This window comes from Solanum dulcamara, chromosome 4 (assembly GCF_947179165.1).
Source record: "Solanum dulcamara chromosome 4, daSolDulc1.2, whole genome shotgun sequence".
Taxonomy (NCBI): Eukaryota; Viridiplantae; Streptophyta; class Magnoliopsida; order Solanales; family Solanaceae; genus Solanum; species Solanum dulcamara.
In genome coordinates, this window is record NC_077240.1 from 51,817,102 (window position 1) to 51,961,280 (window position 144,179).

A 144,179-nucleotide genomic window follows, 5' to 3' on the forward strand; every position below is an offset into this window, starting at 1 on the left:
CAATTCGATAAACAACACCAATATCTAACCACTTAATAATCTCTTTTTTAACAACCTCTTGCATAGGTGGGTTGAGACGTCATTGATGTTCAATGCTTGGTTTGAAATCTGGCATGAGTTGGATTTTATGAGTACATTTGTCTGGTGGTATGCCTATGATGTTGGCTATGGACCATCCTATTTCTCTTTTGAAATGCTTCAAGACAGATGTAAGAGCTTACACTTGCTTTTGGTGAAGATCGGCAGCTATTATAACCGGTAGCATGTTGTTGGGTCCCAAGAATGCATATTACAAGTGAGATGGTAACGCTTTGGTTTCCAAAGTTGGAGGTTCCTCCATTGATGGTTTCATAGGCGGAGTTTCTCTATTCTTCAAGTCTAAGTCGAATCTCTTTGGTGCGTGATTGAAATTCCCAAGACCATTTAGTGCACAAACTATCTCATCATACTCTCCAATGTGATCTTTATCAAAGTTCATGATGACAGCAGCTAGAGCCTCAACTCCCAATCTCTCTTCAATAGGTATTTCTGGTTGCAAATCGTCGACAACATCAATCACGGACATTATTTATAGGTCATTGTGATGCTTCATTGCTTGACATACGTCGAAAACCACTTCTTCATTATTTAGTCTAAACTTTAAATGGCCAATTTCCATATCCACCAAAGCACATCCAGTTGCCAAGAATGATCTACCCAGAATGATAGGAACATCAAATTCTACCTCGCAGTCAAGAATGATGAAGTCAATGGGGAATATGAATGATTCAACCTTTACTAGAATATCATAAATAATACCCATGGATTTTTTCACAATACGATCTGCCATCAAGAGCCGCATTGACATCGATTTAGGGGCTCCCAAGCCCAATTATTGAAACACTGCTAGCGGCATCAAGTTAATGCTAGCACCCAAGTCGCACTACGCTTTTGCAAAGTTGAATACACCTATGGTACATGGTATAGTGAATGCGTTTGGGTCCTCTTTCTTTTTCATGAGTGAGCGAGTGGAGATTGCACTACAACAATGCAAGGTATCAGCTGGTTTAAAGATTGTCATTCTCTTCTTTATGACAAGACCCTTCATAAACTTGGCATATCCTGGGAATTGTTCTAGAGCTTCTATCAAAGAAACATTCACCAAAAGTTGTTTTAACATGGAAATAAACTTAAAAAACTTTCCATCTTCGGCCTTCATTTTCAATGTTTGAAGAAACTGTAGAGGAGGTCATGGAATTGGAATCGGAGTTGGAGCAGCGTCTTTCGCAGTACTTGCTTTCTCACCATGTTTTTTATCTCCTTTTAAAGGTTGTTTGGTGCTTAGCTCTTCCCTTACTGCTTATTCCTCGATTTTGTTTTCTTTCATCCTCACTAACATTCGAGTTGTGTGCATCATCCTCAAGTTCTAGTGGTTACTTCGGGTGGTCACATTCATGCATTGCCCATCATTCTTTGGATTTTAAATTGTATTACTTGGGAGAGTTCTTTTCTGGTGTGGAATCAAAGACGACAAAATCTGCCACAATTATTGCTCAATAAGGTTTATAGATGTAAAGTGTGACTCAACGTTTTGATTTATTCCAAAAAGATCATTATGTATATCCTTAAGATTATCCTCTGTGTCATACTTTTTCATCATCTTTGTCATCATGTCTTCGATTCTTGCAAGTCCGAATCCCCCATCTCAATTTTCGAGAGGGATGTAGGCACCACTCTTGTTGTTATCTCTCATTCCCCAATCACCTTCTTTGTATTGCCCGCGGTTGTGATCATTGTATCCATTCCAATTGTAATTGTTCTCACGATTGTAGTTCCCTTCGCAATTATTCTGTCGCGGTTGTAATGGCCCTCTCGATTGAAGTTGTTATAGTTCCAAACTTAATTTCCTTGACCTTGGCGCCAAGAATCCTGATTGGATTCTTGGGTGTTAGTACGAAAACCCCCCGCTAGATCATTCACATAGTAAGCATCTTCTCATATTCATAATCATCATAACTTGGTGCCCTACCTTGATGGTTGATTGCATTGATTTTCTCTAGTCCCAAGTTTTTGAATGCCACTTTGAGTTCGATTTTTAATTGAGCGAGTTCTTGTAGTACTTCTTCGTTTTGTGTCTTGGAACCTTTATTTGTGCTAACTGTAAAAGAGTTTTTTGAAGTTTCCATATCCCTAGTGCTTCAAGCTTGGTTGGACTTTGTAACACGATTAAGTCTCTCCACAGCCTCTTGAGAAGTGTTGTCAAAGAATGCTCCACCAGTGATGATGTCTACAACCGTTTTTCCATTATCATCAAGTGCGCGGTAGAATAGCTCAAGAAGTGACTCGTTGGCTATTCTATGATTTGGCACACTTTGTAGATATTTTACAAATCTATCCCAAGCTCCACTAATTAATTCTTCGGGCATCTATTGAAAATTGTTAATTTGGTGTGTTAGCTTCAACTTTTTGGACAGCGGGAAATACTTCTCCATGAATGCCTTGTGTAATTCATTCCAAGTTGTGATAGACTTGAATGGAAGTTCGGACAACCAAATTGTAGCTTCTCCACTAAGTGATAATGGAAAAACACACAGTCCAATGACATCCATAGTTAGTCCTGGGTTGCCAAAACTGCTCTACCAAATGTACACCACATTCTGGAGATGAGCATGCGGATCTTCAGATGCTAAGCCAGCAAACAGTCCTTTACTATGAAGTATTTGAATCAGCTCGCTTGTGATGCTATACTTAGTTCCAGACGGTAATTGAGGTAACACAATGGCACCCATAGTTCCAATGGCGTCAGGGTTGACCCCATAGTTATTCCATATGCCAAATCCAGGTCGCTGTCTAGGTAGAGGATGTTCTCTTGCTACTGGTTGATTGTCAAAAACATTTTGTGGTTGATGTTCCAGAGGATGTTGCGGTGCATTGTCGTGTTGCCCTCCAATATATTTCGTGCGATAACCAAGTTCATGTCCATCATTGTTATTGTTGTTGTTCACCATACTACGTAATGCTCTTTTAATTTCGGGATTAAATGAAAACAAGGGAATGCCTTGACTTATCGAATTTGGCATGTACTAGGAATCAAAACCTGTTTCAGCACAAACAAGAAGAAAAATAACGTAAAGTAAGGAAATAATGACTACTAATCAAATAATAAAAATTAATCTAATCTAAAAGCAAAATGCCCTGGCAACGGCACCAAAATTTGATATGCTCAAATTACACCTCCCTAAAGAAGTATAAAGCGATTGTTGATCAAATATAGAACCTAACAAAGGTTAGGGTCGATCCCACGAAGAATATGGTTTAGACTTTAGATTAATCATTTATTACTTGCTTTAATAATCAATTTATTTCCGTAAAAAAGGGGGAGTTTTATAAAAACTAAGTAACAAATCAAATAACAAGCATCAACGAACAAAGTAACGGTTTAATGTGATTTAAATCAATATGAAGTGAAATGAGAGTTTTATTTGTTCCTCACAAATCCTTAACTAAGTAGACCTTTTATTTTTAATAGTAATCATTTCCTAGTGTGTTGCATGTAGAATTGATAAGTTAATTTCACCTAAGTCCTTGATCCAACAAATAAGTGGATTTCACTACGCAACTTGATCCATCTACGAGTGTATGCTTTACTAACCCTTACCAATGATCCCAGATTTAGCTATCTCTTGATCCGTTCAAGCTGATTATATGAGGATGATTAGCTCCAAATCTCATTGTTTAATCATTTTCCCATCCGTTACCTCCTTGAACTGGCAAGTAAGGATAAGGTGAGTTCTAACATTGGCCACTGTTAAAAAACAATCAAAAAGAATGGACAAATAATACATGCATGCACACTATTCAAGAATTACTTTTTATTAAGTTCTACATCATTAATTCTTCATGGTTCCCACAACCCTAGTTGTGGAATTAGCTACTCAGGACTACGTGATCACAATCAATAATATTTAGGTTAAAAGAAATCATGAACTTACAATAATAATTGTGAGAATCCAAAATCTTCACTAAAATCCGAACGTAAGATATCGATAACAAAAATTAGAATTCAAAAATAAAAGCCCAAAAGTAGTTCGAGCCATATTCTCAAACCCAAAAACCTGCATAGAGTAAAATAAACCTAAGAAGTGTATTTATAGACAAATAATCCTAAGTAGATATGAATTTGGAAAACATAGGAAACTGTAAGTCGGTTTGGGCCTATGACTCGTTTCTACAGATCGTAGTAACTTTGACGAGTCGTAGACCCACTCGTAATCCATCACACTGCACTGAGGAATTCGTCTTCTTCACAAAAAGCCTTCTACGAATTATAACATCTATGATGACTCGCAATCTTGAGTCGTAGATTAGATCCCGGTTTAGCTTCTACACATCTCTTCTACGGGTGTATTCTACGACAGGAATGTAAACGAGTCATAGAATGGACTCGTCATCTTAACTTTGCCTCCAATTTTTAATTTTTACTTAATGACTTCAAATGATGACTCGTACAGATGAAAACGAGTCGTAGACTTGACTCGTAAACCTTTAGTTTTAACTTTATTTCTCTCTTTTGTTTTTTGACAATTGATATCTATGACCCGTATAAGTAACTATGAGTCGTAGGATGAACTCGTAAACTCTAAAATCCTCAAGACTCAGTGTTGGGCTTCCTCAATTCATTCTTTGACTTAGTTTCCTGCAAAATAGACACAACTAACATCAAATATGCTAACAAATACTTAAAACACATGTAAAATTCTCATGTTTAAAGTATTAAAAGTACCGTAAATCCACAGTACATCAGCACCTACCATAACCCCTCAGTAGGTAAGCCAGACCCGTAACCCGAAACTGCAAGTAAAAGGTATAAGGGTGAAATGCTAAACAGAAATAAGAGAAACTGAATAAATGCGGAAATAAGGAGAAGGTAGATAACCATATATATGACAACAAAATATTAAATCCTTCCCAGACCCTGGAAGTCACTAGTACAGAGCTACTACCAAACTAAAATGAGTACAAGTCTCAAAAGCGGACCAAAAATATATATAAACACAGGCTAGTCTCGAAAGTACAAAAAGACGGGCCATCCGAGCTGAAAGAGCCAGAAATGATCTCAAAATGGCAAGTACTCACCCTGGTCTCCGGACTGACTGCAACCAACTTGATCTATCCGCGATGCAGAATGTAGTATGAGTACCAAGATAGAAGGTACCCAATAGGCATCATAGGCCGACTAAGCAAGAAAGATAAAAACAATATGAAAAAGAGGAATAAGCCTAAATAGAAGTCATAACAAGCAGCGAAGGTAAAGAAGGTAAATATCCATAAGAATCGGAAGATACAATCTAAGAGAACTACAGCTAACTATACCCATTTGGGCCCCTATAGGCCAAGCTGGGACATTCATGCGTAAGTTTAAATAAAGACCCGAACGAACCCCCACAAGCCCATCGGGAACACAGATTAGCTATAACTACCTAGAATTAGGAACTAAAAGTCTACAATGCCGAGAACCAAAGAATCATATCATTTTCGAACCAAGACTCTCCAAGAATCGATGAACCAAGAATGCTCTAGGGATCAAGGCTGGGACTGGGACCCAGATGCTTGCCAAAATTCTCAATGTGATCAAGGCCGAGACTAGGACTTAGATGGTCGCCATAATATATAGGCACGGTCAAGACTGGGACTCGGACCCGGATGCTCGCCGCACTAACAAGTCGGTAGAGAATGGGATTAGGACCTCAATGCTCACCGCACTAACAAGTCAGTAGAGGCCGGGACTGGGACCCAAATGCACCTCCGATGAGATTCCAAAATAGAGGTCGGGATCGAGACTTGGATGCTCACATATAATTTAATCGACGGTGCCAAATATTTCTCATTTCCAACTAGACGCTAACAATTTTTAAGAATCTCCTTTCAAGATGAACCAAACTAATATTTCACCTAGGCTTTAACTAGAACCGAAACAAGCCGAACAAGAAGACTAGAATCACCGACGTGTCTCGAAAGTCACAATCATAGAAAATTATGGATAAGGTCATTCATAAGAGCAACGTTACCGCTTAGCTAACACCAACTATTGCTACGCCATTTCTACAAGGATCTAAGCCTGCTGGAGCAACGCCGGGACTTCTAAAGAAAGTTTCACAACCTATACTAAGGCCAACATGTTCCACAGTACCAATATATATGCAATAAATGCCACTTACACTATCAACAATTAACAAAAAGGATCACATTCTTTTAATTACCTGAAAAACCCGATAAAAAGACTAAAACATGGTTTCTAACACATAAAATATGTAAATAAGCTACCCAACCCAAATTTCATCTACCTCAATATCATTTCACACATTCTAGCTCAATCTAAAGAAAGGAAAGTTATAGCCTATCTGTGGGCCGAACACGCGCGCTCCAAATCATAATGCCTGAGCTTTTTCTTTCCATATAACCTTGGAATGCTACCACATTGTCAATAAAAGCATCACAACATTGTTATGGTCATTTAGACACTAAAATCACATTTTTGGGAGACAGGCCAATTTTAGGGTCTAAAATGAAAAATGTAAGACCCGCGTCCAAAATTTTGGAATTGACCCCAAAAATTGATCCAAAACACAACCCCAAGGGCAAATAACAAATTGAAACACATCTTGGGGTTGAAAAACAACATAAAATGAGCATGCATTGATATCCCCACATTTCAAGCTAAAAACAAACATAGGCAGCATCTAGGAACAATAATTTATAAAAAAAATGAAGCTCCCACGACCAAAACCAAGCATACCACGATGTTCCTTATGGGAAAACCCATAATTTAGCCTCAAGAATCACTCAAAACAAAGCTAAAGCGACCAAAAAACAATCCCCCAAGAATAATCACAATTCAAACTCAAAAATGCTAAAAGACAACAACTAAATTAGCGAATTTACCACATATGAAGCTTCTAATCAAGTTTCCGAGCTCACTAATGGATTCCCCATGTAATTTCCTTGAACTTAGGCCTTTGGATCACCAAATTTGGTCAACAATTGGAGGAGAAACCAATGTTTTAAGATGGCAAGCATGATTGAGTTCGTACTTGGTCTTTCGGCCTAAGTGGCCCGCAAATGCGGAGGTCAGGAAAGTTTGACCTTTGCGAACGCAGCCAGAGGTCTGCGAACGCGGAGGCAAAAAAGATAGACCTCTACGAATGCATCCTAGACCTCGCGAACGCGGAGAGCAAAATCCTAGGCCTCCGCGAACGCGGCCAAGGGCCCGCGATCACGGAGAACAATTTTGCCTGCATGAGATATCAGCTGAAATGTTGATTTTCACCAAGTTCAAATACTCCGATAGGGTGCTAGAAATTCATTTGAAATCTCGTGCATGCAAACGAGATATTCTACCCCATCAAATTCGATGTTACGAAATCAATGGCGCAATCTAAAATTTCTATACGAGGTCATTATAACTGAAAGTGGGTCCTACACCTAAGTGTCATTTTGACCCTACATCCTCAACAGGGCTCGAAATTAGACCAAAACCCTTAAAAAGTGAATGAAGGATCATTCTAGACCAAATCGACATTCCAAAACTAACCACACAATTAGAATTTTTGTCCGAGCACGTTTTCCAACAATATTGACCAAAGGCAACCATAGGCCAAATTTCAAATGCAAAATCACCATATGGCCCCAAACTCATACCAATTGCCTCGATACTCGTGCTGACTATGTAACTAGCCTAACTTGGCCATTTTGGAGCTGATGGAACCTTCAAAGTTCCGTTTTGAGGTCGTTTAGCTAAAGTTATAACCAAAGTCAATTTTTTAAGTTATAAAAGCTCCAAAATAAAGAAAGGTCTAAAACCCAAAGGAACAACTAGACGACCGAGCTATCGGCGTCAGCAGGTCATAAATAACCTGGGGTCACTATAAGAACGCTCTAAATGACGAAATGGAAATAGTATTTGAAAAATGACCTCAAGGGTCATTATAATCTACTTTGGTATTTCTTGGTTGTTCAATTATATTTGTCTTTCGATCCCTTGAATAATTTTGTCTGTTTTTATATTTAATTCTAATAGTAATGCTATTATGGTATTATTTTGTTTAATGATAACTTGATATGACTTACTTAGGGGAAAATAATCTGAGAATTATTGTGAATTAGCCTGAAGTTTAGTCGTAAAGCTTAAAGCTTTTGCATAAATTGGGTCTAAATCTTTTGCATAAATTGAGTCTGAACCGTTCATGAAAGAGATATTTTTTCAAGTTTTCTATTATCTTTTTTAATTCGTTAATCTCGATAATTACTGCTTGTACTTGTCATGTGATTTTTGTTATTAATTGAATCGTTTTGATATCTAATTCTTTAGGTTTATCCGTTACTATCTTAATCAATTTTTCTTTTTCTGTCTTAGTAGGTATCTTTTCTAGATTAAACTTATTGTTTAAATATTGAATCTTTCTATCTATTTCAAATTCTTGTGACTTTAAGAAATCAAAATTTTGTTCTAGTCTTTCTAATATCTTTTTTTATTTATTCTGAGTTGTCTCTATTAAATCTATTATTCTTATTATATTTTTATCGTTTTCTTGAGTTTTTCACTAAAATTTATTATTAAGTCTATTAATGTATTGTATTGTTTGTTGTCAGAATGTAATGTATGTTCTCCTCTACTGAAATTACACCTTATAACTGTATTTTCTTTTAGTACTCTATACTTCTTTTCTGGGTGGATTCGAAAGTCTAAATATTCCAGATTTTTTAATGGATCTATTGTTGTTAACTTTATGCTAAAGGAATTGTTATCTTACAAAGTTCCTTTCGAAATTCTATTCTTCTATTAGCCTATTCTATATCACTTCTGATACCGTGTAACTCCCACTTTAGTACACTTATATGTTCTAAATTAATAGATCTTTGTAATGTTAGGTTTCTTAGTCTCGATAATAGGTGATCCGTTTCTAGTATATCTAAATAAGCGCTTAACGCTTTTTCTATTTTTAATAACTCATTTCTTAGTTTTATTTCTCTATATAAATACCAATATCTTAACCTTATTAATTTAACAAAACTTTGTGTTCTTATAAATTTCTTTTATAAGTTCTTTCTAGACTTGAGGTGTCCTATTAGTCTATATTCTAGTGCAGATATTATATTTATTAATTCTTCTAATCTTTGGGTTTTTTAGAATTATTTAACGTAGCGTATTCTAGGTATAAACTATTTAATTCTTGTTTAATTCATATTTACTATTTAAAATTTAATCTATAAAAATTATATATATGGTTTGAAATTTCACGAGATACTCTACAACTTTTACTTTAGAGGCAATACTTAGCCCAAAAACTTTCAAAGAACAAGTTATATCCCATGGGCAAGAGTTGACATTGTCTTATTGTGTTTTGATTAGTGGATACTCTATAACTTTTGCTTTATAGGCAAACTTAGACCAAGAAATTCACAAGTTACATCCTATGGCCAAGACCAAGACTTGACACTACTAAATTGTATTGATTTATCATATACTTTATAATTCTTACCTCTTAGTCCAAGGACTTCCAATCAACAAGTTAAGCCCCATGGGCAGGACTTAAACCAAGAACTTCACAAGTTACGCCCCATGGGCAAAACTTGACACTAGTACATTGTGTCTTGATTTATCATATACTTTATAACTCTTGCATCTTATTCCAAGGACTTCCAAACAACAAGTTAAGCCATATGGGCAATACTTAGACTTAGAACTTCACAAGTTATGGCCCATGGGCAGGATTTGACACTACTACAATGTGTCTTGATTTATCGTATATTTTATAACTCTCGCATCTTAGCCCAAGAACTTCCAAACGACAAGTTAAGCCCCATGGGCAAGACTTAGACCAAGAACTTCACAAGTTACGGCCTCATGGGTAACATTTGACACTACTACATTGTATCTTGATTTATCATATGCTCTATAACTCTTGCCTTTTAGCCTAAGGACTTTCGAATAACAAGTTAAGCCCCGTGGTCAAGACTTAACACTACAACATTGTGTCTTGATTTAGCATATGCTCTATAACTCTTGCCTCTTAGCCCAAGGACCTCCAAATAACAAGTTAAGCCCTATGAGCAAGACTTAGACCAAGAACTTCACAAGTTACACTCTATGGGCAAGATTTGGCACTACTACATTGTGTCTTGATTTATCATATACTCTATAACTCTTGCCTCTTAGCCCAAGGACTTTCAAACAACAAGTTAAGTCCCATGGGCAAGACTTGACACTACCACATTATATATTGATTTATTAGATGCTCTATAACTCTTGTCTTACAGGCAAGACTTAGTCCAAAGACTTCAAAGAAAAAGTTGTGCCTCATGGACAATATCTTACACTATTTTTACTAAGTCTAACTTATGGGGAACACAATAACTTTTTCCTTAAAGGCAGAACATAGCTCAGGTGTTTTAAAAAAATTAGCATATTCCCCATGGGCAATAGTTTACACAATTTAATTATGTCTATCGTATAGGATGCTCTATAACTCTTGCTTTAGAGGGAAGACTTAAACAAAAAACTTCAAAATAACAAGCTACTCCTAATCGACAAAACTTGATACTATCTCATTGTGTCTTGATTTATGAAATGCTCTATAACTCTTGCCTTAGAGGCAAAACTTAGCCAAAAGACTTTCAAATAACAAGTTGCGCCTCATTGACAATAATTTTCATCATTTTCACTAAGTCAAATTTATGAGGAACACAATAGCTTTTATATTAAAATCAATGAAAAAAGACAAAAAAAAATAGAGGTAGAGAAAAAAAAGAAAAAGAAAGAAAAGAAAACAAAAAAAAAAATAATAAAAGAAAAGAAAAAACAATAAATAAAAGAAAAATATCATCTGTGAAGACCTACTGAGATTAGTCCAGTATTTCTTCAATGGACATGGTATTCCCAAGTTTATTTCTCATGCATGCTTAGCTCTACTTCCTAAGAATGAGCATCCCAACAGCCTATCAGAATACAGGCCTATTTCTCTCAGCAACTTCACTAACAAGATCATTTCTAAGTTGATAAGCATCAGAATTGCTCCTATAGTGCCTCAGCTAATCTCAGATAACCAATCTGGATTTGTTAAAGGTAGGAGTATTGCTGAGAACATAATGTTAGCTCAAGAAATCATCCACAATATTAAGAGACCAAAGGCTGGGGATAATGTGGTGATAAAGCTGGATATGGCCAAGGCCTATGATAGGGTCTCTTGGTCATTCATTTGTATGGTCATGAGGAAAATGGGGTTTGGAGAAGTGTTGATTGATATGGTTTGGAGGATTATGTCAAACAATTGGTACTCAGTCATCATTAATGGTGCAAGGCATGGCTTCTTCCACTCTACAAGAGGACTCAAGCAAGGAGACCCCCTATCCCCTACCTTATTCATCATTGGAGTTGAAGTTCTGTCTAGGCTTCTCAACAATCTTCATCACCATCATTTATACACAGGTTTCCAGATGGAAAGAAGAGGTCCTCAAGTAAATCACTTGAGCTTTGCAGATGATGTGATCATTTTCACATCTACCAGCAACTTCTCACTTACACTGATTACCAAAACTCTTAAACTGTATGAAGCTATTTCAGGACAACTTATCAATAAAGATAAGAGTCAAATCATGATGCCACTGAATACTCCCTCTGGTGTGGTGGATAGGGTCAGCATGATCACAGGATACAAATGCACTCATGGCCCAATCACTTACCTAGGCTGCCCCCTATATATAGGAAGACAAAGGATCATATACTTCTCTAGTATGGTCTCTAAGGTTCTAAGCAGGATTAGGGGATGGCAGACTAAAATGTTAAGCTATGGAGGTAGAGTCACCTTGGTGAAAACAGTGCTGCAATCCATTCCTATACACCTGCTGTCAGCTATCAGTCCTACCAAGACCACCATGAATCAGATCAGAAGACTAATTGCTGACTTCTTTTGGGGATGGGATACTGAAAGAAGAAAATATCACTGGGCCTCTTGGGATACTCTCAGTTATCCTTATGAGGAGGGTGGTATAGGTGTTAAAAAATTAGAGGATGTGTGCTTATCCTTCCAATACAAACAGTGGTGGACTTTCAGATCAAAGAAGACACTATGGGGGGAATTCCTTAAAGCAAAATACTGCCAAAGGGCTCATCCAGTCATTAAAAAGTGGAACACAGGACAGTCCCTAATGTGGAAGCATATGATGAGCAACAAAAAGGATATAGAACCTCATATACAGTGGTGGATTAAGTCTGGAACAAGAAGCTTTTGGTGGGATGATTGGCTAGGGGTAGGTCCCTTAGCTTACCACAATGAAAGTCTCCCCAGATTGAATAACTCTATTGTATCAGAATTCATGGAAAATGGAGGATGGAATGAAGAGAAAGTAAGAAAACATGCACCCCCTCAGCTGGTGCACAGAATTCTCAGCACTCCCATCAGCTACAATCCAAATATGCAGGATCAAGCTTACTGGAAGCCTAACTCTCATGGTAATTTCACTTGTTCATCAGCCTGGGAGTTGGTAAGGAAGAAAAAGACAAGATCAACCACTAACAGCAACATATGGCACAATAGTATTCCTTTCAAGGCCTCTTTTCTGCTTTGGAGAGCTTTCAGACTTAAACTCCCCACAAATGACAGAATAGTAGCATTTGGACATGCTCCTGCAGCATGCTCCTGTTGTTATAGAGCAGGTCTTGATGATATAGAGCATATCTTTGTATCAGGTTACTTTGCACAACACATATGGAAGCACTTCTCAGGGTACTGGGGTCTGCAACACAGCAACATTCATCTAAAAAACCTATTGATGAGGTGGTGGCTAATCAAAACTAACAATGAGCTACATAAGTTAGTAATGCAGGCCACCCCCATTTTTGTGTGTTGGAATCTATGGAAGAATAGATGTGCCTGCAAGTATGGGGGCAAGAAGTCTAATGCAACTAGAGTAATATTCTCAATATCCAAAGATCTATATATGCTTATCTCCACTGTGTATCCATATATTGATTTGCCAAGTAATTGGGCAGATTTGGTTACCATGGTTGAAAAAAGCCAACATGAATTGAGAATAACCAAAGTATGCTGGACTAAACCACAGCCTACAATGATCAAACTAAACACAGATGGGAGTGCCCTTAACAATCCAGGGAAGATAGGGGCAGGGGGCATTCTAAGGGACCATAATGGAGTGTTAATATATGCTTTTGCATCTCCACTAGGTTGTGGTTCTAATAACCAAGCTGAAGTGCAGGCTGCAATTATTGGTATTCAGTGGTGCCTACAACATGGATACAACAGGGTAGCCCTTGAAGTGGATTCTGAACTTCTAATCAAGTGGCTCAAACAAGAGGCTAAACCTCCATGGAACATTGTTGCTTATACTACTGAATTGCAGGTATTGGTTACCAAACTGGAGAATTTCCAGTTCAGTCATATCTTTAGGGAAGCTAATTACACTGCAGATTCACTCTCAAAGGAAAGCCACATGAAAAGCTATACACAACACTACTACAGCTTTCAGCAGCTTCCAAGAGAGACCAAGGGACATTACAAAATGGACAAAGCTGGCATGGCTAGCTTCAGGAGAACCAAGATGAAGAAGATCAATCAACCACATTGAAGGAACTTCTTCATACATTGAGTTATTAACTGATATTAATAATGATAATTAGGTCCATTGAAAAAGGGAGAGTCCCCCTAATTTACTGCTCTTATAGGATAATCTCCTTACCAATAGATTTAGGATTTAGCAGGATGGTACAGGGCAGCAGGTGCAGGGTGTGGAGTAGCATGTGGACTTGTCCAATGCCCCCCAAACTTTGCAGGATGTTAGAATATATTATTTTGACAAGTCCCAAGAAGTTTCAGCCCAAACGGATAATTGGAGGCGTTAGGCGAGCGACATGGAAACATTCAGCTGCCTTAAGCCTAAAGAGAGGGTCTTTAGTAATTTGGACCCTCCAACTTGGGAAAAAAGTCTTCAAACTTTGCAGGACTGAAGGAGAGGATATATATGCTAACTCCATAAAGTTTCAACTCAAATGGATAATTGGAGACGTTAGTCGAGCGACTTGGAAAATGATAACATTCTCCAAAGCTCTTACTGAGGTCCCTTCTTTATTGCTAGTCTGTGTATATTATGTTTTGTTTGGGCTTGTTTGCTGTATTATTGCAGGTGTATGGAGTAATATATTAGCATTCCTCAACAACAAATACATAGACAAGAGCACAAAAACAACTTCCAAACACCCTGCAACCTCTAAGCTTCAGCAGGGCAGCAGGTGCAGGGTGAGGAGTAACATGTGGACCTGTCCAATGGCCCCCAATCTTTGCAGGATGGTAGAATATAATATTTTGACAAGTCCCAAAAAGTTTCAGCCCAAACGAATAATCGGAGGCGTTAGGCGAGCGACATGGAAACATTCAGCTGCCTTAAGCATAAAGAGAGGGTCTTTAGTAATTTGGATCCTCCAACTTGGGAAACAAGCCTTCACATTTTGCAGGACTAAAGGAGAGGATATATATACTACCTTCATAAAGTTTCAGCTCAAACGGCGAATTGGAAACGTTAGTCGAGCGACTTGGAAAATGATAACAGTCTCCAAGGCTCTTAATGAGGTCCTATCTCTATTGCTAGTCTGTGTATATTATGTCTTGTTTGGGTTTGTTTGATGTATTACTGCAGGTGTTTGGAGTGATATAGCAGCACTCTTCAACAACAAATACATAGAGAAGAGCACAAATACATCCTCCAAACCCCCTGCAGCCTCTAAGCCTCAGCAGGGCAGCAGGTGCAGGGTGAGGGGTATCATGTGGGCCTGTCCAAAGGCTCCCAAAATTTGCAGGATTGTAGCTTATGTTGTTTTGACAAGGCCCAAGAAATTTCAGCCGAAACGGACAATTAGAAACGTTAGGCGAGCGAGTTTGAAACAATCAGCTGTCTTAAAATTAAAAAGGAAGAATTTTGCTAAATTGAAGCTCCATCTTGGGAAACAAGCCTTCAAACTTTGCATGGATAAAGGAGAGAATATATATGCAAACTTCAGAAAGTTCCAGCTCAAACGGATAAGAGGAGACGTTAGTCGAGCGACATGGAAAATGCTAACAGGCTCCAAAACTCTCTTTGAGATCCTTTCTCTTCTATTAACCTGTACAGGTCCTTGCTTGTCTTTGGTTATTTGCTGTGTAATTGCAGGTTGTTGGAGATATACACCAGCATGCTCTAACAACAAATACATGGAGGACAACACTGCTACAGGACTCTCCATGACTGAAACAAAAGGAGTGTGCAGAAATGGAGCCCCCTATTGTTTTTGGTACTTGTTTGGTTGTATGTATTCCTTTGTTTGTTTTTGTTTAGGTGCAATAACTAATGGGGAGCCACACACAAGCAACTTGAACCAGATCACAAGAGAGGATCCTCTGTTCTGTGAAGCATGCTCCAACACAAAATTGGAGCTGCACACAAACCTTCAGCAGTTTCTCCACTCCATCCATGAACTCTCTAAAAGCTCAACACTTGCAGCAGCCCATTGTGCAACCCCTGTCCTGCTGGCTCCTGGTTGTTGTGTAGCTGCAGGTACATCAACAACTGGAGAGCTATTCCATCAGAAATTGGAGAGCTATTCCAAGAAGTCTAACCACCTCAAAACAAAGACCAACAAGCAGCCTAGGGAACCTGCAGCCATCACTAAGAGTCCTACACAAGGACTGTGCAGAGCAGCAACTTCCTTCTGGATTTTGTGGTTGTTTGGTTGTTTGTATTTGGCTGTTAGTTTTTGCTTAGGGACATCAAAAACTGGGGAGCTATTCCATCAGAAATTGGAGTTGATCACCAGGAATTCACAGACACAATCCCATAACATCCAATCCAGTATTTGGCCTTGTTCTTCTCCATCTTTTTGGACATGGCCTTTGTCCACTTATGCAGGCCCTCTTTGGAACTGCTATGAGGGATGCAATGTCCTGGGGCTTCTATGGAGCAACACACTCAGCTGGTCAACCACACTCTCTATTATCAACACACCCCAGCAACAACTCCACCAACATGCAGCAGACAAGGAACAAATACAACCTAATAGTACTACTATTGGTTACAGCAGCATGCAGATTTCTTGGGTTGTGTGGTTTGTTGGTTTTGATTGTCTGTGCAGGTACTCCAAGAATTTGAACCTGATCACAACAAAGGACATCCATTCTTGGGTAACTGACACCAACAAGCAACCTAATCACAAAGGAAGCAACAAGAAGATGCACACTTGTTTGAGATCTTTTCTATTAACCTCAGCTCCTTTCTTGCTGGTTCTTGTTTGTTGTGTAGATGCAGATGTCAGGATGGACTCATCAACATGTCTTCCCAACACCTACATAGAACACATCACAACTACAACCACCAAAACAAATACCAAAACAATTACTAAGAGGCCTCCACAAGGACTATGCAGAAATGCAACTTCCTTCTGGTTTTTGTGTTTGTTTGGCTGTTTGTCTTTGGCTGATTGTTTTTTTCTTAGGGACATCCACACTATCTAACATCAACACACCACAGCAAACACTCTACCAACTGGCAGCACACAAGGAACATGGGTACAGCAGCCTGCAGATCCCCTTGGTTGTGAGGTGCAGTCGTTTTGATTTATGCAGGTACCCCAGCTGCAGCTTCCTACTTGAAGCTGCATTGAGCCCCAAGAGCAGTCACCCCAGCAACAACTCCATCCACCTGCAGCAGACAAGAAACATATACAAGTTTGTTTGTTTTGTTTTTCTGTACAGGTACTCCAAGAAGTCTAACCACCTCATAACAAAGACCAACAAGCAGCCTAGGGAGACTGCAGCCATCAGAACCTGCAGATTGGCAGCCTTGGATGCATTCCATCAACAGCTGCAACAACTACACCAACTTGAAGCAGACAAGGAACAAATACAAGCTAATGGTTGTTGGAGATACAGGCAACAGTGGAACCCAGAAGGAACTCCAACACCCTCAGAGACAACATCCAAGAACCAACAACAATATCATGAGTAGCTGTAGAATGATACACCTCCATCAACTCCATATACATACTGTGGAAACACAACACCAAACAACTACTCAGCCACACACCAAACAACAACTCAACCACAGAGCTGAAGCTGAAAGTGCAGAATTGAAAGATGAAGTTCAACAGCATCAGTAACAACAGAGGCCAAAACCAACACACCCACGTACAACAACCTCCAGACTTGGTTGCTTGTGCATGTTGCTGGTTTTGTTTGTCTGTGCAGATTTTCTTGGTACGACAAGACTAAAAAGAGCAAAGATGAAAAGAATTTCCCATCCCATGCGAGATAGAAGTTTCGTATACTTTTTCTTCTTCAATGTAGCTATGTCTGGTACGTAGCATAGTTGGAATAGGACTAGTGTAGGTTACTTTTCTTTTTTCTCATGGAAGGGGAGAGTCTCCCTCATTTATGCTTTCATAGTTGAATTGTACCGGGAGGAGTCCTCTCACAGGTTTACTGCTTTCTAGTTATAGTTAGTCTCTTTTTGTATCGGGGATGAGTTAGCCGACCTTAATAGGTTAGCCGACTTATGAACCACCATAAGATCGGAGGTAAGGTTTATGTCCCCCTCCTTGTATTTTTATTTTGATTATTTATGTTAAGGCTTGGGGGTGTTGCTTAACCCCTGACTGTGCACGAGAGGTGGGAGCCTCGTGTAGGGTCTGTTCCCATAAAAAAAAAAAAAAAAAAAAAAAAAAAATAAAGAAAGAGAAAAAAAATAGAATTTTAAAAAAGAAAAGAAACAAAAAACGAAAAAAAAAAAAAGAAATAAAAGAGGAGAAAAAATCATAACAAAAAAATAAAGAAAGAAAAAAATTGAGAGGCAATTGAACACGAAAATGCTTTAAAATATTTAAGGTGTAGAGAGCAAAAATGTACTTTGACTTAACTTAAACTGAAAGAAGGATGTTTTTGTAAGACTTGTTGAGGGCAAAAAATCAAAGCGATGGGAACTTTCTAGGCCTATTTGGAAAGCCACCCTGGTAATTGAATTTGGTGTAATTGGATGTAATTACATTGTCTGACATGTTTGGTTAATTATGTAATTACTTGGTCAGCAGGTAATTGAGTGTAATTGTTAGGGGTAATTACACTCTACAATTCTCAGGGGGAGGCTGTGAATTGGTGTAGTTACATGGTGTAATTATAAGCTAATTACTTTTTAATTTCTTTCTTTAATTTCTATTTTTATTAATATTTTTTAATTCTTATTATTTTTATATATTCTAAAAATACTTTTTTTATTATTTAAATTTCATTTACTTCTTATTCTCAACCTTTACTTAATATGATTCCATGCAATTTTTCCTATTACTTTTTTTTATTCTATGTTTGTTATTTTCATTAGCATTATTTTGCTAGTATTCAAATTTTAAAATTAAAGTAGAAGTTATTGTTGAATAAAGTTGCAGATTTACGTTTTTCTTTTCTTTTAAATCATATTTATGTACGTTATATTGAAATTTGACATAAAAGTAGTATTATGTTTAAAATTTTATTTTGAATTTAGAACTTATGTTATATTTTCAGTTTCATTTATTTTAGTAGTATTGACTTGATATTTCACATTGCAAGCCATTTATTTTTTTAATTAAACTTGATAGATCATCTTTTTTTTCAAATATTTTAATAATTTTATGACATTATATTTATAATATTAATATTTTTGTCAAACATGCATTTCATGATGTTCAAAGAAATCTTGTATTTTTAGTTTCTATGATTAATTAATTAAAATATACTATTTTAAAAAATATAAATCAATTATTTTTTATAATATTAGTAAGAATGTATGTTTATTAATTAATATATTTTCAATATATATATATATATATATATATATATATATTTAGCAAATTACCGAAATCAAAGAAGATATAATATTTAGCAAATATAGAATAGAATTATACAAAGTACCTTGGCAATTTACTTCTTTAGGATAGACAAAATAGATCATTTAAAACACCTAGAATATTTAGACCTTAGAATACATCCAGAAAGGAAATACAGAATTATACACAAAACAAATACTATTAGGTGTAATTTCTCGCAAGGAGAACATATATTACACTCTAAAGACAAACATCATAACACGTTAGTTGACCTAATCATAAATCTTAGTGATAATACTCAGCTAAAAGATAAGGTAATAATACGCCTCCTAGAAACTATAGAATCTATCATAAACAAACAAACAAAGACTTTAAATAAGCTAGAACAAATTTTTGATTTCCTTAAAACACAACAACTAGAAATAGATCGGAAAATACATTTCTTAAATACTAAGTTCAATCTTGAAAAAATACCTACTAAAATAGAAATAGAAAGACTAGTAAAGACAATTTTGGAAAAACCTAAAGAACTAGAGGTACAAAATAATCAAGTAATAACAAAAACAACAGAACAAAAATAGAGTATATAATTTCAGAAGTTAACAACTTAAAAGAAATAATAAAAAGACTAGAACATATTTCTCTTTCATTAATGAAGAAGATATAAACTATAAAAAAGCATTAGAAATTTCAAACAAATACCATGATGACCCAATAGGTCTTACAAAACACGTCCCGGCTAGTGTATCGGATAAAATAGTTGTAAAACAAAATAACACAATTATAGCTTTGCTAATAGAATTGAATACTAAACTAGACAAACTACTTAAAGAAAAACAACAACTCGAAGTACAAATACCTCAACTTCCTAATAAAGAAATAGACGCTCTAGTAAATCAATTAAAAAGAATAGAAATAACCCCCCAAAAAGAAAAAATACAAGTTGTCAAAAAACCACAACCATGGACCTTTTTTCACACAAGTCTAGATCAACAGACGAAGAAAATATCCAAAGAAACAGACCAAGCGTAAGCTACTCAGATAATAGAATAGGAAATAATCTCATATCTAGGATATTATCTAGGAGAAGAAGCTCTAATGATGAATAGAACCAAGAATTAAATGAAGTAGTAGATGTACATAAAGATTTACAAATTTTTCAACAAAATCAATTGAAACTATTAAACCCAAAGACTCTATACAAAGTAGGATGTTTTTCTAAAGATAACCAACTATACCGACACTATAGAGAAGAACAAATATCAGCATTAGGAGAAAATTGTTCGATTTTAAACTTAGTAACTCCTAATTTCTTAAAGACAATAAAAGGCCATAGATTAATGATGATGCATATGGGATTAATTGTTATAGGAATTAAAGGTTTAACTAGAAAAAATTTAGGTGCTAAGGTACTAATAGTAATATATGACGACAGATGGTCAGACCTGAAAAAATCAATAATAGGATTAACTGAAGTAGATATGACAAATAATGAAGGAATATTCTTGTAAGCCCAGACTTTTTAATGAATCTAAATGAATTTGGTGAACATATTAAAATAGGAATACAAACCAAAGGATATGAAGAAACGAATAAAGGTAATAACCTACTAATGTGTTTAGGATTTATAGGAAAATTGATGTTAAGTAGTAATACAAAATTTAAACTCCAAATTAACGATGTAGTAGAAGTAATGGAAAACAAAGGAATAAAATTAATAAAACCAATTAAAATCAATCCAGAAGAATACGCAGGACTAGAATGGAACCTAGATAATTAAGTAAGCCTAAAGAGTTTACACCAACCAACCATCTAATGTACACTAGTTCCAAAGGAGAAACTTCAATAAGGTTTACAGATTATAATTATACCAATCAAAAGTTAGCAGATGACACAGATATAGAAAGTACAATAGCTACAGAACAAGAAGAATTTATGAATATAGAGTTAATACAAGAAGGGTGCGAAGTAGATAATGCTATAGAAATAGAAAAAGAATTATACAAAGGAAATAAATATAGTGTGTTCAAATGTAAAGGTTGCCAAAAAGAAAAAATGGATATTGTTGAAACTATAGAATATTTTAGAATCTGCTCAAAAGAAATGACAACCTAGCATATAGAATAGAAGATGTTAAAGAACCTGATGAAAGTAATAATGTAAACGACACAGAAGACTTAGAATCTTTAGATGACATTAAATCCTTAGTAAGCTACAAAGAACTAATGAATGAAGCAACAAGCACCCACAGTGCGAGCCCTTTCCAAAGAACTAGTCCAGCAGCAAATGTTACACATACTTCAGACAATCTTCCAAGGAAAGCATGGCCTACAACACAAGATATAGAAATAAGAGACAACATTAAACCAGCAGGTAGACGAATGCCCTTAGAAGAACCCATTAAATTACAAGAAGGAGGAAATAAAGAAAAATTACTTAATATAGCAGCTCACGATCCACAAATGTAGAATACAGTAATAGACGTATGGAAAGGAATAATAGTAGCAGATTTCATAAAAAACTATCAAGAAACAGACGCAGAAACAATGTATAAATATTTAGAAACCTTTCTAGGAGAATCATGTAAAGCAGTTTGGGAAGCATATAAACAGACTTACCCTCAAGAATTTCAAGGTTTAATATAGTTAGGACCAAATCCATACAATTTTGCTAATAAAATACATGTTTTGTTAATAGAAGAAGATCCAAATAGTGAATTACTAGCCTTACAAAGAAATGCAGTAATAAAATTAGAACAGTTAAGCATAACAAATTGGATGCATATTAAAGACTTTTTAAAGGATTATTTCTATTATTGCACAGTTAGTGGGAATACATTTGATGACGAACTAGGTAAAAAATTATTTCATAAGTTACCTGGAGCTCTAGGAAGAGAAATAGAAGAAAGATGGTACAAGAGAGCAGGAGTAATACAAGACCCAAATGCTTTATGGTCAATAGGACAAAAGATACAACATGTAATGGAAATACTACAAGAAAAATATACCAATATACAAATCCAGAAGCAGCTTAAACAAAATGAAATGAACTTTTGTAAATCAGTTATTTATACAACTCAAAGTTATGACAAAAGACCACAAAAACCAAAGAAGCATAAACGACAAATATACTATAACCCAAAACCATATAAACGTAAAAAATATTACCTAAAAAGATCATCAGCAAGAAAACCTTATCTAAATAGAGATAGACACGTCAGAAAATATAGAAGTGATAGGAACTATAAAAATAAATTAAAATGTTATACATGTGGAAGTATAGACCATTTACCTAACATATGCCCTAAAAGAAATAATATAAGAACTAGAAACTCCCAATTAATAGAAGAACTACAGGAGACACTTTTAAATATATATGAATGTATGTCAGATACCGAAAGTATATACTCTATTGTAAGTGTTGAAGTAGCAGAACAGACCCAATCTGAATCCTCTGATTCAGAAGAAGATAACTTAGTAAACGAAATAGGATTAGATAGAGGAATGATAAATTTAGAAGACCTACAATTAAGTACTATGATGAACGTAGGAGTAGAATGTCATCATAATTTTGAGAGACATAAAGGAATAGACAGCAATCAATGTAACATATGTAAATGGTACCCCAGTAGAGCAAATAGAGCTAAATGTCATAAATGTTATATGGAAGCATGTATTACATGTATAGAGACTAAATTAGAAATAAAAGTAGGAAAATAAAAGGAACCACAACAAGATAAGGTCACTACAAAAGACTCAGTAATAGATTTACGACTAATAACCCTAGAAACCAGAATAAATAAAATAGAACAAAGATTAATATATCTGAAAAAAGGTAAATGGAAGGTAGAAGAAGAAGAAGAAGAAACACTAGGAACAATACATTTAGATAACATCGAAACAGAATTGATGAATATAGAAGAAAATAATACTAGCCTTATCTATAATGAAGATAAACAATTTGGAACAGTTAAAGTATTAGCTAGAATTAAAATTAAAGACATATAAATCGAAACTCTAGCCTTAGTAGACACAGGATGTACAAGTTGTCTTATAAATAAAAGGATATTACCTGAAAAAGTATTAAAAATATTTAAAGAACCTATATCAGCAATGCAAATGGATGGAACCTACAATTTTTATAATCACTACATAGAAAAAGCCCAAATAAGCTTTATTAATACTTGTAATGAATTTTATAAACCTACTTACAATATGTATAAAATACTAGCTAAAGACTTAGACATAAAAACCGACCTAGTAATAGGATTACATTTTCTCATACAAAATAATGGAAGTTGTTTATTTTTCAAAGACGGAATAATGTTATTTAAAAATACCACTTATACCCCAGTACAAACTGAAAAGTTTCTTACAAAGGGAAGGTCTTAACTAAATATACAACCAAAGGAAGAGACAGTTGCCTATTGTACAGATTGCAAAGGTGGCAATAGATGTACCACAAAAAATCTGTATGAAGAACAGAAAGACTACTTAGAAGATACATACTTAGAAGACATAGAGAAAGATTATACCTTAATAAATATAGAAATAGAATTTTATAATTTCCAAAAAGGGATAAATGCACTAGGAAAAATAAAAAATTCCAAAGATTTAGACAAAATAATTTCAATACTAGATGAAATGGAAATAATTGGAGAAAGGCCCCTAGTACATTGGGATAATAACAAGATTATGTGTAGATTAGAAATAATTAACCCAGAATATACCATAAAAATAGCTACTATCGAAGCTAATAACGAAGATACAGAAGAATTTAGTAAACAGATTAAAGAATTACTAAAACTAGAAGTAATAAGACGATCTACCTCTAAACATAGATCAACTGCATTCATGGTTAGAAACCATAGCGAGCAGGTAAGAGGAAAAGCAAGAATGGTAATTAATTATAAAAGATTAAATGATAATACTAAAATAGATGCATACAAGTTACCAGACAAAACGAATTAATAAATAGAATACAAGATAAAACGTTCTTTAGTAAATTTGACTGTAAATCAGGATATTGGCAGGTAAAAATGCACTCAGAAAGTATAGAATGGACGGCATTCACTTGTCCAGAAGGACATTTCGAATGGTTAGCCATGCCTTTTGGGTTAAAGACTGCACCACCAATTTTTCAACGAAAAATGGATACTACATTCGAAGAATATAAAAATTTTGTATTACTTTACGTAGATGATGTACTAGTATTTAGTAAAGACATACAAGAACACTTAGGACACTTACAAACAGTGTTCCGTTTATTTGTTAAAAACGGAATCATAATTAGCAAAAAGAAAATGGAACTATGTAAGACTCATATATATATATATATATATTCTTTAATATCATTTATAAAGGCCCTTATTTGTGTAATATAAACTTTAAGTTTAAATAATTAATTTTTATTTTTTAAAATTTAATATAATCTTGTAATTACACTTGTGCAATCAAACAGTATAATTGTAGTTACACTGTAATTACATTGTGGCAAACAAACAGATCATCATTATTACTAGTTTACAATTGTAGTTACACTATAATTATATTGTGGCAAGCAAACAGATCATCATAATTACCAGGTTATATAATTATTAGGCTGATAATTACTACCCTAGTAATTACACCAATTTTAATTATCAGTGGTTTTCAAACAGACCCTCTATTATTTCCTGAAATTAAACACCACCCGAGATTGTGGAAAGGAAAAATTATTGGGAAAAACACTTTTTAATAAATAATTACCGATTTTAGCGATACTTTTTATTTATTACCATTTATAGCAATATATAGCAATATTATGATATATCTACTATGTATTAAAAGTGAATTATACATGCAATATAAATATATTATAAGTGTTTTAAAAAATATTATACTTGTTTGGTAAGAAATTGACACAATGTATTATAAGTGTATTAAAGTATGTGATAAATAAATTATCCATGAATAAAACTTGTATTATATGAGTTTTATAAATTATTCTCGCTAATATGTATTAAAATTATATTTTAAGTATTCAGTCAAAAAAAATATTATTGTTATAAATGATAAATATTTTCTTAATGTAGTACATTTATGTAAATTTCCAGGTGGAAATCCATGCAAAAACTGGAAACCAAATTAACTATTGAGCCCAAATACATGTTGAATCCGGCCCACGCAGATTTCCTTTTCCAAATTTTTACACATTGGGCATGTCATTGAACTCTGTACACTTGCTTTTCCAAACAAAATTCTCACAAGTTTCCTACTTATTTCTTTCTCCGGCGACCTCCAAACGATCCCTTCCTCCGGCGATATCGGCTTTGTATGTCCTCTCTCTTTCTCTCTATCGATTCTGAAGTTTTGCAATGCTTTGTGTCTGCTCCGATTGGGCTAACAATATTTCATGTCTGATTATGACAGCTGTCTCTGATTGTCACCACTTATTAATTAGCATTGAATCCACTTATGTTTTTTACTTCTTGTGATTCGTATTAGCTAGCTTACATCGTTAATATGTGAATCAAAAGTTGTGATGTTTGTACTAACCTGCTACTGTGCATTACTGATCCATCTCGTGGATATTTCTCCAAAATATAAAAGTGGAAACAGAAGAAGAATAAGGATAAGGCTACAAGATGTAACTTAATAACCTGACATTGAGTGATTTTGAATCAGTTTTTTGGATATATCTCACTAAATATAAGAAAAACATACAGAAGGCTACAGGGTGTGAAATACTAACATGTATATTTGTAGGTCTTCTAATCTTTCTTTTGGTAACTTCTTCAGTAGGAACTAGGAGAAAGAAAAGGATACATAATTTGAGATATTAACCATTGTAGTGAGTGCTTTCACTGATTTTTACTAGCTAATTTTCAATCCTGTTCTATGAACCTCAAGATCAAGAAGAGCCAGCCAATCATACATAGAAGACAAGGGAAGACCTTGCTCGACTAAATGAACGTAGCAGCAGGTATATTTTGAGATGGGAGCATGATTCAGAGCTGCGATGATGTACTAAACTAACCAATGAAATCAATCAATCAATTGTCTTAACGCAAAATAAAGTTGTGATCCGCTATACTTTTAATTAGTGATGCAAATGGGCGGGTCAAAATAGACTGAGTTAATAAATGAGTTGAGCTAAAATTGACCCAAAAGTTACTTGGGGTGAAATGGGTTGGGTCATGACCCTCCCAACTTGACTCAATTTTTTTGATAAGGTAAAGGCTAATTGACTAAATACGAAGAAGGTACCAAAAACCAAAATTTACAAAAGACTGCCGGGGAATATCCATACAGTCAATTACAACATCTCTTTAATGCCCGCCTTTTGTTTTCTTTTGGTAGTTTATTCTTAATAGTGAAGCTTGGGTTTCATACCCTACAGAGTAGATGAAGAAAGATAAGTCAAAACTTGAAACCTATGTCAAAGTTCAAGGGTTCCGCAATATTTAAATTTAAAAAAAGACACAGGAATGTGTTTTGTTCTTGACCTCGACACTAGCAAGCTGGACATATAGAAACTCTTAGTAACTTAACTCATTACTAGGTTTGTCCTATTCAAGAAAAAGGAAGGGAAAAGCAAAAGCTCATTGCTAGTTTTGAAACAGAAAATAGCTGAATAACCTTGGCCCCTTTAGTTAAAAACATGATGATAGGACAAAAATTATTGCTGCTTGCTTATAAAGTTATATGTGTATTCAAATATACAACAACTGAAACATACTTCAAAACTTTTCCCATACAGGATGAGAATTAGTCCCTTATTCATTCAACTGTTCACTACATAAAAAGGTTCGTGAATCTTAATTGTGAAACCCCAAACTCAATAGAGGTGGGTAGTAAATAAACTTTTGATAAGAAATATTTTGCTCGCCTTCCCACCAGAAAATCCAACAAATGCATGTACTTGTGTAATGATAAAACTGTATTTTATCTGGACATGCTCGGGGAATGATGTTTTAACTTAATGTTCTTTTTTGGGTTCAAAGTAGACTTGCAAATCTAAATCAGGTTCTTCTCCCTAACTCAAAGTCTTTTCTTTTCCAATAGCTAATAGTTCTTCCATTCTCTATTTTCTTAATTCAGGAGCAACACTTTTGGTTATCTACAGGAGCAAAGCTGACCTTGTTTCAGTTTGCATAGCAGTTCAATGGGCACTATTCTGAATCATCCTTATATGTAGGGATAATTGTGATGTAAAACAGTCAAAATATGAAGTTCCTGTAATCTATAATTTTGTTGTATTTACTTGATCTGTGCAATTTTAAAGAACTATGATGACCTGAAATGGATTGAGGCCTTCCATATCTCTTCTTTCCCTCTTGAATTTAGAAATTGTAACTGTTCATTGGTTATTTTAGAAAGAATTTGGCGTCTTTAACTTGTGCTGTTTGATTGACTGAGCTCTGAGAAATTCTCTTACTACTTCATCAATGGAGAGCTTAGCGCAACTTGAAGCATTGTGTGAGAGGCTTTACAATTCACAGGATTCTGCTGAGCGAGCTCATGCAGAGAATACACTGAAATGCTTCTCAGTTAATAGCAGCTATATTTCACAATGTCAGTACATTCTGGACAACGCATCAACTCCTTATGCATTGATGCTGGCTAGTTCAAGCTTGTTGAAGCAAGTGACAGAACAGCGCTTATCTTTGCAGACCCGGCTTGATATTCGTAATGTTCTAGTTTGACTGCAGAAACTTTTGCCTATCCCCCCCCCCCCCCAAAAAAAAAAAAAAAAAAAATAAAAAATTTCCCCCCTTGTCTCTATATTATTTACAACTTACTTTAAAGCTGCTTTGGTATGCCATTGTTATTTCTCATTAAGTTAGAATATTTGAAGGTAAGCGTAGAGGTATGTTGGCATCTTATTTGCTATTCTAATAAGGAAGAAGGTGAAAGTTCAGGCTGTCACTTATTCTTTACTTTTATGCTTAGGAATCTGTATTTTTCTGCTTGAATATTCTGCTGCCTGTAGACTTGTAAAGGATCTACCCTGCCAAAAAACTAGTAACGTTGGAAAAGGGATTACTAAGTCAAACCATTATAGTGGAAGATCTTGGGTATCTTCTACTTCAGATTTTGGCATTTAACATAGTCGTGCTTATTTTATGCTTTTGATGCTTCTATGATTGTAAAATACTTATTACATATCTCTCATTCATACATTACTACTATGTTTTCGCTAATCTGCTCCTTTTATGAAGGCAACTATCTCATAAATTACCTGGCAACAAGAGGAATTGACCTGGAGCCTTTTGTAACTGCATCTTTAATTCAACTGTTTTGCCGAGTTACGAAGTATGCGTGGTTTGAGGATGACATTTTTAGAGAGGTGGTCAAAGAATCCACAAGATTTCTGAATCAGGTAATGATGTTTAAGATCTTTAACCTCTAGTGTACATGATAAGGATAGGAATTGCGCCAGATGATTGGTTGAGGACCTTTTAAAGCTTTATTGCTTGTAACTGGTGTGTGAAAAGTCATACCTGTACGATTCTATAGTTGGAATGTTTTTATCTTCATATAGACTCTCTTTACTGTGGTCTTAATGTTTTTATTCTCTTTGAAATTGCAAGTAACTATGTCTATACTACATAAATTTTCTGCCGCACCTCTTTTTTTGCTAGAAATTTCTGAGATATCATTTCGCACAATTGGAGTGGTGTTGGTTGAGACTGGTCCTCATGGTTGCGATGAGTCTTACCTTTGTTCTTGGTTTGTTTTCTAGCTATATTCAATATTCATTGCTAATTTAACCTGTAGAATCGTTTCATCTAAATCGTTCCATCATTTGAGATTATTGGTTAGTCAATTGGGTTGAAAATCGTAAGTTGCTTGGGCTTTGTGTCCGATATGTTATCAAATCTTGGTTGGAACCTATGTAGCTCAGATCCTCCAAAAGAAAAATAGTGCAATTTTGGAGGATCCAACATGGTTATGACGACATTTTGAGATCCGAGCAGTATAGCTGGAACATGACAACAAAAGAATCCATATATACTGATAAAAGACCAAAGCAAGTAATTCACATGAAGGACGAGCTAGATAAACTAAGAATCAGCGGCGAAGGCCAACGATGCTCAATTTCGGTCAACAAAAATGACTAAAGCCGTAATAATTATTTACAAAGAGAAAAGCTATAAAAGGGTGAGAAATGTTGGAATGATTTGATTGTTCCCTCAAGCATAGTATTTATGTATGTAACAAATTTGGTGGACTATGTTTATGCTTAATTAAATTCCAAAGGAGATTGATAATAATTTATAGGTAGAGGAATAAAGATCTACACATGGTGTTTGTTGAAATGGAGAAACACCAACATAGTGTTATACTCGGGAGCATAGAGGAAACTATCATAAACTATTTAAGTATCTTGGGTCTATTATCCAAGGTAGTAGGGAGATTGACGATGTTGTCGCACATCATATTGGTGTACGGTGGATGGAATGGAGGCTCGCATCCATAGTCTTATGTGATAACAAGGTGCCACCAAAAGTTAAAGGCAAGTTCTATAGAGTGGTGGTTAGACCATCTATGTTGTAAGGAGTGAAGGGTTGGTCAGTTAAGAACTCCCATGTTCAGAAGATGAAAGTTGCGGAAATGTTGATTCTCTGAGAATGTGTGGGATTACTAGGAGAGATATGATTAGAAATGAAGCTATTTGTGTCAAGGTGGGAGTGACCTAGGTGGAGAGGACCAAATGCAGGGTGCGAGGCTGAAATGGTTCGGACTAATGAAGAGGAGATGCATGGATGCCCCAGTGTGGTGGTATGAGAGGTTGGCTATGAATCATTTTAAAATAGGTAGAGGTAGGCTGAAAAAGTATTGGAGAGAGGTAGATGTCCTCCCCTACCTAAACTTCATTCCAGAAACCATTAGCAACACCAATGGAGATGTTATTAAAGTAAGGCCAAAGTCTCCTGATTCTTTTCCAGATAGTACAACCAAATGTGCTCATGATTTCTTCAGTTATCCTATGGCTAAGTAAGCCATACTTTCATCTATGTACATTCTCCATAAGGCCCCATCATTTGTTCAACATCTCCAAAACCACTTTCGTAGAAGACAATTGTTTTGGTTGCTGAGATTCTTTAGTCCATGACCCCCTTGTTCTCAGCTAAGGGTGAGAATATCTTATTTCACCAAATTGTAGGCTTCCTTCCCCTGATTCCCTTGCCATAGGAAGGATCTTCTCAGTCTATTGATTCTCTTTTCTATGCTTTTTGGAAAGGAAATAAACTCATCATGTAGGTAGGAAGACTATCAAGTACAACTATTTTTGAGAATAGTAACCGTGTATTAAAATCCAAAACAGTACTTGGGTAGTACTGAAACCATATTTACAATTGGAACTCTAGAATGCTCCTTTTTCTATCCATAGTGAATCAAGGACATCAATATTATGAAGTACAACTTTATTAAGTGCCAGTCTTCCACCCAGAGATAAATACATACTCTTCCACCTTGATAGGTTTTTTAACACATCTTTCTAACACCTCACTCCATACCTCCACCTCTTTATTCTTAGAACCTAATGGCATGCCCAAGTATTCTTGGATAGAAGCCTATCCTCCTGAATTTTGTCAAGCTTAGATTGTTCCTCTAGGTGATTCTTTTTCCTGATGTCTAGTTCAGAAAAGGTCTTCTTACTCCATTCTTTTAACTTTTATTTTAGCATTTTAAGTTTGACCTTTAATCTATAATCAGGGCATCCGTCAACAACAAAGCTACTACATCAATCCTGCACCAAATACTTAAATCCCTTCACTTTGAGCCACCAATTTTTGAATTTGAAGTAGGGCTGTCTTTGTTCCCAGTCTCCACATTCAAGAAATATAAGACAGTAATGTGAGGAGCCTTGGTAGAGTTCTTTGTCTGATGCTTTTGAAATTTTCCTCCCATTCCATAGAATACAAAAATCTGTCCAACCTAGAAACAATTTGGTGATTGGTTCCCCTAAACCAAGTGTAACTCCCACCCACTAGAATTGGATCATGCAGATCTAGGTCCTCTATCCATTTGGAGAATCCAGACATTATGTTTGTGTCTCTGTTACATCCCCTTCTCTCCACCATATGCCGAACTGTATTAAAATCCCCCCGTGACCCAGTATCACCACACATTGCCTTCATAGTTGCTACTTCTTCCCAACATTCTAGCTTTTCATTCTAGTGTGGGGTGCATAAACCCCAGTGAAAAACCAACAAAAGAAAGGAGAGATTAGTAATGTGAGTGCTTATTCAATGACTTGTAGTTCCTTCGAGAAAAACCAAGAATTTAATTGGCATCTCACAGGGGTCTATGCTCCAAACGATAGACAGGAGAGGGAAGGAATCTGTGGGAACTTGGGCAGCTAGAGGGCGATTTCAGGTCCTTGGGTTCTCTGTGGAGACTTCAACATTGGTAGATACCCTTCAGAGAAGAAAAAATGCAAAAGAATCAGCAAGGCAATGACACACTTCTTTGAATTTATTGAGGATATAGAACTGGTGGATCTGGAATTGTCAAGGGAAATTTCACTTGGAAAAAAGGAGATAGACACACAACAACTGCAAGATTAGACCGGTTTCTTTATTTTGAAGAATGGGATGCCAGCTTCAGAGACATCAAACATTTTATTTTGCATAGATTGACTTCTGATCATTTACCATTGAGTTGCAATGTGGAGAATTGCAAACGACAAAGTCCTACTTCAAGTTTGACAATTGGTGGCTAAACATACCAGGTTTCAATGACAACAACACCATACCCGGTGCAATTCCACAAGTGGGGTTTAGGAAGGGTAGGATGTACGCAAACCTTATTCCTACCTTTATGAGATAGAGAGGTCATGTTCGATGGACCCTCAACTCAAAAGAAAAAAAGAAATTTGAAGCACGACTATAAGAAAATAAGACAAGAAAACAAGGATACGAAGTAAATACAATAGCAGATAGTAATAACCAATGAAGAACAAAGAAAATATCTGATTCCTAAATGTGATTACGAATAAGGAGAAACAGAGGGGAGGCTAGCCCCCTTCCTCTCCCACATGAGGTGCGACAACACTCGGCTACCCACTAACCTTCCACCCTAATTCACGTACTCGGCTACCACTAATTTTCTACCCTAATTCTCGTACCTTCCTATCTAGGATCATGTTCTTAGTATGCTGAAAGTTGTGCCATGTACTATCTAATCACCTCCCCTTGTTCTTTTTCAGCCTACAAGTCTAATGGGGAAGAATGGTGGACATGTTGACTGCCTTCGATAGACCCAAAAAAACCCAAGCAGTCTAACCTAACCTCACCCTTCCTAACTTCGGTTATGCCCAACCTTTCACACCTCCTAACGGGCTCATCCACACACTTCCTCTTCACATGCCCAAACCACCTTAACCTCACATCAATGAAAAAGTCAAAATTTGGTGGGACTCCTTTAACTTCAATGGAAAGACGAACTACATACTGGTGGCCACATCGAAAGCTTTAAAGGGAAAGCCAAAGGAATGGAGTAAGACAATTCAGGGAAACTTGGGCATTCAGAAACAAACTATCTTAATCCAACTAGCTGAACTGGAGGAGTTATAGGATCACAGGGAATAAGAGGAAGAAGAGATGGCCTCTAGGCTAGATCTTAATAAGGAATTTGAAGAGACTACATGGAGACAGAGATCCAGGGCAATATGGCTCAAGCAAGGGACAAGAATACACACTTTTTCCACAGAACAACAAATGCTCATAGAAGAATTAACATTATTGACAAGCTGAAAATCATAGGAGAAATCCTAACCAATCTAGAAGAGGTGAAAGAGATTGGTTTCCAATTATGAGAAACTCCGAGTGAGACAAAGGACTGGAGACCATAGTTAGACATGAGGAATTGTCCCATGATTGAAGAAGAAGACACCACATTCCTGATGGCACCATTTGAATTACAGGAGATTCTGGAGAGCATTAAAGCATATGTAGGTGCTAAAGCTCCAGGTCCAGATAATTTCTCTATGACCTTCTTTAGTCTATGCTGGGGAATTATAACTTAGATCTTGTGGCAGCAGTGCAGAGTTTTCATGAGAAAGGAGCCTAAATGCCACCTTTGTGGCTTTAATTCCTTAGAAGATGGGAGCAACACAGTTAAATGGTTGTAGACCCATTTATCTGTAAGGGGTGTTTATTAGATCATTGCCAAACTACTGACAGAGAGATTGAAAAGGGTCGTACACAGGGTAGTGGATAGGCAATAGACGACCTTTATCAGAGGTAGAAAAATTATGATAACTAACGAATGGGTGGAGTCTATGCAAAGAAGTTAGCAACTAGATTTTATGCAAGCTAAATATATAGAAAGCTTATGGTCAGTTGAACTGAAATTTTTTATTTCACATGTCGCAGAAGATTGACACTAGATGGATCAGATGGATCAAGCAAGGCATTAGCACAATGAGATTATCTATATTGATTAACAAAACTCAAATGGTTTCTTCCCTTCTCAGAGGGGTTTGAGGCAGGGTGATCCCATGTCCCCATTCCTTTTTATCTTTGTAATGAAAGGAATAAGCGACATTATAATGCACATCTAAGGAAAAGGGTTGGGTTAGGGGATTTCAGATGGGTAACAGAGAGAATAATAATCTGGAGATAACTCACTTACAGTATGCAGATTATATTCTAGTTTTCTATGAAGTAGTGGAAGAACATATACTGATTCTAAGGGTCATATTCATCATATTTGAAGTAGTATCAGGTTTACATATAAATTTGGGGAAAAGCTTCATATATCTCATTAATGAAGTAGCAGATGTGGAGAGCTTGGCATTCGGGGTTAAATCAACTGCTTTGAACATGAACTCTTAGACATGATTCTAAGAGTGGAACATAAGAGGTTGCTCATATTACAATAAAGGGATGCTGCAGGGGGAACTCAAAGATTAAAAAGAAGAAAGGGGCGACAAAATTATAGAAATTGGGTTCGGACTTAAATCAAAACAAGGGTGAAAGAAGGTTGAGAGGGCAGGAATCAAAAATCTCATTCCAGATGAAAGTATAAATAATAAGTTGGAACGTTAGGGGGTTAAAGCTAGGAAAGAAGAAGGAAACCATCTAGTCACTAGTAAAGAAGTAGAGAGTAGATATAGTTTGTCTTCAAGAGACAAAAATCTAAGATTGGTCTAATGATTGGGAATGATTAGAAATACTTTGAAATACACTGAAGGAACATACCTTAGTATTGGAGGGCAAGGAGAGAATAAAAGAGAAAATTGTCTTAGGGTTTATAGGAATGAAACATAGAATGAAAAATTCGGAGAAGGAGGCGTTTTAAAGATTCTTGTCGGCCATTCTGCGGTGCAGAAATGTGGACCACAAACTGGAATGCTGACCGTATTTTGGTCGCAAAATGGACAGACAACACTTTATGGTAAAATGATCATAACTTTTAACTCATAATTCGGATTGACAAGCCCAATGTTGGGTGGGCTCGATTGCCCATGCTCCAAATGTCCAACCCTGGGCATGAGGGGTAATGTGAAGAGTCCCACATCAGTGGTCTAATGGATGGATCTCTTTAATATTGCTTGAGAAATCTGCCTCTTAAGCTAGCTTTTGGGGTTGAGTTAGATTCAAGGTCCATTTCTTAACAACTCACATACATCTAATGAGCAAAATTGTTTGTTCTCATTGAGTGAGAAAATATTTCTCTCTCCATTTCAGGTCATGTGTCTTACTTTCTTTTTCTGTCTGTTTAAAAAAGAGTGCCACCTTTCTCTGTTTAGTTAATTTTTAATTTCAATATTCTCAATTTACCCTTAATGACACCTCCTTATAGGAATGACATGATATGGTTAAGACCACTAGATTCAAAAGTTATTTTTTGGTATGTTATACACACCTTTAGTTTAAGATCACAAGATTAAAGGTTTTCTTGGCGTTCTTTATTTTAGTACCAAGACACATAAAATGAGACGGAGGGAGTAGTATGTCATGCCAATCCTTCATCTGACTGCAGCTATATTTGTGGGGTGTTTTGCCTGCTTTTCTCATTCTGTCGTTATATTTATCTACGATGATTCTTAGTCAGATTTATTTCTTGTATTTGGTATAAAACAATAAAGTTGAAGGCTTGAAGCAGTAAAATAACTTTTGCATCTGCTGATTTATCCCACACTTCATCATGACCTTGTGGATGTGATTGGGGTATGCGATTAGTTTTAGTTACATAGTTATTTGCAAAGAAATCACTGATAGAGTTCACAGCAAAATTGCAATTACGTAGCAGAGTACAAGAAGAAGATATTGATGTGAGTGACGAATTAATAAAACTAATATTTAATGAGTATCAGAATCTTTTCAAGAGGTCTGTTGCAGCATATATGTAATATGATGTGGAATGTAGAAACTGATTTATTTTTGTTTATTGGACTTTATTCATCATTTTTTGGCACGCTTGTACATATTATTCTCATCTTTTAAGAGGGTTTAAGAATGTTCGTATTTTTTTGATGGATGTCCAAATTTTGGCAAGAACAAAATGCGAGCTTATAGTCTGTGAAGATTGATAGATATTTGTGTGTCGCCTTCTCTTTCTCTTTAAATTTTGCTTAGGACTTACTATTTTTACTTCTTTCCCGCAAGTTTCTACAACTTGCACTAGTGTATTTGCCAATTTAGTGATAAATTTATAATATATTTTTTTGGTGATGTGTGGTATCTATGCCTCAGACAGCATCTCATTATGCAATTGGTTTGAAGATATTGAATCAACTCGTGTCAGAGATGAATCAGGTCAGTCTTTCATAAGGCTTATATTTCTTAATATGACTTTGACTGACTGATATCATATTCCTGCCAAAACCATGTAGATGAAATCCAATGAATTAGTCGAGGTGCATGAAAGCTGGCCCGGACACCACGGTTATCCACAAAAAAAAAAGGGAAACTAGTAAAGGAGATACCATGTGATATTTCAACTGCTAGAGTTGTGAGCTTTTAGAAATATGTTGGTTCTGAATGACATAACCTAAATCTCCTAATGGGTTGCTACTTGTGTATGTACATAAAAAATGTCCATTATCTTGCAACTTTCTTAAAGTGATTTATCAGCTATCTCCTAACATGTGAACGTCCCTAGCTTTTGACATCGATATTGTATTGGTTTTTTCTTCCCCTTTTGCTGTCAAATTACTTGATTGTATCCTATTAACTATGAAGGGGAGCCTTGGAGTAACTAGTAAAGTTGCTGTCATGTGACCAGGAGGTCACGGGTTCAAGTCTTGGAAACAGCCTCTGGCAGAAATGCAAGGTAAGGCTGCGTACAATAGACCCTTGTGGTCGGGCCCTTCCCCGGACCCTGCGCATAGCGGGAGCTTTAGTGCACCGGGCTGCCCTTTTTATCCTATTAACTATACCTTTTAGTCCATCTCCTGGTTTTATTCAGGAAATTCTTGATATCATTATATTGGAATTTATTTTAGTATAATGAGTTGAAGCGAGAATTATTAGCTGAATCTTATGTTGCTAATTGTTGCAATTTTATAGCTAGGTACTTTTTCTTCTGATTTCTAGTATTCTGATATGGACTTAATAAGTGGGTAGATTTAAGTCTTTAACCTCCTTATTCTTTGAATCAGCCAGTTCATACAGCTAATAAACTCATATGGTTATACATTTTCTTGATTGCAAAATATCCAGCCCAGTCCTGGATTGCCATCAGCGCAGCATCGTAGGGTGGCTTGCTCCTTCAGAGATCAATCGCTTCTTCAAGTATTCCAAGTATCCCTGACATCAATGACCCAACTGAAAAATGATGGTAATACTCCATCAGATACAATCATAATTGTGATATCTGACATTGTTATGTGCAATTTATTATCTCACTGTCGTTGCTTGTCCTTAATATGCAGTAACAATTTCTAAGAATGCGGCTAGCAGCAAACTACAAGAACTGGCGCTTTCTCTGTCCCTAAAATGTTTATCATTCGACTTTATGGGAACGACGGTTGATGAAAGTTCGGATGATTTTAACACTATTCAGGTGGTTTTATCTTCTATAACATGTATTTATCAAGTTGTGTATCCTACCTGCAAATATCACATTGCTCACTTAACATTGTTGCAGATCCCATCTTCATGGAAGCAAGTGCTGGAGGATCAATCGACGGTGCATATTTTTTTTGACTATTATGAGATCAATAAGCCTAACATATCGAAGGAGGTCAGTATCATACTGTTTCTGGTGCCTTCAAGTGGATTTTTTGCTTCGTTGTCATACATATTCAACTTTGCTCTGAAACCATGATAAGTTATATTGTTACAAATCTCTAGTTGCTGACTTATCATGGTTTACATTATTATGTTTTCTTTGATTGTTAAGAACATTTAAAATACATGAACACCAATAAAAGAACATTTTAAATACACAAGCTATTTTATTCATTGATTTATGTTTAAACTTAATAGTTACTGTTATTATTTGCACTCTCTCTCTACCTGACACAGTCCCATTTATGTGAGGAAATTAGAGCTTTGATGCTTAGCAGGTGCTTAGCTTCTATTTCCATAACTTTGTGAGAATGATTCTTGGTTTTAGACTTGAATTTTTTCAGAAGGAGCTAATTTTGTCACTCTGCTGTAAGACTCTGCTGTAAGACTGTTCATGTCCCTTCGCAGTAACCGCTAGTTCTTATGCATTCTTCTGGAAACGTGTAAATGCAGCAGTGGTATTGCCATTGTTGTTGTGTTAAGCTGTTTAAGCAAATTATTGTTTTCATCCTTAGAATGATTGTTGAACTGTTTAGGAAATCATTCCTTTGATCAATACAAAAAGAGAATGGGTTTGCTAAGAATCTCACTTGTTCATAGGCTTTAAATTAACTGTATGCATGTCTCATCTTTTTTTTTTTTTTTTGTAATGGGTTACTACTAAACTCATCTGACAGGGGGTTTGAACAATATAATTGATTTACTAATCTGTTAAGAATTCACTTTTCAGTCCTCAATTCAGGTTCCCAAACTTGTAGCAGTAAATTAACTAGTGTAACAAGCTTAATTTTGTCTCAGGCTTTAGAGTGTTTAGTCCGGCTGGCTTCAGTGAGGAGATCTCTGTTTTCAAATGACACTTCTAGAGTGAAATACTTGGCACACCTGATGACAGGAACCAAAGACATTATGCAATCTGGGAAAGGTGAATAGGATTACTGTATTTCAAATATCTTGGTCCTCTTTATATCAAATATCTTGGTCCTCTTTATAGACATCATAATCATATCAGATAATGTTAGTTGTATGGGCTTTATATAAATTTGAAGATCAGGATTGGCCTCTGGATTTTCTGTTATTCTCTCCCTGTGTTTTATTTTATTTTTCTCTTTTCAGTTCTTTGGTTATCTAGACGATTTCTTTCTTAAGAGTGGCATTTATCAAATTTTACATTTTGGATTGCTATTTTTCTGTGATAAATCTAGTATGATAATATCATATCCAACCCTTCTAGGCCATTGAATTTGCAGACATTTGTTCTGGTCTTGCCTGAGGATATATACATTTGGCCTCCAAAAGCCTAACATAAAACATCTAAGGTGCTTATCCATCTTTCAGTCCATTTGGGGCAATGTCTCTTTTGGAGTTAGAATCCCTATGTGTAGATACCTAACATGCAAACATCCATCTTAGATCTTTTTGTGATAAGTAATACAGTAAATTTTATTGATGATCTGGGGAAAATCCCTTTATACCAGAACCTACAAGATGAAGATATAGTTTCCAGAAAATGACACACGTCATCTATACCAGCAAGAGTCTCATTGGTGCTCCAAACTTTATTTAAAATAAAGGGTGTTCCCCTTATATGTGCAAAGCCAAAGTAGCCCATCAAAACCTTTCGTATTTTTTTCCCACAGTAACCAAATAAGTGCTGGGGGAGCCACAATCTAGGTTCTGCTTTTCCTTCTTCTGTGTTGAGAGCTCAAGTATGCGTCATGTCCTTCACTGCACCTCACATGTGTTATTATGCTCTGCGCACTACTGGTTCACTATCCAGTTGTGGTGGACATTCGTCAACCTGTTTTCCCTTTTCAAAATAAGTTGAGGAATGTCCACCACAACTGGTTAGCGAACCAAGAGTGCACAAGAAGGTGATTCACATCTTCTCCCAGTTGTTTATACATGTAACACTGGGTCACATATGTAATTTTCCTTATGTTTTCTGGCTTTAGGATTGCACCCCTTGACATCATTCTTGTGAGTAGGCATACCTTCTTCGATGCTTCGGGATCCAAACTGATGGATATGGAAATCCCTATCCTCTCTTTTCAACGACCTGTTAAAAAATTTGACCAAGAAGATACCTCTCCCTTCCTTTCCACATCTGTATGTCCTGACTTGATTGCGTAATGCTTTGTTTTTAGTGCATATTCATCGGACTTTGGAGTTCCGTAACCTTCCACTCTTGCAAGTTTCTCCTTAACTTAAGCTCTCATATTACCTCCCTGTTTTGCTCTCTGTATACCTGATAAATTGTTGCTACCTTTTGATTTGATATGCGAAAGTTAAAAGGATTAGTGACACTTAGTTTATCTTCGGCCCACCATCTGTGCATCCAAAAACTGACCCAGTTTAAGTATTTTCGTTGCCAACTTTGAAAGTGACATTTCAGTTGAAATTCATCTATTCCCCATCCACCACCACCCTCACCCCCACACATTGAGTATCATACTTGTTTGCTTTTACTGTCCTCCTTAAGCTTGTTCCTTGTTCCAAACACCCCCCTACCCCAACGACTTCCCAAGTAAAGCTGTATTCAAGACTTTTAAGTGTCTTACTTTGAGCCCTCCACACCAAGTGGTGAAGCCTAACAAGACATGATTCAAGGACTCTTCAAAAACACCATAAAGGATTCTTACAAAGGATCATTCCAAGAGAAGAATCCCTTTCCTTTGTTTTTGCATCGCTTGTTCGTGGCACTACTCACTCGCAGAGCTGCGTATCAATAAAAAGAAAAGCCTTATCGTGACTACTTTACTTAAGCAATTCTTGGTATTGTTATTCTTTTGTAACAACATTTTTGGTTTACCAAATGAAGATCTCTTTGTCCCTTTGCTTGTTTTCCACAAGAAATTCTGTGGACTCTCCATTATACTTAGCTAGTATGGACATCTGCATGTAAAATATTGGAACATTTGAATTTTGATACGAACATTGGACAATTTGACATTGATCATGACTTCATTATCCCTTAATGAAAAGTACCTATGTTGTCACCCCGAGTCTCTTCTCAATTCTTTCGATCACAAGATTCCATGATGAATTTGCCGTGTTTGATGCTCCTAGAGCCTAGAGGTAGTCCTAGAAATTAGTTAAACACTTTTGCTAATTGCTAAATGTTGGTCACCTCTCACTAGAATAATCTTGCACTTCTTCTATCTTGCATCTCCTTGATGCCTTTTCTTACTTCATCAAGAAAAATAAAAAATAAAACATCTTGCACTTTCTTAGGTTGATTTCAATCGTGACATTACTTGAAACTATACTAGGACCTAATTTTGATGGGAAAGATGAAGTATCTCTGCCTCACAAAAATCCAGGGCTTCATCCATGAACAATAGATGAAAAACTCTGGCCTTGCCATCGCTCCTTAAGCCTGCCTTGATGTCACGACCCAATTTTTCCTAGCCGCGATTGGCACCCAACAACCTTTGTGTCAAGCGAACCATAGAATATAACGCTTCATTTGCTCGCAAATCAATATCTAGTCAACATAAAAGATATGGACTGGAATCCTTTACGGACCTATAGAGTCCTCTCTGGTGGTTTCAGGCAATCAGAATTTCTCACTTCCTCTCTTTTTTCTTTCCCTTTCTTTTATTACTCAGCATGGGATGGAAAATAAATGCTATTTCAGATCTGGTGGGAAAGCTTACGACCTTACTGAGAACATCTCAGAGTCGGAAGTTTGGTATGACTGGGTGAAGAGCGCGAGACTCTATGAGAAGGCTAACCTTGAGCAAAGGTGCTTTATTATGGGTTTGCTGAAGACTCAGAGAAGCTAAGAAGGAACATGAGGACGAAGACTTTCAAGTTGTGGAGATGCAGGAATTTTTTGACCAACTTTTATTATTCACAGAAATTTAATAAATATGGAAGGCTCATTTTTGTTGTAGCTGTTAAAGGACAGCAGATCTGTGATCATTATTCTGAAAAATAAATTTGATGAAGGGTGGGGGAGTCTAGCTAAGAAGATTGAAGATTTTATCAGTAGAAAGCCTGGCACTCGAGGTGAATATTTTACAAATAGTGATACAATAGAAAATTTACTAAAAGGGAGGGGAACTTTTTGGAAGCTCTGCGCAATACTATATGGTTCTAGAGGGAGATGCTAAAGGAGACAGAAAACTCTTTGATAAAAACAAGTTCTCACGCTAACGATAGAGACCTCCTATGCAGGTGTATGTCGGGCGATTCTGTGGCGGTTTGAAATTCCCACACACAATGATGTGAGAAATGGGGCATAACAGAGCTAGAACGGAGCCCAAAACATTCAAATGTATGACATAAGAGGGTTCCAATTTCTCTTTGAGTTTCAGTCGAGGAAGGCTGCAGAGCATGTTTTGATGGATGATTGGAGAAGACAAGGATCTTCTTTAAAGCTTGACTGATGGTCTCTGATAAGGGTGTGGTCCACTCGAGCACCGTTTTCAATCGGTTCTGGATCAGGGTCTTAGGTCTACCTTTAAATCTTTGGAACAAAAAGGTGACAAAGGAGATAGAAGATATGTGTGAAGATTTGCTGGCAAATGAGGAGAAAACAGAGCTCAAACCCATTTTAGGTGGTTGTGCATCAGGGTACGAGGTCTAGTTGAGAAAATCCCATAGTTGATGGGATCTTATATACCCCTGGCTGTCTGGTGCGAACCGCCGCCAAGGTTCAGATATGCATTAGAGAGGATGGTGGATTGACATGGAGATGAGGTTGACATGGATGATGCTAAGTTAACCCTAGGAGAGCTGGTGAGAATTCTCGAGAGTGGTGCAGCGGAAAGGAAAGAGGTATCCCTTTTGTCCATCAGACAAAGAACCGATTGATATAAGTAATGGAGCCACTACAAGCAGCCACATGCTAGGCACATGTCCCTCTTTGAATTTGAAATCAGTAGATATACAAGTAGGACCTAGTTTGAAGTTAAACAAAGGGATTGTGATTTGTGGTCTTTTGAGTGACCCGGATTGGGTTCGGTCGATTTTAAAGGAAGGGTTTGGCCCTAATGTTGTTTGGCCTACTCTGGGTCTAGACTCTTCCTTGAAGTCTAGAATTACAGTTATACTTCCTTTCTTGTAGCCAAAATAGCATATGTCTGCCTCGTTCTATCTATGGATTGTTGTTCACCATTGTGCTCTTAATCAATTGGACATTAAGAATGTTTTTCTCCATGGTGATCTTGAGGAAGAAGTCTATATGGAGAAACCACCTGATTTTGTTGCTCAAGGGGAGTCTAGTAGCCTTGTATGTAAGTTGATTGTGCAGGTCACTCAATGGTCTGAAACAGTCTTCTCACGCTTGGTTTAGGAAGCTCGGCATAGTAATTCAGGAGTTGCTTAGGACTCGTAGTGGAGCTGATCCTCTGTGTTTTATTGACATTTTGCATCAAATCAGTATGTCATGAGAGGACCAATGTTATCAAAGGCGAAAAACGCAAAAAGGCTCTAAGGTCTGTTGGGCCTTTAAGGGCAAAGCACAAATAAAGTGTGGACTTAAATGAAAAAAGGCACAAAGGGAGAAAAAAATACAAATATATATGTTTAGTCCAAGACTAATAATTATAAACATGATTGACAAATATATGACCAAAGAAATTGAAAAAAATTATGATAAAGTGAAATATCAATTGTTTATTGTCATTTCTTCAAAAGAGACTCATTGGCAAGGAGAAGTTTGCCTTAGAACCTTGATGACAACACTGAACCACACATAAAGCGAGGCGAAGCACTCAACACTTTTTGAGCCTCGCTTCAGGGCTTAAGCGCGCCTTTTACTACACTGGAGAGGACTAAGCACTTTGAGATTGACTATCTCTTAGTCAGAGAAAAAAATACTCTCAGGAGATATTGTTACTAAAATTGTGAAGTCGAGTGATCAACTTGCAAATATCTTCACCAAGTTCCTTATTGGTCCTCGTATCAATTACATACTACAATGACTTGTATGCATCCGCTTGAGGGGGGAGGGGCGTTACAATAGGAATATGAACAAGAATAGTATATCAAATCCTACTTGGAGTATGAATAGTACATAAAAACCTACTTGGAATAGGAATAGGAATAGGAATAGTATATACAATCCTATTTAGAAAAGGATTGTAATATAGTATCTAGAAATAGGGTCTCAATATAATAATGTAGATACACAATTCAATAATATTCTCCTCCAATATTTCTCACATGAACAAATTAGGTACATCAGATTTATGCTGGTTGTTTTTGAAGCCACTTCTGATTTGAAAGTTAATGGGCGGAAAATCAGTTTATTTCCCATAAAAGAAGTAGCTAACAGTCAGGCTCTGGCTGACATTCTTCGCTGTAGGGTGGATAGATTGCCTACTCTATATTTAGGTATGCCTCTAGGAAGAAGACACAAGGCTGTGGAGATTTGGTTTGGGATGGCATATTGGAGAAGACTGAGAAGAAATTAGCTCAGTGGAAGGCTCAATACTTATCCCTTAAGGGTTAGAATCACCTTAATAAATTCTATTTTGGGTTCTCTCCCTACTTATGTGATGTCTTTATTCCCTATCCCTACTAGTGTGGTGAAGAAGCTTAACAGACTGAAAAGGGATTTTTCATGGAAAGGAAAGGAAGAAGGAAAAGGTTACAATTTAGTGAAATGGGAGAGAGCACAACAAAAACCAGGGTGGACTTGGCCAGTGTTATCAAAAGCTGTAAGTGCAAAAAAATCTCAAGGTCAGTTGGGGCTTTTAGTGCAAAGCGTAAATAAAGTGTGGACTTTAACGAAAAAAGGCACAAACAGGGAAAAAATATAAAATATATATGTTTCGTCCAAGACTAATAATTATAAGAACGAATGACAAATATATGGACAATGAAATTAAAAAATATCGATAAAGTGAAATATTAATTTTTTTAGTGTAGCATCTTCATGATACGCACAACAGCAAGAAAAAGTATATCTTAGAGCCTTGATAACGACACAAAACCGCACATTAAGCAAGGCGAATCACTCAACATGTTTTGAGCATCGCTTCAGGGATTCCTTTGGCAATACTGGTCTTGGCCTTAGAAACCTAAAAATACAAGCAATTGTCTTTTGATGAAGTGGTTATGGAGATTCAGTGGAGAGGAATTAACTCTGTGGATGGGTGTTATCCTGCATTAATTTCTCCAAACCAGTCCTTGGTGCTCTAATGAGGTTGATACCACTTATTGAGTGGGAGTTTGGAGATCAATCAGAGCTCTATGGTCAAAACTGCAGGGGAATACTAGCATTAAAGTGGGAAATGACACTAAAACTATGTTTTTGAAGGATAAATGGATCGGTCAAACTCCTTTACAGGTTTCTTTTCCTGATTTATTTGTGCTGTGCACCAATCCTGATGCCACTATCAATGATTGCTGGTCAAGGCTGGAATTTGTCTTTCTAGAGGCACTTGACTGACTGGAAAGGGGAAGGTCTTCTAAAAGACTAAAAGAGATTGAGGTTTTTCCTGGCACAACTACTGAACCAGATTCATTGAGATGGGGACATGCCATGGATGGATTTTTTTCGGTTAGCAGGATCTATAAGGAGGAGAACGGAGTAGAGGGGTTGGGGGGGGGGGGGTTGCACAAGGGTTTGGAGGAATAGCTGGAAAAGTTCGGCACCAACAAAAGTGAAATCCTTCACATGGCTGATGGCTAATAGGGCATGTCTCACAAATGAAGTTTCATAGAAGAAAGGGCTGCCATTAGTAACCAGTTTTTTTTGTGCATTGAAACTGGTGAAACCAACAATCACCTTTTCTTGCATTGCAAATTCATAACTCAACTCTGGAACTTGTTCTTTAGTTTCACAGAGATCAAGTGGTCAATGGCTGAACATACTGCAGTCTTGATGAGCTACTGAATTAGAAGAGGGGTAGCAAGAGTCAGAAAAAGTGGTGGAGGATAATACCTTCCTGCATTTGGTGGGCAGTATGAAAGGAGAGAAATGGTAGATACTTTGAAGATAAAATTAAGTCCATTCATGATGAGACTTTAACCCACTCTAACACCCCCTGCACGCTCATGTCCAACTAGAGCGTGGACCGGGAAGCCAAATGGGGATGAACCTGGTTCTGATACCATCTAACAATGTGGATCTATCCCACATTGGTTGGAGAATGGACTGGCGGTTCCTTATATGGACTTGACAATCCCCCGCTCATGAGATACCTTTTGGGGTTGAGTTAGACTAAAGATCCATTTTTTAACAAGTTGCTTGAATGTTGACACAACCAGGTTGTGAACAAGATGATTTGGAGCACTGTACCTTCATGCATCATGTGGAACATATGGCTAGAAAGAAATAGGAGACTTTTTGATGATAAAAAGCTTCACATTTCTTGTATTAAGAATTTTTGTAAAGGTTATACTTTTGGTGTAGGAGTAGTTTGATTGATAACATGTCCCAGTTTGAGTTTCTGTGAATTTACTTTTTGTCTGGTTTTCTTGTAATTTTGGTACCTTCTTAGTACTTTTTCATTAATTGAATTACCTTGCCTTATCAAAAAATGTGGAAGGTTTCATTGGCATTTGAGAAGTTCATAGTTGCATAGAATCTAGGTTGTCTTTCTCAAGAAATAAAAAAGAAAAGAATTCAGGTTGTGAGATTGGGATGGTGCATAAACTTAATACAGTTTGTCAAGCAGAACCAAAGACTTGTTGTAAAGCACCAATTACCTTTGGCAAGGTTGGTTTGCAGAAAATCCTTCCATCCTTACTTAGTAGTTGTCAATAGAATGGGAACATATCTGAATTTGATAAATTTAGGAAAACCGAAATCATATTTATTCTTTACAGTTCCTGTTCCAATAATTCTTCAACCTAAACAGGATGTTATGTCATCTGTGAGTTATACCCAAAACTACACCTATTGAACAGATACATCATACCAAACTGCTAATGTCTGTCGGTAAAGCTCTTTAAAATGAAAGCTTAAAAGTAACAATATCCAATTTTTAAGTCATAAATAGACATTGATAAAGTAGCAGGTCTCATTTTAATGCAATCTTGCTGCAGTATTTTTCTATTTACTAGTAATTATCAGTGGATGCAGTACAATTACTAAAGCATATAGGTCTTTTGAGTTTGATAACATATTTTTCCTACTTTATTTTTCTCCTATCTTTGAATATGAAGGGATTGGGGAGGGAGAAAGGAACATGAACAGAAGTTGATTACTGCTGATTTAGCATCAACTTGATTGAGCAAGCGGATAGTGGTTTAGAGTGTTACATTTGCTATGTTCTGTTATAGGATGTGATGAAATGACTCCCCATCCCTCTCCTTGGAACAGGTCTCGCTTATCATGATAATTATCATGAGTTCTGTCGGCTTCTTGGACGTTTTAAAGTCAATTATCAGGTATGAAGCCTTTTCCCCGTGACCTTTTTTCTTCTTGATAATATGAAAAGGTAGTGTTACGCATCGACATTGATTTAAATTCTTTTTCTAGGGATTTGTATAAGCTAACTTAAGGTGTTGTTTTTGGTGTACATAGTTAACTTTAATAATGTATGTATAACTCTAAGGTGCGTTTGGCCCCAAATAGTTTTTGGGAAAAACTTGGGAACTAGTGTTTGACCATATAATTTGCCATTACTTGACAAATATATTTGGCAAACATGCCAAGTTCCTAAGTTGTAGAAAAAAGTAGAACTTGAGCCAAATTCTAATATTTGAGAAGTTTTAAAAATTTAAAAATTACCCGAAACTTTTATATTTTATAAAAACACCCATCATTTATTAATTTCAACTAATATTTATCTACCAATTTACTCCATTATTTGGCCAACCAACACCATTAAATAACATATTTATCTATTAATAAAAATGAAAGCTTGTCGGAAAGAGATTGTTCTTAGAATTTGGGAAGATTTTATAAAAGAAAAGTTTGTTATTATCTCATCTGGAAAAGAATAGTTTGAGTGATAAAATTGGGAAAAAAGAACAATTTATTTTTAATTCTATTAATGTATTGCTCTTGCCCATATTGTTATATTTTTGTTGTTGATTGTTATCAATTATGTTATAAGGTTTTTTTTTGATGGAACATGTTCATTATAAAATAATAACACAAAATTATGAGTATATTAAATAATTTTTAGAACTTACGGGTACAAAATAATATTTTTGAAACAGCCAAATATTTTTGGGAAAATTTGTGGCCAAACACATAGTGAAGCTTCACCAAGACTTCACCCAAAAATAACTTGCCAAGAATATTTGGAAATTTGGGGCCAAATGCTAGCTAAGATTGTGTTCTCTTGGTTTTCTCCATGATGCATTTTTAGCTGAGATAAAATTTTGAAATTGTATCTTGTAAATTTTGGAATTTCCTTTGCGTATATCCATGTTTGTTTAGAGTTGTGATTAAGAGAAGCGAGGAAATTTTCATTAGGTTAGTATTTTAAAGCCAGGAACGACCTAAATTCATCAAAAGGGATTCAATCAAATCCAGTTCATCGAAAACTTTTACTATTTATATTTGTACTTAATTTTTTTTAAGGTCTACTTATAGTACATGTCAAATCCGCTTGACAATACAATGATGTTAGGGTAGTGGTCAAACAGGTTAAGATCAAAAGGTCGCATCTTTCTAGGTTTTGTTTTGCATCACATGTTTAATTTTTTATATGGAAGGCTCCAAAACACTTTTGTTTGTTTTAAAGAAAGGGTTTGAACTTTGTACTCTTCACTCCTGTTGTTGCACCTCTACTCTCACCTCCTTTTCTGCGTCACTACCTGCGGTTGCTCCTTGGCTCCTCCTCCAATGTTGGCCAGTCAGGTGCCAGCACTCTTCATCAGTCCGATGTTCACGGAATAAGTAACACAACCTATGTGTTAAAGAAAAGCCCTTTGTTATATATATCAATAACTGTCAAGGGCCACGGAAAATGAGATATTTCATTGTGGGGTCTTAGCCTCTTACTTGAATGAAGCAGAAACTACTTGTATTTGCATGTGAGTTGATAAAGGGATCAGAATTTTTCAGCGGGTAATGGATACAAATCCTGGAGGCTAAGGAATAATTACCAAGGCCTTGAAAAATCTAATAAATTTGAAGTTTGTAGCTACTCTGCTAGACGTCCAATTTCTTGTTCATCATTGATAATTAGGAGTTTAATCTGTATATAAATGAAATAACATAAAAAATGTTGTAAGAGTTGAAATGGAAAAAAGTATTTAATATGAGCTAATTGGCTGTGCAAACCCAAAATGTTAACCCGGGTTAGGGCAATGGGAGGGGACTCTGAACACTTTCTGATCATGGTGAGGTTACAACAGGGATCATCCCTTAGCCCGTTCCTATTTTCCTTAGTGATGGACAAATTGACACGTCATATTCAAGGGAGGTGCCATGATGTATGTTATTTGCAGATGACATAATAATGATTGACGAGACGACCGGTGGAGTTAACAACATGCTCCAGAATCTAAAAGTTTCAGGTTAAGCGGGACTAAAACAGAGTACCTGATAAGAATTGGGTTACTTGAAAGAAACAAGAAAACAACGCGCTAGCGAAAGTATGAAGATCAAAGATGGAATTTAAAGATATGCAAAATTCTAGAATAAGATTCCCAAATTTCAAGATTAAGTGCTACCTGGTACCTGTTGCTGATGGGAGGTGGTAGGTATCCTGTGGATTTAGTCGAGGTGTGCGAAAGCTGATCGGGACATCACAGTCATAAAAAAAAAGATTAAATGCTAAGAACCATAACTGATCTTAGTATTCAAAATTAGTGAATTAAAATTAGATATGATACTAATATATTCAATTCAAGAACATACATCAAAAGGTGATCTAGACCCGATTTCAGAGAAATTAGAGACAATAATTATTATAAGATTAATTACTTTCCTTAATTAACTTTAATATAAATCAAAGATATCAACTTACGAATTAATGTTACCTCTTAAAGAATTGTTCTTATAAGGTTATATGACAAATTCATAGTCACCACAGACAAAAGTGTAAAGAACATAAACCTCTCAAATAATATTTATAATAATCTTGTTCTTAAAAATTACAAAATCCACCCCTATATATCGGGGAAACCTATCCTAAATAGCATGGTTTTTCGTATCCTACTTTTATGAAAATAATAAATACTAAAATCAAACTAGAAAACTTTAAACTAGGAAATCAGGTAAAAATAATACCAAAATTCTTCCCAAAACTACCTAATAGAAATAAGGAAAGTAAGTGCCAAATTAGCACCAAAATCGAAGCAACTTTTCAACATGTTTGGGCATGAACTTCAGCTTGCCTTAGGCTTGATTTTCATTCCTCTTTGATTCCACGTGGGGTTGATTTTCAGCCCCCTTGACTCCACGTGGGTTGATTTTCAGCCCTCTTGAGTCCATATGGGGTTGAATTTCAGTCCCCTTTTGGGCTCTATGTAACCTAATTTTCGGCTCCATGTGGTCTCTATCTTTCTCCTATTAGACTTGTACTTGGATCATGAAATATGTATATTATTTAGCCCATTCTGTTCCTCAATTATTTGACTTGTTCTTGGGTTCTTCTTCCACGATAAGCATCTTCTTGATTTCTCATTGAAACCTGTCAACCTTTGATAGAGGTATGCCACCATGGATGCTATTAGGACCCAGAGTGCAAATTCAGTGGCATAATGCGTGAGGCGGGGGTGCAAGTGAAGATCAATGCACAAGTCATACCAAAGAGAAGAAGCTTCAAGTATCTTGGTTCCATAATCTAGGGGGACAGGTAGATTGACGATGATGTCGCACATCGTATTGGAGCGGGTCGGTGAAATAGAGGCTTGCCTCTAGGGTATTGTGCGATAAGAATGTGTCACCAAGGCTTAAAAGTAAGTTGTACAGTGTGGAGGTTATACCAATATTGTTGTATGGGGTAAAGTGTTGGCCTATCAAGAACATCCACGTTTAGACGGTGAAGGTAGCGCAGATGACGATGCTTACATGGATGTGTGGGCATGCAAGGATAAATATGATTTGGAATGAAGTTATATGGGCAAGATGGGAGTGGTCTCCGTGATGGACAAGATGAGAGAAGCGAGGTTGAGATGGTTCTTGCATGTGAAGTGGAGGTGCAAAAATGCGCTAGTAAAGTGGTGTGAGAGGTTGGTTGTAGCAGATTAGGATAGGTAGAAGTAAGTCGAAAAACAACTCGCGAGTTAGATACGACATGTCACTTGCCGAAATCATTTCCAATCGGCATAATAACACTCGATAGAACCATTTTTCTATTGGCACAATACTACTCGCCATAATCATCTTCCATCGGCATAATAAAAATATGAGTTTCACAAATAACTCAATGGGCAATACCAACCAATAATTGTCATACAACAACAAGAGTGGTATGAATATGCGTGTACAAATATAAATAACATCAATTCATCAATTGATCCTACAACCAAGGATCATTAAGTCACAATCAAGTTCACGTAATTCACAAGTCTCAAAATTTCAATTATATCACAACTCATATCAACCAATAATCAATTCGAGTAAATTTTTCATAGTATGGCACTGGTACCCACATAAATATTAGTTATCTCATTTATACAGGACTCCCTTATTACCCATTACCCTTAAATTCATCTAATACCAAAACTAACACTTTTAAAGAATTAGAAAACTCTACTTGCCTCAAATCGAAGCCCAAGTGTCAAATTATGAACTTTCCCTTCCGTAATGCTTTCGAATTATCAAAATCTATCAAATACATAATCCTCAAAAGAATATGAATCCAATGACACCCATATTGCTCTATTTATTTTTAACTCGAAAAATTGAGTCAAATAGCCACCTTGAGTCCTCGGAGTTAAATCTGAAATTTTCTTTCATATTATGTTTACATATAATAAATTGAACTAACACATCAAATTTCAGCTAAAACGGGTTGTTTTTCGACCCCAAATCAAGATTCTTACTTTAAGAACCTTAGGGGTCGTTTGGTGTGAAGGATAACACCAAATAGTCCTGAGATTAAATTATGGTGCCACTTAATTTGTTGTTTAGTTGGCAAATTCGAAATAACTTATCTCGGGATTCATATTTACTACTGGGATAAGTTATCCCTTTCCTTGGGTGGTATAATTATCCCAAGATAAAATAGAGAATATGTCAAAACATATCTCTTTAAATCTTTTTTATACATCACTTTTCACATTCATGTATATTCACATTATTTTTAATACTATGCATAATAACATTCACAATCTTCACTACTCCTTATTTTATGATAATTCTTCATATTTTTCTATTAAATAATTATACTATATAAATATAATTTTTATTTATTAATTTATTTTGACTATTCTTATGTTTATTTATATATTGATTTCTCTACTACTAAATTACATATTTTTAATTATATATTCAATTAAAATGAAAATTTTAATATTTTATAATTTAATAGTGATTTGTGCTTAAATGAAGTGCATAAATAATAAATCCTCTTTTACTTTAACAAATTTAAATGAAAGTTTTATCTTTAAATACATATGGTACCATCATGGGAATGCATACACAAAAATATTTAAGTGAACTAAGATGAAAGTTTTATTTTTAAGAATGAATAACTAAAACTTACAAAGAAAATATAAAAAACTAAAAAAGGTGAAGGGTATTTTTGTAAACAAACAACTTGTTCTTAAAATTTATGCAATGCATATTATTTTGAATACAATAAACCAAACAATCAATAAAGAAATAATCTCAGCATAATTTATCCCATCATAACTTGTATTCAAACCAAACGACCCCTTAGGGTTATAATTTCTCAATTCTCAAAATTTTCCCATGTTTCTACCACAAAAATTGCCGATAATCATTAAATAATCTCAAAGAAAAGTTTAGGATCATTACTTTTATGCTTTGAGATGAAAATCTTATTTTTCTCTTCTCTTTTCCTCTCTTTTTCTCCTTTCCTTTTCTTTTACTTCTATTGCGTTTCTCTAATCTGTTCGTGCGTTTGCTTCTTTGTTTATTAATTTTTGCCAGCACGTTGGTAGATCTTCTTTTCCTTATTGAATTGGGCATTATCCCTTTTTACTTTCTTTTCTTTTTTCTTTCCTTTATGGCTTTGCCCTTTTTTTTAAAAAAAATATCATTGAATTCCTTTTTTTTCCTATTATTTGTTAAAGACCAAATAATCCTTAATTTAATTTAGGTTATTACATTCTCCCACACTTAAAATAATGTTCGTCCTTAAATGTGGCCAAAACTTTTCCGAAGTGTCAAGATATGAACACTCTCTACGCACGTCTTGCTTGTACTCTCAAGTTGAACTTTTTTCTTCGAATCACATTTGATCATCTCGAAAATCATGTCACCCATCCCTTCAAGTCATAAATCACAAATAAAAGCTACGAGAAGAGTTAAAATGGAAAAAATTCACAAAACAACTAGGAGGGTCTTAACAGTTGCGAAATGATATTTTGAAAATATAATTAAGGAAATAAAAGTGTGCTCTCTAACAACTTAATATTTGTAGATGAGATGGTTATACATTTGTAAAATATTTTTTATATGCTAGCTTATTTGAGATTATGTAGTGTTTCTTTGTGAATAACTATATAATCTTTAAACTTTGCTTATGTATTATGTAATAAAATATTTTATGACATTTTTTTTACCTATCATAAAAATGTGATAAAATAAATAAGTGCATACTAATTACAATAGTATAAGATAAAAACTAATAGGGTTAATTTCAGAAACCTTTGTCCAAATTTGACTTTGAAACAATGACTTATCTTGTAGTTTACAATATTATGATTGCCCCCCTATCTTGATTTATATTGTTACAATTGTTTTTATCTTAAAAAGGGCCGCCAATGCACTAAGCTCCCACTATGCACGAGGTTCGTGGAAGATCCGAATCACAAGGGTCTATTGTACGCTACCTTATCCTGCATTTTTGCAAGATGTTATTCCACAAGATTATGTTTTCACAACGAACCCATGACCTCCTCGTCACATGAAAAACAACTTTACCAATTACACCACCTTCAAAAACGTCTAGAATTTAAATAATTTTCCCTTTCCGACATTATATTTATTATAAAAGTAATAAAATTATGAATATGTTTTTAAAAACAAATCTTTCGAGCGAAAAACTTGATTTCCCTATGTTCCAAGAATGCCTTAGCCGCCATCCCTCTTTAGTTCTGTTTGCAAACAATAGGTTTTGCGTTTCTCTACGTTTCAAATCATCTATTCAATTTTCATTAACAATGTTGTCTTTGCTATAAATCCTGTATGTGTAACATATATGCGAATGGATGATCAATATTGGCAAGCTAGTGACTTGGAACAAGTTCTTAAATCTGATCTCCTGCAAGTGGATTAAGGATTTCTGAAATCTGTTCTCATTGTAACTTATTATGCCAGTAAAAAACCATTGTATCTTTGTATTTTTTATGCATAAATTTATTTACTTCCGAGACTGAATAACAATTTCTTGTTTGATTTGTAAAGTAAAGCACATAAAATCCCAATTATTGTGGCAAGAAATATTGATGATGCTTCAGATACTTGTTAAGCACTAGAGGTGACACACATAATGTTGGTTGTTAATACTGTATTAATTTCATATCAATGTTTAGCATAAATAGAATATATGGAGATGATCGCATTCATTAATTAAAACTACAAAAAGATAGCTTGAAATATTAAATTATATTATTATTCCAAAGTAAAAATGTTAGCTATTGTTACAATCAAATTAAAATGCGGGAGGTATGCGTAAAAATGCAAACTACAATGGAAGACAGTGTTATGAACCCAAACCTGGAAAGAGGTCTCTGAAATTACGCAAACTAATAATTAGAAAATTTGAAGCAATAGATGAATATTTTAATTGCCTAAAGATTGAGATTTATTAATTAAATATTTAAATTTGTTAATGATTTTTCTGCTTAGGGTTTTAGCAAGTACTTTAATCTTGCCAAGATTTGTGAATTAATAATATTAAGACAATCCAAGAGAAGATATAAAGTAGGTTTAGTTTATAATTTTGAGATTACCGTAGTACCAATTGGACCAGAGACATTGTTTGAAAAAGAACTTCATTTAAGGTGAAATAAATATAATGTTGTTTTTACTTCCATTTATATTAAAAATTAAAGACATAATTATATCAGTCAATACAATTTTGGTATTGAAGTAGCTGTTAGTATGTAGTATGAAGACGAAGAATCTTGTATTAGTAAACCATTTTTAGGTCCATAACCTGAACCAAGTTGGTATAGCCAATTCCTCGATATTGGTTGACCATATTGAAGTCTTCATTATGATATACTCATGAATAATTTGCTCGCTCTTAAATTTGCTTCTCATTGACATGGGCATTGCAGAATCTACCATTTGTCTCAAGTCTGACCAGCCTGGATATTTTGTCTTCCTTTTCTTTCAGTGTGTTTGATGTGACTTCTTTATGTGGTTTTGATACTTCTATTGCAGTTATCGGAGCTTGTCAATGTGGAAAGTTATGGCGACTGGATACGTCTGGTTGCTGAATTTACTTTAAGATCTTTGCAGTCTTGGCAGGTTATCTCTTTGATGACTGGATTCAAGAATAGCCTTTGGTCATTAACTTTTAGCTCTGTTTTCGCGAAATTTCTGATTTTTTTGGCCATGATCAGTGGGCTAGCAGCAGTGTTTACTACCTTCTTGGGCTGTGGTCTAGATTAGTTTCGTCTGTTCCATATTTGAAGGGAGACACACCAAGCCTGCTTAGTGATTTTGTGCCAGAGATTGTCAAAAGTTTTATCACATCTCGATTTGGTTCCTTTCAGGTTTCACTGAATCGATTTTGCATGTGAGGTTGTATCAAGAGTTATCATATTAAGTTGTGGCTTTTGATTTACTTTCCGTTATGTTTTGTGTTGCAGGGTGAAGTCTCTGATCTCTCAGAAAACCCTCTTGACAATGTTGAACTTCTTCAAGATCAGCTGGATTGCCTTCCTAATCTTTGCAGATTTCAGGTTCAGACTCTAAAATATTGACACTTCAAAAGATTATCAAAATGTTCTCAAAGTTGTTCGACTTTCTGTTTAATTTTTTAGTTCAGACTGCTCAGTATATGTTTCCAGTGTTGGTTTTTGACTTACTGAATTTGCTGAATTCGGTTTTGTTCGATACAGTATGAGAGCTGTAGCTCATACATTATGCAGATTACTGATCCTTTGCTTCAGATGTATATGGTATGCTTAGATCGTCATCTAATAATTTATAAGAGTTGAAGGCTCAATGGCGCTTATGTGTTTCCAGTGATACATTTGTTTCTGTTTGAAACAGGAATCTGCTGATCCCCAGGTTCTTACAGTGGTGGAAACAAAATTTGCTTGGATAGTTCACATTATTGCAGCTATTGTTAAGACTAAGCTGCTTAGTGGAAACAGGTATTGTCAGCTTATTTGCTTGTTTTAACTGTGTTGTGAAATTTCTAGGTTCACCATTCACCTAATTTTCTTTCATGTATATTTCCACTTTCAGTGGCGAATCTCAAGAAATCCATGATGCAGAACTTTCAGCACGTGTACTGCAGCTGATAAATGTTACTGATAATGGTTTACGCAGTCAGGTTCACTCAAATTTCCTCCTGATACTTTGGCAATATAGCATTAAAATGTAGAGAAGTTATTTTGTCTTGTTCAGCTGAATTAAATGAAGGTGTAACTCTATTGTGTATTGTATTCGCTGTTTTTTCCTTAGTAACTTGATCAAATTTGCATAAATTGGGTGAAATTTTTGGTACTCACGTATCGTTTTTGTCATTCTTCATATAATGCAGAGATATGCAGAAACAAGCAAACAACGCCTTGATCAAGCTATTCTTGTGTTCTTCCAGAACTTCAGAAAGTCGTATGTTGGAGATCAGGCAATACATTCATCTAAGGTACATAATTGAAATTTGTTTGCTATCTTACCCAAGTGCAAAACTTCCTATTTCATTTCTTACTGGGTATTTAATCCATTTATTCCTCTACAGCAACTATATACTAAACTGGCTGAGCTTCTTGGGCTCCATGATCATATGCTTATATTGAATCTCATTGTTGGGAAGATAGCAACCAATCTTAAGTTTTACAGAGAGGTAATTGTAATAGTAGATTTCTTGTGATTTTTTCGATGAACGTGAGTCATTATTTCTCTTCTTTTTCATTAGAGCGATGAAGTTATCAGTCAAACATTAAATCTCATGTTGGAAATGGCGTCTGGGCAAGTATCATCTTACTATTCTTCTCAACATTTTTGCTATTATTTGAATTGAGGACATTTCCTGGCTCTTTGTAATTAGTTTAAGTTTCTTGAATTGACAGATATATGACTGCAAAACTTCTGGTAAAGTTGGATACTACTCAATTAATAATCTCCAATCGGAATGTAAGTATTGTGTGTAACTGTGGTATATTTCTCTCTTATCAAGTTGTTCCTAAACATTTGAGGCTTTGGTCTGATACTTTAAATTCTGCATATTTAGAGGGAAGAATTCCCCTTTTTGGGGGACTACAGATGCTCTCGTAGTAGGACTACCTTCTACTATATTATTGGCTTGTTGATCTTCATGGAAGATAGCTTTTTGAAATTTAAAGCATCAATGGATCCACTTATGCAGGTATTCATGTTTTTGGGACAGTGATTAAAGTAACATTCATATTTGTCTTACCTTGAATAATATGCGAAATGTTGTTTCCCCTCAGATTTCTTTTTGTTTAATTGCACCACAAATTGCTCAACTCTCTTTTTCATGAATTAATTGCTCCTAGTAATTTATTTTAGTTTTAAAATTCAGAAGCTTTACTTATGTTTCTGCTCCTCACTCTGATAATTTGAGTTTAATGATGCACTAAAAGGTCTTGCTGAGTTTGGAATTGATACCAGATGCCTTGTTTCACACTGATGATGTTAAACAAGCATTAATTGGGTTGATGAGGGATCTTAGAGGAATTGCAATGGCTACAAATAGGTTAGTAGCATGGTCAATATCATAATTTTCTGTTGAGGAACAAGGCTTGAATATTTTAATTTTTTCTTTGTTCTCCTATTCCTACCATTCAACAGCCGAAGGACATACGGTTTCGTATTTGATTGGTTATATCCAGCACATATCCCTCTTCTTCTCAAGGCCATAACAATATGGGCAGACACTCCTGAGGTGAGACTTAATCCACAACTTGACATACTGCTCTGGTGATTACATAAGTTCGTCCATAATTGGTTATAGTTGCACCCCTTCAACCCCTCCTCCTACCTCACCATGGTTCTCTTATCATCATCAAAGTTGTGTGCCTACAGTTGTCATATATTCTTGCTTGGTCTGGTAAACAGTCTCTCTACCCACAAAGGTAGGGTAAGGTCTGCATACAACCTACCCTCCACAGGCCTCACTTGTGGGATTTCACTGGGTATGTTGTATTCTTGCTTGATAACAGAACACTTAATTCTAGAGGTTTTCTGTGTTTTGAAAAACAAATGCTTAACAGATGTCAAATATTTGTAATGATTCAACTGGTGAAAGTAATTTTTTGGACTTATCATGTACACATGCAGTGCCTTGTGGTAAGCAGTTGAAGTGTACTACTCCATTAAATCCTTTTAGGGTTTAATTGTCCTTCAAAGAGCGGTAGAGTTAGCTCAGAGTTCAAGGGTGTTTTGAAGTTAAAAAGCTACCAGGCACAATTCTTGGGGGGGGGGTCTCTTTTTTCCGGTGATCGTAGTTTCTTTCCGACATCCTTACAGTTTGTTTACTAATCATCTCTCTGTGATTAATCTATATCTTTTATGGGGGGAAACAGAATTTATGGTGCTTTGGGATTTAAGTCATATGATATCACCAGACTCATCGCCAGAGCTGAAGTCTTGTTTGAGTGGGTAGAACAAAGTAGAAATTTGATGCACAGCTGGGAAACCATGGAATGGTTGGTGTTTGTGTTATGGGAGGCATCAAAAGATTCTGGTACTTGCACTAGAAGGTTGAAACTAAATGAACAGCGGGTGAACTTTTTCTGCTCAAGAAAAAAACAGAAAATTTGGAAGATTTATCAGCATACTGACAGTGCAAGATGAAAATAGATCTGTCATTATTATTCCTCAGATTGCATTCAATGCTGGGTGCTGCAACATAACATTTTAGATTGACAACTTCATTAAAGAATACAAAGGAGCCTTTATTACAAACATTCCTAGGAAGGCTGACCTAAAGATCCGTTGTGCAGACTCACTTAGGGCTAGCATGTGGTAGACAAAGCTGACGCTCGAATGAACTCCAGCAACAACACTACCATCTCTTGAGGAGCTATGAACTATGAAAATGGCTTGCTAAGCAGGTGTGTTGTTGGGAGTTTCAATCTAGATCTGAAGGAGAAATCAACGCTAGCAGAGATACGGAGGTGGTCGGTGTACATCTGGAAGAATGTTTTTGGAGTGAACATATATGCAATGGGTGGTTGATCCTTTTTATTCGAATTCCCAAATGAACACATGCCAGAACACATTGTACAGGGGGAATGGTGCTGGAAAAATCTGAAAGATTAATCTGGGATGGTGGTTTCCGATGGCTGGATGCTGCTTCTACATCCAACATAAGGCTTCGACAGGGGTCTTCCTCTACACTTCTGGACAGATAAAATTTTCAGAACCATCGGCCAAAGTGCCAATGAACCGGGTTCCACTTATGCAAAAATTGGGCTCCTGTTTGGACGCACATGCAAACTTAAATAAGGGAGCCAAGGACCCAATTTTAAAAGCAGGCCGACTTTATTTGCTGAGGCCCACCCATCCCTTTAATCCAAATAAGGTGGATGTGCAGAGCCGTATTCAATAGGACGCAGTGTTGGTGGTGATCAAAGTTAACTGTTTAGACACCAGTTTCCTCAATAGCCACTCTGGAAATTTGCCTACTCAAGAATCAGAAGATAATAACCCCAAAAAGTGAATGACAGGGGGAACCTTGAAGAAGGGGATGATTACAAAGATGCAATGACAAATAAAGAAGGGGAAGGAGCACGGATTGACAGTAACAGAGATCAACAAGACATGCAAATGGTCGAGTCAATTGAAGCTGTGCCATGGACAATAGAGAATGCTGAACCTTTAAATTTTAAAACATCAATATGAAGAGATAGATGGGGAGATAGACGCATCACTGTGGGTTCATCGAATTGTAATAAAACTGAGAAAAAAGTTTGGGATTGAATTCTAGGGATGTTAAAAGGAGGCTTTGGCACTTTTCATGAAGTTTGTTAGCACAAGGCAAGGAAATAAGCTCAAACCTGAGCCAGCGCCTATGGCAACTCAAAAATTAAAGGCCTACAAGAACTGAAAGGGTTGGTAATTGACATGAAATATCAAAGTACGGGGGAAAGAAATAGGGGGAAGGAGTCTTCTAATGGGATATGATGAATGTCAAAATAATATCCTGGAATGTGAGGGGGTTAAATTGCAGGGAGAAGAGAAGGGTGGTTAATAGTCTAATCTAAAATGGAAGGCAAATGTATTCTGTTTCCAGGAAACAAAGTTAGAAGGGAATAATAGGGAGATAATCAAGCAATTATGGGGGAATAGAGGAGTTAGATATGGGCAATTGAAGGATAGTGGGATTAGGGGAGGCATCCTAATACGTGGAAAAACATGTTTTGGGAAGGGAAGATGGTGGAAAGAGGATCTTACACTTTGACATGCTGGTTTAACTCAAGGTCTCAGGATTTCAAATTGTACATGAGAGGAGTTTATGCTCCAAACTGTAACAAGGAAACAACAAGAAGTTTGGTGAAGATTGGGGGCTGCAAAGGGACTGTTCACAGGGCCTTGGGTGATAGAGGAGGATTTAAATAGTCATATTTGCTTCAGAAAAGAGGAATTGTACCAGAAACTCTAAATATATGAATGAATTTTCGGATTTTGTTGATGATATGGAGTTGATTGATCCCCAGGATTGGGAGGCTCCACATGGACCAGGGGGAATAACCTGGACACATCCTCCTGGATTGATTGAATTCTACTCTACAAAATTGAATGATACGTTCACCAGGATCAAGCAAGAGGTTCTTCCTAGAATCAGCTCTGACCACATCCCAATTATGTCATCATTGACAGATGGGAGCATACCAAGTCTTATTTCAAGTTTGAAAGTTCGTGGCTGGAAACTGAAGGGTTTTATGTGGGAGTGAATAGTTGGTGGAGTTCTTACACGTGAATTTGGAGAAAGGGAAGAATCTAATCCTAAGTCAAATTGTTGACTTGGATAATATTCAACTACACGGATGTTTAAATAATGAAGAGGTCATAAGGAAAGCAAGTCTGTTTATAGAATTTGAAGATTATGCAAAATAAAGAGAGACAGCAGGGAGAACAAAGATCCAGAACACCGTGGATAAAACAGGGCAATAAAAATATAAAGTTCTTTCAATAAATTGCTAATGCTCATAAGAGGAATAATCATATTGATCAATCGGTGGTGAAAGATTCCTGCACAAGCTAGTAGATTCACAAAAGATGGCATTCATCAGAGGAAGGCAAATTACAGATGCTGTATTGATTGCTAATGAATGTATAGACTCCATACTAAAGGAAAGAAAACCAGAAATCACATGCAAGTTAGATATTGAGAAACCCTATGATCATGTAAGCTGGAAATTTTTGTTGGGAATTCCGCAGAAGATGGGGTTTGGAGGCAAATGGATTAGGTGGGTGAAATCCTATTTAAGCACCGTCATTTTTTTCATCTAGATAAATGGATCACCTAAAGGCTTTTATTCATGTCAGAGAGGGTTATGACAAAGCGATCCATTGTCACCTTTCTTAGAGTCTGTTTGGATGGGTTTACATCTTATGACCTATAAGTCAAAAGCCATAAGTTAGGAATCATAACTTGTGACTTTTGGCTTATTTTGTTATTTTGGCTTTAAAAAGTCTTAACTTATGGATTGTGGATTATTTTTGTTATTTTTGCTTAAAAACGAGTGCTTAAAAACACTTCTTTTTTATCTACCCAAACACTACAAAAGTGCATAAAAGCTATTTTAGCTTAAAAGCATCTAAAATAAGTCAGTCCAAACAGGCTCTTACTGAAGGCTGCACACAGAAATGGCTGGATTAGAGGATTAATGTGGCGAAGGATCAGATAAATAGAGTAGAAGTTAAACAACTTTAGTATGCAGCTGATACTTTGATCTTTTGTGATGCAGAGGAGAGACAATTAATGTATCTAAGAATTGTTCTTATTCTTTTTGAAGTTGCTTCAGGCCCTCATGTTAACCGGAGGGAAAATCCATTTTATTCAGTGAATGAGGATACAGATATGCAGCAGCTTGCTGGAGTTCTAGGTGGAGAGATAGGGATAGGGAGCATCCTACTATATACTAGGAATACCCTTGGAGCATAAAGCAAGTCCAAAGATGTTTGGACTGGTGTTTTGGGAAGATTTGAGAAAATGCTGACCAGGTGTAAATCAGCGAATCACAGTACCTTTCTCTGGGAGGCAGACTAGTCCTGATCAACCTTGTCTTAGATGCTCTAACTACTTGATGTCTTTGTTCCCTCTTCCTAGAAATGTGGAGAAAAGAATGGATGCCCTCAGAAGGAATTTCTTATGGCAAGGAAGCATGGAGAGGAAAGCTTTTCCTTTGGTCAAATGGGAAATTTTATATATTTCAGAGAAACAAGAAGGAATTGGAATCAGAAACTTGAGAAAACAAAACAAAAGTATCCCGATGAAATGGCTTTGGAGATTTCCAAAGGAGGAACAAACACTTTAGGGCACTGTGATTAGGGCTAAATATAGGAAAGAGGGCTTTTGGGAGACTAGAGGGGTAAAAACATCCTTATGGAACTAGTCTGTGTGAAATCCATTAGAAACTTGTGGTCTTGTTTCTCAGAAAAACTTAGCTATAATGTGAAGGGTGGAAGGAGGAGGATATTGTTTTGGGAGGATATCTGGTTGGGGATTGGAAGTCTTAAATCAGCATTAAGAAGCTATATTAAATGAAGTTTGGTCAACACAGGATGGAAGCTTGCTGCAGGAGTTGGAGATGGAGATTTTGACCAATTTTTTTGGCACTCTAGATCAATTTAAGGGACTATAGGATGGGGAAGACACACTCAGATGGGACATTCATAGTCAAGGGCTATTTACGGTAAGTTCTGCTTACAAGGATCTGAACCAGATGGGATCACAACTAAGTTTTCTCTGTTGGAAACTCCTACAGAAAGTCAAAATTCCATATAAATGGCTGGTTCTTCTGATTTTGAGAGAACCAATTCTAACTCATGATAAGCTAAAGAGGAGGGAAATTCATATGGTCTCAAGATGCTATTTATGTGGACAAAGTGTTGAGGCAGTTAACCATTTGTTCCTACATTGCAAAATGACCAGTCAGATATGGGATCTGTTTATTAGCTTAAGAGGTATTAGGTGTACAATGCCAGGAAGAACCTCAGAAGCCCTGACAAGCTGGACTACTGAGGGGGAAAGCAGAACACACAAGGACAGATGGAGAAATGTCCCGGTGACAATATGGTGGACAATACGGAAGGAAAGGAACTCTAGGTGTTTTGAAGATACTAACAGCTCCTTACAAAGAATGAAAATGAATTGTATTCTTTTGTTTTGTTAGTGGTGTAATTCAGAGTACATAGACGATCCAGTCTCTATTATTGACAACCTAGTGTCATGACCCACCCCTTGATCATGAAGAAGGGGGAAGAATCTAGAGTCTTGGAGAGGTTAATGGAAGACTCTAGATCCTTGCAGAATCTTGTAGAGAAGTCTTGAAAGACTTAGTTCTCTAGAGTGTGTAGAGAATTCTAGAGTAGGGACTTCTTTGTAAATATGGAGGGACTTGTATAGTAATTTTTATTTACACTTGAGTAGTATAAATAGAGGGGGCATTCATTTGTAACAACCACCAAGCAACAAAGCATTCTTCCAAAGCAATACACAAATCCGCCTTCATAAAAGCTCTCTTGTCTTTCTTATAATCTAGCGTTCCCTTAGCTATCTAGTCTTAAAGGCTTACTTGAGTTTGTAAGATCGTGAAAGATTCGTAAACAAGTTGTGAAGTGCCGCACAGAGTTCTTAGTGAAAGTCTAAGTTTGTGACAACGTGGTATCAAAGCAAGGTTCTACTAAGGGAAATGGGAAGTGAGGGAGACATCAACGCCACTATCGCCACCAACGCCAAGTAAGATGTTGGAAAGAAGCACCGCAGGGGAAAGAATAACTCTAAGAGGAACGAGGAGGTGCCGCTCGAGCCTTCCCCAAGCGAGGCCCTAAAATCCTACTCACCCTCGAGCACTGAGGTGAGTGACGATGAGCGAGGTGAGAAGCCCGTGGACGTCACGCCTGGCATGGAGTGGATCGCAAGGGTGAGTACTGCCCGGCATGCCATAGAGATATTGGGCAAGCGCTTGAACAAGTTCGATGGAAAGTTCAAGACTCCGGAGGACTTCACCCTTGAGGAAAATGACAACATCAGGAAGGAGTTGGATGTGCGCAAGGCGGTCGAGTACGAGATGAAGGAGACAAATCACATCCTGGGAGTGTCGGCTCGTGGACGCGCTAAGCACGATAGAGACCATGAGGGCTGAGATGAAAGCGCTCAAGGAAGATGTTGAGGCTAGAAGATGCGTGATGTCCAGTGCGGACTAGGAGGCCAAGATTGAGGCTCCCAAGCAACACATGTTCAAGGGCGCTCGAGATGCCCAAGAGGTGGAGAACTTCCTTTGGCCCTAGGAGAATTACTTCAAATGTAACAAAGTGAAGAGTGATGAGACGAGGATCAATACAACCGTGCTATACCTCTCAGAAATGGTTATGCTGTGGTAAAAGTGGAAGGAATCAGAGATAGGGTAAGGACTATGCACTATCAACACCTGGGAGTAGTTCCGGGACGAGTTTAAGAAGGCCTTCTTCCCCAACAATGTCATATATGAGGACAAACGCAAGTTCAGGGAGTTTAAGTAAACGGGTAGCATACGGGCCTATGTGAAGGAGTTCACTACCCTTACGCTTCAAATCCCCAACCTTATAGATGAAGACATGCACTTCCATTTCATGGATGGGCTGCAAAGTTGGGCCAAGACGGAGCTAGAGCGTCGTCAAGTCAGCACCATGGATGAAGCCATCACACAAGCCGAAGCCTTGACGGACTTTAGGCACGACAAGAATGACAGGAGCAAGGGCAAAGAAATAAGGAGTAGTCATGCTAAAGGTGGGGGAGATCGTAGCAAGGGCAAGGAATAACACCCTCCCACCAAGAGCCATGATGCCAACAAGTTCGATGGCAGAAAGCTCGGACGACAGGGCTATGTCGAGAAGGAGCAGACCACGAAGAGTAGCGGCTGCTATATATGTGGAAGTCCTCATGGCTATGCCAGGTGCTCGGAGGTGAAGAACCTTGGTGCCATACTGCAGGAGCGAAAGGACAAGGAAGTGCAGGACCAAGGGTAGAGCTCGGGCACGACGCAACTAGGCATGATCGGGCTATGCAGAGCCATTACCAAGTGGGCAGAGAAGGCAGAAGACTATTCCGCGCAGTACGTGGACATTTCCATCAATGGTCGGCCAGCTCGTGCTATGGTGGACTCTAAAGCAGAAGCCTTCATCATGACTAAGTCAGCGACAACTAGGTTGGGGCTAAGCTATGGGCCAAGTAACACCCGCTTGAAGACGGTCAATGCCCCACTGACTTCCGTGTGCGGAGTCGCTCATGGAGTGGACATCACGTCGGGCAAGTGGCAACGTAAGACCAACTTCACTGTCGCCCCCTTAGATATCTTTGATATTATCCTTGGGCAGGAATTCTTCCAATGATGCCACACAATGATCGACCCCTACCTCCAAAAACTCTTGGTGATGGAGCGAGAGGGTCCCTGCATGGTGCCTCTGGTCAAGGTGCCAAAGACGCAAGGACTAGCCCACCTATCGGCCATGCAGCTTGTGAAGGGCCTAAAGAAAGGGGAGCCGACGTTCATAGCCACCATTGCGAGCTTGGATTAAGACAATGGTGCTAAAGAGGCATTGCCACCTTGCATATAAAAAGTGCTTGAGGAGAACAAAGACCTGATGTCCGAAGAGTTGCCAAGACATCTACCTTCAAGACGCGAGGTAGACCATAGGATCGAGCTGGAGCCAGGAGCCAGGCCGCCCACATACCCACCATACCGCTTGGCTCCACCCGAGTTAGAGGAGCTAAGGAAGCAACTGAAGGAGCTCCTCAAGGCTGGTCAATTCCGTTCATCCAAGGCACCTTTTGGCGCGCTGGTCTTGTTTCAAACGAAAAAGGATGGCTCATTGCACCTATGCATAGACTACCGGGCACTCAACAAGGTGACCGTGAAGAACAAGTATCCCATCCCGCTTATTGATGATTTGTTTGATAGACTTGGGCAAGCCAAGTATTTCACCATGGTGGATCTGAGGAAGGGCTATTACCAAGTGCGCATAGCAGAAGGGGATGAGCCGGAGACGACATGTGTGACGAGATACGGAGCTTACGAGTGGTTTGTGTTGCCCTTTGGCTTAACCAACGCACCTGCTACATTCTGCACACTCATGAACAAGATCTTCCACCTCTACCTGGATCAGTTCGTGGTAGTCTACTTAAATGACATATTCATCTACAGCAACACCTTGGAGGAACACGTGGAGCATTTGAAGAATGTTCCAAGTCTTGCAAGGAAATGAGCTCTACATCAAGCGGGAGAAGTCCGAGTTCGCCCAGCATGAGGTGCACTTCTTAGGACATGTTATCAGCCAAGGCAAGCTGCGGATGGACAAGGCAAAAGTTTGGGCTATTAAGGAGTGGGAGGCGCCCACAAAGGTAATCGAACGTAGACCTTTTTTTGGACTTGCTAACTATTACCGCAGGTTCATAAGTGGCTACTCTGCCAAAGCCGCTCCACTAACTGAGCTATTGAAAAAGAACAAGCCGTGGGTTTGGAGCGAGCCTTGCAAGAAGGCGTTCACTTGTTTGCCCGTAGCAGAGTGTCCGTGGGAGAGTGTGACCATGGACTTCATCACTTGTTTGCCGAAGTCCGATGGGTACGGGACTATCATGGTTGTGGGGGACAGGTTCTCCAAGTACGCTAGCTTCATGCCCGCCACGACAGGTTGCACTGCTAAGGAAGCTGCCAAGCTGTTCTTTAAAAATGTGGTGAAGTATTGGGGGCTACCAAGGCACATCATTAGCGACAAAGGCCTACGCTTCACAGGAAACTTTTGGAGGGAGTTATTCGAGATTCTTGGCACGGAGTTGCATTTCTCCACTAGTTTCCACCCGTAGATGGACGGCCAGACGGAGTGAGTCAATGCCTTGCTGGAGTGCTACTTGAGGCACTTTGTGAGCTCACATCAGAAGGATTGGGCAAGGTTATTGGATGTAGCCCAATTCTCATACAACTTGCAGTGGAGCGAGGCCACGGGGCGGACACCGTTTGAGCTAGCCACAAACTAACTGCCACAAACTCCACATTCACTACCGGCTACATTCGAGGGCAAGAGTTTGAGGGCTTATCACATGGCCAAAGGCTTCGAAGAGCAGCTTGATACTGCCAAGTCCTATTTGGACAAGGTAGCTAAGAAGATGAAGAAGTTTGCCGACCGCAAGCGTCGTCCCACGGATTACAAAGTTGGAAACATGGTCTTGGTTAAGTTCAACCAAAGGCAATTCAAAGCATTGTGAGGTGTGCATCAAAACTTGGTGCGTAAATATGAGGGCCCGTTCAGGATCGTTGCCAACGTTGGCAAGATCTTATACAGGTTGGAGCTACCACCGCATCTAAAGGTTCATTCTGTCTTTCATGCCAATGTCCTCAAGCCATACCACGAGGATAAGGATGACCCTAGCCTAGGCGAATCAAGTCGGGCACCAATTACCATCACCGCCTCCCATGACAGAGACATTGAGGCCATTGTGGACTACCAAGCTAAGAGAAAACGAGGACAACAGGCCACTGCCATGTTCCTTTTCCATTGGAAGGGACAAACTCCAGTGGAGGCCACATAGGAGAGATATGAAGACTTGTGGCAATTCAAAGACAAAGTCCAGGAGTTCTTGCAACAGCAATGCGCCGCGGTCGTCGCTACATCAGGTGGGGGAGAATGTCATGACCCGCCACTTGATCATGAAGAAGGGGAAAGAATCTAGAGTCTTGGAGAGGTTAATGGAAGACTCTAGATCCTTGTAGAATCTTGTAGAGAAGTCTTGAAAGACTTAGTTTTCTAGAGTGTGTAGAGAATTCTAGAGTAGGGACTTCTTTGTAAATGTGGAGGGACTTGTATAGTAATTTTTATTTACACTTAAGCCCCTTATTCTAGAGTAGGGACTTCTTTGTAAATGTGGAAGGACTTGTATAGTAATTTTTATTTACACTTAAGCCTCTTAGGAGTAGTATAAATAGAGGGGGTATTCATTTGTAACAACCACCAAGCAGCAAAGCATTCTTCCAAAGCAATACACAAAGTCTTCTTTATAAAAGCTCTCTAGTCTTAAAGGCTTACTTGAGCTTGTAAGATCGTGAAAGATTCGTGAGCAAGTTGTCAAGTGCCGCATGGAGGTCTTAGTGAAAGTCTAAGTCCGTGACACTAGGCTCCCGAAGATCAAGGACCTAGAGTTTGTCTCTAGTTTATATTTTTGCTTTTTGGATCTTTTGATGTAAAACTCATTTTGGTGGACAACACTTCTATGTTGATGATTAATATGCTGTGATTTACCTTGTCAAAAGAAAAAAGAGCTGTAGAGCTCCTGGTTTTTAATCTTTACAACCATTCTGTTTTCCACACATTCTTCCATAGAAGTCGTACCCAGTGGAAGCACATCTAATACAATATCTATATGCTTCTCTCTTGACATTTACTTGCTATTACAATAATGGGCTACCCTTGTTGCACTGTGGATCCTGGATATAGAACGTTTGTGTATATGAATTAACACGCTGGTGAAATGAAGAGTACTAAATTGTTGAAATTTGCTTTCCTTAACAAGATCCAGCAAATATTGAAAACAAAATAATACTTACTTTTTGGGATGTCAACTTATAGGGGGCAATTTTTCCCCTACAATTTAAGAAAATCTTCTATTAAACTACATGGAAATTGATCCCTGGAAAGTGCTTGTGCTTTGGTGTAACTGGGAGACTTTTGAGCTTCGTCTGCTTTTAGAGCTAATATAAACTGTGTCTCCTTTTCTGTTAATGCATGGAATAGGTGACAACACCGTTACTTAAATTTGTTGCTGAGTTTGTGCTGAACAAGTCCCAACGACTGAATTTTGAAACCTCATCTCCCTGTGGCATTCTTCTTTTTCGAGAAGTCAGCAAATTGATTGTTGCATATGGATCCAGAATTCTCTCTCTGCCTAATCATGTGGATATGTATCAGTTCAAATATAAGGGTGTTTGGATTTCCCTGACTATACTTTCAAGAGGTAGGATTTTTAGCTTCTAATCTATCTATGTTGGTAGCGATTTAGATATTCCCTGTGTAATTTGTCGGCCCTTGAAATGGAAGGCTTCCTGTATGTTGTTTCCTCGCAAGACTATCTCCTGACAGAAAGTTTGATGCCAAGGAGAAGAGTTTCCGAGCTCACTACTTGTGCTTTTGGTTGTCTTGTTTTCCCCGTCTTTTGCCTTTTATTGTGATGACCTTAACTTGAGTAGCTTATTAATTTCAATTTGAAAGAGTTTCTATCCTCTGAATAAGAAATTAGTATATTTTATAAAGCTGATTTTTCTATAAACCTGGATTCTATGATCGTATTGTTCTTTACAGTCAAGTGAAAAGTTATTTAAGCAAGTTCTGTTTACCTTTGTTATTGTTTTTCTTATGTTTCCCCTTTCTCTCTGTCTTCTTGTACACAATATATGCTGCGCTTTTCCCAGCAGATTGTATGTGTTCTCTCCCTCTGTGTATTTAGCTAACAAACAGTACAGTAACCTTCAAAATGTAATATATTAACAAATGAGAGCGTAAAGAACTGAACTGATGGTCCTTTCATTCTGTAATTGCTTATGCTTCACTCTGCACTGCAGCACTTGCTGGTAATTACGTCAATTTTGGGGTGTTTGAGATTTATGGTGACAGAGCGCTTGCAAATGCTTTTGACATTGCTATGAGGATGGCATTATCTATTCCTTTGGCAGATATACTCTCATACAGAAAGGTATTATATTAAGAGCTAGTTGATTCAGAAGTTCTCTGGTTATTTTATATCTGAGATGCTTATTACATGAATATTTACTCCTCTAACTATACAATGTTAAACAAAATAGTACGTTTAAACTGGTATTTTTTTTGAATTTTAAAATTTCTTGTGCTTTATGCTTTGAACAAAGATATTTTATGTGATTTTGGAGCATATAAACTTGGCAACAAGCTCCACAATTTTTTGCAGCATTGTACTTATTTGGAGTGTACTCCCAACAAAGAACGGGAACATTACATATGCACCAAGCTAGACCCCCAATTTTTAATGGGCTTGTTGCAGGTGTAAAGTATTCTTTACTTTGGGCAAGTTGTCTACATCCACTCAGCTAACAAAACATACTTAGGACTGACTGTTACAACACAGGAATATATACAGACTACTGAGACATTTGAGAGGTCAACATAGTGGTGGGAAGAAATAGTCCTGTTGTTTTTGGGCATTATGTTTTTATCTGACGTTTAGGCAATTTGGTTTTGACTATGATTCTAGCATGTAAAAAATGCTGAAGTAGCTTGATTATAAATTGATAATAGTTTTATCAAGATAGACATCTTTAAATATAGATTTGATAGGAGCTACTGATAGTTTTATATGTGTTTGGCATGCCATTTGTGTGGCTATATATTTTTCTGAGATTTGAGCCATTTTTGAGTCGTGTATATGTTGGGAGTATATTCATAGAGGAAGTTGATATGGTTTTCTTTTTTCCTTGTTCTTTTCTTTTTTCCTCTTTCTGTCTTTGTTAATACATTATATGATTTGTAAGAAGAACACGAAGAGATAGCCGACATCAAAGATGCGTACTGCAAATACAAAGTTCTCTTTCTTGAAGAGGAAGTATTTTCTCTTAGGCAAAGGTTAGTGCTTATCAAGAGTGTACTAGATTCATTACCCACCTATACTATGTCATTGTTCCCTTTGCCATTAGCAGTGATGCATAAAATGGACAAAATACACAGCGAATTTCTGTGGCAGGGTAATAGGGAATACTACCTTTAATTTGGTTAGATGGAGTGCAGTGTCTACAGACAAGAAGTCGGGAGGTTTTGGTATTAGAGACTGAAGATTCAAAGTAAAAATTTGCAGCTTAAGTGGCTTTGGAGGTTCAATAAGGAAGTGGGAGCATTGTGGAGAGATGTCGTTGTGCAAAATATGGATTTCTCATCCATGGATAACCAAAACCATTTCTCTCCAAAACATGTTGAGAACTCACTGGGACATCTTCCGAATACTTACTTCAGTAGAAATTGGGAATGGTATGAAAGTAAGATGCTGGACAGACACTTGGTTGGGCTCTTCACCTATTAAGCATCAATATCCTTTCCTGTATACAGTGGCTCTGAATCCTGAAGCATTAATATCAGAGTATTGATCAAACTCTTGCTGGTATATACATTCAGACGTAATGTGAATGATTGGAAAGTGGACAACCTTTGCTCTTTGTTGTCTCAGCTACATAGTTTACCTCCCCTTCTGTCCATAGACGACTTTTTATGCTGGAAATGTGACGTTAAAAGATGTTTCTCTGTTATATCATGCTACAAGCAGTTACGTCCTCCCCTAACTGAAAATTGGTGTTGGAAGTGTATTTGGAAAAACAAAGCTCCTATGAAAGAGGAATATTTTGCATGGTTAATGGTGAAAGGAGCTTGTTTCACGCACAAAATTACGGAAAAGGGGAATTAATTTATGTAGGAGATGTTTGCTTTGTAACAATGAAGCTGAAGATATCAACCATTTATTTGTTCATTCTTAGTTCACATCTCAGATATGGAGTCTCTTTCTCATTTTACTGGGAATTAAATGGGTGAAGATTTCAAGAAGCGGAAGCTTCTTTGTATTTCTTGATGAATATACAACCCATGAGAATGGGTGCTTATACAGTGAGTCCTAAGATTAAATAAGGACAGACAATATTGCACAATCAGTTCCTACTCAATTACATTTAATACAATACCATTCTATTCCTATGATTAAGCTACCGATGTCAATCAATGATCCCCTCAAGTTGGTGCAATGATGTTGCACATGCCCAACTTGCAAACCAGTGTATGAGAAGTCCATTTGTTGAGGCCTTTGGTAAACACATCAGCTAGCTGCTTTCCGATGACATATGGAACAAACTGAAGACACCACTCGTAACTTGTTCTCTGATGAAGCGTCTTCATCAATTTCAGCATACTATGTTCGGTCATGTTGGACTGAATTTTGAGCTATACTCATTGTAGCCTTCTTGTCACAATACATGGGAGATTTTCTTTTTAAGACAATCTCAATTCCTCTAGTAGCTTCTGGTATCAGGAGAGTGTTATGGTACATATATTTGATGGGAAAATTGCTTGCAAATTTTTTGTAATTCAGTTATCTTCATTCTTTTTTTGTTGATTTTTCAAGGTTCTAATTAAGATATTGCCCCTAATTAAAAATGGAAGTATATATTTTATATGTGTTATTTAGATTTTTGGACATTATTATTTTGTTGAAACATCAAATTCTGGATTGTTTTCTACTAATTTTAGATTATTTTTTTAAAAAAATTTAGTCCTCCTTTAATTGTTTGGTTGTATATCCTCAAATAACTTTGTTTTGTTTTGCATATTGGAATTTCTATTTTCTTTTATCAAACAAACAATATTATACTTGTTTGTCCAGTAGAGAAAACAAACACAAAAATATTTTGAAAATCTGAAACTAATATTTAGCACTAAAGATAGAAATTACAAAAGAATAGTTATCTCAACACAATTTTATTTAAAATTTTGGAGGAGATTCTCCAAAACAATGTTCTTGTGTTTAACAGTATTGGGGACATTTCAGTAATTTTGACAGAAGAAGTTGCTTATCAGCACTTCTTTACCTAGCACATTACTCCTGTTTTAGTACTTCTATCCAAACACAACTGCTTATTCATAAAACCAGCTCCAACACTTAAACGGTCTCATACTCTTCAACTCAAGGACTGGTGTTAATGTATTATATGATTTGTATGAATTACGATAAAAGTTAGCTTGCCAATTTTAAAAAAAGTAAATTATGGTAAAGCCCTTGTTTAAATTGTACTATAAATACCAAACCTAGTTTGAGGGAATAATCAAGTTTTTCCCTTCTTCTCATGATCTTTCCCATATTGGTAGTCTAGCTTACATTTTCTATTGATTGATGTGATTGAGTCAAATATGTTAAACTAGTGACCCCTTATTTGAAAAGTGAATCTTTTCGCTGTTGTTCTGGCAAAAATTAATCTGTTAAATCAGCCATATTGCTGAAATTCTCTTCGATCGAACAATACTGGCAAATTGACTTAATTTACTTAAGTGGTTTATCTTGAAAAGTAGTTTCATCCCTGATTGCATCCTCTCCAGTGGGGTAAACATCTTACATGAATTCTGAGGTGTATATATTCCTTTACCTTCTGTAACTAACCACATTATTGTCCTTCATTATTAAAATATAACCACTTCCAATCGTCTTATCCTACAGCTTTCAGGAGCTTACTTCACATTCCTGGAGATCATGATGAAAAACCAGATCCAGTTGATACTTAACTTGGACTCAAGTAGCTTTACATTTATTGCTGGATCCCTTGAGTCTGGACTTAAAGTACTGGATGCAAATATCAAATCACAGGTTGTGTTTTTTGTCGACCACTGTCCTTGAAATGTCATTTCTTTGTATCTGTTTAATTTTCGCAAGTGTCAGAGACATACTATAACTAAATAATTAGAAGTGTGGTAAAAGCTTAAGGTTTTACATGAGGTGGTCATGCATTTCAACGTGGTATCAGAGCAGGCAAAGATTCGAAAGTTGTCGCCACCAAAGAAGAAAAAAAAATACTTTTATGTGCTTGACCCATGATAAAGAATCAGGTCTACGTTTCAGTCAGACATAATATAGTTAAGTACTATAAAGTGTGTTCTTTTTGACAACTTAAATTTTCAGATGAGGTGGTCACATTTCAACAAGAAGGCTGCTGGGATAAACATATAATTTATTTTCAACAGACTAACTCTAATCATTTTGTTCTAGTGTGCATCTGCGGTGGACAACTTGGCTACGTTTTATTTCGAACGCATAACAGCTGGAGAGTCACCTACTACCTCTGTGGCGCTTAACCTGGCGCAGCATTTAGCAGACTGTCCGAACATATTTCTTGAAGTAAGTTCAACTGCTCCTTTTATTTAAAGCAAAAACGATTTCAATAACTTTTTTAGAAACAGCATATGGGTGGCACAGATTTGGGTTTAGCCATGTCACTCCAGTATTTCGGCAGGGAACTCTGCTCTTGTTGGTGACCCCTATCCCTACAGGGTTATTTTGTCCCTTTTATTTCATGAGTTATCTTCTTTTTCTTTTGTGTCCTTATATACATCTTTTTGTTCGGGGAGTGTGGATGGGAGAATGTGGAGTTTTCTGTTGGGAAAATGCAGTGGATATGAGCCTCTTCAAGAATTAGCTGCTTCACATCACCCATTATGGGAATACACAGTTTACCATGTTGACGTAAAACGCCTTCGCCATCCATAGTGAAATGCCTCCATTTTGCACTTGATCTCGTAGTCTAGCAAGATGGGGATCTTCATATTGGCAAGTCTTGGTTTGTCCAACTAAGGATGATTGTACCACCATACCTGCAAGTAACCTGCCCAGCACTGTATGATCAATTCGAACTGCCCCGATTAGCCAATGTCTGAATATCCATGACCATAGATCGCTTTTTCAACTATGAATCAGCCAAACTACTCATGGACTTTCTACTCAAGCGTCTACCATTTCGGAATGATACAAGATAGTAAGATCATAATCTTTAAGTAGCTCAAACCACCGCCGTTGCCTCGGATTCATATCTCTATGCTTGAATATGTATTGCAATCTTGTGATCAAAATAGATTTCACACGGCTCACCACAAAGATAGTGACACCAGATCTTGAGTACAAATACGATTGCGGCCAATTCCAAGTCGTGTGTCGAATAATTCTTCTCATAAATCTTTAGTTGTCGAGAAGCATATGCCACCACTTTACTATTCTTCCTTAAGACATAACCCAATCCAACTCGAGATGCATCACAATAAATTGTGAAACCACCATTCGCCGTAGGTAAGGTCAAAATCGAAGTCGGAGTCAACAGAGTCCTTAATTTCTGAAAATCTTCTTCACATACCTTTGACTACTGAAAAAACACACCTTTTTGGGTTAAACGTGTCAATAGAGCGGTTATCTTCGTGAGAAGCTCTCCACAAACCTTCTGTAATATCCAACTAGTTCCAAGAAGTTGTGTAGCTCTGTAGGAGTATTGGGTTGAGGCCAATCTCGAACTTCTTCTATCTTCGTTGAACTTACTTGAATTCCATCTCGTGACACCACGTGCCCCTGTGGAGTGTCCCTAGCTGGCTGAATTTGAGCCTGTGCATCTCCAACATTTCTTGGTACTGATTTTATGGTCACTTTATGTTATCAATTGCCATTAGACCTTCTCCCTCTTGGAAACTAGCTAATCAAAAGGGGACACTTGTTCCATTTTACTTTTTTTGAAATTTTCCCCTTGGTTGCCTTATTTATTATGGGATTACAATGTTTTGTGGAAAGTATTTTGCATTGGTTAAAACTTTTATCTCACATTAGTGCCTAGGGCCTACTGAATCAAAAGGAAAAAATGTCTCGTGAAATTGAACTGATTCATTTGTTATGCCACCGTGATCATTTTCCCTGATAGATATTGAAGACTCTCTTGGAGATTGTTCTATTTGAAGATTGTGGCAACCAGTGGAGCCTAAGTCGACCGATGCTGAGTATGATTCTCATCAGTGAAGAGGTGACACTGATTTTTGTAGCACTAAGATTCCTTCCTTTTTATTGTTTCAAAAGCTACAAGGTGCAAACTTGACTATGACAGGCACACAGATTTAAAGACACAGTATCTACAATCTTAATTTATTAAATTATAGTAGTAACGAAAACAAAGCATAGCTTTATGAATGTTGATCGAATCAGAATATTTAATCCTGTGTTTGCGGTTGAGATGTGTTCTTTGTTTTAAAAACTTCTACGCTAATTAAATATCACAAATAGTCTCTCTGTACACTGTGCTGGATGTTGTCCCTCTGAGTAGTCCATTGCTTCTTTCTAAAAGGTTGTCATGGCTTAGTCCATGGAGTTTCCTTATGACTAATATTCCTTGTTAAAAAAATCATTCCAATCCAATGAATTATTCGACTTTTGATGCAAAAGATCTATACAAGGAGCTAACCATTTCTATACCACCTTCACCACAGATTTCTTGATATTTGCGATTCTGTCTATAGGAAGAAATTATTTAGTGAATGCGTTACAGTATAGAAAGCAAGAATGATTTAGATTCTAAAATATGCTTATAGTGGAGAGAAATTGTTGGTTATTAGTATACCTGATATGATTATGACTCGCATCTTGCAGATGTTCTCAAACTTAAGAGCTCAGATTTTGGCTTCACAGGTATGACCGACAAATTTTTGTTTGGGATAATCTATTTTGTCTGTTGCTATATTTGTTGGTTTATTTGGTATCATTGTTTGTTAGTGAATAATCTTTCTTCCTGCTACAAGGCGGAGGAGGTGGATTGGTAGTATCAATGTATCATATTGAGCAATCCTTGCCGGACTAATGACCAATTTACTTGTGCTGACAGCTCCCATTTATCCATTTTTATTTGCAGCCAGCAGACCAACAACACCGTCTTTCACTGTCCTTTGACAAACTTATGGCTGACATAACTCGAAGCTTGGATCAGAAGAATAGAGATAAGTTCTCCAACAATCTAACTAGATTCAGGAATGAGTTCCGAACCAGATAAGCACAGTGATATCAGCAAGTGGTGAGTCCCTTTAACATATATACCAGCCTTCCTCGCGCCTGCCCAAGCACATACAAAAAGAAACATAAGAGGGGGAGGGAGAGCCAAGGAAAACGAAACAACATGAACAACAATTTAAAGTAAAATGAAATAGTGAAGTTGGCTGAAGTTTTGTTCTCCCTTTGTTTTTCCCCAGTGGGTGAAATGCATTCTGCGAGGTGATTTCTGTCATTGTTTGCTAAATCCATGCTGTATTTTTTGTCACAACAGTGTACAGTCCAACAGCTGAATATCTTTCTTTTTGCTATTAGAAATTTCTAGATGAGCATCGTGTTAGATTATAGGAATCTATTGGTGTAATGATATTACCGATGCATTATCTATAAAAAAGTTTCATGCTAATCGAGAGCCTTTTTTGCTCTTGAACCTCTGCCCTAGCTACTTGGACCTTCATCAAATTCCAACGCAGGATTGGGTTGGGTCTTTGCCCTTGCCATACTTCAAATTCCTTTTTCTTTTTTTTGGTTTGTAACCGAAGAATCCTCCCGCTATTCAAGTTTGGCATCTGACGAGCCTGTATACTCACAAGGAAAATCCTCTAAACTAGTCATTCTAGGAAACGACTTGAACAGTAAAGAATGATCTAACATGAGCTCGTAATATAAACGCTGAAGAATGGCAACAATAGTTTGAATACAAAACCCCGTGATATCCCGAAAGACATTTATGGTGCAACTCTAATATACTGATACGATTGTCTGGTCATAGCTTGAATATATAAAAACATAATAAAGAAAAAAATAGAACTTGAATAGACAGCATGGCTAGGTAGTTATTCTCCACAGCTGGACTCTCCGAAGAAAACTGGAATCATTGGAACGCCGCTCAACAGGCCTGATATCTAGTGCGACTCGAAAAGACCAAGCAAATTCAGATATGCCATTTCATCTTACCCTTGGGACAAGTCTTTAGAAAATTATAGAGTATACTGATCATATGAAGCTTGAAGAATATAGAATCAAATATAGTTGAGCACTAAATGAAAATAGAGAAAATCACCCACACATCTATTTAAGAGTTAATATTATAACTTTTAAATCTACTATTTTTTAATTGCTACTAATAAAGTTTTATTTACAATTGTTAACAGATTTGTATAATTTTATAAATTAATTAATTATAGTTTAATAAGTGATTATATAATTTTATCTTAATTACTAGGTGAGAGAATCAACCGGTAATTACTAAGAGAGAGAATCAGGCATGCAAAAGGTAATTATCAATTACTATTTTCAGGGGATTTCTTAACTTACACACGCCACCCCCACTGCCACATACCCACGTATCTCGTACAATCAGTTTCTCTTTCACTTCTCCATTCTTCTTCAACAACATTCAAACAAAAATAACAACAATCACCATATTCTTCCTACAATTTCAAGTTCTCCATTTTTTCGGCTCATAAAAAACATTCATATTATGCCAAAAAAATAAAAGGCTTGCTTATACCTAGAAAGAGTCCAAGATTTGTCGAAAATGAATCTCGTGTCGAAATAGAGCCACCAAGTTTTCACATTTTAACTCAAACGCCTCCCAAGAAGAATGCCATTCCAGTGAAGAAGAATGCCACCCCATTGAAGAAGATCCCAAACTCATTGAAGAAAAAAGAAACAATGGTGAACAAAATCTCTACTTCTCCAAACAAAAAGGGAAAAAAAAGTGAAAGATGTGGAATCTCCTTCGTCTGATTATTCAGACTCTATTTTGATTTTGTAAGTCAAAATATACAGGAAAAAAAAACAAAGTGTTAGTAGGGGATGGTCTTCAAAACCCTCGAAAACAAGATCTAGTTCCACATTGAAAGAGGATTCGAAGATTTCCTATGAAACTGGCATGAATTTGATACTAATTTGACATGAAACTGGTATATTGGTGAACCACACAAGTTTAAAATTGAATATCTATATTTACACTCATTGACATAATGAGATGCGACCTGAATGGATGGGGTAATTTGTGTGCAACAAATTTGATTTGACGATTTATTTTGTCACCTAAAAGTTATTTTTCGTCGGAGAACTTTTTACACGAAAATAAATTCAGCAATCACTCATCTCTAAATATGGGTCACTAAAAGCATATAACGACAATTTAATGTTTTGTCACTAAATGAAGTTATATTAAATACGATAGTTTTTCTTCGTCTCCAAAAAATTGGAATTTATGACAAACCTTTTTGTCTAGAAAAGTAAAAAAAATTGTAGTTGATAATGTATTTTCAGCACTAAAAAGATTACTAATATCGACGAAATTACCTTGTCACTAACCTTTTAGATTAATTAGAGACGACATCAATTGTCTCTAAAGTTTTATGCATTTCAACGTCTAACAAACAATTTTGTCACTAAAGATTGCCGTTTATAGACAAAACAATTCGTCCCTAAATGTATAAATTAATGACAACTATGTCTTTATTCAAAAGGTTTAGAATTTTATAGGTAAAACTATGTTGTTGTCACTAAAAATATCGCTTTTACTGACAATAAATTTGTCACACAAATTGTCATAATTAATCATGATTGCAATTGTCATAAAATACACGACATTAATTCACAGTCAATAAGGAGGTGATATTATATGTGCTAAGAAGTAAAACTTAAGTATGTAAATAATACATTACATTTTCTTTGTAGGAAAAATTAGTAGGAAAAACACTTTTTAATAAATAATTGCTGATTTTAACGATACTTTTTATTTATTATCATTTATAGCAATATTATGATATATTTTTCATGTATTAAAAGTGAATTATGCATGCAATATAAATGTATTATAAGTGTTTTAAAATATATTATACTTGTTTAGTAAGAAATTGACACAATGTATTTTAAGTGTATTAAAGTATGTGATAAATATATTATCCATGAATAAAACTTGTATTATATGAGTTTTATAAATTATTCTTGCTAATATGTATTAAAATTGTATTATAAGTGTTCAGTGAAAAAAAAATATTATTGCTATAAACGATAAATATTTTCTTAATATAGTACATTTACGTAAATTTCCCTTCTATGTATTTATGCATAACCCAAAAATAACATAAAAAATGTCTCCCAAACTATTCCTGTTTTCAAATTCCAAATTGTGGCCGACTTGATTTCCCGTGTTGAAGAACCTTATGCTTCCTATAAAAAATCCACATGTAGCACAGGACCAAAAGAAAAAGAAATTAGAAAATTTATAGTAACCATCAATTTGGAGGAAAAGGCAGTGCATATATCGTATGTATAATCCGAACTACATTCTTTTTACCAAAAAACAGACACACAAATGCTCAATGGTGTAACAAGCAGGAACTATTATCATAAAGTACTTGCTCAGTTTAAAGTTAGGACACTTATCAAAGTAGTTTATTACATTCTAAATAATATCGAATTTATGACATGGATACCAAAAAAGAAAGTTACAAGAACTAATCAGGACCATAGATTTTTAATCATGACATGTAGTTTTCATTTTCTTGTAAACACAAGAACTGAGCAGTCCCCTGGAGCAATGACTGAACTTTCTAAAGGAACCAACATTAAAAAAGATTTTATCTATTTGAACAATGGTACTATTTAATATGACGCAACTGAGTAAGCAGAGTGAAGGGGAAAGATACCTTGACTGAAGTTAGAGAAAACAACTCCTGATAAGAATAACGATCATCTGTTGCATCTAATTGTATTCTAGATGCTATTTTGTCCTACAATTTTTAAAATAGGAAAAGTAAGCTAATGAAAGCAGCAGTAAAGGAATATAACATACAAAGAAAGTAGTCAGCCTTCCAATCGTCTGACAAAGTCATAACAATAGATTCGCTGAAAGAGAAGCATGTTAGAGTAAGAAAATAACTAAGTTCAAGATGTAGCACCTATATGGAATGTTGATACAGAAATCAGAACACCATAGACTCACAGTTACTTTTTTTGTAGTTCAAATCCAAGAAAGGTACGGAAAAAAAAAGAGTTAGGCTGCTAGAAGACTTGAAAGCTGAGTAAACAAACTACCAAATGAAGTCGTTCACGTGGTCATAACTCACGACTCCTAACCACTTCACAGCTAAATTTTTTCATGTACAGAATAATCAAAGCACTGATTAAGTTTATTCTAGGGACGAATGTAGAAATCAACTCCAAAGAATACTCTTTAACAACACCAATACACGAAACTGTATGTGGTCCAAGTAATTACCCTTGCATTCTATGAGTAATGAAGAGTTCGCACTAACAACTTCAAATTTAAAAAGATTTTGCAACCATTTGATGTAATTCTCTTGTCTGTATTTAATTCCTTCATTAGCTAGTGATAAAAAATAATAATATTAAGAGTATTTGTAACATTGATGCATACATGACAGAGCAAACACACAGACATAATCTAGTTTGAGGACATAGTGAAGTAACTCTAAGATAGTTATTGTCAAGATGAAAAAGAGAGCAACCCTCTCAAGATGCCAACGAACTCCTGTGGATATAGTATATCATCTGTGAAATTCTTTACACAACAGAGCACAAGTTAAAACAGAGGAAGCCTTAAAATTTATGTCCTCAAGCTAAAACTATTTGGAAAATTATATGGGTTGAATTTATTTGACATCATTTGTGAACCTGAATCCTGCAGTGATTGAACACTGTTGTGGTTCCAAGAAGCCCCCTAGCAAGAGAATATTGATTCATCAGTTTTATGAATTCAATTACACCCTGAAGAAGTAAATTAAAGCAGCAGCAGGGAGAATGAGTCCAAATTATATAAACTTGCAACAATAACTACTACAGAGCATCAACAGCTTGTGGACTACTCAATGTATTTGCTAAAATAAACAGACATTTTTCTAAGCACTGAATGACATTAGGAGCCTAAACTTGAATATATTATGGCAGCAAGAGAAATTAGGTGTATGGGAATGTGATACAGCCACCCCACAACCTGTCCATTCCTAAGATAAAAAGATAATAATATCATGTTAACAGTTTAAAATAAAAATACAGTGAACATTAATAAATAATAAAGAAGAAGATAAAGTGGACGAGACACTATAAGAAAATGATTTTTTTCCCGGGGGAGAGGGGGAATCCAAACAAAAAGATGCAACAACAAAGTTGGCAAAACTTGAACCATAAAAAATAGAAAGGAGTACAAGAATAATCTACCTCAGAAGCATGATAACCATGTTTGAATTCTTATGAAAGTCTAGAATTATATCCTCCCACCATTTTCTTCACCTTTTCATATGAATAGCTGCAGTTTGACGAAAACGCTCAATTAAAATGTAATAAGCTCCCAACTTACAGATGGTGAAGCTCTCCACATCGGAAGACTCGACATTCAACTCAATTGTTATCTTCTGGCCTTTCAATTCGATTGATATTTTTCTCTAAGTTGCACAGACTCTTCACTTTCAATGTCATACTCATGTCGGATTCTCTAAAAGTACACTACTTTTGGAGAATCCTACACGCACCTGTTGACATTTTTGAAGAGTCCGAGCAACATAGATTTTTCTTGCCTAATCAATATTGATAACTGATATATTAGACCCTAAAAAATATCATTGCATAAGTAGAAGTATGTCAAATCACTGAATACGCTCCATATACACACGGATTACACATAGCATGTGTGTATATACAGCAAAAATCAACAAACTTTCTCTCGACGAAACACAAAATTACATAAAAAATTCCCCATACCCTCCATCTACTACAACTAATTTCTATCCAAACAACGAATTGCAAATAAGTTAATAATTTTTTTAAAAAAAAATTAACGCATTTGACGTGCAACTCTTCATCTAAACATGTTACAAACAGTAAAAATCAGATATAAAGGTAGAACTAGCCTCATAAATTGCAAGTAGGTACTCGTCATGTCTTCTTCAACTTTTCTGGCAGTGAAACTTTGATGAATATACCACCACGAAATACACAATTGCTGAAATTGAAATGAAGAAGTCATTACTCACAAGTTCCACCAAATGCGTAGGAGTATATTTCTTGGGGCATAATATGGTTACTCTGTTGATGCAACTTAGTGGATTAGAAATTTGCACACGTAACAATCACTTTCTCACAATAATAGTAGCTATATGTTTGTTCTTCTTTTGTGTTTTTTTTTTGTGTGTGTGTGCTTTCCTTTTCTATCAAGAATTTCAGGAACTCCAGAGGCAATCCAGATCATATTAAGCTCCGACGAAATTTCAGTGCTCATATCAGTGCTTGGACCTATTTTAGAAGATTTTAGGTTAAAAAATGAAATTGATTTCGATAGCGAGGTGGAGAAACGTGACAATATACCATATAAAAATCCCAATTCAACAAAGAAATCTCAAATAAACAGAGAAATACCAAATCCAACAGCTACTACCCAAAACAACAGACCCAAAAAAACAGACCCAAAAAAACAGAGAAAAAAAAATTAAAACCCACATGCAATTCAAAAATATACCAAATTTGACTATACAAAGCCAAAAAGCTAAAGATGAAAAACCCATTTGCAGAGATAAGGTAAAACATTACACTAAACAAAAAATTGAGAGAAAAATTATTTGACCTAAGCGATCGCGACTGAATTCACACGATCGCGACCCCTCAAAAAATAAAGCTACGTGATAGCAAAACCCGACACATGATCCCGAAGCATAAGATGAAACACCTACGCGATCGCGACTAACGCACCTTCGCGATCGCGAAGAAGGGTGCGTCAGGCACCAGAACACAGCAACCAACAAATACACATAAGTCACATAATGGACCCTTGGAATTCGTTCACAATCCCGTGCACACAAACCTTATATGATACCTTACTAAATTCGACGTTCTAGATTCAATAAAACCGTCAAAATTTGAATTCAAGGTCTCCTTGAGCCGAAATCCGCTTAGTGCAACTAAATTAGTTAAGGACTCAAAAAGACCAAAACGGCCTCGGAGCTTTCGAAAAATACACTGAACTCTTCTTAGGCCTAAAATCCCCCCAAATTCAACGAGTTGTCGAAATTCCATTCCGAGCATCCGAACTCCGAATGTTGACCAAAGTCAACTTTAAGATCAAAAACTCAACAAATTCCAACTTAGAACCTCAAATCCACGATACCACTCCAAATCTAATTCCTTCAACTCTGCTAGACCAATTTTCATATTCTGGAGAAGATGGAATTGACGAAATTTAATTCCAAAACTCGTAACTCTGATTGGTACCAAATACCAGTTTTGAATAACTTAAGACTTCAAAACTCAACTTTCAAAAATCTAGACTTTCCAAGGAATTTTCCAAAACAAACACCAAACACTGATAAAAAATGAAGCAGGGCAACTATCAAGAGGGATAAATCGGTCATTTTGCAAAAATTTCCAAAAATAACCTTTAAGGCCATTACAGATTAGATCAAGAAAATAATTTTCAACTCTTTTGATTACTTGAAATGAATAAGCAATAATGTTTTAATCAAATATGCAATTAAATCATCAAACAATCCTTCTTTCGAATAGAAAGCTATATTGAAGGAATTCACATCTAAAAATCTACTCCATGGATGAGAACAAGTTCACGAAGAAAAGGAATAAGCAAGAAGACATTACAATCAATTGGGATCATTGAATTAAAAGGTGTAGATGCATTACGTTGCGTGATCGCACAACTGAAAGGTCGAGTGTGTAGCTGTCCAATGTTGAATTAATTATGATCATTGGATTAGAAGGTGTGGAGGGTTGATCTAAAAATTGAGAGTGGGTCGGGCTCTGAGTCATAGATATTAGGTCATCTAGATTGCATTTAATTGAAATTTAGAATTGGGCCAGATTTGGTCCAATTTGGTTAGAAATGGTATAACCTGAATGAAAAATAACTAAATTTTAAAAACATTTACGGAAAGAATGAAATAGATTGCTATTTAGTTATAAAAATACTACAGTTTTAAATATAGAAATAATATTATTGCATAAATTTTATTAACAAAAAATAAGAATAATAATTCTTCGTATAAATAAGGAATATGCACCTCATTAAATTACATCTATATATTATACACTAAATAAATACGTAAGAATTGAAAGTACGAAGATCATTATTTCGAATTGAGAACCAACAAAATAATAATAATTTTTTTCTGAAATTATGAATATCAGTACGATTAATTAGATAAAAAAAATTATATATATAAGAAATTTAAATTTAAAAGCATTTATTTAATCAAATAGTTGTCACGACCCGACCTAGGGTCTACTCGTAACATGACAATTGAAACCCCGAAGGGCTCCAACCAAGCCTCTTGTACATATCATAAGCATACAAAAGGTAAAATAAAAGCGAAAACATCATAAAAGAGTCTAAATCATGAATAGAAATTTAAGAGCAACACATGACAACATATACTCGAAACATTTGTCCAACTAGATGTCTCTACTCATGAATATGGGCGGGGGGCTAAGACATGTCCTAGCTCACCCTCAATATGAAACATAGCAAAAGTCTTTAAAAACAATAACTAACTCGATAACTAGTCCCCCGATAAATGAGGACTCACCACAATCGCTGGATAGGAAAGCTTAACTAGCCACGTAGATGAGTGTGATCTTCAACTTCAACTCCTATATTATGAGACAATGTAGGCAAAAAGTATGCATTAGTACGTTGGAATGTACTAAGTATGAGGGCGTGACATGCAACGTAAATCATGGAATGCAATGGTCAAGTAAAACACATGATAAGATGAGATAAGTAAAGTCATGAGAAAATCATATTGACCAACGCATTTAAAAAGCATAATTTAAAATCATAGCATACTTAAGAGATCATACATATGTGGAATAGGAACCATAACTGATAATAAGACCATGCGAGCTATAACATGGAATCCTGTTGTCTCCCCATACAATGAAGAAAAAGGGGAATCTACTTGTCAAGGTAGATTCTACCCCTCTAAGCGGGTCATGCATATGCTATATGTGGATTCACTAACTAGGCCATGAAATAAATCCTACGGTGGCATGTAGTTATGAGACAAAATACTTTATATAAGGACCCCGTATTTCGAGCCCCCACCTCAAGTCCTCATTCGGTGCTAAGTCAAATCCCACAGAATACATATATATCATAGAAATCATAATTTCATATATCATAGTCATTGTCATAGGTTTGAAATCATGGAGTAGCTCATTTTCATAACATACTTGTAATGTGAGAACTGTCCTTTCATCATTACAATCATAGTTGCATAATTCATATCATAGGGCCTTAGGTCACCACATAGGGCCCTAAGTCACCTTACTTCATAACTTGCATGAAATTCATATCTTGAACTTAGAGTAGAACTCAATTGCATAATCAATTGACTTTAAAAATTATGAAATTGACTTGAAAACATGCATTATCATAAATTTTATATCAACTCATACATAATTCATATAGATAATATCCCTTGGAAGTATAATTCAAAATATTCATAATTTACATCATGAACCCTAGAAATCAAAATAGGAGAATTCATGTGAAAACTCTTCAATTGAATGCAATAACCATCAATTTATATCAAAATAGATTCATGATCATACTTTGAATCAAAATTCATGCAATAGGAATAAAGATCATAAAACCCATAAAATACCAAACTTTAATTTGATAGAAAACCTTGAGAAATTGATTGGGCTTCATGGATGAAAGAATCCATGAATCAATACCCACATACCTTAAGTCAGAACACCAAATAATTTGAAAGAACTTGAGACTTTTGATAGAGAGCTTGAGTGAATTTATTTGAAGTCTTCAATGGAGTCCTTGAGAGTCTTTTGTAGAGAGAGAAATATTTGAGTAGGTGAATTGTAGAAGAATGAATAGAATTAGAGGTTTAGGTTAATTAATAGAGTTGAATTAGGTCCTAAAAACATCTAGGTTCATTAGCTAACAATTTAGGAAAAAGTCTAAAGTGCCCTTACTAAAAACTAAATTCGGCCAAAAACACACAGCCAGGTCCGACGCGGAGGTAAGCAAATCCGCGATACAGAATTGTCGCGAACCTTACTGGTTTGCGCAATTCCTTGAGAAATCTATTTTTTGATCTACGGGTCCTAAAAATCCACCGAGACTATTTCCCCATAGGTTTTGACCCCCTAATCGATATTTCAAACTCGAATTTTCCAAAAAAATTAAGGATAATGCAATACATGAGCGGCCTATTTCCAAGTCATTCTTAAGACACTTATGAGCATTTTGAGGGATGTTACAATATCTCCCCATTGGGAACATTCGTCCTCGAATGAGATTCAACTAATATGGAAAGGACATAGAAAAAGGACTAATAACCCAACATGATTATGAGGACACTTCGAAAAATGCATAGAACATGTAAACTTCATACTTAACATAAAACATAGTGTTTGAGAGAATTATTTTCATTAATCATGCATGCATATGAATGACATATGAAACTGAAACGTAGGAGTTTAATCGGTTTGATCTTGAAAAACTTAGTAACTTTAGGCTCGAGTGAAAGGAAAGAGATACGGATAACGCTTCATCATGTCTGATTTTGTTTTCCATGTAGCACTCTCTACTTGTTGATTCCTCCATAACACTTTGACGGATGCAACGTCTTTATTTTTTAACCTCTTCACTTGCCGATCTAAAATGTCAATCGGGACATCCTCATAAATCAAATTCTCTTCAATACTTACATTCTCCATTGGCACAATAGAATTTGGATCACCCACAAACTTTCTCAACATTGACACATGAAATACCAAATAAACCAAAGCCAACTCAAGTGGAAAGTCTAACTCATATGCTACTTTGTCAATGTGCTTCAATATACTATAGGGTCCTATATATCTAGGGCTCAACTTCCCTTTCTTACCAAACCGCATTACCCCTTTCATAGGTGAAATCTTCAAATATACCATATCATCCACATCAAATTCAAGCTCTCTCTTCCTAGTGTCCAAATAGGACTTTTGACGACTTTGAGTCATTTTCAATCTTTCTCTTATGATCCTTACTTTCTCCATTGCATCAAATACCAAATCTGGACCAATCAATGTCATCTCACCTACTTCAAACCACCTCATCAGAGACCTACACCTTCTTCCGTATAAGGCTTCAAAAAGAGCCATTTGGATGCTAGAGTGATAACTATTATTGTAGGCAAACTCAATCAGTGGAAAATGGTCATCCCAACTTCCTTTAAGATCAATCACACATGCCCTTAACATATCCTCCAAGGTTTGAATTATTCTTTCGGCTTTTCCATCAGTTTGAGGATGGAAAGCAGTACTTAGCTTGACTTTAGTACCAAGACCTTTCTGAAATGACTTCCAAAAATGTGAACTAAATTGAGTACCTTTATCCGATATAATTGACAAAGGAACACCATGAAGTTTTACAAGTTCACGAATGTACAACTTAGCATAGTTTTCGACACCATAAGAAGTCTTGACCGATAGAAAATGTGCCAATTTAGTCATTCGGTCCACAATGACCCAAATAGAATCATGTTTTCTTCTAGTACGAGGCAAACCCGTGACAAAGTCCATATCACATCTTCCCACTTCTATGTAGAAATTTTGATTTCTTGAGCTAGACCTCCCGGCCTTTGATGCTCAACTTTCACTTGTTTATAATTTAGACACTTAGCCACAAACTCCGCTATGTTCTTCTTCATTCCATTCCACCAATACACTTCCCTGAAGTCACAATACATCTTGGTGGATCCCAGATGAATTGAATATCGAGAACTATGGGCCTTATTCAATATCAACTCTCTTAACCCATCAACATTTGGAACACACAAACGACCTTGGTAACTAGTACCCCATATTCTCCTAGGGAGAAAGCCTCAATGATTTTTTTGGCAAACGACTTTTTTAATTCGATCAAAATTGAATCATTATCTTGTTTGGCCTTAACGTCTACCGCAAAAGACGATTCCGAACCATTATGTATAAGAACGTCTACATCATTGGAATCAATCAAACGCATACCTAAATGTGCCAATCTATTGACCTCTTTAACCAATTCCCTTTTATCTTCCTCAACATGTGCAACACTACCCGTAGACAACCGACTAAGGGCATCGGCTATAATATTTGCCTTACCCGAATGGTATAATACGCTCATGTCATATCTTTTAGGAGTTCAAACCACCTCCTTTGCCTAAGGTTCAAGTCTCTTTGACTAAACACATATTGCAAGCTTTTGTGGTCGGTAAACACATCAACATGCACCCTATAAAGATAATGGCACCAAATTTTTAACACAAACACGACCGCCGCAAGTTCAAGATCATGAGTTGGATAGTTCTTTTCATGTACCTTAAGTTGTCTAGAGGCATAGGCTATAACCTTACCATGTTACATCAAGACACAACCCAAACCAACACATGAAACATCACAATAAACAACAAACCCATCCGAACCTTCGAGCAATGTCAAAATAAGAGCTAACATAAGACGATCCTTCAATATTTAGAAACTTTTCTCACAATTTTTCGACCATTGGAATTTTTCCTTCTTTGTGTCAACTTAGTTAAAGGCGTAGCAATAGATGAGAACCCTTCAACAAACTTTCTGTAGTATCTGGCTAATCCCAAAAAGATTCTAATATCCGAAGGAGATAATGGTCTAGGCTAATTCTCAATGGCCTCCATTTTCTTTGGATCTACTTTAATCCCATCACTGGACACCATATGGACAAGAAATGCAACCTCCCTTAGCCAAAATTCCCACTTACTAAATTTAGCGAATAATTGTTTTTCTCTCAATGTTTGCAACAAAATCCTCAAGTGGCCCATATGATCTTCCTTATTTCGAGAATAAATCAAGATATCATGAATGAACACCACTACAAACATGTCCAAATATGTCTTGAAAATACAATTCATCAAATCCATGAATATAGTAGGAGTATTAGTCAAACTAAACGACATTACTATAAATTCAAAATGACCATACCTTATTCGAAAAGCCGTTTTGGGAATATCACACTCCTTTACCCTCAATTGATGATAACCGGAATAGAGGTTAATCTTAGAAAAGTAGCTTGCTCCTTATAATTGAACAAACAAGTGGTTTATCCTTGGAATTGGATATTTGTTCTTTATGGTGATCTTATTCAATTGTCGGTAGTCTATACACATTCGGAGAGACCCATATTTTTTCCTAACAAATAACACGGGAGCACCCCATGGTCAAATACTCGGTCTTATAAAACCCTTATCTAACAAATCCTTCAATTGTTCCTTTAACTCTTTAAGTTCCACCAGAGTCATACAGTAAGGAGGAATAAAAATAGGTTGGGTATCGGAAAGGAGATCTATGCCAAAGTCAATTTCTCTTTCAGGAGGAATACCGAGTAAATCATCGGAAAACACATCGAAGAACTTATTAACTATAGGGACCGACTCAAGAGTAGGATTTTTAGAATCGATGTCCCTAACTCACACAATATAATAAATGCACCCTTTGGAAATCATTTTTCGGGCATTAATGCATGAGATGAATCGACCCTTAACCACTGAATTATTGCCCTTCCATTCAAGAATAGTCTTATTAGGAAAGTGAAACTTAACCACACGAGTCCTACAACATATGGATGCGTAGGCAGCATGTAACCAATCCATACCAAGAATGATGTCAAAATCAGTCATATCAAGTTCAACAAGGTCACATGGAATAACTCTGTGCAAGACCCATACGGGATAATTTCTATAATCTCTCTCGCTAATACTGAATCACCAACGGGAGTATAAATCGAAAAGGGTTCTATTAACACCTCGGGGCACATGTAAAATCTCATAGCAATGTAAGGAGTAACAAAAGACAAATTGGCACCCGAATCAAGCAATGCATAAACATCAAAGTTAAAGACTCGTAACATATCTGTGATCACATTGGGAGCCTCATCAACCTCTTGTCTAGCATGAAGAGCATAGAATTAGTTGTTGTGTTGTCCACCCTTAGGTTGAGTTTGGGCGCCTTGTTGCACTTGGCCTCCTAGATGACGACCTTCTCCACCCTTGTTGGCAACAAGAGGGCACTCGGATAGCTTATAACCCATCTTGCCACATCTATAGCAAACATCCGTTTCCATCAAGCACTTTCCTCCATGATGCTTTCCACACTTTGCACACTTAGGAAAAGAAGGGTTACTAGCATTTACATCTCCTTCTTCTTGAACTTTAGGGTATGGTACCTTATCCTTAGCAAACTTCTTTCCCGAGCTTTGGCCTTGATGAGAGAGTCCACTACTACTAACGGTCCTAGCATTGGAGAACCCTATTAGAATCCCTCATCCTCATTTTCTTGAGCTTTTCTCTTTCAATTTGTTCAGCAAAAGTCATGAGCCGAGATATGTCCATCTCCTTAACAAGCATAGCTGTGCGACATTCCTTAGCAGCCAAGTCAGACACCCCTAATATGAATTTACTCATTCGAATACATGGATCGACACCCATTGAAGAAGCATACTTGGATAGCTTAGTAAACTTGAGGGCATAGTCCCTCATCCCCATATTGCCTTATTGAAGATTTATGAACTCCAACACTTTAGCCTCCCTTAACTCAAGAGGGAAAAAGTGATCAAGGAAAGCAAGTTTGAAAGCTTCCCATTCAATAGGACCTTCATCAACCCTCTCCAACTCCCATTGAGTGTACCATAGTTAAGCAACACCCTTAAGTTGGTAAGCCGCCAACTCCGCTTTTTCTTCTAAAGTCACCTCCATAATACTCACTATCTTGTAGACCTCATCAATGAATTCTTGAGGATTCTCATCAACTTTTGAGCCATGAAGCTTCGGAGAATTAATTCGTGCAAAGTCCCTTACTCTTGAGGCCAGAGTAGGAACATTAGGAGGAGTCACAACACCTTGGTTGGTCACCACTCGGGCTAGCATAGTAATGGCGGTTCGGAACTCCACATTAGTCACTTGGTATGGTAGAGGACCATTGTCTTGAGGAACCAGGGGAGCTTGGGCTTCATTAAAATTATCTCCCCTTGTAAATAATGCTCTTCTTAGAGCCATCTTTTTGAAAATCACAAAGAAAGACTGTTAGGAAAAAAAGAAGTCTTACGGTAAACTCTATAGCACGACATGGATCATGAAAGAAGTGAGAATTCTTAAAATGCCTCATACCCTCCTACTCATAAGTGTGGCACGCTTCACACCCATGAATAAGATTCTACTTGACGCGGCATGTTGGACACCCTAGAAAACTTGGAAAAAACATTGTGCTCTGATACCAAATTTGTCATGACCCAACCTAGGGCCTAGTTATAATACGACAATTAAAACCCCGAAGATCTCCAACCAAACCTCTTGTATATATCATAAGCATACATAAGGTAAAATAAAAATGGAAACATCATAAGAGAGTCTAAATCATGAATAGAAATTTAAGAGCGGCACAAAACAACATAGACTAGAAACATTTATCCAACTAGATGCCTCTACTTATTAATATAGGCGGAGGCTAAGAGATGTCCCTAGCTCACCCTCAATATGAAACATAGAAAAAGTCTTTGAAAACAATAACTAACTCTATAACTAGTCCCCGATAAATGAGAACTCACCACAACCTCTGGATAGAAAAGCTTAACTAGCCACGTATATGAGTGAGATCTTTAACCTCAAGCCCTAAATTATGAGACAATGTAGGCAAAAAGTATGCATTAGTACATTGGAATGTACTAAGTATGAGGGCGTGATATACAACGTAAATCATGGAATGCAATGGTCAAGTAAAACACATGATAAGATGAGATAAGTAAAGTCATGAGAAAATCATATTGACCAACGCATTTAAAAAGCATAATTTAAAATCATAGCATACTTAAGAGATCATACATATGTGGAATAGGAACCATAACTGATAATAAGACCATGCGAGCTATAACATGGAATCCTGTTGTCTCCCCATACAATGAAGAAAATGGGGAATCTACTTGTCAAGATAGATTCTACCCCTCTAAGAGGGTCATGCATATGCTATATGTGGATTCACTAACTAGGCCATGAAAGAAATTCTATGGTGGCACGTAGTATGAGACAAGAGACTTTATATAAGGACCTCGTATTTCGAGCCCCCACCTCAAGTCCACATTCGGTGCTAAGTCAAATCCCACAGAATACATACATATCATAGAAATAATAATTTCATATATCATAGTCATTATTATAGGTTTGAAATCATGGAGTAGCTCATTTTCATAACATACTTGTAATGTGAGAACTGTCCTTTCATCATTACAATCATAGTTGCATAATTCATATCATAGGGCATTAGGTCACCACATAGGGCCCTAAGTCACCTTACTTCATAACTTGCATGAAATTCATATCTTGAACTTAGAGTAGAACTCAATTGCATAATTAATTGACTTTGAAAATTATGTAATTGACTTGAAAACATGCATGATCATAAACTTTATATCAGCCCATACATAATTCATATATATAATATTCCTTGGAAGTATAATTCAAAATACTCATAATTTACATCATGAACCCTAGAAATCAAAATAGGAGAATTCATGTGAAAACTCTTCAATTCAATTTAATAACCATCAATGTATATCAAAATAGATTCATGATCATACTTTGAATCAAAATTCATGCAATAGGAATAGAGATCATAAAACCCATAAAATACCAAACTTTAATTTGATAGAAAACCTTGAGAAATTGATTGGGCTTCATGGATGAAAGAATCTATGAATCAATACCCATATACCTTAAGTCAGAACACCAAATAATTTGGAAGAACTTGAGAGTTTTGATGGAGAGCTTGAGTGAATTTACTTGAAGTCTTCAATGGAGTCCTTGAGAGTCTTTTGTAGAGAGAAAAATATTTGAGTTGGTGAATTGTAGAAAAATGAATAGAATTAGAGGTTTAGGTGAATTAATAGAGTTGAATTAGGTCCTAAAAACGTTTAGGTTCATTAGCTAATAATTTAGGGAAAAGTCTAAAGTACCCTTACTAAAACTAAATTTGGCCAAAAACACATAGCCAGGTCCGCGACGTGGAGGCAAGCAAGTCCGCGATGCGGATTTGTCGTGGACCATACTGGTTTGTGCAGTTTCTTGAGAAATCTATTTTTCAATCTATGGGTCTTAAAAATCCACCGAGACTATTTTTCGCCGGTTTTGACTCCCTGATCGATATTTTGAACTCGAATTTTTTAAAAAGATTAAGGATAATGCACTACATGAGAGGCCTATTCCCAAGGCATTGTTAAGGCACTTATGAGCATTTTGAGGGATGTTACAATAGCAATTCGAATGGAATATAGGAAGATCAAAACTGAGTGTCAACAGAGAGAAGTAAATATTAACTAGCATGTTAATGAGTCAAAACAAGTTACAAGTCATGTAAATCATGCTATCAAGGCAAGAAATCATCCCAATGATGTCAAATAATTACATAAACTCATAACGTGACAACAATTCCTGCATAAATATTTGACATCTAGCTCATTTATACGAGACCCCCACTATCCATTACCTTTATGTTCATTCAACAATACACTAAAACTTCATAAAGAGTCAAAGAAAGTCTCAACTTGCTTTAACTAAAGCATGAAAATTTAAATCATGGCTTTGACCTTTTTTAAAAGCTCCAAATTGGCCAAATTTAGTCTAAATAAGTAAACGAGCCTGTAGACATTCATATTGCAATATTTTTATCTGGGGCCCAAAATTTAACTGTGAGCTCCCAGATCAAAACACTAATTTTCTTCAAAAGTCGATTTACCCATAAGATAGGGAACTCATATCTCAAAATTCATTGAAAACAGAGTTTAAATCGACCCTCAAATCCTCAAAATACGTTTTTTTCTTAAAATAGCTTTTAGATCGAAATTTTCACTTTTAATGCTATATACAGATAAAACAATCAAATAATTGACAAATTAGTAAATTGATGCCAAATATGATTTACCTATAACATCCAGACTTTAAGTTTCAAAAATTAACAAATTCTAAATACAAAATCGATCCTCAAAGTAACAATTTTTAATTTTGTTATATTTAGATTTCAAATCCCAACTTGTGAGCTAGAATTATGAAAACATAGTGGGTATTCTTACAAAATGAACAAAACAAATATGTAATCATGTACTCAATGTTTATAGGATAAATTTTTAAAAGTATTTAGTCAAATTAATATTTTTATTTTATTTAGATCAAAATGTGTCTATAATTGTTGATTTTTTACTTTATAACTACAAATATTTTTCGTAGTCAATAATTGCACGATTAAACTATAATATTTTAGTTGTAGTCATTTGAAAATTATGTTTTATGTGACAAATTATGTAGTGACAAAATTGTAGCTTAAATGGAGACAATAGTACAATTGTCACTAATTATTTGAACTATTAGTGATAAAAACTAAGGTCACAATTAAATATGATATATTGTGGCTAAAGTTTACAAAAATTAACTACAAATTATAATTTGTCGCTATTGTATCAACACATTTTTTATGACAAATATTTTTCGTGTCCAAAGTTTCATTAATTTTAGGACAAAAAAGATTCATCACAAATTGAGTACATCATTAGTGACAAAATAATATGTCACAGATAAGTTTATAGTTTGTGGCTAATGGTACTCAATAAATGGCGCCAATTGATTTTTTGGTAGAAAATTTTAATGGACAATACTTTGCTATAAAAATTTATGTATCGTCACTAAAATCATGTGTTCCATATTTTTATGTACCAAATGTTATTTTCATCTCAAAAAGTGAACAATTGACATTAAACTGGTATAAATGTGGTATATTTGTGAACCACACAAGTTTAAACTTGAATATCTATATTTATACTTATTGGCACAATGAATATATATATATATATATATATATATATATATATATATATATATAAAGTGTGTTTTTAGTTGATGCAATTGTACTTTGTGGTTATAGTGACATTAACTTGGTATAAAATTGGTATATTGTGTTTTGTATATAGACTATCCAAAGTTTGTATTATATTGTATGAAATTATTGTAATGTATATATATTTGGCATGAAGTTGATATAAATATGATATACTATTTGTGTTTTCTCACTCTTTATAGCTTGTGCCAAATAATAATCATATTTCAGGAAAGAAAGACATATACCCACTGGTCTTCATACACTAACATGAAAGTTTTTGATGATATGAACAAATTCCTATGTGAAGAGTAGTTTCAATTGTTTCAAGTCATTCCTCTGTCACGGTCTGATTTCTCAAGTCATGATGACGCCTACTATGACCCACCAGTAAGCAAACCGACCTATAGCCCGGAACTGCAAGTAATGGGATGTCAGGAAAGAAGACCATCAATCCAATATAAAACAGTAAAGTAATAATAGGAGCATACAATAAACGGGCGGAAGCAACTATATATATATATATATATATATACAAACAAAAGGATCCATCCCAGAATCTGAAAGTCACATGTACAGAGCTGCTAATAAAAGAGTACAAGTCCCAAAAATGGACCACAGAAGCAGAGTTGTCTCAAAAGGCAAAAGACAGGAAAAATATATGTACAGAAGGAGACAGTAAATTTAGAATGCAATTTTGTCACCCTCACCTTCGATCATGACCGCAGCTGGCTCGAATCAACGTCGGTAGCTAGTACTCAGACCTGCATTACGAAAACAAATGCAGAGTATAGTATGAGTATCAAAACAATAAGTATCCAATACGCATCATAGGACGACAAAGCAAGACAAACAAAAGTAAACTGAAATGCGAGTAAAAGATCACAACCAAAGACATGGCGAGAAGTAAATGTAGGTATGTACACGAGCGTACTAGCAAACAAAGAGAAATAATTTAACTAACTTCGTCGGACTCTCATAAACCCGATGTATATGCTCGTGCACAAATAAAGAGTAACCACCTGCATGGACTTCCATAAGCCCGACAAATGTAAGAATAGCTGAAAAAATAAATGGAACCCAAAGGATTTTAATAATATCACCATTTTCTGGACTTGAACCGAACATTTCCAACTCTAACACCTCAACCCACAGTTGAGAGTAGATGAAGACTTAAATCGAAGATTCATCAGGGAATCAGGAATTTAACCGCATGCAAGCTGGACCACGGACTGCAACCAAATAACTATAGCTAATGATTCGACATGATTAGGCTAGACCCCGGACTTTAATAGGGTAACTGTAGCTAAATTTCGAACACGGGTAAGTTAGACCGCTGTAACACCTCAAAAATTTCTATGCCAAGACCCAAACTATTCTTCAAAGGCTTAAAGGCTTGAACTCATCAAATTCTAATTTTACATATGAGTTAGGATCAATTTCTAAGTATTTTAAGTGTATTAGATGTGTTTTAGGGTCATAAGAGATCTCTAACACTAAGCCAAGTCTAAAGAATTTTCATCGGCTAAGTTTTCATATGAGTTAGAATGTGTATAAAAGCTAGTACTCATTTGTAAGTTTAGTTTAGTAAGTATCAGTATTTACAGTATGAAATAAATATAAAATTTTATGCCCCAACAAATTTGGTATATAATTGATTCCAAAAGTATTAGTTAAAGTTAACAATGAAAGTTATATTATATACTCATTATATACCGTAAATGATAATTCTTTTAAATTTATCGTGTGAATTAATATATAACAAGGTATACTCATTTCATTAAGTATGAAAATTATGTACAAACTGGTAAACTTAATTTATTTTAACGATTCTTTTTTTAGATTTTCTATTTATGAAGTTTTTATATATAAGATGCTAGCTTGTAGTCTTTTTTAAAAAAATTGTAAATCATACGGTTTTCATACACAGTCCATAAACAAGATTCCATAAGTAAGAATGCTTATTATTTTTTTTTTAAAAAAAATAGTTTTCAAATAATAAAACAAAAAAATCGATATTAATTTTAAAGCATTAAAAAAATACATCCAATCTACCTCAATGTTCAATAAATAGTAAATAAGTACTACTGTGAAATTTTTAAAAAGGTTTGAAAACTAAAAAGGAGGAAGAAATCAAAATAGGAGATTGATAACAACAAACACAGTGATCAACTAATAAGGAGAAAATCAGGGATTAATATATCCTACACACTACATTTAAGGAAAAAAATATTGTTATTTAATTAATTAAGAGTTATTTTAATTCAATTCATTATAATCATTAATGCATTAATATGTTTTTATTTTCTTTTCCGTTTTTTTAAATATATTTAACAAATATTATATCCGCTAACTTTTTGACTGTTAAAACTTAAAATATAAATAATAATGTCATAACTAGTAATAAATAGTCTTATATATGTTAATTATGAAATTTTCCCATGAAAATATCAAATCAGATGCATTCAACAATCTCAAATAGCTGAAGATGCGTTGTTACTACTTATCATAAACTACTTATGGCACATGGGATAGCTGATTCACTTGTCTTAGCCTGTCTTTTTTTTTCTTCGAGTAAAAAAAGTGATTAGACTTGGCCACATATTTTTATTAAAAGAAACAAATAAACGAAAAAATCTACAAGGGTCAATCTGACCCAAATAAAAAGAAGATAAAAATGATCCAAAACAGGCGAGACCGTAATGGCCCAACCCTGTTCAGACAAAAGCAGGAACGCACAACAAAGGTCAGATATTTTATTTCCTTTTGTTAAGTGCTAGAAGCCCTTTCCTCTTCATCTTCTCCACTTCTAAGGTAAGCCGATATGAAAGAATGGGGGCTCGTACTGTTTATCTCATGAAGAAGCAAGTGGAGGTCCTCTTCGAGTCTGTTCCTTGCTACGCCGATGATGTTGATGACTCTAATGCCAATTTTTTGGAGAGTAGTTGTAACACTCCAAAAATTTATAAGCTAAAATTCGAATCATTCTTCATATATGCCTATAGGTGTTAAGAGGCGAAATTCATTGGTGGCTGTCTAAAGTTGACACTAATTTTTACTTACATATCTTAACTAAACTTTGTTCATTTTAGACTTCTCAAATAAGGCCCCAATGTGTCATTTTGACACTTTTTTGACAATCATCAAAATATATAAAATGTGTGTAATGCATTCGCCTGATGTATCAAAAGTAACGAATTAAATAAAGACACGTGACATATATATATATATATATATATATATATCAAAAATAATTATCAAATAATGACTTTTAAATAGAAAAAAATGACCAATAACTTGATGACACGTGACATTTTTAAATCTAAATAATAACTTTTATAAAAAAGAAAAATTAACAACTTCTATTAACCCCCACCCCCACACCTTATCAGTGGTCTCTCCAACACCACCCACCCCTCCACCGTCTTCTCCAACTCCACCCACTCCAACCACTCCCCCACCCCACCAGATCTTCTTCTCCCACATCCACCCAACTCTATCCATATCATCTAAAGAAAAAATAAATGGATCTATAATGATAAGAGTGATGATATCCAGCTGTAGAAGGGAATTTAATCAAAAAATATAAATCAAATTGGGTCAAAAATTCGACGAACCTCTATTTTTTTTCCGGCAAGACTAATACAAATCTAAAATTATTTTCTTTGAAATTGTTAAAGAATTCAAACCTTAAAGAACCCACAACAAAATTCGAAGCCCAATTAAAAAACAAATGAGCTATTCTCCAATTTCTCAGATTCCTAAGAACAACTTCAACAATACAAATAGTAATCTTTGAACCCAATCATCAAGTTCTTGGTTTTTTGATGAATCAAGAGGCTTAATGAATATGTGAACAAGTCTATCAACGATTCTTAAATCGCCTGGAGAGATTGGGGGAGGGGAATTTATGGATTTTGAGCAAATGGGTGTTAAAAAAAATGGAGAAAAATTGTGTTTTGTAAAAGGAATTTGAACCAGAGTGTTATTATGAGTCCATTGATTGAGGAATTGTTTGAGTGAATTGGATAAAAACAAAAGGGGTTTTCTAATTCAACAGAAAGCAGCCATTGATGTTTTTTTTTGGGAAGACTGGTGAGCATTTTTAGGTGTGTAATGGGAGTATTACTCCATTATTTAAATTCATAAGAACAACAAAGTGTGATTGGTAAAATTGGAGAGAGCTTTATAGGCTGGAGGGGTAGGTAGCAGCTATGGTGTTGATGGCAAAAATGAAGAAGAAGAAGAACAACAAAAAAAAATAAAAAAGTATATTTAAAGAAAAAAATATTCTTCACGCGCTTAAAATGGGTGCAGTACACACAATGTGCCAAGTCAGCACAAAGTGTCAAAATGACATATTCGGGTCTTACTTGAGGTGTCTAAAATGAATAAATCTTAGTTGAGGTATCTAAGTGAAAGTTGGTGCCAACTTTAGGGGGCCACCGATGGGTTCCGCCGGTGTTAAGATCAATTTTTTAGTGTGGAGATAAATTAAGCTTCCTTATCGATTGAATTTCGATATAAAATTTTACTTAGGTTAACTTCAAACAATCATATATTCTACAATATATAGAATTAGGTGGCCCATTAACTATCAAATTAAAGGTCTTTGAATTCTTTTTCCAATGCCTCTTGCCTCATTTGGAGTTCAGAATAAAAAGTTATGCCCATTTTAGTGAAGCCCTGTCAGGCAGTCGCATGTTCACGACCCTCTTCACGGGCCTTGAAGACTTTCACAGGCCGTGAAGGCTTTCGTGAAAGGCTTCCTGCATAATTTTTCAGCAACTTCCTGCACGCCTCTCAGGGTTATTTTGGTCATTTTCAAATCTTTTTATCCCTATTCTAAGTTGTTTTGAGTGTTTTTAAGGAGTATATCATTCAATAACTAGTTTTTCTCTCATAATCATCAATCTAAACATTCTAGTCTCAAAATATTCTCTCAAAACAAACCTAAGGTTCCTCTTCTCTATCAAAAACCCCAAAGCTTTCAAGTAAACAAAATTCAAGAATCAAGAGAAGTCTTATAACAAAGGTTTTTCTAAGGTCTTCTTCTCAAATCAAGCTAGGATTTTATTCATCCATGAATCCATCAAAGTATCTGTGAATTCATCCATGAATCCTTCCATCCATAGAGTCCCAAGGTTTTCTAAATTCTTTTATTCCATGAATTTCTCCTAAATTCTAGTTTTTGATCAAATTGCATATGAGTCAACTCAATTATGTTATAATTCAATGTTAATGGTCTCTTCATACATTATTTCAATTCAATTGATGCATGTTTTCAAGGTATTTTACTATGACCCATACATTATGACTACTTTATGATTTTCAATTTATGATTCAAGATTATACATGCATCACGAGCTTATGAACTATGATATTTATTGATGAAGTATGAAATTATGAGTTTTCAATGAAGACAAAGGTTACTTCAAAGTAAAGTATGCTATCATGAAGGTTTTTATGATTTTTTATGAACAAGCTTATCATGATTTTTATGCTTTAGATAAGTATTTTACGAATACGTTATGATGTCATGATAAGTTGAATGAGTTATTCTTATGATTTTCAAGTATTTATGATGAACTTGATATTACTAGATTCTTACCATCTTCAAAACTTATGATATATTAAGTATGATATTCCGTTGAGAGTTGATCTAGCACTGAGTGGACCTTGGGACAGAGGCTCACCCGTTAGTAGAGGCATGATACCGTTAGTAGAAATTCCATTGTTCCATAACTATGTACCACCGTAAGAAGAAGAATCACCCGTTAGTAGAGGTTTGATTCTTTAGAAAGGGTCACCCGTTAGTTGAGGCTTGATTTCTTAGTAGCTTGGTGGAGCTTGTCCTATGCCCCATCTAAAGTTAGTATGAGTATGTTTAAGTCATTTGGCCTTTATATTTGATTTCTCCTATTTTTGAGATTATTATATTGAGACTTTTCCGCATTTTAAGTTATCTTCTATTTCATACTTGAAATTGTCATGCTATGTATGTTAAGAGACTTGATTAGAGACCTTCGGGATTCTACTCACCGTGTCACGCCTAGGGCCTAACTTGAATTGTGACAAACTTGGTACCCTTGCACCTCCTTCTCCATCACCATCGCCACAACAAGAACCACCACCTCCACTTTCGTTGTCGTCCCTCATCCACTACCACCAATTCATCCTCTTCTTCCTCTATCACCACCACTCCCTCATCTTCCAATACCACCACTTTCTCCTCCACTACCACCTTTGCCACCTCCTTCTCCTCCACCGACCGCCATAACGACCAACACCTCCATCTTTGCTGTTACCACCAATATCAACACCATTTTGCCGCTATAACCATCCTCTTCTTCACCTCACAACTGCTAAAGTTGTTGCAACAACTAAGTCATATGTTGCAACAAGCATCCTATCTGTTGCAACATATGTCATCTGTTGCAACAGATGAGACATATGCAATATGCAACCTGTTGCAACAAAAAAATAAAAATAATAATACTAAAAAATAATAATAATAAAAAAAATATGTTACAACATATTTCTAACATGTTGCAACATGTTGTAAAAAGAAGGACCAAAAACAAAATAAAAAGAGCATAATAAAAATTGATGAATGTCAGTAGTGACAACAGTGGCAACAAAGACCATAAAAAAGAAGAAGAAGAAGATAGCGGAAGAGAGAAAGAGAAAAAAGAAGAAATGAAGGAGAGAGAAATCTGAAAAGAGAAAGAAGGAGAGAGAAAGGAAAATTAAAAGTGTAATGAAGAGGAAAATTTTAAAATTTGAAATTTAAAAAGGGAGGGAAGACTTTTCATAATTTTCAAAATATTAATATACCCCACATAGTTTTTAATTACTTTAATCAAGTCTACTTTTCATTTAATTCCATTTGACCAAGTTAAAATCAACAATATTATAAACAAGACTTGAAATACACCTTTTGTTAAATCTTCATAACTTAATGCTAACTAAATAAAGATGGACATGCAATAAATTTAGAAAACAATTCAACAATTTTATTTAAAAATAAAAATCTGTCTAATGTTTGTAAGTCAACGGTGAAAACTATAACTCATCTGACTCGTATCTGAAGCCTCTAACATACTGAAGATAGATTACTGGGATGAGACTTCATGATACCTGAATACTCTACTAACAACGATTACTGGGATAAGACTTCATGATACCTGAATACTCTACTAACAACATGTACTAACTACCCATACTTAAGATGAACTAGAGCTCTCCGAAAGTAAGGAGGTCTTATCAAAACTGGATGAAAGTGATCCTAATGATGTGTTGCTCCTCAATACCCAAATATGCATCATTAAAATACGTAACATTGAATAACGTTAATACATGAAGATAAATACAATTTCTTGAAATACTTTTCTAAAACTTGTAATATATACTTTACTCATGAAAATAATGCATATGACATACTACGATAAAATTTTCAAATAATTGTGGCTAAGAAGGGCCTACATGGTAGAATAAACATGAACCATTGATCAAAGATCATCAATGATATGAAAATAATTATAATTTCAATAATAGGATCAAGAACCAACAATCTGAAATAGATAGAATTCAAAATCATAGACTTTGGATAAAAATCTTGACTATATCTTACTAATTGAAATTGTAGATGTAGGACGTGAGGAAGAACTAAGTTCCTCACTATGATAGCATTACATATCTTAAAGTCTCAACAAATCTTGACGAAAAACCCTAACTTGATGAAGAACGATCAAGAAATCTTTTCTTGAGATTCTTGAATTCCCTTCTTGAAAACCCTATGGCCAAGAGTTAAGATTTCTATTAACAATTCATGATCTGCTGATGAAATTTGATTTAAAATTTGTAATCCTTAGAGAAGGACTTACCTTGATGAAGGAATATGAGAGGATGAGAGAAAACCACTTATACTCCTAGAAAGAATGGTTAAAAAATAAAAAATATTGGATTAGAATTGACTTAAAAGGATTCCCGTCAGCCTAGATGCGACTTAGACGCGGCCACTAAGTGGGAACTTATGGCCCGCAAGTGAATCGCATCTCCTTACATGAATCCCTCAGTTTTACCCCTAATGCGATCGAGTTTGCGGCCTCAGACGTGGAACTTGTGGCCGCAACATGGACCACGTCAATTTTTTTTGAAAGTTATTCAAAATTAAAATGATCATAACTTTTGACTTCGACGTCATATCAAAACGCAGTTGGCTACAGTGGAAAAAAGACTCTAAGGGGTCGTTTGGTAAAAATATTAATAATGCATAGATTAATAATACATGGATTAGGAATGCATGGATTAGTTATGCAGGGATTAGTAATGCAAGATTTATTTTTCATCAAGTGTTTGGTTCATTCTATCCCACCTAAGCTTGTGTTTGGGTTAAAACTCAATAAAAAGAATCTCTCTAATTTTACTCTTGAATTATTATGAGCTTTTTTATTTTATGCAATTGGGTCAAGGTATATAATTGCCAGACAATATTATTTTTTGTGGCCTTCTAACTAGCTAGGAGAAGAACAATTATATCGCAATATTTGCTATTTTCTCACTTGAATTATTTGAGAATAAATAATTATCATTTTAGTAAATTGATCACTCACAATATTAGTTTTTAATTTTAAAAAAGATAGACCATCTATATTTAAAATCGAAAAGATGATAGACTATAGTAAAATCGAATAAATTATCTCCGTTTACACATAAAAATCTCAAGTTGTAGTTTTAATATGTATGAAATTTTATAAATTATTCAAAATAAATATACTTAGAAAATCACATATATATCAACAAAATAATACATCCAATTAAGATCACAAACGTCATGTGGTCATATATTTGCAGCTTTTTCAATTAGTACAAGTCAAACAACTCACATTTCAGATACTGTATTGCTTTCTATTTGATTTATTTAGAAACAAATAACTCTCTCTAAATAATAAAACTTGTAAGCTAATTTATTTAAATAAATTTACTAGTACAAATATAAAACATAAAATCAAGAAAATAAATAAAATAATTAAAAGAATTTGAGGAGTATTTTTGACTTTACATAGATTAATCCCATGGTATTAAATCCTATGTATTACTAATACCACCAAATAAAAGGTATTAGTTATATATCCTATAATACCATGTAGGGTGTATAACTTGTCGTGACTCAAGCTATGCCCTAACTATGACACGACAATCGAAATCCTGAGGGACCCTAACCAAACCTCTTAGCATACATCGCATACATAAGGTTAGTAAAGACATCAATAAAATAATAGAGTGGAAGATATGTCTCAAATAGAATCTCGAATAAGGAGGAAAACCCAAAGCCACAGGTCCGAATGATCGGAGCTACATACTCATGATTGTTTAAACATGCCTCTACTAGTCTAGACAGAGTGTAGGACAAGCTCCTAGCTCACCAACACAAAACATAAAGTCAGGAACATAATGGGAGAGTCATAAATGTTGCGTTCTCGAAACATGAAGACTCACCAACAATAGGAGAATAGTAACTAAATAGCTAGCCACGACGAGATGTGCGTGATGATCGTCAAACCCTATATTATGATATAATGTAGGAAAGAAGTATGCGTTAGTACATGAAATGTGCTAAGTATGTGAGAAATATGCATAATGTAGACATGGTAGCATGATGAGCATAAAACATGTGATGCAAGACCAATAATCATTTTAAAACATAAGATTTGAAATCATAAGTCAAAAAATATGGGCAATGCATCATTTGAAATCATCATAAGGGTTCATAAAAAAACATCGTTCATTTGTGGGATATAACCTTTAACTGATATTAAAAACCATGCGGGCTATAATAAGAAATCTAGTATTATTCCCACACTAAAAAGACGGAGGCTACTTGCCAAGGTAGACTCTGTAAGAATATCATAATCATCATGGGCTATATGTAGATCTACTAACTAGGACATAAATTCAAATCTACGGGGGCCATGTAGTTCGGGACTAGAGGTTGAAACTAGGGTTTCCTTGGGTTGCTTCTTGAGCTTTCGGACTAAACCCACCATAAAGTCATCTTGGTGCTTAGTCAATATCCCAATGGAATTCATAAACCATAGTTATTAATAACACTAGGAAAGGAAATAATTAATACCAATTCTCATCAGAAAATCATCATAAAAGTAGCTCATTAACATAGTGATTCATACAAGTATGAGAAAACTTTTCATCTTTATGAATCCGTGAGTCGGCGAGAAAACCTTTCACCTCTTATATGAATGTGTGAGAAAATCTTTCACAACCATTTATACTTTCTTGAAGACATACTTGAAATCATAATTGTCATCATCATAAACTATTCACAAATCCTTCATCAGTCCATGATCATAACTTTATAAATTCATACTTTGAAAATAGAATAATGCATGGGTCCATGAAAACTCAGTTGAAAACATGCAATTTAACATGAAACATGCATAATTTGATCAATAACATTGAAATAAATCATAATTGAATTGACTCAATGTAATCTCATTAAAACCCTAAAATTATTGAATTGAAATTGATTGAAAAAGAAGAAATCCTTTGGGACTCCATGGATGGAATGGATCCATTGATGAATTTGCAACATACCTTGAAGAAACCCGTCCTTGAAATTTGGAAGAGGAGACTTGATGCATATCCCTAATTCACCTTGAGAGAAATCCCTTGGAGAAGAAGACTTGAGTTCTAGAGAGAGGATTTTTAGTTTCAATGACTTGGGAGAGAATAAGGGGAATTCAAAGGGTTTGGATAGTTATAGGTTGAGTAATAAATCCAAAAACGACATAACTTACGAATTAAGAGAGTTCAAAAGGATGGAGATAACCACACTTAAAACTGACGAAAATCCTTTGGGGAGGTCGGTCAAGCTCGCCGTCCCGATCGGCAAGTCGCTGACCTCCAAGCCTACCTTGTTAATGTGATCAAGTTCTCTACAAATTTCCTCTAAAAGTTTTGGCTAGTAATACTTAGCTCGCCGACCCATTCGTCGAGTCACCTTTCCTTCCTCTCATTTCCAATTCGCCTTACATATGAGCGGTATTTTTCTGATCCTTTTGTGCAGTTCGACTTAGATCAACAACCTTATCTGCGAGTCACCAACGTTGCCTTTTACTTCTCTTTCTTTTGCCAACTTTTCTGAACTTCTTGGCGAGGAAACATAGCTTGACAAAGGAAGTTTGATGAGTCTCCAAACCTTCTCGTTTCTTGCCAAAATGTCCTTGTTCCAAAGTGATTTTACAGAAAATCTCAGCGAGCTTCTTACCCCCTTTGGCGACACATCGAACCTATTCGGTGAATCGCCAATTCCACTTGCTTGGAACAACGGCCAAAGTTTGAGTTTTCCTTATTTGATTTCAACTTTCCAACTTTCTAGTTTTCAGGGCCTCACAATATCTCCTCATTGGGAACATTCATTCTTGAATGAGACTCAATAAGCATGAAAGTAGTAAGAAAAGAGAAATAGCATCCCAACATTAATGTGATAATATAGTAAAATGTATAAAACATAGAATATTCAATCCCAAGCTAAAACATGACTTAAAATTAATTTCATGAACATGCATGCATATGAAAAATATGAGAGTGATCAAAACACATGAATTTGAAGGAGTGAATAAAAAGAAACTTAATACCTCAATTTGAAATGGGAGGAAAGGATGAGGATAACGTGATATCATATTGTCTTCGGCCTCCCATGTAGCAACCTTAACCTCTTGGTTCCTCCATAACACTTTAACGGATGCAACTTCTTTATTCACAACCTTCAAACTTGCCGGTCTAAACTGTCAACCGAAACCTCCTCATTAAATTAGATTTCCTTCACACCCAATCTCTCCAAAGGCACAATCAAGACAAGATCACCAACACATTTCTTTAACAAGAACATATGAAACACCATATGCACTGATGCCAATTCGAAGGTAAGTCCAACTCATATGCCACCTTGGCAATCTGCCTCTAAATTTGGTATGGGCCTACATATCGGGGAGTAAGCTTCCCCTTCTTTCCGAAGCACATCACACCCTCCATGGGTGAGATTCTCAAGTACACCTAATCATTCACCTCAAACGAAAGTTTCCTTTGTCTTACATCCGAATTGGACTTTGTTAGCTCTGGATAATTTTCAATCTTTCTTTAATGAGTCTAATATTCTCCATATATTTATGCACCAACTCGGGTCCTATCAAAGCAACTTCGCCAACTTCAAACTGTCACGACCCAAGCCTAGGGCCTAGACGTGATATGGCGAATGAGGAACCCGAAAGTACCTCAAACAAGCCTCTTAGTATTTTTTAGCCTTTCATAGGTAATGATGATAAATAAACAAGTGAAAATCATAATAGTAAATCTTCAACTTATATATATCCAACAATACCTCTAACTTTGAGATTTAACGGGGCTAAGACAAGTCCTTAGCTCACCTCAATCATAATAGAAGAAATGCCATAGTAAAATATCTCAACATATCATAAGCTAGAAAGATAAAGGAGTATTGTTCCCGAAACATGGAAACTCACCAAAAGTAGTCTTCAATGGAATCTCAACTAGCCACGTGAAGGGAAACAAGGAGGAACACTGGTTCCTACATGGTGATATCATGTAGGCAAAAGAATATACGTTAGTACTTTGAATGTACTAAGTATGTAACGATGCATAAACATTGAGAAAACATTAAAATATTTATGTAATATGGAACATAATGTAATGCATGCATAATAAATCATATAGATATACTTTAAAATATTCATTTTGTGGGAAAAATGACCATAACCGACATTTAAGACTATGCGAGCTATTACATAGAATCCAACATAACCCCCTACATTGGTCAGAGAGACTACTTACCGGGTAGAACTCCGTCAACTTCATTCATTTCTTTAACTTTAACTTTAAGGGCTTTCATGGATCCATTAGCCTAAGCCTACAAGGGCTCCTATATTGGCACATAGTTAATGAGACAAGGGGTTGCTACTAGAATTCCCTTACCGAATCCCACCTCAATGACCCATTCGATGCTAAGTCAATCCCACAGAATAGTTTAATACTTCAAAATAGTCATATCATATAGCTTGAGAATTTAAACTATCATATTCGGTAGAATAGCTCATTAAAATATTTGGTGATTCAAATATGCAAGAATTATCCTTATAGCATAAAGAATCCATCATTAATAGTATTTCATCATTCTTTATTTTTATAGTACTCCCTTTTTATCATATACATTGCTTTCATAAATAATCATTTGGAGTCAAAGCTTTCAAGTCAAACTTCATTGAAAATATAGTAAAACTAGGTGGGTTCAAATCACTTCAACTTGCAAACATGTATGTAAATAAATAAACATAAATACTTTTAAATCTATTAATTAAAAATCATGCTTTAAACAACCCACCATGAATTTTAAGAACTTTTAAATAGATAAATAGAGGAATTGCTTGCAAACCATCAATTCATACATATAAAATTATATTGCATCAAAATAGACCAATAATTATTAGTTTAACCATGATTCATACTATCAAGTAAAAATAAAAATTACCATAAGAAAATAGTACTTGAAATCAAGAGACTTAATTGAAAGAGTTTTTGGACTACATGGGTGGAAGAAGCCATGGATAAATACCTATATAACTTAGAGTAAAGCTTAAAGAAAATAAACATAATTTATCATATAAATAAAATACTTTAGGAATGAGAGTGGAAGGAATACTCTCATTGAAGCCTTACATACCTAGAATCCGAAGCTTTAGTCGGAACCGAAGGACTTAATGAACACTCTTGAGTCCTAGATTTTCTCCTCGCCGGACAGTTTTGTGTACTATCCAGAGTATATGAATCACCGAAATAGTATTTCTTCACTACTAAAAACTAAAACTATATTTGAGTATGAGTAAAGAAGTGTATAGAGAGAAGAGTTGCTTGAGAAAGCTTGATGAATAAAATGAGAAAATAAGGTGGGTATTTATAGGTGTAGAAGAGGGACCTAACAATAAATAAAAATAATTATAAAGGATGATCTTGAAAATTCAATTGAGGATTTTGATGTCATGGATGATGTCAAAGGGTTCTAGATCTTTCCATGGTAGGTGAGATGAGTTCTCTTTAACAGAATATTTTTTTTTGGAGATGCTTTTGAATAAGATAAATTCCTTATTAGGATTTTGTGTCTTCATAAGAATTGTAGATATGGAAATCTAGTTTCAGGTCATTCAAGAATCAACCAATTTGGAGTAACCTACAGTGAGATATAAATTTTCTTCTATAAATACTCCATTTCATCACAACATCCTATCTTACAATAATTAATTTATTTGACCTACTTAACCTCATAAACTTAAAATATAATATTCACAAAATTTGTAGGTAATGAAATTGCAGTTACTTGAAAATTTTAATCACCTAATTTGGAACAGCCTATGAAAAGTTATGACCAAAATACAGAGGCTGTATCATTATTTTTTTGGCGAGACTTGAAACATCGTATACAACGTTTTTAGGGAATGTTACACAAACCAACCAATGGGAGACCTATACCTCTTACCATATAAAGACTCAAATGAAGTGAATACTCGAATGATAGCTATTATTATAGGCAAACTCAATCAAAAGAAAATTATCATCCTAAATACCCTTGAAGTGAATTACACAACCTCTCAACACGTCCTCCAATGTTTGAATAGTATGCTCGGCTTGAACATCAATTTGTGGTTGAAGAGTCATAACATCTACCACAAGAGACTATTCAGTACCATATTGTACAATACCACCATCATCCTTCGAATAAACTAAGTGAACACCCAAACAAGGTAGTCTATGAACATCACGAACCAACTCCTTTTTCTCATCATCAATATGAGCCATCGGCAACCACATTGGCGTTATTCAAATGGTACAACACACTCAATCATAATCCTTTAACAACTCAAGCCACCTTCTTTGTCGAAGGTTCAAAGCCTTTTGGTTAAGCATATATTGCAAACTCTTATGGTTGGTAAATACATCAACGTGGACACTATATAGATAGTGCCTCCAAATTTTTAAAGCAAACACAACTATCACTAATTCTAAATCCTGAGTCAGATAGTTCTTTTCATGTACCTTAAATTTCCTAGAAGCATAGGCTACCACCTTACCATTTTTCATCAAAACACAACCAAGAAAAACCCTTGAATAATCACAATACACTTAAACCTATCGGATCCTTCCGGTAAATTCAACACCAGAGCGGAAGTAAGTCTTTTCCTCAACTCTTGAAATCTTTTCTCACATACCTCAGACCAATGGAATTTCCCTTATTCTTAGTCAAAGTAGTGAAGTGTGATGCATTGGAAGAGAATACTTTCACAAACTGCCTATAATAATCGACTAAATCTATGAAACTTCAAATATCAGAAGGATACAAAGGTCTAGGCTACTTATTGACCGCTTCAATTTTCTTAGGATCTACCATAATCCCTTCATCGGACACAGTATGACTAAGGAAAGAAACCAACATCAACCAAAACTCATACTTACTAAACTTAGCTAACAATTGACAATCCTTTAGAATTTGCAAGACAATCCTCAAATGATCGACATTCTCATTTTCACTTCGAGAATAGAATAATATATCATCAATGAACACAATAACAAACATGGGAAAATATTGCTTGAACACCTAGTTCATCAAATCCATAAAAGCTGCTGGAACATTTATTAGCCCAAAAGACATAACCAGGAATTCAAAGTGACCATACTGAGTTCTAAAAGCCATCTTCAGATTATCACATTCTCTTACTTAAAGTTGATGATAGCCCAATCGAATATCAATCTTTAAAAAGTAACTTGCACTTTGAAGTTGATCAAAGAAGTCATCAATCTTTGGAATATGATATTTATTATTAATTATAACCTTGTTCATTCGCCAGTAGTCAATACTCATACAAAGAAAATCATCCTTCTTCCTAAAAAAGATAGTTGGAGCACCTTATGGAGAGATATTTGGTCTAATAAAACCGTTACCCAACAAGTGTTTCAACTGATACTTTTAACACTTTCAGTTCTGCCAGAGCCATTTGGTAAGGAGGAATAATGATAGGTTAGGTATCGGGAACAAGATTAATATCGAAGTCTATTTCCCTTAAGGGATTCTAGGTAGATCATCGGGAAATGCATCCAAAAACTCATTAACAACCAAAAATAACTCAAGAGTAGGAGCTTCGAAATTCGTATACCTAACTCATACTAGATGATAGATACAAACTTTGAAAATTATTTTCTGAGCTTTAAGGCATGAGATGAATTGACCTTTAAATACATAACTGCTACCGTTTTATTCTAAGACTGACTCATTAGGAAACTGAGACTTGAGATATCTATCTCTTTGATTAGCATGATGGTTTGTAAGGCCCTAAAAGTTAAAAAGTCAAAACGAAAGAAACTTCCAAGAAAAGGGACTGTCTAGAGTTTACAACTTTACCTATGAGAACTCCTAAGGGTTGTAGAAGCGGCTCGTAGGAATGGTATTGAGGTTGAAAAATTGACTAAGTTTGGAACTGAGTTTACGAGTCAAGTTGATGACTTATAGGAATAGTGATGACTCGTAGAGTGGGTCTTAGAGTTTATTTCTTATTTTGTGAAATTGAAAAGCCTAAGTACTTTTGAAACGACTCAACAAGATGATTCATATGATGATTTATGAGTCGTAGAATAGACTAATAGAAGGGGGTCCTAAATTCTAAACTTTGACAAAGTGTGGGCAGGTTTGGCGAGTTATTTATACGATTTATGTAAGTGTTGACGACTCTTCAACATGATTCGTAGGGAACAATTTTAATTCCAGTAGCCTATGATTTTGGTGCATTATTTGGACAACTCATATTGATGACCTGTAGACTAAATGATGAGTCGTAGAAACCATCCGCAGGGTCACAAAGGGTGATTCTTAATTTTGAATAGGTGTTAAGGTCAATTCTTAAGCGTGGGAATATATTTGGAGATGTTTTAAGGTCACAAGAATCCTCTCGCACAAAGACGAGTTGAAAGCTTCCTTACCGATTGAGTTTCGGTAAAAGATTTTACTTGGATCAACTTCAAACAATAATATCTCCTAGAATATAAAGAATTAGGTATCCCATGACATATAAAATTGAAGGCCTTTGAGGCTTATTTGTAACTCCACCAAGTTTGACTCATTTGGAGTTTGGAGTAAAAAGTTATGATCATTTTTCTAGAGGCTGCCAAATCACATAAAGATTACGGATCGACTCTACGACCTGTAGAGTTTTCTACGAGTCGTAGAAGTCATTTTCTCATAAAAATGATGCATGATATATAAGGCTATTTCGGTCCTTTCCCAATCCTTTTAACCCTATCCTAAGTAATTTTTTGGTATTTTGAAGGAGTATATCATTCCACAAACTAGTTTTCCCCTCCTAATCATCAATACAAACATTCAAGTTACGATATACTATGTATGATATTCCATTGAGAGCTTACCTAGCACCGAGTGGACCTTGGGATAGGCACTCTTTCCTATAGTTGAGGCAAAAGACCTGTAGTAAGATCCCATTGTCCCATTACTATGTGCCACCGTAGGATAAAGAATCACCAGTAGTAGAGGCTCGATTCCTCTAAGGGTCACCCATAGTAGAGGCTTGGTCCTTCATATAGCTTAGTGGATCTACTTAGGCATATGCGAGTCTACCTTGACAAGTAGCTCCCCCTTTCCTCCGATATAGGGTAAACATTGGGACTCCATGTTATAGCTCACATGATTTATGTCGGTTAACAGTCTCTCTCAGAAAGGTACAAGGTCCCTCTTTCAATTTTTAAGGTATTTCTTACTTTGGCTAATATGTCTTTTACAAAGTAAAGTATGTTCTCTCACCCATGGTTTTATGACTCACAATATGATTAATGATTTACACTACTACTTATAAACTTACAAGCTCTTTTATGATTTTTCATTATGACTTATGACTACCCATGCATTGTACAAATTCCTTTTTTATAATATTGCATTATGCTTTTAAATGACATTAGCCTTATTCATGATTCACTATTACGTATAAATGGTTTACTTATCGCGTGTTCTAACCTTGATCATTACATCATTGCTTTTATGCCATGCATTGCATTCCTACATACTTAGTATATTAAAATGTACTAACGCATACTTTTACCTAAATTGTATCCTAATGTAGGGACGAACAATCTTCACGCGTATCCTATTCGTGACTAGGGTTGATATTTTACTTTAACTTATGGTGAGTCCTCATATTTTGAGGATGTGACATTTTACAATTCATCGTTCTTATGACTATTCCTTCTTTTATATTGGATGAGCTAGGAGCTTGTATTATGCCCCCATCTAGTTTAGTAGAGGCATGTTGGATGTCATAGAGTCTATGTCATTATTTTATTTTGGATTGAGACTTTTCATGTTGAGATTTTGTTTCCACATCCATATTTAAGTTCTATTGCTTTACTTACCTTATTTATTCTTATAAATGATATGCTAAGAGCCTTGGTTGGGGCCTTTCAGGGTTCCGATCGCCGTTTCATAGCTAGGCCCTAGTCTAGGTCATGACATGGTTCTCAGTCCTTGACCAACAAGTTCAACACACCCGAAAAAAACTTACTCATGCGAGATCTAGGACCAGTAACCATAAATGGAGCATACTTCAACAATTGTGTGAACTTGAGGGCATACTCCCTCATACTCATATTCCCCTGCTTCAAATTGATGAACTCTTGAATTTTAGCCTCTCTTAGCTCAAAGGGAAACAAATGGTCAAGAAATACCTCTTTGAACTCTTCCTAATCTAGATGACCCGCTTCTCCAACTCGCTCACCTTTCCATTGATCAAAAAAAATTCTAGCAACTCCCTTCAATTGGTAACCGGCCAAATATTCTTTCTTCACCGAGCTTACCCTCATAATCTCCATGATCTTATGAATGATTTCAAAAAATTCTTGTGGATCCTCATCCACCTTTGACCCATGAAACTCCGTTAGACTCATCCTCATGAAATCACGAACCCTTGTTGCCATAGTATCTATAATTTGGTTCGCGGGAGCAATTACCTCTCTATTGGCTTGAGCCTTCACGACTTGAGCAAGCACTTAGAAATCAGCTCAGAACTCCACATGAGAGACTTGCTTGGCTATAGAATCATTTGGAGCTTGTTTCTCTTCCTCAACATTCCTTCTTACAAGGGCTCTTCTTAGAGGCATGATTCTGTAATCACAAAGAGAAATTTTAGAGAGAAAAGCCTTAGAGTTTAACTCTATCGCATGACACAATAGTGATGAAAGAAGTGAAGTTTCCTAAATGCCTTATAGCCTCCTATTCATAGATGTGGCATGATTCACACCCATGAACAAGACTCTACTCGATGCGGTATGTTTAGACTCCCTAAGATACTTGAACCTTGTGCTCTGATACAATGTTTGTCACAACCTAAGCTAGGCCGTAGGCGTGACACATTGATAAAAATCTCGAAGGAACCCAACCAAACCTCTTAGCATACATCACATACATAAGGTTTGTAAAGACATCAATCAAATCATAGAGAGGAGGATAAGTCTCAAATAGAATCTTAAATAAGTAGGAAAACCCAAAGCAACATGTCCGAATGATCGGAGCTACATACTCATGATCATCTAAAAAAGCCTCTATTAGTCTAGACGGGTGTAGGATAAGATAAGCTCCTAGCTCACCAACACAAAGAAATAAAGTCATGAACATAATGGAAGAATTATAAATGTCGCATCCTCGAAAAATGAGAATTCATCAACAATTGGAGGATAGTTACTCAATACCTAGCCACGAGCGAGATATGCATGATGATCGTCTGACCCTATATTTGATACAATATAGGGAAGAAGTGTGTGTGTTAGTACATAGAATGTACTATGTATGTGATAAATATTCATAATGTAGATATGGTAGCATGATGAGCATAAAACATGTGATGCAAGATCAATAATCATTTAAAAGCATAAGATTTGAAATCATAAGTCAAAACATATGGTCAATGCATCATTTGAAATCATCATAAGGGATCATAAGAAAACATTGTTCATTTGTGGGATTTAACCTTTCAAAACCATTTATACTTGCTTGAAGACATACTTAAAATCATAATACATCATCATCATAAACCATTCATAAATCCTTCATCAATCCATGATCATAGCTTCATAAATTCATACTTTGAAAATAGAATAATGCATGGATCCATGAAAATTCAGTTGAAAATTTGCAATTTAACTTGAAGTATGCATAATTTAATCATTAACATTGAAATAAATCATAAATGAATTGACCTAATGCAATCTCATGAAAACCCTAAAATCATTGAATTGGAACTGATTGGAAAAGGAGAAAACCTTTGGGACTCCATAGATGGAAATGATCAATGGATGAATTCCCAACATACCTTAAAGAAACTTAGCCTTGAAATTTTAAAGAGGATACTTGATGCTTAAATATCCCTTATTCACCTTGATAGAAATTCCTTGGAGAAGAAGATGAATTCTTGAGAGCGGATTTTTAGTTTCAATGACTTGGGAGAGAAAGAGGGGAATTCTTAGGGTTTGGAAAGTAATAGGTCCCAAAATGACATAGCTTAGGGATTAAACGAGTCGGAAAGGATGAAAATAGCCTCTCTTAAAACTTTCAGGGGATCCTTTGGCGAGGTCGGTTAAGCTCTCCATCCCATTTGGCGAGTCATCATTCTCCAGGCCTACCTTGCCAATGTGATCAAGTTCTGTGTAGATTTCCTTTGAAAGTTTTGGCCTTTAAGACTTGGCTCGCCAACCCATTCGGTGAGTCGCCTTTCCTTCCTTACCTTGACAACTTGACTTACGTCTGAGGGCTATTTTTTTGAACCTTTTTATGAGCTTGGCTCTCCAATCCTATCGATGAGTCACCGACATTGTCTTTCACTTCGCCCAACCTCTCTTTTATCTGTCAACTTTTATGAACTTCTTGGTGAGGAAATATAGCTTGCCAAAGGTAGTTTGGCAAGTCTCCAAACCTTCTCGCTTCTCGCCAAAAAGTCTTTGTTCCAAAGTTATTTTTTCAGGAAATCTCGGTGAGTTTCTTGGCCCCTTTGGCAATACGCCAAACCTGTTCGGTGAATTGCCAAGTCCACTTGGTGAGCCACAATGACCAAAGTTTGAGTTTTCCTTATTCGATTTCAGCATTTTGACTTTCTAACTTCTGGGCCCTCATATAACTAATACATGGAGTAGTTATACATAGGCCCAAAATTCCTACTAAACATAATACTAAATAATATCATATATAATACACGAACTATTTCTCCTAAAACACCCTACCAAATGACCCCTAAGACCTTAATTGGATTGGGAATAGGCTAGGTAAGTCTTCATATTCTTGGATATATGACTGTTCGAAGTTGATCCATGTAAAAATTTATATTGAAACTCAACCAGTTAAGAACCTTTCAACTCAACCATGTTTTAGGAGATTCTTATGACCTTAATTTATCTTCAAAACTCTCCCCAAACAAAAGAACTGACCTTAACACCTATGCAAAATTAGGAATCATGCAATATGAACCTATACATATACGAAGAATGGTTTGAGTCTAAGCACAGAAATTTTTGGGGGTGTTACAATATCTTCTCCTTGGGATCATTCATTCTTGAATGATGGTCAAGCTGGAATAAAAGAGAAAGGAGCTAATCTTACTATCTATATGACTTCTAAACTTTCCTACTAACATAGATGAAACTGGTTCATACTAAGAGTTTGGGATTTACTATAACATATAAGACATAGACGTACATATAAGACTACCAGTAGACATATATTAACATGAAGTTTCTAAGATTTGCTATAAGAATAAAGATACAACATTCTAATCAAAATTTCTCCTAACATTCTAGAAAAAGTATCACAATCATGACTCGTGAGAGGCATCAGAATATGAAGCACTAACAGTGTCTAAGTACTTTAGTCAGCTGATGTGGTTTCATAAAGCATGAAGGGTATAGATTTGAGCATGGTCATACTCTATCTGAAGCTATTTGATAAGAAACATGGGTACCTATAAAGTAAGAACATGGCTACTACGTCTTACCCGATACGAATGATAACTTTTAAACTTAGCAACCTTCTAAACTATGCTCTTCTTTCTTAATACTACACTTTATTAGCTACGACTTATATCTCCCACAAGGGTACATGCGATTAATCCTATTAAGGTTTGAGTGTAACTTCATGCTCTTACCATGTTCAAGTCTAACTCAGAGTCATAATGTGCTACACATAAGATGATTATACTTATCTAAATCACGAAAATTATACTCAATACCTCTGTAAGGACTTTTATCCCAAGAATGCTACTTCTTCTTACAACCATATTAACAAACCTCGAGTTCTAATCAAGAATTGCTTGTGCATCATGCATTAATTCACATGTTATCCATACCATATTCAAGCCTACTACTCTTACCACTCCATGAACTTCTAGATAGCTAACTCTTCTAAGAATTACCTATCTTCCTATCATCTCTACTAACCAAAATTTCATGGATTACTACAAAGCGGCACCAAATATTTTTCATATAGCTACTATATAAAACCAAGCCCATATCGATCGTCCTCCATAATTTGCATGGAAAAAATATACTACGATCTTCACTATAAGGGTCATCTAACCCTCTTCTCTAGACCAACACTAAGCTACTTTCAATGCCACTATCAAAACATAAAAAAGAATCAATGGAATGCCATAGAGAAAAAAGATCATAAGCATGAATCATTTAAGAAATCTGATTTCAGAACATGATGATGTAGTATGATTTCACCGGCCGTTAATGGTATATCCTTAGTTTGTGGGACCGGGCATACTATAAAACAAGAGTGCATATATGATGAATTACATATCATAAGGATAGTAGTCATACCTTCATGGAGTGAGATTAAGGTTGATGTGAAAAATTATTGCTTCTTATTTTTGAAATTGAGCATGGATGTGAATATGTATGATGTGCATAAGCTTAGGTTATAGGCATAACAAAAATATGCCAGACATAAGTAGGGTGTCATAACGATTGAAATCTGAGGAATACGCTAGAGTATGAATGAATTGCTATCCTATCATGACTATTTATAATCACATCATCTTATCATCTTCCCCTTAGGTCGAAGGCCAACATTCTAAGTATGTGGACCTATTCTATATTCTATAAACTGGCCTATATTCACTTTACTCTAATGATTGGGGAAATGCTAATCTCATGACTACTAAACTATCTCTGATAGACCATATCTGCAATTACTAAAAATTTCTTTTAGAACTTCTTTTGAGATACTTCTCTTAACTTTCTCCTGCATCTATAGTCTCTTCCTATAAAAACTACTCTTATTAGCATATATTGTCACTTTCTCTAACTCTTAATAATCTGATCTTGTTTTCTTAACCTGCTAGCACTCATCTTCTAAATTCATATCTACCTAACTAAAGGAAACTCAAATTATATTGAGAGACTTATCATCATCTATCTATAACCTGTTTGGCCTAATTTTTAATGGTGATATATAATTCTTACATCAACCTACTCTATATTGGCAACTCAAGAATACTAACAAGGTATTCATAGCAAGTCATAAACTTAGAGCCTTATATGACTATACACTATCTTGGATACACATCTATCTTCCTAAGACTTAAGGATCTCTTCTTTGTATAGATTTCTCTGTAACTTACTACCTCATTACTAACTTACTGGGTGCATAAATACAACTACATAATCTACTCAATCATCATCTCTATTCTTTTGGCTTACTACACATAAAATTTTGTACTTCTAACTCTAGGCAATTCTACTACTCATGCTTCACAACATCACAAATCACACCATCTTTCAGGTGAAGAAACTACCCAAGCCTTCTAAAAACACACTTCTCTCTTAAAGGTGTCATCTATAAAAAAGTTCCATAAGGGTCTGAGAGCATATATCATACTATGGCTCAATGAACGATTTAGGTGAACAAGAATAATGGTGCATCTTTTTGAATCAAAAAAGGTTAAACACACTAATGGGATCCTCTTAAGTCCCCTACAGTCTCTTACCATTCTATGTGCTCTATTTGAAGAAAGCATATTAATAAGGATCTAGAGATTTACTATTTCTAGCACCTCAAAAATGAGGCATAGTCGGAGGAATTAGAGCGACATACGAATCTGCATAAATTTCTTAGAGGATAGTTTTATTTCACGGTCTAGAGATGAAAGAAGTAGAAACTTTTCTTAAATGTCCACAGTACCTCATTGAAAAAAGTGGGTCTCTCACAGCCATAAATAATATCCTAGTAAAAGGATTTCATAGACTACCTAGCACACTTGAACTCTAGGATCTAATATCAAGTTTGTCATGCCCTGAGCCTACGCCCTAGGCGTGGTCAGTACTCAAAACCATTGTTGGTCCCAAGGAAACCCTTAGCCTAACTTACTGCTAACTAAATACTATGACACTATGCAAAAACTTTTAAAGATGAGCATGCAATAACTTTAGAAACAAACCTAAAAACTTTATTTAAAAATAAAAAATATGTATAATAAGCATATGTTTTAAAACAATGGTGAAAGATATAACTTAACTCACTCATCTATGAAGTCTCTAACATACTGAAGATAGGTTATTGAAATAAGACCTCAAGCTACCTGAATACTCTACTACAATATACACTAACCTCTCATACTTATGATATAAAAGATCCCTCTAAAAGCAAAGAGGTCTCCCCAAAGTTGGATGAAAGTGATCCTAATGATGCATATGCTACCTTTTCTAAATACCCGAATCTGCATCATTGAAAGAGACATCTTCAAATAATATCAGGAATTGGAATGTATGGTAAGTAAAATAGCTAAACAAAATGACTAGCTAAAACTGAACAAACTGAGCTGAATGACCAATTTTGAAGATATATTGAAATAAAGTGTTAACTGAGCAGTATAAATTAAGATTTTCAACTCAAAAGTTGGACATATTCCAAAACTAATTAACTGAAATATGATATCTAAAATTTTGAATAGAAAAATGTAAAATAATTTGCAAATTGTTTTAGAGCACTTTCATCATATGATGATATAAACACTGTTGAAAATTTGAGAAATCATCATATCTATGTCTGCATAAGAAATCATATCAATTTGATATATATAATTCTTAAGTTGAGAGTTTCTTATACTCGACAAACACATTAGCTCATGATGTTTAACAAAAAACCCAGCTGGGATGACTGGCCTATAACTTCATAAGGTATAGAGCCCTATGTATTTAATGTAGATCCATTACTGAGCCTCTTAGGTTAAAAGAGTTGATCGACTAGCTGTATAGTCAAATCCTATAATGGCACGTAATTTTGGAACTTGAATTATCTAAACTTGTGTTCTCTCGGTGATAAATAGTCCTCCCAAAATAATCTATTTATGCTCATAATATATCATGAAAATTGTAACTAAAATCATACTATGAGTCTTTGCTCAAATCTTTAAAATTGTGCTGCTTGAAGAGACTATACTTACAACTATCTGAAACACATTGATATTTTTGAGTTTTCATGATAAAAGATAATTTTCTATGAAAGTCACATCTATTTGTAATGAAAAATTATAAAATATTTGAACTGAATCCTTGAAATGATTAGGATTTTTTTAAAATATAATTTTTAAAATAAGTATAAAAGAGTTTCATGAAAATATACTTTCTTGAAATAATGAACTTGAAGCTAAATATACTTTCTTGAAATACATCCTTAAAACTTGTAATATACAATTTACTCATAAAAACAATGCATATGACATACTACGACAAGGTTTTTACATAACTTTGGCTAATAAGGACTCATGTGGTAGAAAAAATATGAACTGTTGATCAAAGATCATCAATGATATTTAGAAAAATAATTTTAATAATAGGATCAAGAATCAACAATTTAAAACAGAGAGAATTCAAGTCATAGACTTTGGGGTAAAAGCCTTATATTTGATCTTACTAACTGAAACTATAGATGTAGGGCATGAGAAGAACAATCAATAATTTGAAACAGAGAGAATTCAAGTCATAGACTTTGGGGTAAAAACCCTATATTTGATCTTACTAACTGAAATTATAGATGTAGGGTATGAGAAGAACTAAGTTCCTCACTGTGATAGCCTTACATACCTAAAAGCGCTCCATAAATCTTAAGGAATAATTCTAACTTGATGATAAAGATCAAAAAATCTTTTCTTGAGAGATTTGAAGTTGCTTCTTGAAAATCCTATGGCTAAGGGTTAAAATTTCTATTGATAATTCATGATTAGATGATGGAATTTAGTTTGTAAACTTGAAATTACTTATCTTGATTAAGGAGGATGAGTGGAAGAGAGAAAACCACTTCTCGGTGTTGAAATAATGGTTAAAAAGGTTAGATTAGAATCAACTTTAAAGGGTTCTCATCGGCCCAGATGCGACTTAGATGTGGCCAAAAGGTAGAAACTTGTGGTCCATAAGTGGGTCTCTTATTCTTCAAGAAGTCCTTCACTTTTATCCCCTAATGAGATCGACTTTGCAGCTCGCAAGTGGAACTTGCTTCCGCAACATGGGTCGCACCTTTTTATTTAGAAAATTTGGAAAGAAAATTTGAAGATATTTATTTTAATAGGTTATGGGCCACGTAAAGAATCATATTCTAGGATATATGACTGGTTGAAGTTTACCCAAGTAATATTTTATATTGAACCTCAGTTGGTAAAGAAACTTTCAGCTCAACCTTGTGCTAGAGGATTTTCTTGACCTTAATTCATCTCTAGAACTCTTCCCACACTAAAGAATTGAACTTTAAAACCTTTGCACAATTAGGAATCTACTGGTACGAGCCTTTATACATACAAAGAATGGTTTGGGTTGTAGTTTAAAATTTTTTGGGGTGTTATAATAGGAGCCATTTATTCAATTGTGTCTCTGTGAACCGACTCTTGTGATCAAGAAGGATCCTCTTTATTCGATTGTGTCTCTGTGAACTGACTCTTGTATGATAAAATTTTGAGCTAATTCTTCCATTATCTAGTCTATCCTTTATGGGTTGAATCCCACAAGGATATTGATGCCACCGTCTAAATTATAGACTATTTAAAGGAAAAAACTAACTCACCTTAGTTTATTAGGTTATGCTCTTTTAAAATGTCTTGTCGAGATTGATTTGTGGAGAGGATGGATAACAGCAAAATGTAGTTAGGTGCATGATGATGACAAAACTAAACCTTGACACATCCCAAAAATCTTAACTCATATCATATCAAAAAAGCCCCAAAAAGAAGTTAAGTTATGCAGAACAGTGATTTTTATGGACACCATCTACGACCTGTAGAAGTAACCATGAACCAAAGACGAGCTCGTGGAATCAAACTCCTGAAAGTTGATTGTTAATATTGAGTTTCATGGAATGGACTACAAGTTGTAATTCACTTTAAGAACCATAAAATGACCCACAGAACAAAGTCCTGAAAGTTGGAAATTTTAGCCTGACTTTCACAAACTATTCTACGGAACATAGAAGTATTTATGGTTTGTAGATGGCCTCGTGAAAATAAAGTCTTGAAAATTATACCTTAGTATATTTTTCTAAGACCCCTCAATATGACCCATTGAAGGGTTTAATGATCGTAAAAGGTTCCATAAACCCAACACCCTGAAATCTAGTCCTAGTACTTTTTCCACGAATGAACAGTATGATCTATAGAAGGGTTTATGACCCATAAAATAATTTGTAAATCCAAAATTTAGAGAACCCCAGAAAGTCAGCCAAGTTTCTATGATTGGCTTCTACGGCCTGTAGAAGTTTCATCGGACTGTAGATAGACCTCGTAGACAAATTCGATAGTTTTAAAAAAGGGTATTTGGATCTTTTCGCACTCTTTCTAATTCCAAGCCTCGACATTTTGAGATACAATTGGGGTCTTTGAAATTTTAGTTTGACCCTAATACTCCCATAATCATACCCAGACTTAAAGCAAGGTTTCAAGAGGAGAACGCTAGAATTTCAAGCATGCTGTTCAATTTTCTTCAAGAATCTTGTTTGTCCTAGTATGTAAGGCTACTCATAGTGTTGGACTAAGTTCGTCCTCATTTCCTACATATAAATTCAGCTAGTAAGAGATTAACCTAGGTTTTTCAACCCAACATTTTTTGAGTTTTCAAATGGGTCAGATCTTTTTTTATTGAATTATATGAATTTACATTGAGATTGTGTTTATTCATATAGTTTTAAATCCTTGGATTATTATTCATGTTTGTTTCTCACATGAACCCTATTTATATAACATTTTTTGAAGCTTTTGGATTACTATTCATTATGCATGATTTTTAAAATTTAGGCAAGTTCAATTATTTTGCATTATTGCATTATATCCTCAAGGACCTGAATAGTGTGCTTGCTTTGACTGACCATCAGTCTGTGAGTGAAAAGATGTGATACGAGTACCCAAATCCTCCTAAAAATTCCTCCAAAAGCTAAATGTGAATTGTGAGCCCCGATATGAAATGATGAAATATGCACACCATGAAGACGAACCACCTCCCAAATGTAGATACGGGCCAACCTTTTAGCACTGTAGGAACTATGAACAAGGAGAAAGTGTACTAACTTGGTCAATTGATCAACGATGACCCAAATACTATCAATACCTCTGGAAGTGCGAGTAAACCCAACAATAAAGTCCAAGTGATACACTCTTACTTCCACTACTCGACCTTCACCTACTGACAACTCAAATAATGTGACACATAGTCTGTGATACTCTCCTCATGCTGCTCCACCAGTTATGGTACCTCAAGTCACGATATATCTTAGCGGTGCCCACATGGATAGAGTATATTGAATCATAGGCCTCGCTAAGGATCAACTGGATGAATTCCCCGACTCTTGGAACACAAAGACAAACCCCAAACATCAATACCTCATCTGGATCTAAAGTAGCTTGACTTACGTCACCTCCTAAAACATAATCTCAAGGAGTAGCCAAATCCTCATCCTCAAACTAAAGACTGCGAATTCGGTCCAATAGGGATGACTGATCCCCCACACAAGCTAGCACATGGCGGGAATAAAACATATCAAGCCAAATAATCTAGTTGGCTAAGAAATGGATGTCCAAAGCCAAAGGTTACTCCACAGTAGAAAGGAATGCTATACTACCCATACTCACTGCCTTCCAAATCAAGGCATCCATTACTACATTCGCCTTGCTCGAATAGTAGAGAATAGAGAGGTATTAGTCCTTAAAGAGCTCAATCCAACAGTACTGCCTCGAATTAAGATCCCACTAACTCATAATGTACTGAAGGCTCCTGTGATCAGTGTATATCTCGCATCGAACACCATACAGGTAGTGCCTTAAAATCTTAAGTACAAAAACTATGGTAGCTTCTCATGCAGCTTAAGCTGCCTCAATGCATAAGCAATAACCTGGCCTTGTTGCATCAATACATAACCTAAATTTATGCCTGGTATATCATAGTAAACTATGAAGCCCTCGCCCTCAACTTGACGACTCAATATAGGAGCGGTGGTAAGAAACTCCTTGAGCCTCAGAAATCTCCTCTCACACTTATCTAACCACTCAAAAGGAACATTCTAGAGAGTCAACTAAGTTAAATGTTCCCAGCCAATCCGATGACTATAATAGAAAATCCCTTAACGAAACATCTGTAGTACCTTGCCAATCCAACGAAGCTACAAATCTCAGTCACAGAGGTGGGCCTGGTCCAATCAAAAATAGCATCAATCTTCGCTAGATCCACCATTATGCCATCCTTGGACACCATATGCCCCAAAATGCCACAAACTCAAGCCATAACTTGCACTTTTAGAACCTGGCATAAAGTCGCTGATCTCTCAAAGTCTGGAACACTATCCTCAAATGCTGCTCATGCTAAACCCAGCTTTGTGAGTATACTAATATATCATTGATAAAGACTATGACAAAGAACTCAAAATATGACCTGAATACATGAGTCATCAAGTCTACGAAGGCGGGAGAGGCATTAGTCAACTAAAAGACATCACCAGAAACTCATAATGGCCGTAATGAGTCCTAATTCGGTCTTAGGTATATACACAGCCCTAATCCTTAACTGGTGGTAGCTGAATCTCAGATCAATCTTAGAAAATACCTCATCACCCTGAAGCTTGTCAAATAGATCATTAATTCGAGGCATGGGGTAATAGTTCTTTACCATCACTTTGTTCAGATGCCTATAATAGATACACATCTACATAATATCATCCTTTTTCTTCACTAACAGGACTGGGGCACCCCAAGACGATACACTAGGCCAAATGAATCCCTTACCTTAGAGATTCTAAAGCTGAACACTGAGATCCTTGAGCTCTGCGGGGGCCATATTATACAGTGGAATAGAAATAAGATGAGTACCTGGCTCAAAATAAATGGGAAAGTCAAAATTATAATATGGAGGAAGGCTAGGCAGGTCGGTAGGAAACACATCTGTAAACTCTCGAACTATAGCTACTGAATCAATCATAGGCCCTCCCTACTAACATCTCTAACATAAGACAAGTAAGAAAAACATCCGCTAGCCAGTAACCTCTACGCTCGAATGAAAGAAATAACCCTAATCGACGTACTTCTATAAGAACCCTACCACATCACCAATAAAATACCAGGTATGGCTAAGGTAACAATCTTTGCATAACCATATAAGGCCACTGGGTGAGAGGATAGCAATTCCATGCCCAGAATCATGTCGAAATCTAATATATCAAGCAAAATAAGATTAGCCCTAGTGTTCCATCCCTGAAAATTCACCACACATAATCTGAAAAATACATAGATATATAAGATTAGGTAAAGCCTGGATAAAATAAAGCTGAGGTGGGCTAATGGCATAAAAGAATCATACCTGTGATCACATTGTCCAATAATTCAACCTCTACTCTAGATAGAGCTACATAGAAGTGGCCCTGGGCACCTCCACCCCATGCATCTAATTGGGCACCTATCTTGACTCCTCAAGGACCTTCCAGTGCATGCTGGTGAACAACCCTATGGTCCTTGACCTGACCTCCGCCTCTAACTAGAGGTACTACTACTAGTGCGGGTCTAGCTGCCTGTGGAGCTGGTATGGCTGACCTATGGAAAGAACACTCATAGGACCAATTTTTTAGCTCTCCCTAATCATAGCACCACTGTGGCTGTCTGCTCGTAACTAGAGGTCGGTTACCACAGCCTAAAGAATATATTTGAATACCACATTGAACTTGACTCAGACCGGCACTAGAGCCACCCTGATGGTGCTAGTCAAGCCTTGCAGCTTGAAGCAAAGTCTTGAACGAGCAAGTGGATTGTCCTGGTGGAACCTCTAGCGAGGCCTATCATATAAATCTTTGGACCTAAAATAGGGCCCACCTTAGTTTTCATCATATATTGCTCTCTTGCCGCTGCCTTCTTGGGCCTCATGATAAATTTTCATAAGTGTGCAGTCATGGTCCACCATATACAGAAAGGAGAGGACCACTGATACTAGGGACTAAATCTCAATCTGTAGCTGAAATCTTAAGCCTTAGACAATACACAAAACTCTCTCCTCCTCAGTTGGTAAGATCATGATGGCATGCCTAAAAGCGTACCCCATGGTGACACACTCGAATGAATAAATTCCTTACCTAGGAGGTCTTCAAGATGAACTCTGAGCTCCTTGAGATGGGATTGAGGACCTCCTAGGTAAGGGGTTAGTGCTCGGCTCCAAGTCTATGTCAAAGTCAATATCACTCTGATGAGGTAGGCCAGGTAGGTCTGTGGGAAAGACATCAATAAACACCTAGACTACAAGAACTGAATCAATAGAAGGGGCCTCGCTGGACATATTTCGCACATAAGCTAAGTAAGCAAAACACCTAAAAGCAACTAGTTGCTGAGCTCGCATGAAGGATATAATCCCTATCGAAAAGAGGCTATAAGCACCTTACTATAAGCACCTTACTATAAGATCAGGGAATTCCAGGCATGGCTAAGGTAATAGTTGTGTCATAACTATAAGGCCTCATAAGTCAGAAAGATGGAACAAAGGAGAAAAGTCTCAAAATATTTGAACCTATCCAAGTGAATGAGTCCCTCTACGACTCGTAGAGATCCCTATGGCTCTTAAAGTTGAGTCGTAGAGTGACCATTTGAAAAAAATTGAAATTACCCTCAAAAGAGGTTCTATGTCTTGTAAAGATGAGTCATCCTCAAGATGTTGGCTCACAGAAATACCTCATAAGCTAAGTTCAGAGGCCAAGTTTCAAGGATACCTCAGGGCTAAGTCTACAAATTTACAGGACAGTTTATAGAAGCTAGGATGGGTCGTAAAGACCACCCTTCACAAAGCTTTAAAGACTATGTTCTTTGGCCTTTTTCTTAGACTTGCAGGATGAGTCGTTTAGATGACTCGTCAATACTTAGATGGCCCATAGAAACCCATTCGTAGACTTAAAATTTAGGATTTAATAAAGGGCTATTTTGTCTTTTTCAAAGTTTGGTTCAATGAACCTTGACACTTTTATGGATACTTTCAAAGTCTATAAATACTATATTCTTCAAAATCCCCTCCTATTCAATTCATTCTCTCAAAATTTCCAAGGCAAGAACTCTCAAATTCTCTCAAGGTTTCTCTCCAAATTCAAGCTAGGGTTTCCAGATTTCTTCAAGTTTATTCTTCAATTATAAGTGATTTCAAGCAAGGTATGTGGAGATTAATTCATAGAACCTTTTCATCCATGAAGTCCCAAATATTTCTCAAGTTTCCATTCAATTTATAATTGATTATAAACCCTAGTTTTGATGAATTAAATTGGGATGATTTGATTTCGGTTTAAAATGTTATCAATGATCTTTATATGCATGTTCTTATATGAATTGCATGATTTCAAGTTGAATTATAGATGTCCATGCATAAACCTATAATTTCAAGCTATGATTATAAAGTAAAGATAATTTTATGAGTTGAATAATGTATAAAAATAGTTTTCAATGAGTTACAAATGAGATTATGATTTTTGAAGTTAAAGTTGAGATGATCAAAGTTAAGATCATTTGATGTTTTGAGATAAAGATTAGAGTTAAGATCATTAGATGTTTAAAGATGGTGATAAGGACAATTTTCACCGAAGTTATAGATTCATAAGAATCACCAAGTTATATGAGCTATTCCTAATGTTTTAAAGATGGATTGATAGGCAGTTACTATCTTTCCCTACTATGTTATGATTATATTTTATGAGTTTTCATTGGGATATTGACTAAGCACCGAGAGGACTTCTAGATGGAGTTCGGTCGGATAACGTAGTTGGTTATCCAAAGAAATCCTTGTAGCAACCTAAAGTCCCAAACTTCATTACCTACATAGGTTGCCTTCATGGCCTAGATATTGGATCTACATATCCCAGTTTAGTTGAGTTGAGTTATCCTTGGAGTATGCCCAGGCAAGGTAGCCTCCCCTGTTTCTATGCAGAAGTTATTGGATTCCATGTAGTAGCTGACATGGTCTTAGTTGCCGGTTAATTGTCTTATCCCACATAAGTTGAAGTTCAAGTTCAAGTTAATCTATGAGATGTCAAGTTATGAGTTGAAAGTTGAAGTTTTATGATATGCATTGACCAAGAATTTCTTATATTTAAAAATTGCTTTTAAGCTATACTCATGTTCACTATGATTGGTCATGCATCTTATGGCATATTGATACGTTCTTTTATTTGTTCATGCATACCTCACATACTTAGTACAAACGTACTGACTCATATTTTGCCTACATTGTTTCATAATATAGGGATGGATGACACTCAGGACTACCCCACTCGTGGTTAGAATTTTCTTTTGATCTCTAAGGAGTTGGTGAGTCCTCATTCTACAAGAGAAAGACTTTATTTAATGTTTCTATTGCTTAGACATTTCTTCTATTGCTAGGGTGATCTAGGAGCTTTTCCTAAGCTTACGTTGAAGGTTAAACTAGAGGCATGTTTGGTGTAGTCCGGTTTGGACATTTGTAGAGTTTGGTTTCCATAAGCCCCTTACCCCACTTATGATTAGTTCCGCTTAGCTTTATATTGTTCTTTACCTTATGTATGAAATAAATGCTAAGATAGCTTATGGTTGGGGTTCCTCGCATCCCAATCACCATTTTACAACTAGACCCTAGATCGGGTCGTGACAAACTTGGTATCAGAGTATAAAGTTTAGAATAGTCCTAGGGAGTCTAACATACCGCGTTAAGTAGAGTCTTACTCATTGGTGTGAAGCGCGCCACATCTATGAATAAGTGGCTACGAAAATTCTTAGGAAATGTCTTACTTTTTTCATGATCTATGTCGTGCGGTAGAGTGGTTAAGTCTTTTCCCTCTAATGCTTGTTCTTTGCAATTTTCAGAATATGCCTCCACAAAGATACCCTGATAGAAGGAATGTGGTTGAAGAGGAGCAGCAAGTTCCGAATGACCCTATGAATGATTAAGTTTCCAATGTTAAGTTCCAAGCGGCCTTCCAAGTACTTGCTCAGGTTGTTAAGGCTCAAGTAATCCGTGAGGTGGTTGCTCCTATGAATACGAATGTTAGTACGGTAGCAACAAGAGTTCATGATTTCATGAGGATGAATCCTCCAGAGTTTTGAGGTTCTAAAGTTGATGAGGATCCCCAAGAGTTTGTGGATAGCATCTATAATATTATTGAGATCATAGGTATTAGCTCGGTTGAAAGGGAGGAGTTGGATACATACCAATTAAGGGGTGTTTCTCAAATTTTATTTGATCAATGGAGAATTGAGAGGCCTAGCGAGGCAGAGCTCGTGACTTGGGATGAGTTTAAGGGGGTGTTTCTTGATTGCCTTTTCCTATTAGAGTTGAGAGAGGCCAAGGTGGAAGAGTTTATCAACCTCAAGCAAGGTGGTACGAGTGTGAGAGAGTATGCCCTCAAGTTTTCTCAACTGTCAAGATATGCTCCATTTATGGTTGCTGATTCAAGAGCCCGGGTGTATCAGACATGGTTGCAACGGAATGCAAAATGGCTATGCAAATTCGGGAGATGGACCTATCTAGACTCATGACCTATGCGGAGCAAGTAGAAAGTGAGAAGCTAAAGTTGAAGAATAGAGAGTCTAAGAGGCCAAGGACCGATGATAGTAAATTCTCTCATGCTAAGTTCGAAAGTGGTGGACGTCCTCATTTTTGTCAAAAGTACTCTGACCAAGGGTCTTCTAATTCTACTACTCCAAGGTTTGACAAAGATAGGGTTTCCAACCCTAAACCTCAAGGAGGTGCTCCTATAGGCCAAGTTACTCCCGCATGCAAGAAGTGTGGTAGGAACCACAAGGGCGAATATTTAGCTAGATTGAATGTGTGCTACTGGTATGGTAAGATGGGTCATCCTTCTAAGGAATTCTCGGTCAAGGATGCTCATCCTCAAGGTCAAGTTGCTTAAGGTGGCCAACTGCAACCAAAATATGGTTAACGCAATATTAGGTTTTATGCTTTCCATGGTAGGAAAGATGTGGAGGAGACTCCCAATGTTGTCACCGGTATGTTAGGGTCTTTCACTATGATGTTTATGTTTTTCTAGATCTGAGTGTAAATTTATATTTTTTCTCCTTATGTGGCCATGAGGTTTGATGTTTATCCCGAGACACTGTTAGAGCCTTTCTCCATTTATACTCCCATAGGTGAGTCAGTTGTGGCCAAAAGAGTCTATAGAAGTTGTCTAGTTACGGTCTTCCATAACGTTACTTTATGTGATCTAGTTGAGGTTGAGATGATCGATTTTGATGTCATCCTTGGGATGGATTGGCTATACCCATGTTATGCTTCTATTGATTATAGAACCCGAGTGGTTAAGTTTCAATTTCTGAATGAGCCGATCCTAGAATAGAAGGGTAGTAACTCCATGTTTAAAGGTTAATTCATTTTGTGCCTTAAAGCTCGGAAGATGATTTCCAAGAGTTGTATTTATCATCTTGTGAGGGTTAGGGATAACAATTCCGAAGCCCCTATCTTAGAATCGGTCCCTATTGTAAATGAATTTTTAGATATGTTTATAGATGATTTACCCGGTGTCCTTCCCAAAAGGGAGATTGATTTTGGTATAGACCTTATTTCAGAAACTCATCCTATTTCTATTCCTCCTTTCTGGATGGCTCCAGTGGAATTAAAGGAGTTGAAGGATCAATTAAAGGATTTATTGGACAATGGTTCATAAGGCTCCCATATTGTTTATTATAAAGAAGGATGGTTCACTACGTATGTGAATTGATTATCGGTAATTAAATAAGATAACCATTAAGAATAAGTATCCAATTTTGAGAATAGATGACTTGTTTGATCAATTGCAGGGGTCGAGTTACTTCTCCAAAATAGATCTTCATTCCGGTTATCACCAATTGAGGGTGAGGGAGTGTGACATTCCCAAAATGGCTTTTCGAATAAGGTATGGCCATTGTCAGTTTCTAGTCATGTTATTATGGTGTCCATGTGGATGTGTTCACCGACCACAAGAGTCTACAATATGTGTTTAAGCAAAAAAATTTGAACCTTCGACAAAGGAGATGGCTTGAGTTGTTGAAGGATTATGATATGAGTGTGTTGTATCATCTGGGAAAAGCTAATATGGTTGCCCATGCACTAAGTAGATTGTCCATGAGTAGTGTGGTACAGGTTGAAGAAGATAAAAAAATTGATTAAAGATGTTCATAGATTGGCATATTTAGGTGTGCACTTGGTTGATTCCAATGATGGAGGTTTTTTCCCGTAATGGTTCAAAATCATCTCTTATAGCGGATGTTAAGGCCAAGAAATACCAAGATCCAATGTTGGTTGAGTTAATGAAGTCGGTTTCCAAAAATGCCATTAAGACTTTCTCTCAAGGGGAAATGGTGTACTATGTTACCAAGGTCGCTTGTGTGTACCTAATGTTGATGGGTTAAGAGAGTTGATATTGAATGAGGCCCATAGTTCCCAATACTCAATTCATACGGGTTCCACAAATATGTATCACGACTTGAGGGAAGTGTATTGGTAGAATGACATACAGAAGGATATAACGAAGCTTGTAGCTATGTGTCTAAATTGCCAATAAGTTAAAGTTGAGCATTAAAGACAGGGAGGTCTAGCCCAAGACATTGAGATTCCTACTTAAAAGTGGGAAGATGTGAATATGGATTTCATAATAGGTTTTTATCATACCAAGAAGCAACATGATTCCATCTGGGTGGTAGTGGATCAGATGACCAAGTCAACTTATTTTCTATCTGTCAGGACTTCCTATGGTGCAGAAGATTATGCTAAGTTGTATGCTCGCGAATTGGTAAGACTTCATGGTTTGCCTTTTTCCAACATATTGGATTAAGGTACACAATTCACTTTACACTTTTGGAGGTCATTCCAAATGGCCTCAATACAAAGGTCAAGTTAAGTACCGCTTTTCATTCTTAAAACGATGGTCAAGCTTAAAGAACGATCAGAACTTTAGAGGATATGTTAATGGAATGTGTTATTGATTTTAAAGGAAGTTGGGATGAACATTTTCCATTGATTGATTTTGCCTATAATAATAGTTGTAACTCTAGCATCTAAATGGCTCTTTTTGAAGCATTGTATGGCAGGAGATGTAGATCCTCAGTGGGAAGGTTTGAAGTGGGTGAGATGGACTTGATTGGTCTAGATTTGGTTATCGATTCTATGGTAAAGGTAAGACTCATAAGGGAACTATTAAAGACGGCCCAAAGTCATCAAAAGTCCTATTCCATTATTAGGATAAGAGAGCTTGAATTCAAGGTGGATGATTGGGTCTATTTGAAAGTTTCACCCTTAAAGGGTATAATGCGTTTCAGAAAGAAAGGGAAGTTGAGTCCTAGATATATAGGACCTTACAAGATATTGAGACATGTTGTCAAGATAGCTTATGAGTTAGATTTACGACTTGAGTTAGCTATGGTTCACGCGGTATTTCATGCGTTGATGTTGAGGAAGTTTGTGGGTGACCCAAACTCCATTATGCCATTGAAAGATTTAAGTTTTGAGGAGGATTTAACTTATGAAGAAGCTCCGGTGGAAATTTTAGATCGGCAATATAAGAAGTTAAGGAACAAAGAGGTTGTGTCCGTCAAAGTGTTATGGAGGAATCAACAAGTATAAAGTGCTACTTGGGAGGCGGAGAAGGATATGATGAAATGATACCCGTACCTCTTTCCCTCTACTCAAGCCTAAAGTAGTAAGTTGTTCTATTCAAGCTAGTTAAACTCCTATGTATTCAAATCCTCCTATGTCATTCATATTCATGCATGCTCATGCAAAAGTTGATTTCAAAGTTATGATTTTATGTTAAGTTGAAGTTTTCATGTTCCATGAATTTTAAGATGTCATCATGTTCATATTGGGTTGCTAGTCCTTTTTCGTGTCCTTCCTATGATAAGTTAATCTTATTCGAGGATGAATGTTTCTAAGGAGGAGATATTGTAAGACCTCGTAAGTATGAAAGATGGAACCAAGGAGAAAAGTCTCAAAATTTTGAACCTATCTAGGTGAAAGAGTGGAATAAATGAGATTTCATGAAACTAATAAGATGACAACTGCACGAAATGATACAACATAGAGAACATTCCTAATTATATCATGTAGCCTCCTGAAGATAAGTCATGGATGTCTCTGGACCCATCCATAGGACTCTACTAGACGTTAGCTCTGTACAAGTGAGACCAATAAACCTACACTCTAATACCAACTTATCACAACCCAATTTCTCATATCATGGTAGAACCTACCATAATCCCTCGGTAGGTAAGACAAACCCATAACCGGAACTGAAAGTAATAGGTATAATGGGGAAATACTAAATAGGACTGAGAGAAACCGAATAAATGTCAAAATAAGGAGAATTTGGATAAATGTGTACAAAATAAATAAAACTGAACCCCTCCCAAAACTTGGAAGTCACTAGTACAAAGCTGATAACAAAATAAAATAAGTATAAGTCTCAAAAGTGGACCAAAAATATATACAATACAGGCTAGTCTTGAAAGTACAAAAAGATGGGCCATCCAGCTGAAAAAGACAAAAATGATTCCACAACGGCATGTACTCACCCTAGTCTCTAGTTTGGCTATAATAGGCTCGATCTATTCGCGATGGTAGCTGGTGCTCAAAAGTCCAATATGAAAGTAGATGCAGAGTGTAGTATGAGTACAAGATATAAGGTACCTAGTAGGCATCATAGGACAACTGAGTAGGAAAGATAAAAACAATATGAAAAAGAGGAATAAGCCTAAACAAAAGTCATAACAAGCATCTAAGGTATGCAAGGTAAATACCCAAACTAACAAGAAGTCACTATCAAGGAAGACTACAACTAACTACTCCCAACTGGGCCCCCATAAGCCCAACCGGGACACTCGTGCACAAGTTTAAATAAAACTCGGATGATCCCCCATAAGCTCATCGGGTACACAAAATAACTATGACTACAAAAACTAGGAACTAAGAATCTGCGATACCCAGATCTGAAGAACCATATCATCCTCAAACCTAGAATCTCTAAGAATTAGTTAACCATAAATGCTCTAGGAACCGAGGATCGGATGGTACCATATGCACACCTAAATTCTGAATGTGGTCAAAGATGGGACTAGGACCTAGATGCTCGCCACAAACCATTGGTACTGTCAAGGGCGGGATTGGGTACCAGGTGCTTGGCATACAAACAGGCTGGTAGAGGCCGGGACTGGGACCCTGATGCTCCCCGATGGAATTCCAGAATGGAGGCTGGGAATGGGACCCGAATGCTCATAGATGATTTATTCGATGATGCCAAATATTCTTCTTTACAACTGAACACTAATAACTACCGAGGATCTCTTCCACAATGAATTAATTAATATATCTCTAGGACTTCAACCGGAATCGAAAAAGCCGCACATATATCATCGAAGCATCCCAAAAATCACACTCATGGTAAATTATGTATAAGGTTGTTCATAAGAGCAAAGTTACCACCTAGCTAACACCCAACTACCACACACTAGCATGCTATGCCATTCTACAAGGATCTAAGCTCGCCGGAGCGACATCGAGGCATCTAAAGAAAGTTCCACAACCTATACTAAGGCCAGCATGTTCCACAATACCATATATATGAAATTGACACCCTTTAAAGTACTAAAATTTAATAGAAGAGATCACATACTGTCAATTACCCGAAAAGCCCGATAAAAGCCTAAAACATGATTTCTTAGACCTAAGTTATATAAATAAGCTACCCAACCCAAATTCCATCTATCTCAACATGATTTCACACATGTTGGCTCAATATAAAGGAAGGAAAGTTGCAGCCTACTTGTAGGCTGAATACGCGCGCTCCAAATTACTTTGTCGGAGCTTTTTCATTTCTGCACGACCTCCTTTGTCATCCCATTTAGGAAGCCTAGGGACGAAGGTAGTATTGTGCTCTCGGTTTGCTTCCATGAGTATCATTACTCCTTTGATGATAGTGGCTATAGCCTTTGGGGCTATTGTGGTTTTCATTAACTTGTAATATACCCTATATATTACAGCTATTTCTCTGGTGTCTAGTTTACTGTTCATGTTCTTGGTTTTGACGTTAAGTGTCAGAGTATCCCTAATGTTTGGATCATGGATATTAACTGAAAAATTAGGATAACAGTTAAAGTATATCGGGTCATTAGCGAGGTTACTTTCTAGAACTCCTAACAGAGAATCATCAAAGTTAAGCAGTCTATTATCTCTAAGAAGAAGACAAATATGGATATTCAGACCTTTATGGAAAATAGGTTTAACAGATACTTGGGCAAGACCGATGTGAAGGAATTTAAACTCCTTTTTATATCTATCAATATCAACAACAGTTAACAACTTGACAGTTTGAAGAGAATTATTAATAGCAATAGTTGATTCATAAGTCTTGATATTATATTTTTTAAATATGGAAAAATTACCTAGCTGGTAAATCTTTTCAAAAGGTTCTTTAGGAATAGACCAATTCTATAAATCATTTTCTACCTTAGAGATAGACAAATTAATACTATTAACAGTATGCTGGTGATTATTCATGAAAGAGGATATGCCTTTGACTATGCTATAGTTCATGATTGATAAACAGTAACTATTCATCTTTAGTAAAGCTGGCTTCAGATTATTGCATATAAATTTCCAAGTCTTTTAAAGGTAAATATGGAATTATAACAAGGATATTACATTAAGGCATCTTGGATTTAACATGAGTTTGTCAAATAAACTACCTTGCAGTCTAAAACGCCTGTTCTTTCGTCTAAACGGCTGCCAGACGACATCCGAACTATTTGACAAGATCTCAAAACCTCACCTTAATCACTAGATATAACTTCCATTTTTACGAATAGTGGCATTGTTTTGGAGAAAACCATTTATCTATGCCTAAACTATTTTCTGAAAAATTCTGTCAATTTCAAATTGATCAAAGAATCTCTACTTTGCCTGAGCACATACAAATGTGCAAATATTTCATTCAAAAAAGAATTTTCTTTATTATTAGTTGGACTTTTCATCTTGTAGAATTTGACAGGATCAAATACTTGTCTAAGGAAATTCCTATCAAAGGATGGTCACCAGCTCCAAAGGAGATTCAACAACCTTCTTAGAAAGGTTCACCATCTTCAACAAAGAAATCACTTACGAGTAGTTTGAAGAGAAGGCTTCAGAAGGCATTATCCGAGATAGATGATAATCCAAATGAAGAAGAAATCCTTCAACTTCTGGAAGAAGCTTCATCACAAAGTGATGACAACGATGATATGCTAAACCCTAAAGCTTTAGCACAATTATACTTGCTTCCATTAGATGATTAATCCTTACTGAGAGTATTAATTTCTTTCTTACAAATTTCCATTAATTCATGATTCATTTAAATGGGCCTAGCTTCCGTAGAAATGACCTTTTGGGTTAAAAAATGCCCCTTCTGAATTTTAAAATGTTATGAACTCTATTTTTAATCATATCAGTTATATATCAATTATTTATATTAATGATGTATTAATCTTCTTCGAGGACATTATTCTCATTTTAAACATCTAAATATTTTCTACAACATTGTTAAGAAAAAAGGTCTTGTATTAAGTGCCAAAAAGATCAAATTAATACTCTCTAGGCTAATAAAATTATTAGACCTTCTAAATCCCCTTGGAGTTGTTCAACTTTTTATGTTAACAATGCAGCGGAGAAAGAAAGAGGCTCTCTCAGACTTGTTATCAATTCTAAACCTTTGAACACTGCTTTGAAATGGATTAGATATCCGATTCCTAACAAAAGGGATCTTTTGAAAAGAACTTTTAAAGCCAATGTCTATAGTAAATTTGATATAAAATTAGGTTTTTGGATAATACAGATTTCTGAAAAAGATTTTAACTCCTTTTGAGTGGCAAGTTGATTACTTACACACCCCCATTAATTTTTCTAGGGAGAATAGACCCCAAACTTATAATTGGTATGTTATAAAAATACTTGGTTCAATTTTATGTATTTACTTCCTTCAACTCATACTTGGTTCGTAAAATACAGTGCAGAATTATCTAAATCCATCATCCCTTGATGTTTTTACGAATGGTGGCATTGTTTTGGAGGAAACCATCTATCTATGCCTAAACTATTTTCTAAAAAATTCGGTCAATTTCAAATTGATCAAGGAATATCTACTTTGCCTGAGCACATACAAATGTGCAAATATTTCATTCAGAAAAGAATTTCCTTTATTATTAGTTGGACTTTTCGTCTTGCAGAATTTGACAGGATCAAATACTTGTCTAAGGAAATCCTTATCAAAGGATGATCACCATCTCTAAAGGAGATTCAACAATCTTCTCAAAAAGATTCACCATCTTCAATAAAGAAATCACCTAAGAGTGATTTGAAGAAAAGGCTTCAGAAGGCATTATCTGAGATAGATGATAATCCAAATGAAGAAGAAATCCTTTATCTTCTGGAAGAAGCCTCATCATAAAGTGATGACAACAGTGATATGCTAAGCCCTAAAGCTTTAGCACAATCATACTTGCTTCCATTTGATGATTAATCCTAATTGATAGTATTAATTTCTTTCTTACAAATTTCCATTAATTCATGGTTCATTTGAATAGGCCTAGCTTTCATAGAAATTGTCTTTTCATTGAATCCATCAATGTATGGAAGATCAACTATATGATTCTTTCTTTCCCAAAAAGCATTAGGAAAATCTGAGCAAATGTTTTTCGAAAGTGTTATGAAGATTGGTAATCTTAGTTACAATTTCCGGGGTTTTTAAAATTTGCTCATTTTTTTTGATTTTAATATCATCTTTGAGAAAACAAATTTGTTGAGAAATAAGGTTTATTTTAAAACCAGTTTGTTTGTACAAACAGTATCAAAATTTGAAATATAAGGTTTAATCTGAGTAATAAAAGGTATTCCCAAAATAATTTCTTCATTGATATTTTTTGTAATAACAAAATCATTTGAAAGACAAATACCATTGATGTAGATATGGGCATTGGATTGTTTGTCATCTATCAAAATATATTTTCCTGTAGTGCTGTATAATTTAGTAGTACCCTTGGTAAGGTATTTTGTAGGAATAAAGTCTTCAAAAATGCAATTCTTGTCTGTACCACTGTCTAACAAAGTAATTTTGTTAAGTACAAAACTATTGTTAATAATTAATTTGATTAAGATATGAGAACTTTGTGGTCTAATCTTAGTAATAGATTTTAATCCATATTCTGATTCATACATGGGAGTCTCAGAATCAGTATCATCGGGATCTGATTCTCCTATAAGAATGGCTTTTGAAGTTGTTGCCTTTTGATTGTTCATCTTTTTGAGAACCTGCTATATGAGAGCTTCAATCTCAATTTTGTGAAGTCTACCCTTCACCTCTCTGATTTCATTCTTTAAAAGTTTGACTTCTCCTCTTAATTTCTTCTAGAGAAGGTTCTTCCCTTTTTGAGTCAAATCTACTCATGATTTATTTCATGCTGAAGGGGTAATTTCAAGCTTTTCTTTTTTTTGCCTGGTAACTAATTTCTGTAATCCAATGAGGTATTTTCTCCTAGCATCTTTATCTTGAATGTGTTCAATGGTGGAGAATAGGGTTTTTATTGAATTTTCAGAAATAACATTGATAGTTTTACTATTGCACATGCAAAATGCTCTATTGCAATTGCATTCTGAATCTTTTTCTTCAGACTCGGAGTTATGGGCGATGTTAAAGAACTCATCGTCACTTTGCTCTTCTTTAGAAGATAATTCAGATTCAGATTCTTCTTCTTTTATGATAGAGAAGAGTTTTTGTTTGGTTTCTTCGTCAACTTCAAGAAGATTTATCTTTTTCTTCTTCTTTCTATTTTGGGGACATTCATTGGATCTGTGGCCTTTCTTGCCACATGTCCAACAAGTGTCTTTAGAAGAATCCTTAGAAGAAGTTTTTCTTTTAAACTTTCTTCTGAGTTTTTCTCGGTGCTCTCTTCCTTTCTTGGAAGATTTTTTCTTTCGATAGTAATTTCCCGTAGTTCTTTCCTTTTTGCCTGGTTTTCTTGCAGAAGGAGGTTTTAATACTGGGAACCAAAAATCTTGACAAAAGCTGCCAAGTTCTATTGAATAAGACTTTTTTTCCTTTTTAAGTTGTTCTTTCAACTTAAGATCAATACAAAGTTCTATAGCAATAACATTGATAATGCTGATAATCAAATGAATTGAGTTGTCAATATGAAAGAGTAAAAAGTCACCATAGGAGAGCTGGGGATATGGGATTTTTACATTAAACCTATCTCTTATTTTGGATCTAACCTTTTCAGCAAAATGAGGTGGTAAACCACTAAGAAAACGTTCTTTCCAGTAGTCATTGTTACAGTCAGATCTGATCATGACTTTGTTTATGAACATATCATTGTACCACCTAAAATTGGTTAACTTCTTGCACTACAAATTATTAAGAATCTCAAGGCTTCTATCTTGGAAAAGATGGGGTTCACCCACAAAATGTTTAGCTATGCAATATATCAATGTTGCAGTCACATCTTCTACAACTACCTCAGAGGCAGTTTCTACTCCATTTTCTGTTTTTACGAATGTTTTGGTAGTAACAACATTTTGGATTTCTGCTTTATTTTGGTCAGTGAGATCGTTGTCCCACCAATTTTTTAAAGTTCCCGTGAAACCTATAATGAGCCTATTTTCATCTTTTTTATCACTGTCGCCTCTCATTTTGTACACTGTGATATTCATTCCCATTTCTTGGATTTTACCATAAATCTGACCTTCGGTCATTCCGTCAATATTCCATTCTTGAATTCCTATTCTGTCTGTATCGGCTGCAGGATGAAGTGTATCTTCTTCAAACTGGACATCAGGGAAAGAAGGTCTAGGATAATAGTTTCTCCTATTAGGATAAGGACCTCCCATTATAGTATTTTCAATCACGGTTCTAAACTTATCTCTTTTTGTGATGTTAAGCTTAGAAAGATGGTCATTGATTCTTTCAAGGACATTATTGGATTGACTGAACTGGTCGGCTAACTTTGGGAATTCTTCTTTGGAAAACTCAGGGATTTTAAAAATGGAGTTAGTCTCAACTAGGAGACTAGTTTTGGAAGTACTAGGTTTCCCTCCTATTTGGCTTATACTATTATAAATACCTTTGGCTTCTTCTATTTGTTGAGAAACTATATATAGAACCTGGTTGGTGTAGTTATTATGTTCAAAGATGCTGTTAACATCTGCAGTAGTAATTAAAGAAGAGTCTTTTTCAAGAGGTTTTTTGAAAGGTGAAGCTTTGAGGATTTGTTTCGTATAAGGAATACTTAGACCCTCTAAAGGAGGTGTGATACTTTCAATCACTTGCTCACGGGTGTACCATTTGTTTACAAGGATTGAAGGGATGATTTGGTGTCATAAATTTGTCCAGAAAATTTAAACCATTTGAAAAACTCAATTTCAGTTTTGAATCTTTCCATATCTTTAAAGTATTTATCTGTAAAAAAGGTTTTTTGTTCTAACGAATAAGTAGATTTATACCATTCTACTTTTCGTTGATGTTGAGGAAGTTTCCACCATTTTTGTAACTTTCTTTTATCCGGAATAAATTCTTCATCTGAGGTAAGAACTTCGATAGAATCTTTTCTATTATGCTCAGGTTTCATGTCACTGAGTGTAGGGCTTCCATGGGTTGTAGCCTTGTAATAAACTTTTGGGATGGTTTTGGAAAAATATATGCCATGAACTTTTCCATGTTCAAGGTTTTCATTGTATGAATCATCTCCCTCCCTGGGGTTAAAAGAAGAAGGTCTAGCCGAAGACATTCTTCTACTTGAAGAGTCTTGGCTATAAGAGTTGGATCGTAAAAACGTAAGGTTAATAGATCCATCTGGAAATTGAATAACCCTATCTGGTTGAATAGGTAAAGGGTTGGTGATAGAGTCGAATTTTCACTCTTCATATGTAAGGATGTCATCCCATTTTAGAAGCCTAGGGATGAAGGTAGTATTGTGCTCTTGGTTTGCTTCCATGAGCATAGTTACTCCTTTGATGCTAGTGGCTATAGCTTTTGGGGATATATATTACAAGTTAATGAAAACCACTATAGCCCCAAAGTCTATAGCCACTAGCGTCAAAGGAGTAACTATGCTCATGGAAGCAAACCAAGAGCACAGTACTACCTTCGTACCTAGGCATTTTAAATGGTAAGACATCCTTACATATGAAGAGTGGAAATTCGACACTATCACCAACCCTTTACCTATTCAATCAAACAGGGTTATTCAATTTCTAGATAGATCTATTAACCTTAAGTTTTTACGATCCAACTCTTATAGCCAAGCCTCTTAAAGTAGAAGAATGTCTTCGGTTAGACCTTTTTCTTTTAACCACCGGGAGAGAGATGATTCATCCAATGAAAACCCTGAACATGGAAAAGTACATGGGTAGATTTTTCCTGAAGGGGAATAAGAATTGGGTTCTTGGGTTTGAGCGAAAAGCTTTTTCATGATAAGCATGTTTGATGATGTGCTCCGAGGCAAATGAGGGTAGGTTGTAGGGTTTATTGGCGGTAGCTGTGCAAGAGTTGAATATCTGCTGGGGGTGGTCCAGTTAGTTCTGGCCTGATATTAAAAGGTTTTACCGACTCAGGTTTTGCTGCTACCTCTTTCCCTTTGAAGGGACATCTAACTGCCGTTCCTGGTCATTTTGCATTCTTTGGACACCAAGTTTGAGACACCAGAAATGAACTTGCTCATCCTTGCTCTTGGGTTGGAGACCATGAAAAGAGTATACTCAAACAATATAGTGAATTTGAGGGCATACTCTCTCACGCTCATACTCCCTTGATGAAGGTTGATAAACTCTTGATCTTGGCCTCACTTAGCTTCAATGGAAAGAAACAATCTAGGAAGGCACCTTTGAATTTTTCCCACTCTATCGACCCCATATCTTGACCTCTCTCTATGACCCATTACTCATACCAAATTCTTTCCACAACTTTGAGTTGATAGGCCACTAACTCGTCCTTTTCATTTGGAGGCACACCCATGATAGCTATAATTCGATAAACCTCATCAAGGAAGTCCATAGGGTCCTCATCCACTTTAGAACCATCAAACTTGGGCGCACTCATCCCTTTTAAATCCTGAATCCTAGAAGTTGGATTTTGAACTTAAGGAGGAGGAATGCCTTGATTCCCTTGGTTGGCTACGACTTGAGCCAATAATGTGACAATATTGTGAAATTCTGTATCTTTAAGAAACCCACTATTATACTTTAAAGCTACTTTCATGGATTCATATAAGAACCTTGATAAACTATCCATTTCATGAAATTGAGAGTCAATATATGTCAATATAGGTAAATAAGCTTCAAATAAACCGTAATCTATGCATTTGAAATCATCACATAAATACTCATAAGATTTCATCATATAAATTAAAATTTTATTTTGAGAAAACATTTGGGATCCGTGGGTGGAAGAACCCGTGGATGAGACCCACATACCTTGGGGAAATAATTCCTTAATATAAAACTGGAAAAGAAATGGATGCTTGATATTTTTGGACTGAAACCCAAGAATCTTTCTTGAAGATGGAGGAGACTTTGAGAGAGAGGGGCTTTTGTTTGGGAAGTTAGTGTTAATAAATGAGGGTTTGGAGGGTTTAAGGTATTTAGATAGGTGAATTCTGCCTTCAAAACAACTTTACTTTGTATTAGAATGCAGGAAAAGACCAAAATATCCCTTTTAAATTTTTTTTAGAACTAGCTTACGAGGAACTTTCACGGTCCATGGTGCTCACCACGGTCTGTGGTGGGGTCCCGTGATAAAGGAATTAGGAAAATATTTTTTGAAGGCTGTAGGGTAGTTCTCTGAACTTTCTCCATAGAGGCCTCACGGTCCATGAAGGGAATCACGGTCCGTGAACCATAGCCATGGTGCAGGTCTTGCAAGTGGACTTGTAGGAGTGACCATCACAGATCATACCATGGTCTGTGAACATCTCCACGATCTGTGGTGGTCGTCTTTGTTCTTATCCTTGGAATGTTTTCTAAGGGCCTTGGGGATGGGTCATCATGGAGGGCACTACGGTCTGTGGTGATCACCACGTTCCATGGTCCATCACCGTGGTTCCTTACCTGTACGTTTGATTCTGAATCTTTACCTCGGTTTCTCACCATGGTCCGTGGTGCTTACCACGGCCCGTGATGGCCTTCCTTGGTCAACATCTAGTGCAAGTTTCTAAAATATTTTGGGATTTCCTCCTTTGTTCCTTGGTTTAGGGCTTTTCGAATTTTTGGGGCCTTATAATATGTCCCCTTTAGGAACATTTGTCCTCGAATGAGAATCATTAGCATAGAAGAAGACATGGTACGAGGACTAGCAACCCAACATGAATACAATAACACTTGAAATGCATCAAACATGCAATCTTTAAACTTTAGCATAAAACATAACGTTAAAATTCAACTTCGTGAACATGCATGCATATGAAGACTTAAGTAAACTGAAACATAAGAGTCTTAAACACTTCAACATGAAAAATTTAGTACCTTAGTCTTGAGTAGAATTAAAGGTATG

At 35.9% G+C, this 144,179-nt stretch overlaps 2 protein-coding genes across 15 annotated transcripts; one reads left to right on the forward strand and one right to left on the reverse strand.

Annotated features, from left to right (window-relative positions):
- The first annotated feature begins 25,068 nt into the window (after positions 1 to 25,068).
- Positions 25,069 to 76,526, forward strand: LOC129887425 (uncharacterized). The gene is made up of 29 exons (XM_055962523.1): positions 25,069 to 25,186; positions 26,956 to 27,543; positions 28,077 to 28,237; positions 35,568 to 35,630; positions 36,537 to 36,654; positions 36,749 to 36,879; positions 36,964 to 37,059; positions 37,905 to 38,028; positions 46,387 to 46,454; positions 54,550 to 54,636; positions 54,732 to 54,884; positions 54,981 to 55,073; positions 55,233 to 55,292; positions 55,387 to 55,490; positions 55,585 to 55,672; positions 55,883 to 55,987; positions 56,081 to 56,185; positions 56,258 to 56,310; positions 56,412 to 56,475; positions 56,573 to 56,707; positions 56,946 to 57,058; positions 57,154 to 57,247; positions 68,296 to 68,515; positions 69,120 to 69,250; positions 72,776 to 72,922; positions 73,322 to 73,450; positions 75,009 to 75,107; positions 75,728 to 75,766; positions 75,987 to 76,526. Exons 2-29 carry the CDS (start codon positions 27,303 to 27,305, stop codon positions 76,122 to 76,124), a joined length of 3,159 nt encoding a protein of 1,052 aa, XP_055818498.1. The 5' UTR covers positions 25,069 to 25,186; positions 26,956 to 27,302; the 3' UTR covers positions 76,125 to 76,526.
- Positions 76,527 to 79,120: 2,594 nt separating this feature from the next.
- On the reverse strand, positions 79,121 to 83,869 carry LOC129887426 (uncharacterized). 14 transcript variants are annotated; one of them, XR_008766369.1, is made up of 5 exons: positions 81,462 to 82,004; positions 80,780 to 80,825; positions 80,614 to 80,656; positions 79,792 to 79,875; positions 79,121 to 79,312 (listed from the first exon to the last, which is right to left on the reverse strand). XR_008766369.1 is itself a non-coding variant. In XM_055962526.1 (5 exons), exons 1-5 carry the CDS (start codon positions 83,852 to 83,854, stop codon positions 79,304 to 79,306), a joined length of 297 nt encoding a protein of 98 aa, XP_055818501.1. In that variant the 5' UTR covers positions 83,855 to 83,869; the 3' UTR covers positions 79,121 to 79,303. The 14 variants fall into 14 exon arrangements, 2 of the variants coding, with proteins under 2 accessions (XP_055818501.1, XP_055818499.1); XR_008766365.1 differs by having other exon boundaries at positions 80,614 to 80,666; positions 81,462 to 82,003; XR_008766360.1 differs by lacking the exon at positions 81,462 to 82,004 and adding an exon at positions 81,323 to 81,439 and having other exon boundaries at positions 80,614 to 80,666.
- Between the last annotated feature and the right edge of the window lie 60,310 nt (positions 83,870 to 144,179).

What these genes read in the sequence shown, in the direction of transcription:
- LOC129887425 (XM_055962523.1), top strand. Translation starts at nt 27,303, where the DNA reads ATGGAGAGCTTAGCGCAACTTGAAGCATTGTGTGAGAGGCTTTACAAT. An exon ending in TCGTGTCAGAGATGAATCAG is followed by an intron (nt 35,631 to 36,536) that starts GTCAGTCTTTCA and finishes CAAAATATCCAG; the next exon opens with CCCAGTCCTGGATTGCCATC. An exon ending in GTCCGAACATATTTCTTGAA is followed by an intron (nt 73,451 to 75,008) that starts GTAAGTTCAACT and finishes TTTCCCTGATAG; the next exon opens with ATATTGAAGACTCTCTTGGA.
- LOC129887426 (XM_055962524.1), bottom strand. Translation starts at nt 82,684, where the DNA reads ATGTTTTACCTTATCTCTGCAAATGGGTTTTTCATCTTTAGCTTTTTG. An exon ending in ACCTACTTGCAATTTATGAG is followed by an intron (nt 80,826 to 82,011) that starts GCTAGTTCTACC and finishes TTCTCTTGCTAG; the next exon opens with GGGGCTTCTTGGAACCACAA. An exon ending in TCAATCACTGCAGGATTCAG is followed by an intron (nt 79,876 to 80,779) that starts GTTCACAAATGA and finishes TAAAAATTGTAG; the next exon opens with GACAAAATAGCATCTAGAAT.